Here is a 129914-nt window from a genome sequence, read left to right on the forward strand (position 1 = left end):
ATCCTACAGCTTGTTGAGGGTTTCCTACCCAGTGAGCATGGAAATGAAAAGCTGAGAAGCAAGGAGGTGAGTGGCAGGAGAAAAAGTGGCTTTAAGCAATCTCTGACTCTCCCTCAGCTCTCAGGATTATTGATATGAATGGTTTTGGAAATGTCATAAATATTTGTGAAGTGGATGCTGCTTGTGACAGTGGAAGCATCAGTAGATGCCATTAGCAACAGTCCTAAAAAAAAAATCATTACCACATATCTGTTTGGTTTTGTAAGCATATTACTCTCCCCACATTTAAACCGCTTGTAATCTGGCCTTGGCCTTTAGATACTGGTTCTTACTCAAACACAGATAAAAGCATCTAATTACCCTAGGCTGTTTCCCAACTAAATGTCCTTGTAAATTCCCCTACTTACGATTATACCTGGTTTTACTATTCTGAAACTATACAGCTTACTGCTCTGCCTAATTTTCCCCCAACATGGCAGAGAACTCTGTAATATATGGACAGGTTCCTCCTCTTCTTCATGCCCCTCATTTTCCAAAAGTACATATGACAGGTATTTCCTGTCACAGGTGTCATCAGCAGTGCTACCTTTACACACATCTCACTATGGAAAAAAGCACATTTTATGGCTTCATGCATTTCCTTATTAATTGCCTGAACTATGGCTCAGCCTGGTGCAAGAGGTTGTTTGTGAAGCAAAGTATACTTCACTTTCTCTGTTTTTCCCCACAATGTTTGTTTGTTTCTCAGCCAAGCATATTTCTGCTAATTACCTGTCTAAACTGCTGTGACCTCCAGGCTTGCAGTCTTTGTTATCTAGCAAAGATAGAGTAGTATACTCAGATTCTACATCTGTTTGTGTGGGGTTTTTTTCTAAATCACATTATATGCAGGTGTGGTTAACAGCAGCTCAAGCACAAATTCAGATGTGTCTACTTATTTAGTTTCATGCACAGGAATGTCTGTTCCCAGGGCAGGGAAAGTTGATGCCTTTGTGTCTTGCCTTACAGTTCCTAGCATATCAGTGGCTGTGCTGGAGGTAGGCATCCTCTGAATCCCTGTTGCAGCCTCAGAACTGCTGTTCTGCTATGCCTCTACCATGAGCCAACCCACTATAGCCTCCTCCAGTGCCTTGCGTATCTAGTATTGCATTCGACATCTCAAAACATTCTTTACTTACACATAAAAGACTACATTTCATACATCTTGATTGCCCATTCATTTTCACTAAAAATAGCAGCGTAATATTTTGCTGTTCTGCCAGCATGCAGGGACTGATCAAAAGTGATCTTCATTTCCTACTTTGAAAGGGACGAGACTTTAGTATCCAAGAAAGCAAACAAAGAAACAAAAGACACGTAAACACAAATATATATATTTGCCTCAGAACAAAGGTTTCCAACAGTAGACTACTAATAATGTTCCTTGGATTCAGTTTCACTCTTTGGCTCCTTTCAAATCTTTTCTACTTTCTACCTACTGCATATAGAAAATAGATTATAAGAGTAGTTCTGTGAGATTTAACTCAGTGTTGCAGAAATTTGGAATAACCTGTGAGACCACAGTAACATTATGGTGAGTTAGTAGATGACTGGCCTTTAGCAGGGCTGAAGGAATAAAAGTTCCTGACAGACCAATGTGGGAAGCAGCTAGAAAAAAGGCCAATGAAAGGGAGAGCATAAGAAAATACAAGGCACTTGACTGCAATAGTAATCAGTTACAGAAAAGTAACACAGATGCTGGTAAATTAAAAGCCCACAGTGGGAAAGAATTGGCAGACAGCAGCTGAGTAGTCTTGAAGCCTCAGAATGACTAATGCTATCAGTAGTGTGACCTATGCATTTTTGCCAGTTTCAAATGCAAGCAGCTGCCAAGGTTGTTGATTGAATACAAAAATGTTTACCAGGGAGAGTACCCTATCTACTGCTATGTTGAGGTCTGGCCAAGCTTAAAGTTGCCTGTCGTTTGGCAGAGCACATTTCTATCCGCATCTTGCCAGTTCTAAGATGGAAGATGTAGTTGAACTTTCAGCTATCTATCACCTTCCTCATATTCAGAATGATTTTAAGAAAACAGAGAGGCAAAAGAAACAGATAAAGAGTTCATATTTTACTGGCATACCTGCTATCACTTTTTGTTTATTTTATTTTACATAGAGTTATGGGAAATATTTTCTTCTTCTTTTTATAACACGTTAGGAAGATGAACAATGAAAGTATTACAGAAGAGCCAGGAACCAAGAGATGATTTGAAAGTACATGAGGAAATTCCAGAGAACGGGAAGAAGGGGATAAGGAAAGAATTGGAGGGGAAAAAAAAAAAGGAATAAAACAAATTATTAAGAGATCAGTGCTCCTGTTCATTTCAGAAACATACAGTTGTCAAACACTTGTTGCATTTGTACAGTTTTTCAAAACCTTTTTAATATTTCACTTTCACTTTAAAATCTAGACTGCAACTTGAGTTCAAATAAAAGTCTTATTTTTTTCAAAGATGATGTCTACATTTCACAGAAAGGAAAGGAAATGTTAGCTTGGATGAGCAGATATTACTGGGGATGATGTGGAAACAGGTTTACTTTTTAGCTCTATCATCCACATTCCCTTAGAAATATTTACTAAACTATGCTAATAACTCTAGGCCTCTTTCTTTGTTTTTTTTTTCTTATTTATTTTTCTTACTGTAAACATGACTTAGAATGAGCAGAACAGGCACCTCTCTGGGGATCAAAAAAGAGAACTCCTATACAGCCAATGTCTATAGTACACCTCCTCCACTTCTGACAGAAGGTAATGGAAGATGGTAACACTGAGCTGCAGCCACAGAGCAGAGGTCCCTTTATACTTGAGCTGCCTCACTGTTAGCCCAGGACAGGCCTCACAGTGAGCAGCAATGCTCTGTGCTTGCTGAATGAAGGGAAGTAGACAGCACCAGTATAAGACCAGGTCAGATCAAACTGTAAAGAGGGGTACAGACAGCCACAGGCCTCTGTATATTATCTATAGTCACTAAAAGCTTGCTGTTGGTTTCTAGAAAGTAACAAACATAAAGGTTAGGCTTTTAGTAGGTACCAGGTGCTTCCCAGATGACATCTGGTGGACAAGACCTAAGAGATGAAACTTGAAAGTATCATCCCTGCTGATGTTGCACTGCTGTGCACCCACTCCTGGTACAGCTGCCAGATGTCCTCACCATCCTATCTGTCCCCTCTCAGGCATTATTACTACAGTATCCCAGAATAAGCATACACAGATATGTAAGTTCAGTGTATCTGCAACAAAACACTTTTTCCCTCTTTTTTTAAACATTAACACTTTTTTCATATTCTGCTATGATTTTATTCTTGGGTTATTTCAGATATATATGAGTATGAAGCCACACTATCAGATTAGGCTCAAATGGAAATACTGTTTTTAGAAGTCAAAATACAAGGGAAGCTCACACTGTAAACAGGAAGTGTGTGCTTTCATACCTTAGGATACCTAGAAAATTTCATGAATTCTCTGACATGTAGATATTTGTACTGTAAAGACTTCAGTTTCTTCTGATCACTAATGTACTCCTTTTTTCAATTACATACAGTTTGCTTCACTAGAAAAGTATTTTTGGCTAAGTGCTTTACAAAGTATTCTTGAGTTCACCTAGAAATAAACACCTATTCTGGAATGTCTTATTTTCTGGGAATTAATCTCCAGTGCGAGGATGTGGATGTCTCCTGGTAAGGCAGACTATCCCCTTAAGGATCTCATGGATGAAAATATAATTTTTTTTCTACACTTGGCTTGAAGGATTTCAGTAAAATGGAAGACATTGTCAAATGAATCCTGTGAGAGAGATGAAGCCTCTTCTATAAAGCAGTGTGGCTGTGGCCAACACTCTGATTGCTAGCATTGCATCTTCCAAGATAACAGGGTGGTTTATTTTCAGTTGTTAGGACTACTTACTTAATTACTTACTTACTTATTTTTGGTTCTATATGTAGACAGCTTCTATAAATCTTATTGGCTTTATTTTTTTCAGTGTACATCCATGTCCTGCAGCATCACACCTAATGGCTGCTCTAGAAGCTGCAGCGAGCAAAGTCAAAAGTCCCGTCAGATGCTCTCAGATCTCATGATATAGAAGAGCTCTTGTAGTCAGAGATATCACAGTCGTCACCATAGACAGCGATAACTGAAGGTGAATGGGGACTGGCAGAGCAGATTGAAGCCTTTCTCAGATTAAATCCAGGCCAGAATACCTCTGTCTTTTTTAAGTGGTTATTTTTTCAACCCTCTCCTGTCAAGACAGCAAATGCTGTTAGCACCTTTTCTTCTCAGAGCAAGCATGCCTGTCCAAGCTCGGGGGGAAATATGTGGTGAAGACAATTATCTGAAATACTAATCTCAGTTCAGATGCCTTGTGCTTACAGTAGAGGCAGAACACAGGTTCCCCCTGCAGACTTTTCTGTACACAGGAGTGAGGACTGTCATTGCCACTGTCAGCTGTCAGAGCATTGCAAACATTTCAATAAACATGTTATTATATGTCTAAATTCTTAAACTCTTACATGGTTTTGAATCAGAGTTTCAATCTCTGTTTTCAGAGAGACTGTGTGAAAAAATTACAGCATGTGGCCTATTTTGAGATGCAAAGTGCTACAACACTGTGCACACAGAGAAAGGAGCTAACCACAATAGAATACTGGCAGACCTCTTCATACTTGTGTTTCAACCTCTACAGCAGTTGCACCGGTGTCAGAAACTCTACACTGTACAGATTAACCACAGCAGATTGTAATTTCATGAGAATCTTCATAGGCTGAACATAGTGCATCATTTGTTAACAGAAAATATTGTTTTCAGTATTTGTTTAACCTCTATTTATTTACTAGGAGGATTATCCAGATTTATTATCTATTCATTTTTACTAGATTTTTGCATTAATCACCTCCCTGTCTGAATTAGTTCCTAATTCTTCTTATGACCTCTCCACAGGATCTCACCAACTAGTTGAGCTGGGCACAGCCACACTTTGGAAGAAACAGAGACAGAGCACAGCTTGCTTTTGATTCCTCAAACCCAACCACTGCCATGCCCAGAGCTGACCTCTCCGATGCATGTAGGCCAGCCAGAAGTTCTTTGCAAGTGCTGAGTATGTACAGCTTCAGCAAGAGTACTGGTAAAGCTCTCACTACAATAGTTAATGACTAACTGGGAGACTGAAACAACTGATAATATACATCTGGTTCAACCACTGAATGCCAGTTGGGTATCTGCATAAAAAAAGTATGAGTCAATCAATCATCTTATTCTGTAAATATTGAGCAGTGCAAAAGGCCCTTAAGCTCTTCTGAAGAGAGCAGGCTGCACAGCAGGATCTCCCCTTGAGAAGGGATGCCTCTTGAGGTTTTGATTGCACGGAGATCCCTTTTGTCTTGGCATCAAGACAAGTTGCTGACACAGATCCTTGTTAAGTGACTAACTGTTTTGAGCCTCAATAGTTTCACAGAGATCATACCTTAGATTGATAGGAAGCTTTCTTAGCTTCACTAAGATTACATCTTAGATTGCTTGTGCACATAGGATCCCTTAGACATAAATCACTGACCAAGTTTGGAACTAAGAGTGGATCCAGCCACATCTAGATTCCTTACCTCTGTTGTTCGAGGAGTTTAAGGTCCTCTCTGAACCTCTTGACTCAATGTGAGGGGCTCCTGCTATTGTGGTTTAAGCTGGTAGTCACCAAAACACCAGAGAGCCATTTGTTCAGTCACCCTTCCAATGGGATGAGGAGGAGAACTGGAAACAAAATGAAACTCATGAGTTAAGATTAAAACAAAAAAAAAATGGAAAGGAAAGGAAAAAAAAGGAAAATAGAAACAGATTTTAAGTATATATATGCATATTCACAATGCAATTATGTACAATCTGTTGACCAACACTCAGCTGCAACTGTTTGCCAACTCACACCCCACTAGCAACACAATGTCTCACCACCCATCAACCAATGCCTTGCTAGACCATGAGGAGCATCCAGTCCCCAGACAACTTCATACAGCTTTATGGCCTTCAGCATGATATCATGTGGTATGGAATTAACCTTAGCCAAATCGACTCTCTCTTTGCCTGACTCTGTCTCACATCCTGCTTCAGTGCCATAAAAACAGCAACTCTTCCCCACTGAAGAGCCTAGCCCAGAGCAGGCCCCATCATTCAGCAGCAACCAAACACTGGTGTGCTATTAACAATGACTCAACTGAAACCACAACAATATCCAACACTTTTTCCATACCATTTATATCATGCTCAGTCCCACACTTCCCCAGACATCCTGATAAATTACACAGAAATCATCTCCATAGTCTGTGGGCCAATCCTGTAAATTGGCCATGGAATTCATTTACCCTGTGGCTTGCACTCCATCTATCACAACAGCCCATCAAGGCAGGAGAGATAACACGTTGCATGCTGGAGCCAGTTTTGATTTGAAGAAAAAAGTCAGAATTCACTAATATATGTGATTCTTACCACAATAGTGTTGATAAGGCAAATAGCAACCATAGTAAGTGATTACATGCAGTATTATATAATTCAAATTATTGGCTCTACTCACCCAAAATCAGAACTCCTTAAGGTACACACCAGACTTCACCATTCTCCTGCATTATTCACCAAATGCAAAAGCAATCTCACTGATAGTTTTGCCTTTGCCCAAGGAAGTAGTAACACAGGATGCCTTACCCAGCACATTTTTCATATGTACAGTAGGGATTCTGTCTCCTTCCACAGTATGTAAAAGGTTTGACTAAGCAAGGCCAACTCAACTGGCAGTTGAGTTCTTTCTCATGTTTGTAAGGAACTTTAATGTGTTCCACTTTGTGTCCATTATTCCTTGTCCTGTTGCTGGGCACCACTGAAAAGAACCTAGCCCCATCCATTTGACTTCCGATCTTCTAACATTTGTGAGCATTTTTATGATCACCTCAGCCTCCTCTTCTCCAGGCTGAACAGTCCCAGGTCTCAGAAGGCCTTTTCTCATGAGGGAGATGCTCCAAGACCCAATCATCTTCTTAGCCCTCCACTCAACTCTCCAATAGTTTCCTGTCTTTCTTGAACTGAGGAGCCCACTTGCCCTTGTTCAACCTCACTGGTTTCATCTCTGCCCAACTCTCCAGCCTGTTTCTGACTTGTTTTTGCTTCTATCTTGCTTCAGCATGAAGGTGATGGGAAGCGGGCCCTTGGTTTTCGAGTCTGAGAAAGTTGCAGACACCACCCTAGCTGCATCTCCTCTGACTGCATTGCAGTCTCAGGGCTCTGGCTGTATAGTGCCTTTCCACTGCACTCATAGCCCTGGGTGAGATGGGAGCAGCCACACACAAACTGGACAAATGTGCTGTTATGTCAACCCTTTCAGTCCCACACTGGGTCCTGAAAGGACTGTCACAGTTTAATCCAGCAGGCAACTCAACACCATACAGCTGTTCACTCACTCACACACTCGCAGATGGACAAGAGAGAGAACTGGAAATAAAATAATAAGTTCATAAGTTCATAAGGTTGGAAAGGACCTATAAGATCATCTAGTCCAACCATCCTCCTATCACTATCTCTACCCAACTACTAAATTAAGTCCTTAAGCACCTCATCTAAACGCTTCTTGAACAGCGCTAGGGATGGTGCCTCAACCACCTCCCTAGGCAGGCCATTCCAGTGCCTGACCACTCTTTCAGAAAAGAAATGCTTCCTGAGGTCTAATCTAAATCTTCCCTGGCGCAACTTGTGGCCATTCCCTCTCGTCCTGTCATTACTTATCAGGGAGAAGAGGCCTACCCCCTCCTCACCACAACCCCCCTTCAGGAAGTGGTAGAGTGCTATAAGGTCTCCTCTGAGCCTCCTCTTCTCCAGACTAACTCTAAACTAACTCTAAACTAACTCTAGTTCTAAAATAGAACTCATTGGTTGAGATAAAAGCTACTTAATAAGACTGAAAATTGAAACATGAATGAAATGGGAACTATGCATACGTATAATCTATATCTACAACACAATTACGCACCACTTGCTGACTGACATCCAGTATATCCTTGAGCAGCAGCATGCCCCTAGCCAACTCCCCACAGATATATGGCCTTCCATATGATGTCACATGGTACGGAATAACCTCGTGCCTAATTCAGGCCAGCTGTCCTGGCTCTGTCCCATCCCCTGCTGCTGTGCCATCCTGGCAGCAGCTCTTCTCCACTGAGGTGCCTGGCCCAGCGCTGGGCAAGCATCTATTACTCAGTAATGATGGAAACATGTATGTGCTTTCTACACTGTCTCCACTGAAAGCAGAACCCCTATATGTGCTGAGTTAACCCTACTTTCTATGCAGTAAGTAATATAGTGTACCTAGCCATATCTAATATTGTTAACTTGCTGTTAAATCATTGCATTATATCTGTATTATAACAATACACATGTTCCTGCTTCTCTCTTACAAGTGAAGTGTATAGTGTAGTTGTTTCTATCTGCAACATCATAAAAATAGAAACTTTGAACAGGTTGATAGTCATCAAAGGAGTGGAAATACAAACAGGCTCTAGAAGATACACTTCTTTCTGTTAAAGGTGAGAGTAAAGGGTAAGACAAAGAAGGTTTTGAAACACTGCTGTTGAAAGAACATTTTTACAAGCCATTTCATTTTGTTAATCTCAGTTTACTTGTTATATATGAAAGTACTTTTAAATATATCAATTAGGTAATAAAATGCCTTTGGTTTACATCATTTGCTAAGTATCCATGAATGCTTTTGTCTCCTGTGGCTGGGAAAACACATGATCACATTGTGTCTTTAGCTTGCATGAACACATCATTCTGCTGTAATTTTAACTGGCAACTCCTTGAAAGTTTCATGAGTATATGTGAGTGAAAAACAAGATCCTGATAGCTCAAAAGTGCAGTGAATAACGTAAAATTCTCTATTGCTTGCCAGGGTCATGAGGATATACTCTGCTCTCCCTGAAGAAAGTAATAAGCAAAAAACCTCCAAAACTTGACATAATACTCTAGCCAGTAGCAAGCACACTCCTCAAGTTTAGAATATAGGAAACAGTGTGTGTTTAATCATGTATCTGAAACTGTGAGTCTGCTGTAGTCAAACTGCAAACTGTGAAAAACGACCTCTAAGAGAACAATGGGATACGGTGGCAGCAAAGAGCAAGGACCACTTGCTGCTGCTGAACATTCTGTGGATCTTTATACACACAGCCTCAGATAACCCGTGCTGCAACCAATCCTGCCCCTTGGACATTAAGCACGCCAGTCTGGTGCAGCACCTGCTTGCAACACGCAGGCCGTGGATTCAGTCCTTCAGTCTCTTCAGGCTCAGGGGAGTTAAACAGACTCGTCATCCCCAGCACGTGCCTGCAAGACTGTGAAGGCCACGGGCTCTCCAGATTCCGGCTTTCCCAGCGCAGATGGCTGCAGGCTCAGGGCAGTCACTTCTCGCCCGTGCCACGCTGGTGAAGCTCCTTTGCACAGACCACCACAGCCATCCAGTCTATGCCATCCCCTACAACGCCAGCAAGCACGTTAAAAGCTCACCCCGCTGAGCGGCCACGCCCGGCGCGGGGCGGGGCGGCAGAGGCTGCCCGCGGTCAACATGGCTGCGCTGGCGACGGTTTCCGTGGCGGTTGCCGGGCAGCGGCAGGTAAAGGGCCGTCCTCAGAGCCCGCCCCGCCCGGGTCAACGGCGTTGAGGGAGAGTTGCGGATCCGCGAGCTCCGAGCGCTGCGACTCTTTTGTGCGGAGCTTTGCGCGGGGGATGAGGGCCGCGATGGGACGAGGCAGCCGTGAAGGCAAGGCTGCTGGGGCAAGTTAGCGCGGTCAGCTAAAGCCAGCTGCTGTTCGCTCCGTTTCTCTGTTGAAGGGCGTGTTTTTATATACATGCATCAGTTTGCCGTCCTATCGTTTCAATTTTACGTGACTAAGTACGGCGGTGTAAAACTGAAGTCGCGTTGTTGTTCACTGTCTGGGCATTATGGTGTTGTCTACTTGAAAGCAACCAGTGGATATTTGAAAATAAAATAGTGTTTAACGCTTTGTTTTGTTTTACAGAATGAGAGTTTTTTCAGTGCTGCAGGTGCTGCTCGACCATTTCAGAACTGCAAGATGCAAGCTGAACGACCTAAGAAAACAGAATTTATAAGAATAGCAGAAAACTTAAGAATTCAGTAAGCAAAAAGAAAAAAAAATCTTAAGTATATTTTCGTGCTGTTCCGAAGGTTATATCTTTTATGAGGAAAGCCTGAGAGGCCTGGGGCTCTTCAGTCTGGAGAAGGCTGAAAAGGGATCTCACAGCTCTTTACAAATATCTTAACCTGTGAGTGTCAAGTGAATGGGGGTGGACTCTTCTCTGTGGTGTGCAGCAACAGACCAAAGGGTGGCAGGCAGCAAATGGAACATGGGAAGTTCTGTACAAACACACGGAGGAACTTAATCAGTAATGGAGCACTGGGACAGGCTGCTCAGAGAGCTTATGGAACCTCCTTCTGGAGGTATTTGAGACCTGTACACTTTCCTGTGCAATCTACTGTAGGGATCCTGCTTTTGGAGGGCTGCTGAAGGTTCCTTCCAGTGTGTATAATTCTGTGATTCTATAATGTAAATAATTCATGGTATTTACATGAATAATATTGGCTAATATTTAATTTGCAGAATTCCAGGTAGGTTATCGTCAATGTTATTGTAAGTTAGGATAAGCTTATGAGTTCTGAAGTGCCCCCTTGTTCTAATTGCCACCTGGACTTTGTTCAGTTGTTACCTTTAGTTTGCTGGTGCTCCGGATGATGCACAAAAATGAAAGTGCCAGTGGCATTACTTAGTTCTCTGTTTTCCTGCTCAGGTGTGCTGTTCATACAGCATCACTGAGTTCTTAGTTTTCCTACTTCACTGTGCTTTCCTTCCTGTGAAATTAAAGCCTATAAAACATATCCCAAAAAAAAAAAAAAAGCAGAAACTGTGGTAGTGTTAAAAGAGCTTCCTGATTGATGCTTTGGAAAAATGGAAGCTCAAGAGAGCTCAAGCACAGAAGTGATCTAAATGTTTTTTAACATTAAGGGCTGTAATAACCCTTCTGGTGGCTGAAAGATAGTATCCTTCTTGAACAGATGAGTTTTATGAGCAAGAACTGACTTAGCTGACTCCAGGTGACAGAAGTTAGAAATCTTGAATGATGTGTGAAGTTTAATGGCAGCATTTTCCCATCTAACTGGATCAGATCCTCTTAGTTATTCGGGATCCTGGATAGTGGCTTAGTAGTTGACTGCTGAGTAATGTAGGGATTCTCAGGCAGCTTTTAACAAGGTGATTTGAATGCCATTAAATGTGGCACATTATCCTTCTGTAGTTGTGCTCTTAAGGCTTCTTGTGCAGTGTATGAGATTCTGTCACAAAGGTCTGGTCTGTGAACTCCAGTGAACAGCAAAGCCTTTAAACTGTCAAAAGTAGCACTGCACTGTGTAGATGATTGGACTATACAGCAGCAATAGCCAACTGTAGAACCAACCTAATTCCAAGAGACGGGGTTTGTTGGGTTGGCAGTAGTTCTGCTAGACATTGGGAGTCCTACTGTATCTCTTTGCAGCATGGCATCAGTGTTGTACTGCTCTGATCTCTTAATGGTGGTACCAAATTGCACAGATATGCTACAGACTTCAGTTTCTGCAGTGCTTTTGCACCTGTGGTTCTCTAGGTCAAATTTCAATGGCCTGCCTTGTAGTAGAAAAAAGCAGAATGTATGAGTTGTATTCTAAAGCTTCAGACCCTAGTAAGGAAACAAATGTACAAAAGAGTCTGTAAGTGACATAAACTGTAGTCAGTAAGGTAGCAGCTTTAATATTTTGAGTTATTCCAATGCTAATAAACTTGAATTTGAATATTCAGTTGCAGTAGTACTACTGCAAGTATAAATAACCCTGAGGGAAAGCACTTGCTTTATCTTTGCTGGGGCTCCATCTATGCGTGCAACTGCAGTAATACAGCCTGTGTCCCGTCAGTGCTTTCTTCTCCTAAGACTCCCTAGTAAGTATTCATCACAGATAAATCTTGAGGCTGCTGAAGTGAGTGAAGTACTACTTGTCCCTGAGATCATTTCCTCTGTAACTTGCTTGTCTTGTTCATGTTCCTGGGGTACTTCATTGCACGGGCTGTAACTCTTGGAGTGTTTTCCTAGAAAACAGTTGTTGGAGCAAACCGGTAAAGTGTATAAAATCTAAGATGCTCCTACTGACACAATATGAGCTGAATACTAATGTTGGAAAATACTGCTGCTTTGCAAAGTGTTGCTTGCTTAGTGTAGCAATGTATATGGTTTTTTTCAGGCTTGCAAATATAGAAAAGGACAAAAATTTACATCTTTACAATAGGAAGAATGATTCCAGAGCAGAATACAGCATTCTAGAAGAACTGGAACATCAGGTGACTCTCAACAGGAAAACTGAAAGTAAGAGTCTTTTTTTTTGGGGGGGGGGGAAGTGGGGGGGAATGGGGGTGCTTTTGTGTTGTTTTTTTTCCTTCTGTTTGCTTGCTGATTTTTACAGTTGTTTGCTTAATTTGTTAATTAGCAGTATTAGAGAGGTTAATGTGGTCAAGAAGTAGATTTTTATAAAAGTGTCGTATTTTACTGATGCTTGTGAAGAGGAATTTCTTGGTTCACTTGAAAAATTCAGAAGCACAGACAGCTTGAGCCTTCCATACTATTGTTTTCTTTTAGTCTTGAATGTAGTAGGTACCAATCACAAAAATTTAGGTGAGATCTTACTGTTTCAGAAACTTAGAAGCAATTTTGTATGTTTACATTGGATTTCTTATCTCAGTCATTTCTATGATTATATATTTCTCCAAAATCTATTATACTCTTGTTAAGTTATAGTAAATACAGGTATAGCATAAAAGAATGTCCTCCTACACTGATTACTGCCTACAAACAGCTTTTGAACACTTCAGTTCTGTGGCTGTATTTTTCTCTTTTTTGGTTAATAAATATTTGTCGTGCAAATGGTGCTTTGAGATGACGAACATAGTGTGTCCTATTTCATCTGTTCCACTGCAATACTAATTAAACAGTATAAGACAAAAAGTGATAACCTGGATAAAGTACCTAAATTATTTTAAAAGTAATCAAATCATGCTACGCTTTCTGGTACAGAAGATCAAAACATCCTAGGTTGAATAAAGGGAAGAATTCAAGGAGACAACTGGAAATAGACTTTCTTCACAAATCTGTTTCTATTTTAATACGGATGTCCTAACTGACAGGTCTTGTATTTTTATTACATCTTATGATTCTTAAGAAATGTAAATGTTTCTAAGGAATGACTTAACTAAAAAGATCTGAAAATTCTCCAGGTAAGAGAAGTTTGTAAGTCTGGGCTTATATGCTGTTGTGAGATAAAAAGATGAAAAATTGTAAGTACTAGATGTGAGATGTGAAAGTTTAGGGTAGGTTCTTATGGTGTGTACTAGACCTCTCAGGCTTCTCATTTACTGTGCTACTGTGTTAAGGTCTTTCAGGATAACCTATGTGTCGTTACATGTTCTGTAGTTTTACTGTGAATTAGTAGGATCACAAATTAGCTATGTTTCATTATATTTAGGTCTTGGACATTTATTTCTTCCTTAAACAAATTCTTTTCAGGTAGAAGACTCCTTAATACCTTAGAATTACCCAGAACTTCATGCTAATTAATACTGTCTTTGTAAACTCATGAAGAGCCAAATGGTAACAAAGCAATGAACCATGTGCATCCTTGGAGTTCCTGCAGATGCTAATTCTACTTCTACTATAGCAAATACATAGATCTAGTTAGAAATCAAATGGTAATTTACTACTGCAAGTTTGATTTATGACTCCAAGTTTGTTTTAAGGCCTAGGAGAGAGTCCAACTCAGCTCCAGGGGAGTTGCTTTCTTTAATGTCAATATTGTTCTCCAAACTCCAGTTACATGATAAAACATTTGAGAAAACTTCATTAATCTACATGTGACTATATTGTTGACACCTTTAGAAATAGCATCAGATTTTAAAATTAGTAGCTTCTATATGAGATGTGTAGTGTATGCACTCTCACATGTGGTTACAGTTATGTTAGAATGGTTGGTATAAACAGTAGTTTCATATGCTTATACAAAACTTCTACTTAAAAAAAATCTCCAGTTTATTTTGGACACTTCATTGCTCTTAATCTTGCATTGAATTTATCACAGTAAGAAACTGTTAGAACTACCAGCACTTTATTTTGTTTACCAGAAATGAAAATCCTGCAGCAGCTAACAAAAATACGTAATAATGTGAAGAGACTTCAGCTACAACTAGAAGATGTGAAACCTACATCTGAATGTAAGTCATGCAGACAGGTTTGTAAATGTTTTCCTTTATCAGCAGGTTCCCTTGGATAGTTGTGCTTGTTTTTCTCTTACATAAGTGTTGGGATACTCCATCTGTGGTCTCTTCCAGTAATCAGAGAAAAGGAGGTTATAAGAAAGCAGGAGTGTCAGAAATGGTAAAACATCTCACAGTTCTCATCAGGAACTGAGAAATACATTTTATCTTAGAAGTAACATGGGTTGTTTTTTCAGATGTTGAAGTCAGGTATTTTCTATGTAAAGCTCATTTTATCTACAGTAAAGTTAATTTTCTAGTGCGGTTTATCATCTGATAGGGGTCACAGAGTATTTAAAATATATATATATATATATATATGTATATATATATATTCTTCCTTAAGTCATTAGCAGAGATATTAGATCAATACATGTAAGCAGAATTAAAAGTTATAGATGATATAATCAATTATTATTAGATCCAACTTAAGTCAGACTGTGCTCATTGTGTCTGTAGGGTTGTTCTGCAGGTTTAAAATGCACAGATTCTAAAACATCTTTCTACCATTGCAAAATATATCTTCTCAGCTGGCTTACCCTCTTTCTCCAGATGAGGATTACAGCATGCTGACAGTACAGAATATAAAGTCTTACCTTCTGAAGTGGCTTTGTAAGCCCATCTTTGAGTGAATTAGTGAGCTGTAGGTTAAATATAGTTGATAGAGTCTGGTGTAAAATAAAGATTATAATGTATGGCCTGAGTCACTAACTACGTTGTTATAAAAGACAGAAGTGAAACTCTGTACCTTAGGATAAGGCCATCTCATTCTACGAATTGGTTGAAGTTTACCTAGAATAAGAATCTTGTTCAATGGAAGTAAATATTTATACCAGAATTTAAATTTAGTTGGCCAAGTCTCTGTGAAATCATGCCTTTTTGAATAAATAAGTCTTGTAAGACTGAGATGAAAGTGTAGCCTTATTTGTACTCTGAAATAAAAGCATTTCAGAATCCTCTATATTCTCTACAATTCAGGGTAGTACTGAGTTATTAGTAAATGTTTTAAACTTCTTAGGTGATACATTCTTATTTTCCTTTTTAGTTATTGACAAGCTCAAGGAAATGTTGGCAGAAATTGAAAACGCACTCAACACTTTTAAAGATGAACAGAGACAAATGTAAGTTTACATCTGCTTCTGTTGCAGAATGCTTTCATAACAATGAAAACTTTGCATCAATCAAGTAAACTATTCTTTTGATTTTTCTCTTTTGCTAGCGATTTCTGTGGTATGTCAACTATAACTCAAACAGTTAAGATTTTAATCTTAATAAACAGCCATTTAGAGAGGCTGTTAATGTAGCTGTTGCCTGGTTCAACATACCAATCATTTGCTTATGAGAAAGCTGTTCAGAGAAAGGCTGCAGAATGGAATAAATTGTTTTTGGGTTTGTTTTTGGTGTTGGTTTTATTTTTTTTTGAGAGAGAGAGAGATTTTTCTCCTTTCTCTCTGATAGTGTCAGGAGAGAACTGAGTGGATTGTTTGCCTGCCATATGTGTATCCTTCCACTAAAAGGGTAGGTAGCTTAATTTAAACTGTATTGTGCTTTATTATGAAATCATTACAGCTACGCCATCATCTGTGTTACCATGTCAGATCTTAATCTTTTGAGAGTAATTTTCTCTGAGGCATTGAACAATTCCAAAGTTCATTTTCAGTGAACAGTCAATGCTGGATTCTTATACTGGAGAGTTTTTTTCTCTTCTTAGGTATGAACAGCTTTTGAAGGATGAAAGAACTGTGGTTAATGAGCTCAGTGTCTTTGAGAAAAAAGTGGAACTGTGGGCAACAGACAGCTCAACAATTCAATTGAAATTACCATCAGCTAGAATCTCAGTTGATAAAACACTGGAAAATCATTTACCTGAAGAAGTTATAGAATTCGAAAGATTTCTTCAGCAAACAGGAGGGAGGCAAGGAGGTTGGGACGATTATGATCATCAGAATTTTCTTAAAGTATGGACAAAACACAAAGGAAGACTGTCCTACATTGATGAAGCCCTTGAATATCTCTGTGGAAGAACAAAAGAAGACGTTGAACAACATGATGCATGGTATCGAGAATTTCTTACTTTACAAGACAGAAAAAAAGAGGTAAAATGACTATTCCGGGCTTTGTAGCTGTAAGAAAACAAAACAAAATTTATTTTTAAAACACATGCATTTGTTGTTTTTGTATTTTCTTGTCTAGGAGGATTTACTTAAGCATCCTTAACTTAGCAAAAATCTTTGTCTTAAAAAATGATCATTAAATATAGACCTGAGAGCATACTAATATACCCTGAGTATAGCAAGAGTATATCATAAATACTCAAATGGAAATTGTCCAGCAAATTAGATGCCAATCTCAGAGCAGAAGCAATTCCATTTGAAACTGCAGTTCTTGTTGCATGTCCCTTAGAATGTCTGTCTGTAAGAAATATACCCATCTAATTCTGATCTAGATAATTATGATTCCTTCAAAAACTATCCATTTGAAAAATAAAAAATGTACAGACATAAATAAATTAAAAAGTGGAAAGTAGACTTGTTATTCTGAAGAAAAAAATGAAAACATAAAATACATATGCCTTGAAAACAACACAGCAGCAGTCGTAATTATTCCAAGATGACATGAATATCATAACTCTGTGTGATTACTTTAGCTGGCAAGTCTTAATCCTGTCTCTGTGGTGCATAAAATTGGAAAAATAAATAAACTGATGTAAGAAAGCAGACATAGGTGCTCTTTTGTCTTAAGTCTTACCTTAGATAGGTATTTTATGCCTATCTTAATTTTGTATTCTAGTAGCATATATTTTTATCCGACCCAATCAACAAGAATGTGTAAGATTTTTATTTCTTGCTGATCTGTTGCAGTCAATTAGGAAATGGAAGGAAAAGCGGCAGCGAGATAAAGAAGAAAATTTGAAGAAGAAAGAGAGATCAGAAAAGATTGTTCAAAGGCTTCAGTATGAAGAAGGTCAGAAACAAAAAACAGAAGAAAGAAAAAGACAACAGGCAGCAGTTTCAGCATGGAAAAAACAGAAAGCAATAAAATCTGCAATGGCACAAGCATCACAACTGAAACTAGAGGAAAGAGAAGGAGAAAAAGAAACTAAAAGAATGTCAGCAGCAATGCCACGTGAAGTTAACAGTGGAAAGGAATACCTTGCAGAAGAAAGAGAAGGAAGAACCTGAAAAGCTTGAGAAGGAGAAGAGAGAGAAGGCTGAGAAGGAGGAGAATTGCTGCAGAAGAAATTACTAAATTTCAAGAGCAAGTGCATAATTTTCTCTCCATTCCTCTATACAATTGTGTTAAAGTTACCTATTTCCTTGTATAATCCAATCTGCTAAACACTTTTATACTTTCTTTTTTTAAATCCCCAACACTCTAGTTCTACTCACTTAAATCTGTTTTTACTTTGGTAGGAATAACAACATCTGTTGATACCCAAGTTAGAGTACTAAGCTTTATTCTAGACAAATATATTATTTTCCTCATATTCAAGTCCTGACTGTACTGAAGTTTGTATCTTATAAATGTACAGAGGATTTTGTTTCCTTCAGTCTGGGAAAAACAGCTTAGTTTACTTATTTTTTTTGTGTGGAGTGCAAGAGACCCAATTGTTACATACAGGTATGTAATAAATATTTGAAGATTCGGCAGGTTTCTATAGCTGTAATATAGTTAGGTTTACATTGAGATGGGACCTATTACTTGAGAACTGATATTGCTGTCTGTATTCACCCTAAATTTCATTCACAGACTGAATTACTGTGATTTTTCAGTACAGTGTAATAGTGAACAAGAAGTTGCAGCAAGCAGCTATCTAATCTTATTAAGCTTAATAAGTAAGCTTATCCTGCACTAGGAAAGAAGGTCAAAGCAAAAGCTGACAAATTGATGCATACTTAAGATATTTTGGTACTGTTTGTTTTCATTCAAAGTAAGTATATGGAAATCAGCTTTTCCTCTTTTATTTCAGGATCTACATGCATTTCAGCTACGAACTCTATGAAAGCAAGGGGAAAAAAAAAGTTTGGCATAATTGAGGTGACGTGCCATGCTTTTGTGTTTTAATGTGAGCTGTGTCAACTTGTTCATTTGTACAACTTAGACTTTTTTTTTTGCTCTGAAAGCAGCTTTTACCTTTCTGAATGGGTTGATGAAGGGGAAAAAAATGTAAACCAGTAAGCTATGATTCTTATGCAAAGATAATAATTCAGCAGATACGACTGCTCTTGTGCTTAAAAATAAAAAGCAGGAATTTTAATTTGGTGTTAGCAGCCTGTGTTCTCGATATTTCTTGTATTGCCACTCATTTCTATGAGCTGTGAGGTTTTTTGGTTGGTTTGGGTTGGGTGTTTTTCGTGGAATAAGCAGATCAGCCTTGCGAAATGGTTTGAGGACACAGAGTTATGAAGAGTTTAACCTCTAGGGAGCCTGCTTTGACAGGGGGGTTGGACTAGACGATCTCTACACGTCCCTTCCAACCACTATCCCCTGTGATTTAAAAAGAACGAGCATCGGCCGCCCCCCGTGTTGTGGTGCAAAGGCACTGCGGGTAGCAAAGGCCCCGCCCGCAGCCTCCCCTTGCGGGCGCACGCTTTAAGGCGCGGTCGCTGCTGCCGCCTCGCCCATCCCCCGCCGTGACGTCACGGCCGCGCCGCGTGACGCACTGCAGCGCGCCGGCAGTGCGTGTCGGCAAGATGGCGGCGCCGAGCTGGGCGGAGGGGGAGCGGCTGGAGTTCCTGAAGGAGCGGCATGTGCGCTTCTTCCAGCGCTGCCTGCAGGTGCTGCCAGAGCGGTACTCGTCCCTGGAGACCAGCAGGTACTGCTCGGCACGGCACACGGGGGCGCGGGCCGGGCGGCGGTCCCGGCGAAGTGCGGGGCTGGAAGAGCCTGCGCGGGAGGGAGGAAGGCTTCCGCGGCACGCTGACCGAAACGGGGAAGGGCTATGCGCAGGTTCGGTCCGCGCTGGGCTGAGCGCCCCGGGCTTCGTGAGGGAAGACGTGTTGATCCTCCGTAATCTGTTTCCAGGCATGTGCCTCGTTCTTCTCATCCGCGCTGAAAGCCGGTTTAAGAATAAATCGCTTAAGCCTTCTGTAGCTCAGCGACATTGCGCAGAAGGCTCGTTAACGTGACAGAAATCAATAACGAGTGTAAGCGTCCAAACAAATTAAATGCGTTACTACAGAGCGTGGACCGATTCATGGCTTCCGAATACATTCGTTTCAAACTGAGCTCTTTGTGTTCGATAGTAAGTTATTTCTGAGGCACAGGGTGATAAATAATTTGATTGTCCACTTGAACTTGGTAAAAAACATTACGTGTAAAGGATTTGATGTCTTATTTGACCAATTAAACCAAGTGCTCCTTGCTTCATAACCTCCAGAACGCTGTGCTGTGAGGAAAGTTAAAGAACTGTGGTCAAGCATTCATGTTAAATCGTTTTCCTTCAATTCAGAGTATGTTTCACAGAAATAGGCTTATTTTTTAAACTGTAAGAGAACTAGTGTGGGTATAGCATTTGTCTTTGTTTAATAACATGGACCTTTATGTCTAAAAGGAGCATTACAGGTTTTGATCTCAAAGTAAGTGATCCTCTATGTTACTGTCAGCTTAGTTTCTGCGTATTTTGTCATTTATTATAAATGACAGCATTTGTAAGTGCTTTTTTCAAGCTCTGTCTAGGCATGAAAGCCATTGAAATGCATTTGTTGGAGTCATAGTATGAAGGAGTTACCACTGATTACATTTGCATGCGTAGGAAGACTAAAGAAATGAGATGAGTTCAGGATAAGGAGAGGAAGCTCCAGAAAGATCACTGACTTCTGTTATCTAGAAACTAGATTCAGAGAAAACTGAAGGTGCACCGTTCAAAGGGGCTGTGAGAGCTGCTTCAGGGAGAATCCTACCTGCAGAGGGGAAGGCTTTGGGGACATCTTATTGCAACCTTTCATTACTTAAACAAACTTAGAAACAACATGGAAGCTGATGTTTTACACAGTCTGGTAGTAATAGGACAAAGGGAAATGATTTTAAACTAAAAGTGGGTTTATGATTATCTTATATGTTAGAAGGAAATTCTTCACTGAGAGCATGGTGAGGCACAGAACACCCAGAGAAGCTATGGGTGTCCCATCCGTGTATGCATTCAGAGCTTAAATAGATAGTAGGCTGCCCGATCCAGGTGTGGCAGCCCTGTCCACAACAGGTGTGTTGGAACTGGATGATCTTTAAGGTCCCTTCTAACCCAAGCCATTCTATGGATGTAAGAAAAACGTTCAGTTAGTGCAGTTAATTATGAATAGGTTGCCTGGGGGAAATGATGGGATCTCTCTTAAAGACTTTTCCCTTGGGGGCCTTGGGTAATCTAATCTGAGGCTCTGCTTTCAGCAAGTGAGACAAGTGATCTCCAGAGGTCCTTGCCAGCCGGCATTTCTGTTCCATGATTTACTTTGCCAAGCTGTCACAGTTTGCCACAGAGTTTAAACATGCTCTAGTTCACATGACATTTTCCCCAGATGTAATAATGCTAATGATTATGAGAACTTGTTAGGAATTATTGACTTGACTGAACTTAAATGTATAGCCACTAAATACCTGTTGTCAGAGTATTGTATATAATAAGTGTACAGTACTGAAAAGGCCCTGTTTTGAGCATGGTCAAGTTCAGTCCTTTGAGAATAAAAATCACAATCATCTCATGATTTATTTTTTTTTAACTTGTAATCTTGGCCAGAGATTTTTCAGTTCTTAGATGCCAACTTTTATATTAGTATTCTGGAGAAACATGTGCATCTGTGACAAAGTTTTAGATGAGTGAGCCATAAGTATGCTATCCCAGATTAGACTTTGAGGGCTACCAGTTCACCTTTTTGACAGGTGCAGTGTTCAGCAGACTTGCTGAGCTGGTGCTGCAGCTGGAAGAAGTGTGTTATTTTTGTATTCTTATCTCTTTCATTTCTGCATTTGTGTGGTTCCATGGCAAGTAAGTTTGGGAAACTCAGCTAAATAGAAAATTGGGAAAAACATTGTGAGATTGGCTTTGATTCACTGCAGTCCAGTGGAAACATCTGCTCTGCATAAACTAGTGTATATAAAGCTTTTAGATTTCATGCTGTGTGTCAGGTGAGGTGTGCTTGTGATTCTTATCACTCTAGAGCATGTGTCTGTTAATTCTCTCTGAGGTGGGACAGCACATGGAGTAAGACACGGTATACAGGTGGTTGTATGGGGAGTGCTCTGTGCTCTGTGGTGCGGGTTGTTCCTGCCCATTCTGTGTGAATTACAGCATGCTTTATAGACCACAGCATTAGCAGTACTGGTACTGTTAGCACATTCCACTCAAATTAAGTCAAACTTCACTTTTTGTATTCACTGATGTAATACATTCATTTTGTGTGTGTGCGTGTGTAAATACAGCTTATTGTTTTATCTTTTGCACTTAACAGCCCTTCTGTACTTGTGCCTAGTTTAAACCAGTTGCATAGTACTGGAGCTGACCTGTGTGCTTCTCTGGAAGTTGCTTAGCTTATCTAACTAAGACAATGTAGAATGAAAAGGCCATTAAATATTTACAGTCAAAGATTATTGAACTTAGTGTTTATGAAAATCGGAAAATATCATATACAGTGTTCCCAGAAGAAAAGTACTATACCCAGACGTTTATCTTTGAAGCTGTTGTTTAAATAGTGGCTTTGATTGAAGTAATAGGTTATTGTTGAGGATGAAACTTCAAAGTTACACAGATCTGATCAGTGGCAAAAGTTTATATAATTCTTAAGGTGTTAATCTTGCACTTTGAAAGACTATTTGGTAGAAATCAGATGGCTAGAGTAATAATTATGTTCCACACTGTAATATCTTAGTGTGCAAACACACTTCTTTCTGTAATCAAAAACTTTATTCCTAGTTACAATAGTGAAGAGATGTTTTAGAACCCAGGGTAAGTTTATACTTTCTTATACTTTTCTTATGCTTTCTGAAATGAATACTTGGAGTAATGGATCTGTATTCTATTTGTGTTTGATTTTTTTGGTAAGACTTGGCAGTACATGAGGGAATTTTTTGAATGGGAGATGTTAGTGCTTAGTAGCAAGTAAAATGATGAGGTTTAATAAAGCCTTTTGTGTGTAAGACTGCTATGGAAAGCAATAGGTAAGCTCCAGGTCAAACTGAAATATAGTGTAAAGTGATGTAACATTATCTTAAAAAGTCACTATTCTTCAGGTAAGTTCTGTCCACTTCTTGTGAAAATTGATACCAGTTCTGAAGGAGAAATAATTTGCTTAAGAAACACCTGTGAATGACCACATGATGACTGTAGCAGCAGGTCAGTCCACAGGCAGGAAAGTCACCCTTCGAGGGTGTGCCACTGTGCTGAAAGGAATGTCTGCTGCATCATCATTTGCCTGCTGTTTTAATTAGAAGGATTCTTTCTTTGTGAGCTGTGTCTTGGGCTGACTCACTTCACCTTTTTTTTTTTTTTTGCCTTACTGTTTGTGGTTCTGATGTGGAACCGTAGGCAGAGATTGAATGGCTTTAGAGACTTCTGCCCACACTGGTCCTCACAGACACGTACTAGTGGTGGCCAAGGTTGACTTGTGAGGTAACTGCAGATTATCTCTTAGGCTCCTAAGGAAAGCTGGCATTAGCTTATGTGTTTTCCTAACCATGCTGAATGGTACTGTTTGCCTATTTAGCAGCTGTTTCACAACCCACCAGTGTATCTGCTAAAAAGAGAGCAAGAATTTCTAGAAGGTGCAGATTTAACTATGAATGGCAAAATGGACGTTCAGCTAATTTTAATCTCAGAGAGGACTTCTAAGGTACCATTACTTGAATACTTTCTTTGTCTCAAGATAGAAGCTGTCTCAGGTCATTCATTCTGCAGTGCCATTCCCATGGTGCTCTGTCAAGTGCCATTCATGCAATCATTTGAGAGACTGTGCTAGGTCACTGAAATGGTTTAAGGCAAAATTGAAGCCACAAATAAGGTGATGCTTAAAAATGCAGCCTTACTGATATCTCTGGTAGCACATATTCATGGAAAGAGATGAGTTATGGGCAAGAAGGAGCTCCAGCACGATAGCTACTACAGAGTTCAGTGCTATGTTGGATATTTGCATTCAACTTTCTCAATTTTAGATGCTTAATTTAATCAGTCATCTAAGCTTCTCTGTACCGAAAGACAAGAACTAAGTACCTATGGAAGGTAATTTATTCTGTGTGCCTATTTACATTTACAAAGGAATACACGCTGTTTAATAGCTAGCTTCTAAGCATCTTAAGTTGGGTTTAGGAGACATTAGGAGGCAAATAACATCATTTCAAGGTTGTCTTATAATTACTGCATACTTGTAGAGTAGTTCACATAAGAATTCATCTAGTGGTACATGTGTTTATAACCTTTTTCAGGTAAGGAGGCCTGTAGGTTCACATCTGAAATGTCATTATTACATTATATCATTCTGCCATGAGGGGTGGCTTACATGAGAAGTCTTGTTGAGACAATGGAATTGTTATAATGCAAAGAACATTATTTTGTCCAGTAGATAAATTTCTGAGTTAGGCTGTATGTGTTGCACCACTCCCAAAGGCTGAAAATTGTAGATAATTCTATTCCTGCTACCGTTTGTTAATCTCCCCATTATATTTATGGTGGGAAGTGTAAGTCTTATCTTTTTCTTTTAGGTTGACAATTGCATTTTTCGCGCTCTCTGGTCTGGATATGTTGGATTCCTTAGATGTGGTGAACAAAGATGATATAATAGAATGGATTTATTCCCTTCAGGTCCTTCCCACAGAAGACAGTGAGTGAGTTTTTAGTTTTTTATTTATTGATATTAACTTATTTACTTTTGCTTTTCACCTGGGGAAATAGTGTATGACTTTTAAAAACAAAGACAACAGACAAACAAACTTCAAACTTGACTTTAATAATTTCAAATAGAGCTATCTAGCAATTCCTAGAAATAGATCCCTCTTAAGACGTAAATGTAGTAGTGTTTAGTTTAAGTTCTTTATGTATTTAAAGTGATGCTACGAAATGAAATTCAAGGTAAGACAGTATAAAATAATAATGAAGTTTCACCTTTAAGCATCTCAGAGAAATATTTCACCTTTTCCTAAAAAAAGAAATGCGTGTTGAATAAGCTTTATGCATCTAGTAATGGTTATATTGACTTCCGTCAATAGTAGCTACACCAGAAGCAGTGAGCTCAGGTATGATTATTTGAAACAGCTGTTGGAGAAATTGAAGTATAAGATTAAAAAGCAAGAAGGATAAATACTGTTCCAGTTATGAAATGAAAATTGTGTTCTCTGGATCTGTGAGTTTAGTTTATCTAAAGCTTTGAGGAGTGATGCTACTGGTGTTTCCCAGTAGGAGGGTGCACAATAGCTGTAAGCTGGGGAAAAAAGTGCACACAGGAAGTGGCCCACTACAAGTCATTTTCTAGAAGTAGAGAAGTAGTATTTCTGGAATTTTTTCAGTGGTAGTGCAGGTGAGTGGCTAATAGCAGCAGAAGAAATGGAAAGGAGGGAGCTGTGAGTGAGACACTGCAGTTTTATGTGAGGTGCTGGCATGTTCAGTACTGAACTGGGGATTGCTTCAGGCTGGTCTTAGAGCAGAGGTAATTTCAGGTGCTATTCTATGAAAGGAAAGAACTTTTGTGAAATGAGCATGTGGAAGGCAGGGTTGCTGACAGATGTTTACAGTAATAGATTCCCTTTCTTGCTGTACCGACTTACAAACTACTGGATCCACCCTGGACACTAGCTTTAATAGAGTTAATTTTTTTTTTCTTGTGTTGTATTCTGAGACAAATTACAGAAAATTGAGGTTTTGGATCACATAATCTTTCCCACAGTGCTTTTAACCATGGGAAGGCTTCTGTCCCTTAGTGTTCAAATTATTTTTCCAGGGTGAACATGCTTTATTTTTAGGAGTTGAATAGTTTCTGGTGTGTCCCAGCCTTCAGGACTGAAATTCTGAAAGAACCGTGAAACTTGCAAGAGAAGAAATCAGAATAGTATTCTTTTTTTGTTTAATTTGTCTTTGATTGTAAATAATAATTCTCTTAAAGTTAGAGGTTTTTCTACCTAGCCAATATCCGGGGTACTCTTGTTGTCAAAAGTCTTGTAGAAAGGTCAGTATAACTGGGAGAGAAAAACACTGAGTCTAACAGTCCTGGAAAGATACATTGGTTTTTTTCTTCAGTGTTGAACAAAGTATTAAATTACAGGGCAGTAACTTTGAGGAGGATCCCATTGGCACACCATTCTGTGCTTTTAAATAAGTCTATTTTACTACAGAAGACCAAACTTCTGTCCTCTATTTATCTATCCATCAGTTTATAAGGAATCTAATCTTAGGTTTTCTTGCTTTTGCTGATTACAGTGCTCTATAAGATCACTTCACCACTGAAGTTTCCACATTATTTTTATACCACTTCTATGTGATATGAAGGATAATAGATTATGGAAAATGGAAGTAATAGCAACAACGAATTGGATACTGAATGACCAAATATTCAGTATGGGAACACATTATCTCCTGTAACAAGTACCTTCAATAACATGTATTGATTGTCTGTGTTGATTTGTTTTAATCCTAGGTGTATGCAGTATTTGTTATTGGACTGCCTCCCAACAGTAGAACCCTAACTTCCTGCTTTAGCCTCTTTGAGAACAAAAATAGCTAAATTTTGGTAGGCTGCAGCACCAGAGCTTTTGATTTCAAAGTTTTTGTCCATTTCTGTTTAATGACAGCTAGCTTGTTACACCAGAAATCTTTCCAAGTAACAAAAAAGAAAAAGAAAATAAAATCTAGTTTTAAAGATACTGTACTGCAGTTTCTTTGATATGCATGGTGATACATCCCTCTTTCTGGGAATATTTGATTTTTAAATGTTTTAACTATAACGTTGCTTAATTATGTAATTTATGGAGTACAAACTCCAGTGATCTTAAGATTATTGGCAAAACATCTGATTGCTGATAAAGTAGTGAATAAATTGCTTCTTAGCTGTGCACATAAGCAGAGCATTTTCTTCACCTCATTTGCTATCTCTTCCTCAGTCTGCCTGTCCTCCTGTGCAAAAGGAGGATGTGAGTGAGTGGCTGAGTGGATGTTTAGGAATATTACAGAGCTTGGTAGAAAGTTCAGAATTTGATGTGTAAGAAGACTTAGTTTAAATCTTACAACATACTGGGATATTTTTAAGTAGTATATTTTTATTTATTGGTATGTGATATGCCTGATGGCTAAGGAAAGCTTCAGTTAATGCATTTTTAGTCTGCAATTTTTTTTTACATGGAATGAAAGCTTTTTAATGCAAAGTGGTAAGATCTTGATCTTGCCGACTTGAGAGCAAACACTTTCTTTGTGAACGTAATTGAAATGCGCTACAGGAAGCTAAAGATTAAGCTCTGTCACAGTAAGCTATGTTCTTTTGTGGCTTTACTGTAGAAACAAATGGTTGTGTGGCTCCTCTGAAACAGGAGGTGCATCCCAGTGATGTCCTTTAGGCACTGTTACTAATTTAAGCTCAGATGTTTTAGAAACTGTCTCGGTACCAGTTAGAAGGTGAGAGTGATATGTCACACATCATAACTGACCCTCACATAGAAATTTGCCATTATTAGTTGATTGTTTGTCTACTATAACTGTCAAAATAGGTTGACATTGTAGCTGTAGATTTTGGCAATTTTACTTCTCCTTCACATGTAGCAAGTGTTCTGCTTAGGTGCATGGCTAATGCACGTGTTTGTTTTGTTTGTTTCGTTCATTTCATTGTTACATTCATCTTAATGTGAAATTTCATTCACATTAAGACATCGCTGTTTTCTTTTAGAAAGAAGTTGAAATCTGGAAAATGTTTTTTTTCTTTTCAAGGTGGATGGGGATGGGCCTCTTATGAGCATTATCAGGAATTATGTATTTGGACTAAGACATGCTTTTTGAAGTGCTAGTGAAATTGTAAAAGGATTGACAAAATACTTTTTTATGCTACTTGTTCTCATCAGATTCTTGTTCTGTCAGGGCTATTTTTCCTTCTCATAAAACAGGACCTAGACAGAATTTCAAATTTATTTTAGCTATCTTAAAGTGGAGTTCTTCTCAGCATGAGAAAGTTGTAACCTGGTATCTTGAATGTTTAAAATCCATATTTAAAGCCCATCCAGCACTTCTGAAAGATGGTGAATCCAGAGCTCTGGACTCCTTTGGTCTAATTACGAGCAGGCAGTGTAGACACAATTCTTTGGTCATAATCATGCACTGTCCTACCATGTAGCAGCACAGGCATTTGTCTGATTCAGCCTGGAAGGTGACTTATTGTGTTGAAGCATCAGAATTGTTTGTTTGCCTTCAGCTGGATATACTGACTGTCTTCGCCTATCTAAAGCTGTAATTTCTTGCTTTGTATTTTGAGATTGTAAAGGTGTCTAAGATTAATAATGTAAATGAGAAGAACAAATAGTAAAATGTACCAGTCTTTTCAGCTGAGGCTGATCATAGAAGATAAATAACAAAAGTTGCCCTTGTGTAAAAAGAAAGCTCCTAGCTCTTAGGATAAATCACCTCAGGTCATCACTTGGAGCTCCCGTGTTGTAAGGACTTTCTGACATATACATACTTACATGATATAGTTTTCCTCAAGGTAAAAATCTCAGTTCCTTATGTAAATGTGGAGTCTTTTGGTTTAGGAAAAGTGTTAAATGTGTTGTGTTGTCATATATGAAATCTTTATCCAGGTGTTTTTTTTTGCTTAGCTTGTAACAGGCACTGCATTCACTGATGTAAAGTTTAGTAAGTTGTTTCTCTGTCTTTGGCTATTTAATCTAAGCATTCTTAACTCTGGAAGTGAACATTAGGTGGTACCATTTTTTAACTGCAGTTAGGCTCAGTGCTTCGTCAGAAGTTTGGACTGATCAACGCAGCAACTTTTTACAAAACACATAAATTATGATTCACTTCTGTTAATTAAGAGTGTGTTTCATTTTTAATTCTGTTTCTGTTACTGACTGGCTATTTGCAGCTTAAGGAAGAATTTGATTAGCATAACTAACCTTTTTCATAAGATCAGAAATGCGAGTAGTTTTTATTTTTGAGAAGAGGAGGCTGAGGGGAGACATCATTGCACTCTACAACTTCCAGAAGGGAGGCTGTGATGACGAGGGGTTTGGCCACTTCTCCAAACAGGATGTGAGGAAATGGCCACAAGTTATCCCAGGAGGTTTAAATTGGATATAAGGAAAAACTTTTTCTCTCTGAGGGTGGTTAGGCACTGGAATGGCCTGCGCAGGGAGGTGCTGAACTCACCATACCTGGCAGTGATCAAGAGGCATCTAGATGAAGAGCTACGAGATACGGTTCAGTAGCTAGTGGTAAAAATGGTAACAGGTGGATGGTCCTGTAGGTCCTTTCCAACCTTGTGATTCTATGATCCTATTCTGTGATTCTATTAAAGTTGTAAAATCAACTTCAGAGTAAGTGAGATGTTGTGCTTAAACTGAAAGACAGTGTTTTTTCCATCATTTCCCTTTAGTTTCCATTTGGTTCAGAACTTGTATGTGCAACAGGAAGCTAAAACAATCAAGACATGATGTCAGTGTAGCAGAGTTACCTGGCTAGACATGATATGTTTTCACTTTCCATTTGACACTTCCTTTTATCAGGTCAGTGTTATATTTTCTTAGTTCAAGAATTGCACCTGTAAATTTAGCATACATTTGTAGTCTTGAAGCTGTAAGAAGAGTCTGTTCTGTCCACATTCATGACAATTATTTATTTATTTTTAATTTGGAAGAGGAGATATAATTTCACTTTATAGATTACACAACAGTAAGGACACTGAAAAGTCAAACCACTGTGTTTCTTCTAGAAGCCAGTGTGTAAAGCCTGGGACTGGAGACCAAAAGCAACTGGAAAAAATGGTCAAACAGAATTTTAGATCAATGACAGCAGTACAGTTCAAAACCCAGCATTTGAATATTACCCATACTGGTTTTCAGTTGGTAACAGTTTGGTGGTACAATAGAAGTTTTGAAACAACGCAGAAAATCCAAATGGTTGAAGAGAGTAATGGCTTCTGATTTCCTTCAAGTAGTTTGTTTTTTATTTTGTCTTCTAACTGTTTCTGTCCGTCTTGTAAAAAGCCAATTAAGGTAACTCACCATCAGCAACTCTCCCCGGGTTTCATATTGCCATTCTACCATCATCATGTGTTCAGGATAAGGATCAGTCTTTCCAGGCTGAATTCTTCTATCCAGCAACTAGAATCTGAGTTCTCTTTGCTGTCCTAATTGTAGCATGACTTCCTTTGCAGCAGGTTACATGTCAGCAGGGTAAAAACTCTATTCTGGATTAAGGTTTTCCATATTTGTGCCATTTCAAAGTGTACTTCATAGTTTACATAAGCATATTTGGCACAGGTTAGATTCTACTGAAAAGGGGTGTCAATGGTCTATGGTCTGGTTTGGTCCAGTTCTGTGACTGATGGGCCAAGGGGACCCATGGATCCATGCCTCATGAAAGTGGAAGGAAGAAAAAGAGAAAGGGTAGAGAGAAGGGCCTAAAAACAAAACAGTGGCAGAGATCTGAGGAGGAAAGCTAATTTACTAAATACGATATTGGAATGCAAAATAACACAATATAATATAGTATAATTGGAATTGAAGCTAATAAATCAAGTGGAGAGAGTGTGTCTGAAGCTGAAGGCAAGACAGCTAGGGAGCCTCCACTGCTGAGGTGACCAGCAAAAAGAGGGAAGTATGAGGACTTGCATGCAGTTTTATCTTTCCCTCTGAGTGGAAAATGGGAGCACAGGTCCTTTGGGATATGTTGTTCTTCTCTTCTGAGAACCAGGTATCTGGCATTCAGCAGTCCAGGGAACTGGAGCATTAACTCTTTAACTCCCAATGCCTTATATGATGTTATGGTGTGGAATATTGATAATAAAAAACATAAAGCTATGACAAGGTGATATATGAATGACAATTTCTTTCACTGTGTTTCCTATGAATTCTGTTAAGAAACAGGAATTCTAGTTCTCCCAGAGTTATTTGTGAGGTGTTATTTTTCAAATCGTGATGCATTTTGGGCACCAGACTTTGGGACCATAGATTTTTCTTTCAGAGTAGTATTTATTGTGCTTTTCAGAATTTTTTGCAACATGGAATAGGCTGAGTGTACCCTCAGCAAGTTTGCTGATGACACCAAGCTGAGTGGTGCAGTTGACACTTAGAAGGAAGGAATACCATACAGAAGGACCTGGACGGGCCTGAGAAATGGACCCACGAGTACTTAATGAAATTCAGTAAGGCCAAGTGCAAGTACTTGGGTTGGGGCAGTCCCAGGTGTGTGTATTGATTGGGAAAATAACTCATTGAGAGCAGCTCTGCAGAGAAGGGCTTGGAATTCTGGTGGGCAGAAAGTTGGGTGTGAGCCAGCAAGGCATGCTTGCAGCCCAGACATCCAACAGTATCTTGGACTGCATCAACGGGGTGGCAGCAGGATGAGGGAAATGATTGTCCCTCTCTACATGATAAGTTACACCATAACTGGTAGACAACATTGCATAGTGAACTTTTTTAGGACTTTTGGCTCTTGTCCAGTTACGTAGGTCATTCTGAAAGTAATGTCCCCTATTTATTTTCATGGAAACTACAACAGATGAAAAAGACACAATAACACTGACTGACAGAGCAAATTCTCAACTACTAAACACTACTTTTCAACATGGTCACCACCAAGCATTTTCACCAGTGATGGACAAGAGCCTGCATGCCACACTTACAAAAATGTGCGCCAGCAGTGTTGACACACTCTTGCCATCTCCATTGCTGAAATGCACCACCTACTACCTCACCATGCTGACAGACACTGTTTGAATGCCATAAATATTCAGGAAGTGCCTGTGAGCATCAGTACATGAGACTTTTTTTCCTGTGGAGGAATTCATTTAGACACCTTTGCTTTATATGTACTTCCATGTCAGATGGCATTTTGTAATGCTGCTCCTCCGCTTCCACGTGTCGCAGCAACAAAATGTGGCTGGGTATTGGAGGGAAAATGCAACCACCAACATCTGCTTCTGAGGTTGTAAGCCAACATAATGAAATAGAAGACATTGCTTTTGGAGCAGCCATTTTAGTAGGGTGGGTATTTCCCTAATCTCCGTGAGGACTTTTGGATCCAGTACTGGAGGAAAAAAAGAGACAACAATGAAGAGAGAATTTAAGAACACTTGAGTGCTGTGAAGCTGCAGTCATTAGACTTATACTTCCAGACTCTGAGGAGTAAAGAAATAGAGTATTTACTGTGCAGAATCTGTACAGTTCAATTGTACTAAACTGTAATTGGTGCTAAAAAGTGTTTGGCACACCCTTCTGTGTACTACATGCCTAGATTTTCTGACACATTTAAAACATGCTGGAATCACTAATAGAGATGTTTGGTAGTGAAAATATTCTTGTTCCTGTGTTTTGAATGAGGGGGAAGAATGGCCCAATTAAGAAAAATTGTTGTTCACCTTCTTTTAACTGTATCACTCAAACTGTAAGAATCAGGGCTAGCTTGAAACTGCGGTTAGTGTGTTTGTCCTTATACATGTTACCAAGTGTCATAGAACAATTCTACGTGGAAACAGAATATTGACAGTATGTCAGGGAGGGAAAGATTCTATTAACATGGGACATCCTTCTAGGGACGTAATCATTTTGTTTTTCCTTGACTCATGAGAGACTGGAAGAAAATTCTCTGCTGACTTGAATAGTAATCTCCACTAAATTGGTGGAAAATAAAAAAATAAAATAAAAATCTGTTGTTTGGGGTTTTTGTTTTTTTGCATTTGGTTGGTTTGTTGTTTCTTGTTTGCACTAATCAGAGTGATAAAAGACTGAAGTTGGGAGCAAACTCTCATAGTACTGTGAATGATGTTAAACTAACAGATCTTGATTTTGAATAGGGGATTATGGTTAATGGTGGGTGTTTCAGCAAGGCAAACAAGTTGAGTCTTTATTTTTCTGTCTTTTCCAGGGTCAAACTTGAATCGCTGTGGATTCAGAGGCTCTTCATATTTAGGGATGCCATTCAATCCCTCCAAGGTCAGTTACCTGTGTTTGGAGAGGCCCTTTTTCAATTAGGCTGTAAGTTATCTTGCGTCTTTTTTATAATAATAACTGAAGAATTACAGAATATCTTGAAAGTAGGGTGATTAAGTACTGTTAATACATGGAAATGTTTGCAGTGCTTTTAAGAATCATGCGCTGCTACTAAAATGGTGATGCTTGTGTTTCAAGGACAATGAAAAAACTAAAGTAAAAGTTGTGGTTTGATCAGAAAAGCAGAGAACTCTTTTCTTAGGTAAGTAGGAAAATTTCTCTAAGTATCAGCTATCAGATAAAGAAGGGCAGATAAAGTCAACTTTAAATGGTGCAGGATGTGTCAGTCTTTTTCTGTGATTATATGTGGATATTTAATTGCCCCTGTTATCCATTCAAAGGTAGGCAAGGCTCTGTTCATCCCAGCCTGCCAATTACTATAAGAGAATGACACTGTGTAGCCCATGGAACTGAAGTTCAAGCATGTTAAGTCTATACAAAATAAAAGTACCCTTGCTGCAGGGGAGAAAAGAGGCTAGCAGAGGCTGGGCAGTGATACAGAAGGTCTGATGTAGTTGGAAGGGGGTTATATGTGCCATTGTGCAGGAAAAACTTGAAAGAAGAGGGCTATTTTTTATATCATGCTTGGGAATAAATAACTGAATTTCTCTGAAGAGTATGTAAAAAACCTGAAAGAGCACTGACTTATAAATATTTTATTTTACTGATATTTAAGATAGTCACTTGCTGAATTTATCCTGCAGCATGAATTTGAGAACAAAAGTAGACATACTCATTGTATACTTAGGACTGTTGTTGATTGTGGAAATGCTTGAATTAGCTTAAGTGTGAGATGTGTTCTGGCCTAATTTTTATTCACTCTATGCAGCATAGCTTTATGATTCTGAGTAGCCTGAGTGTTCATCTACTCCAGCCCACCAATTCCTTTTAACTCTTTTTGCGTTGCAAGTCTGTCAGATACATATAGCAGCAATTTTCATAAGTCATGCTTTGTAACAAGGGAAAAATAATTGCAGAGAGAGTTTTTATGTCTCAACACAAGGTAATACAGCACCATGTGACAGACAAGGTCATCTGTCTCTTGATTTTTTTTTATATTTATTTCATTTAGCACTGGTGTCTGCAGTGAATAAGATGAATTAATCCTCTTGTTTTAACTGGCATTAGTCTCAGTATCTTACAGTCCACTGAGTTGAAGGGAAGGAATATTCCAAGTCACAGAATATCCCAAGTATGGGTATTGATCCTCATAAGGATCACAGAGTCCAATTGCTGCCTTCATCCACAGTTCAAACCCTGTATCTGAGAATGTTGTCTGGAGCCTGTTTCAATGCCTGACCTACCTCTGGTGAAGGACCTTTTCCTCACCCCTATCATGACCGTCTCCTGACGCAGTTCTGTGGCATTTCCTTGGGCCCTGTTGCTGTCACTGGAGAGCGGAGCTCAGCACCACCCCTTCACTCCCTGTTAGGAGCTGCAGGCCCCCTTGAGGCCTCCTCTCAGTCTCCTCTGCTCTGGGTTGATCAAAGCACAGGACATCAGTCAGTCTTCATACATCTTACCCTTTAGACTCTTCTTGATCCTCATAGCCTTCTACAAGCACTCTTTAATACTTTTATCTCCATCTTATTTTGCGGTGCCCAAACCTCCGTGCAATGCTCCCTGTGAGGCTACCGCACCAGCACGGAGCAGAGTGTAACAGTCCTTTCTCACCCCTGCTGGCAGTGGTGATGCACCCCAGGGTGTAGTTGGACATTTTGGTTCCCAAGGCATGCTTCTGTCTCAGATTCAGCTTGCTGTCAACCAGAACGCCCAGATTCCTTTCTGTGAGGCTGCTTTCCAGTCTCTCATTCTCTAGTCTGTATGTATAGCGAAGATTGTCCTGTCCCAGGTGCAGAGTTCACACTGGCTCTTGTTAAACTGCACATGGCTGGTTATTACCCAGCTCTCTAGTTGGTCAAGATTTCTCTGCAAGGCTATCAAAAAGATTCAGCAGCACTTCTCATTTTAGTGTCGTCCTCAGACTGACTTAGTATATTTTCAAATCATTGATGGAAGCACTTGAAAGAGCTGACCCTAGAATGGAGCCCTGTGGAAACCCACTGGTGACTAGCTGCGAGCCTGATATAAGCACTTTTACTCCCATTATAACCCCTTTGTGCCTGATCTTCCACCGTGTTGTTAATCCATTGTTTTATGATTTTGTCTATCTGTAATCTGGACATTCTGTCCAGAATTATACTGATTTATGTTGTGCTTTCATTGTTTTATAGCAGCATCACAAAATGAATAAAGACATAACTTTACCAGACTGAGATCATAAAAACGTTCTGTCACAGTTTGTCAAAGGATTGAGTCAGTGTCATGCAATGTAGTACATGAGCCATGTGTTTTGTAGCATTTTTCAAGTCCTCCCTAGTGCATAAAGCTGGATGGATGAGTTCTGTATATAAGTCTGAGATCTTGCATAGCTTTGCATGCCTCAGACTTAAAATTCTCTTTTCAGGAAGTGTGTTGCAGGCCATCCTTCTGTAATGTATTAGCCAGCCAACAGGGAGAACAAAGGAATTGAGTAATGTAACCTGTGGAAATCAGTTACAAGTTTGTTCATTATATCTAGAAAACCATTTCCAGATAGTTGTGCATTCTTTTAAAGCATTGGATCTATACTGATAGTACCTTATTATTGCATCTGCGTTGAAGGAAGCAGATTTGATTGATGTGTTGGCATGGAAAGGTTTGAATTCCTTATTCATTATTTTAAATGGTTGTAAGCATTTTGAGCTTGCATTGGCAGTTAGTTATTACATTTATTACATGCCACTATAGTGGTTTCATTTTTCAACTCTGCAAAGTTGCCATTCAAGTTCTCTTGGAACTATGAACCTTACAAGATAATATAAAAGAATCAAGACATACCTTAAATTCTCTCAACTTCACTAAATGTTTTCGGGATGGTTCTTTTTTTTTTTTTTTAATTTTTTTAATCTCTTTCTGTTTTCAGCTGTTGTTCTTTTAGTGTTTGATGGTGGCATCTCTGCAACTCTTTGCAATGGCAAGAAAAATAAAGCAAAAACTTGACCAAGTCACAACACTGTCTTAAAAAATCTTTCACTTAACTCAAAAAGCTGCTTTTTAAGAATGATGCTTTTATCACACTTAAACGTGAATCATTTAGAATTAGATATTTTTTCTAAGGTTCTTTGTTTTCTCAGATGTGATTTTACTGAAGTTAAACAAGCTTTTGAAAATAGGGCTAAGAGTCTCCTTACAGTTTCAGGTGGATCTAGATCTTTTCAAACTGTTAAAATGATGCACGTCAGTTCTAGGGGCTAGATTGAAAGCCAATACCTGGAGCTTTTTATAAGATTGAGGTAAACAGCATATGCTTTCACTTGGAAAAAAATGAAAAAAGATCTGTTTTGTCTTCTTTAGGCCAAAATGATCCATATTTGTATCACTGATGCCAAGTGAGAAGAAATCTTGAAAAGTCGGTAGGAATGTTTTGTAGCTCTTTTTACGATGTTTAGAAAGATCTTGCCTGTGTTTTCACAGCAGAGAATGAGTCTTAAAGACTGTTGGTGACCATGAGATAAGTTTGAATAGCTGTTCTGGATGATGTGTTGTGGAACTTTATCACATCACTGAACCAGATTTGAATGTTTGAAAGCCTTTCATCTTTAAGTGTTAATTCTTCTAAGGGAGACTTAGTATTGTGGAGACCATGATGGTAACTCATACGGAGCTGGACTGTTTTTCTCTACTCTGAGAGCCAAGTTAGTGTTTCCATTGTGTCCTAAAAACTGCAGTTATCACAAAACCTGACTTATAGACTCATAGATGACCTGTTTGTACTCCTGTTGTTTTCTCACAGTATGTCTGCACTAACATTTTAATTCAGATCAGCAGAGATTGTCACAACTATGCTTCAGTGTGTTCACTCCACAGAAGTAATACACACCAACTGAGCTCCTTTAGAATGAATGTTGACTGGAAAAAAACATCCCAAATGCACTTAGTAATCAAAGGAGCCAAACTACAGCTGCCCCAAATTCTGCACTGAATGCGATGTGAGACAGCGACGCCAAATGTTGCTCTGCATTATTCTGTAATGTAGTTACAACCTTAGTGGGCTAAATGAGTTTTTGCTGGTGCTATTTTTTGAGAAGTAACTGTTATCATTCTTAAAATCAGTTTGTTTTTCTTTGTCCTTGGACTATGAAGGTCACAGCTTCTGGGCTTATGAAGGTCATAGTTTCTGGTGGTGACAGAAACATTCCTTTTTTGTTGATGATGGTAGTTTGCTTAGTTGTTGCTGCTGTTACTTTGATTTGTAGTTCTACAGAGTCAAAATAGCTGTATTTCGGTAGACTTTATTTGTAGATCTTAAGAACTTCTTTTTCTCAAATCTCAACATACTTATGCACCATGCTTTGACTTTAGTGTCTTTTTAAACGTAGGTCAGGCTTTTACAAAAGGTCTGACTGACTTTATTCTTCATTGTAAAGACAGTATAGTAACACTTACTCCCATCCATGGAAATTTTAGAGTTACTAGCAGTTATCACATGGAACCTTCGAGACATTCTCTGGTCTTTTCTTCAGAGGAGCCATTGCAGTCCTAATTTGTGTTAGCAAGTTGTTGTAGGGCTAGTTTCTTCAGCCTCTATGAATTCTCATCTTTTACGTCTTTAAATGAAAAAAAAAAATAAGAAAGAAAAAGGTACTGTTTTATGGGAATGAGGGGAGCCTTTGGTTGATTAGTTTTACTTCTTTCTTCTCCTGAAATTTCCAGTGCTCCTGATTGATGTCCTATCAAATACATCTTTTATTTTGACTGTTTCATTAGTGTATGAAGCATACATTGATTTGTACAGATACAAAACCAAATGTGGTGAATAGAATCACAGTGAGCTTAAAGTAATTATGTGGATTCTAGACGATAAAGTGAAATTCTAGAAGATAAAGTGAATTTCAATACATTTAAAAAATTGAATAACTGTGGTTAGGGAGCAAGTTGCATTTTCTGGTGAATATTTATGCTTGCTTTATATTTTACAATAATCATCTATTGGGAACAAATATCTGTTAGACTATCAAAAGCTCAGAAAATCTTATCATAATTATGCGTATGAAACTCCATCTTGGCTTTTGCCAGTATGCCTTCTAGTAATTCCTGGATGATCTCGTATTTTATTCTAATTAATCTGTTTCTGGTTCAAATTTATTGTAGTATTAGCTGCATTTATTGGGATTTTTGGCAGAAGGCAAATGTAATCTTTTGGACTCTCTATCACTTCCATTGACTTTTATTAATTGCATTTCAAAATATCTACCAGTATCCCAATTTCCTGTGCAAATAATTGAATTACTTGTCACAAGATAATCCTGTTCTGAAGGAAAACTATTACTTGTAAAGGTAATTGTGTTACCTACTAGCATCTGTTGTTGAGAGCACCCCCTAATTCCATATAATGACAGTTGGAAATTAGGCACATCAGCAGTCTTTTCTGCCTTACTTGTATGTAATTGTTTATGCGGGTGCTTGAGGACAGAGGGAGATGGCAGTACTAATTTAGCTATGAGCTTCATAAAGTACAGCCAACAGTTACTACTATTTGCTTTATATGTGTCACACAATTATAGATTGTGCTCCTTCTAAAACTACCTCACTGGCAGATTTTTGATGATATTCTGTTTGGACAAGCAGTGTGCTGTTTCTGTGGAAAAGTGTGTGGATGTAGAATTTGAACTTCATGCAGATGCTGAAGTGATTGATACAGTTTTGAGGTGAGGATGGTATAATTTAGTTTTAAAACCATACTATATGCGTGCTTGTAACATTTTTTTCTGCTGCTTGTTTTCACTGCAGTGAATGAAAATAAGGACCCAGTTATTTAAACATCTGTAGGCTACCAGAGCTCTACAGGGAATATGGAACTAATGTGTGTATAGAAAAGTGTGATAAAGAAAATGTTGTGAATGAGGAATTTTAAATTATTTTATGTAGATATTATGTGAAAAATTGCTACTTAAAGAAAAATATTGAAAACAACAGATGCCTCAGAAAATTTCCCAAATATCCAAGCACATTTGTATTAGAAGTTCTTGGTAGAATTTTCATGAGACTTGTTTTAAAAAGCCAAGTCAGAATATCTTTAGAATAAACCTGACTTGCTTATTATAGTCTTCCTCTGGAAATGATATTTTCAAAAGTAAAGCTGAACTGTTTCACAGTATCTGTTGCTGTTCACTTACTCCTGATCTCAGCACTGCTGTGAAGGTGGGCTAGCTGTATGGACATGTAAACAGGGCAATGGTGCACAGTTAACATTGATTTGTGGGCTCTATACCTTGTTAGAAATGAACAGAGGGATCTTCTGCACTTCCCCTATTCCATGTTATTCTAAGTAAGGAGAAATTATTTGTTCATCTCATTACAATTTTAACTTCAATTATACAGATGTTTGGAAGCTTAGTTTTCCTCATAGTTGCTGACTGGAACTGCTAGGATGTTTTTTGGCACTCGTTCCTCACAGCCTTTCAAAATATTTCTCATCTGCTGCTGCATGTCTCATATTTTATTTGGCAAAATTTGTGCAGTTTTAACTACAGAACTGGAACACCTGAGAATCCTTTCATTTTCAGAACTGGTCTAGGTTTGGTTCTTTTTATTACCTCCTTTGCTTAGAAGTAAATTTATCAACTGCTTAAAACTAAAAACTTGTATTGTGTCAAAGCAAGTTCATATTATTCTATATATCTGGATTTTTTGAGCCGATTTTTATAGTTGAGATAAGCTAATGCATGACAAATATTAGGCTCCTAATAATGCAGATCTTATGGATGAAATATTCTGAAAAGAAGATTAGGGATTCTGTTAGTTTAGAATGTGTAAACTGGTATGGTAAGCCAACTTGTTACTCCTGGGAGTGGATCCTGTTGTCTGTTGAAGTTAGAAAAACATATTTCATGATTACAGTAGTTCTCAAAGCTGTTTGAGTGCACAACTGTCCTCCATCATTGGGATGCCTTGTGTGGAAGCCTGTCTGAGGCTGGAACATGTCTCTACGAGGACAGGCTGAGAGATCTGTGGTTGTTCAGCACCAATGCATACAAATAAGAGAAAGTAAAGTGCAAAAGAGGGCAGAGCCATACTCGTGGCAGTGGTGTCCAGTGCCACAATAAAAGTCAGTGGTGACAGACTGAAACAGGAGGTCATTTCTGACCATCACGAAGCACTTCTGTGTTGTTTGGGTGACAGAGCCCTGGCACAGTTTTCCCAGAGAGGCTATGCAGCCTCCTCCTTCAAGATCTCCAAAAATTGACTAGACGTGTTTGTGGACACCCTGTTCAAGGTGTCCTTGCTTGAGCAGTGCTTGGACTAGATGCATGCAGAGGTCCCTGCCAGCATCAGCCATGCTGTGATTCTGTGACTGTGGGATGAGGGTCATCAGAGAGTGATGGGAACACTGGCACCTCAAGGACAGGAGGCTCTGTTGAGACAAACTGTAATTTGAAAATTGCTTGTTTTGGCTGCTCAGTATAGAAACAGCTTTTGTCATGTTTAAAAAAAAATTAAAAAATTGCAGAATGAGCAAGCCTAAGTAACCAAAGCCATCTTGTTGATTGTGGTCTGTGTTGTCATGCAGTGGTGCAATCCAGGATGTAATTACATCTCTGACAAAAATAAAAACTGTAGCCCAGCTGTGTTATTGTCTCCTGTCCCTTATTTTGTTTTTTATACTATGTCATTATTTAACTTCCATTTAAGCTTCTAAGTTGACTTTATTTGCTCGGTAAATACTTTACTTAAGCTCTGACTACTGTTTTAAAATAGAGATGAAAGTAGGTGAGGTGTTAATTTGTTATTGCTTCAGGTGACAGAGAGATTGATAGTAATCTCCTGCACTGCTTTTGTACTGATCTTGTAGATCCTTAGATTCTAAAATCTATGTGGAGGAGACCTCCAGAGATCTGACTCCTTTAATACTCATCTTACCCAACTACAAGGAAGCTAATGTCCAGTAGTGTGCCAAGATAAACTTTGATATAGTTGATATGCTTAATTCTTGAATATCCAGTATTGCACTTTGCAAAGAGCCAAGCTTTCATACTGACCTACTGATGAGGTGGCAGAACTGTGCAGTAGCTTGATTTGACTCAGAAAAGTTGAATGAACAAGTGAAGAGAAATTAACTCTGTTTTCCTTTTTTTCTTTTCTTCTTTTTGTCCTTTTTTTTTTTTCAGTTGGATGTCTGGCAAACAGAAGCTACGATGCTTCAGCCTTTTATTTCTGACTTTTTTTTTTCTAGGGTTCAGATGTATCTCATCCATATGATAGTGGGCACATAGCAATGACTTACACAGGTCTGTCGTGTCTGGTTATTCTTGGAGATGATTTAAGTCGAGTAAATAAAGATGCGTTACTGGCAGGACTGAGAGCTCTCCAGCTGGAGGATGGAAGGTAAAAGACATATTTTACAACTCTTTGGAAGGTCGATATTAAGCCTAAGTCTGGTGTGAGGCATGATAAACTTGATTGCTCTCTCCATTAGTAGGCACTTTGGCGGAGGTCAGTAAGAGAACACCTGATAGTGCACAGGTCCAAATGGTATTTTGTGTCTAGATTTGTTTTTCATATTTAACATTATAAAGTTTGCTTACAACTACGGATATTTACTATTGAAAGGTTAATTGATCTTAGGGATAGCACATTTTGTGCTGTGTCTTTCAGGTAGGTGAGGTTTTCAGTATTCAAATTCTAGTTTGGTTTGTTTTTTGCAATGACATGGAGCACTGTTAAGATGATGTTTGCACTGCTTTATGGAATGATGAACTTGATTCAGCTTTCAGAGATTTGAGATAACAATATATAGGATGAATTAGCCTAAATTTTAATTATAAATAGGAGTGTAATATTAGTAAATTTTATTGTGAGATACATCCTAGTTCTGTTTGCTTTTCTTTTTTTTTTTGAGTAGTAGTGGATGTTAATGCAGACTGAAGTAGATAGACAATGAAAACTTCTGCTAGGAAACATAACCTGTTCCTGTTGAGAAATTTTACTGAATATCATTTTTGAAAGAATATTTAAGAAGTGTAGAATTATAAAAATGTTTGTAATGGAACTATTTTACTTCACCATGAAACCACTACTTTCAGAGCAGCTCTCATTTATATACAGACACAGCTGTATAGTTGTATGTGTTTACACATCTCTGTTTGTTGGTCTGCCTTAGCTGGCGTTTCTTCAAGCACCTAGAGGTACCTGTTCCATTTCTCTGAGTATTCCTGTTATAGATACTGGACCATTTTTGTTGTTGGAAGTATGTCCAAAAGACGGAGTGATGGATGAGGTGCTCCCAACACTAGCATCTTGAAGCAATTGCTTGTCATATTGCCTGACTGCAGTAATAAGCTGCATGCAATTAACTTCAGCATATTTGTGACACATGGTTTTAATGTGTATACTGATAACTCTTACATTTGATGCTGTTTTTCGTTCTTGCTAAAGAGAGCCAGCTTGACCCCAGAAGAAATGGAAGTTCTTCACATATCTCTGGTGTAGAACTGTTGGGTAGGAATGAATTTCTAGTGTAGTACACACTTCGATAACTATGAAAAGCGCTTTTAGTGAGAAAGGATGAGCAGAGACACTGGATATCTTGCCCAGATGGAAACATCAAGTAAACTGAGTGAAGGAAAGAATTTTTCTAGGTGTTACCCTACTGTCAGTATTCTAGGCTCAGGTTTAGTTTCTTATATTATTATATATATTAAACATTAAATAAAAGGTTTATAAGTATTACAAACTACACATTTATATATGTGTGTGTTGGCTGAATGTGAATCTGAAGTATTTGGATAACCTCCAGTGCACTTGTCTCCAAAGTATGGGATGAAGTTGTGCTACAATACATGTACATCTTTAGAAGTGTCATAGTTCCCCCAGAACCATATCTAAGTCTTTGCCATATCCATAGAGTATCCAAAGAGCAGCAGCATTCATCCCCATATGAGCTGCAGAGGAGATGGCATGACACCATTGGGGTTAATAGAGGATAATGCATCTCCTAATATAATGGAGGATTTCCTATGCAACAGGATGATAGACTACATAACTGGATCCTGGGGCCAAAGGAAGAGTGTCTTATTGGTCCTCAAAGACTGTCTTCAGAGTCAGAAGGACCTTTCTTATTATTATTACTATTTTAAGAGATCTGATAGAAGACTCGTTAAAATACATTTTTTTGTTATTGTTCTGGTTTCTTGCTATGGTTTAACTCTTAAAATATCTGACCTATCTCTTAACAAAACAGAAGCTAGGCAGTTATACATCACAGCACCCATCTTCTTTTTAAGAATCTCAGGAGGCCGTGATTATACAGTAAATCGGACAGAGTAGTGCTAGATGAAACAAAACTTTTTTTGGAGATGGAAAGAAAGTAACCACAAGAAGTTGAAATGTGTATTGCATGTAGTTTTCAGTATTTCTCCTAATAAATGGTGATACTTACATTTATACATACAAGGAAGTCTGATCTGGAAATTAAGGTCAAAAAGTCATGTAGGCAGTGAAGATTTCTAGGAAGGCAAAGAATTCTGTCGAGGACAGTAAGTGCTAGGGTAGAAGCTTACTGATCAGTATTTGGTGTACAAGGTGAAAGAATTTTGACATCTTTGAGATGAGTGTCACTGCTGGAAGTAGAGTTATGCCAGCCTCTACATGTTCATAGTTCTCTTCCTTTTGCTTGGCTTAGCTAGAAACCCATCTTCTGGAAAGAAAATTAGGTCTATTTATTTTTCATTGTGTTGTGTGTATGCTGTAAGCAGAAGTAGATAACTGTGTTTGAAAGGAAAAACTATACAATTCCATTAAACGCTTTTTGTAATCTCTGATGTAAAAAGCTACTCAGCATCTAATGCAACAAACCTTTCTTTACAGTTTCTGTGCAGTGCTAGAAGGAAGTGAGAATGATATGAGGTTTGTGTACTGTGCTTCCTGCATCTGCTACATGCTTGATAACTGGTCAGGCATGGATATGAAAAAAGCTATAGACTACATTAGAAGAAGTATGGTGAGTATTCTCAAAAGTGTACAGTTTGGAAGTTAATTAGCTCTGTTTCTTTGTTATGACTAAAATTATATCAATCCAAACTGAAAAGGTAATGTTTCATTTCGATTCGTTCTTAGGTGAATTGAAAAGGGATAAGTTGAAATGGATGTCTGGAGTGCCTGATGCTTTAAAAGTAACCTAAATATACTGTATTTTAAAGTAAATTCAGCTTGGGCTTATTTCCTTTATTATTTCTTATGTAACAGTGTGGTAGTATACATTCTAGCAAGTGCTGACTCCTATTCTGTTGCAGTGTTACCTTACTTTGTTATGTGTATTATAAAAACAAATCAGATCACCTCCTTCAGCAGCAAGCTGCTGGAGTTTTACACCTGTCATCACTGACAAATAGATGGAGCAAGTGTACTGCACAGACTTTTTCTGATTCACGCGGGCATACATGTGAAGTGCAGCTTATTTAGGAGAAGAATAATATGGCTGTCTAGACAAGGTAATCTTGATAAAAAGTTTTTGAATTGCTTAGCTTATTGTTTCCAATTTATTCTCTTCAGTGGTACAGTATCAAAACTCTGATGTATAATTCAGTAGAGCCAGATGTCAGAGGGATTTCAGGGGGCTGTGATCAACTGTGCAGAGTCTGTTTGGAGGCCTGTAGCTGGTGGAGTTCTCCAGGGGTCCATAGCATGCCCAGTCTTGTTTGAGATCTTCTGTGTTAACACAGTCCAAATGACAAAAATAAATAAATAAATAAGTTTTTCTCATCATTGGAATTGTTAGGTTTTAATTACATAATTCTTATCACTTTGCTTCAGTTTTGGCTTTGATATTCAAAAGTCAGTTGTATCACCAATTAAAAAAGCATAGATACTCAGATGCTGAAATTTTGAATGACTTCAGCAAAAATGGACACTAGAATGCTACAGTTCATAAAGTTGCTTGGTTTACATCAAATTTGGTAAAGATAATGAAAGAATTTTTAGGTGTAGCATCTGGTTTTTTTTTTCTTTTATAATGGTTTCATCTGTATGAAATGTCTATAAGTCTGTAGATACAGTTCAAATATGATGTAAGAGCTGCTTGTTAAAGTGTTAGAGTGAAAGTTTAGAGTGTGCAGTAAAAACTATACTTAACTGGGCTTATACATTTTCTGAGGGCAGTATTTTCTTAGGTATCTTTCACATTGCAGTAACCTACTAGACTCTGTCTTGTTTTCTTCTCCAGAGCAAATTACTTTGGTGTGCATTAAGCAAATGGCCTCCTCTTACAGTCACTGTTTGTAATATTAATTAATTCTAGCAGGGTGGTTTTGCTAGTCAATTTGCCTTTGTTTAGCAAATAGTGAGCCTCTGGAGTGAGAAAGCATATTTTGATTGCCTTTGCAATAGGCACTACAAAGATTTTGAAGTAACTTTATGCTGTGTTTTAACATTCAGGTGTTCCTAGTCACTATTTAAAATTGACTGATTCATACTTTGGAAGGTCAAGTTGTAATTTAAAGCTGTCTGTCATGTTTTAGTCTTTCTAATTGACTGAGTGGGCAGCAGCTACTAAGAAACTAAGGAATACAGTTTTACTGTGTACAGCTTATGTATCTACATCTGTGTCCTTTTTTCTGCCCCAAAGGGATCACTGACAGTAGATATGCAAAATAATTCTGAATTATTTTGAATTCTTAATTAGCACAACCTTATGCTCTTTGGCTGTGACTGTAGGAGTCATCAGCAGTCTGTCAAGATGTTCTGTATCTACTAGCCACTTCTAAACATTTTGAAGAAAACATGAGAAATTTGTAGTTGGAACTTGGCAAAAAAAAAAACAAAACACCACATATTATCCGTTTAATCAGAACATGAACCAATAATTAATTGGACAGTATGAACTGTGTAATTCAACTTCGAAAGTTAAAGATAAAATGTTGAATAATTTTTTCTTCCCACTAAGAAGTTTGGTATTTGTCCAGTGATCGTTTATTGGTTATTAAATATTGTATGAACACTTGTAAAATAAAAAGGCTTTAAAAGCTTTTTGGTTAATGACAAATTTTATGTGTTTAATTTTGTTTGAAAATATCTATTGATTTTCTCTTTCTATAAAGACAAAAAGATGGTTTTTTTTCTTTAATGGTTATCTGCATCACATGCTTCACCTTTTTGACAAATAAATGTTTATTCATTTCAGAACTTTAACATATATTGCAACTAAAATGAACTCAGCTGAAGTCTTAAAAGCCGTCTTTATTACTGAAACACTAGTTAATTGTCCTGTGCTAAGAACTTTTGAAGCATAGGTTCAGAATTTAACTATTTTTAAATGGTAGGTATAGTCTGATGATGATTTTGCTAGTAAACTGAGAAATTGCAATATCCGAAAAAGTAATTTGTCTCTGAAGTAACTGGTTTGTTACAATTTTTCTTTCAGTCTTACGATAATGGCTTGGCACAAGGAGCAGGACTGGAATCTCATGGTAAGAATGTAAAAATGTTCTACATCTCTTTTTAAAACTGGAATTGAGAGGTGCTGTAAGAAATTCAGGTTATGTCATGCCTTTACTTTCTTTCTGCTTTTGAAGAAGTGGGATGAAGAGGAGCAAATCTAAAGCATGCCTCAGAGTACTGTCCTCCTGTTGCAACACACTTGGCCAGAGTACCTGCTAATAAGTGTAGGGAAGCACAACCACTCAGTGTGAGTGAAGCAGCTTCAAGTTTATTCAAGCGACTTACAGGTTTATATATGCTATGTAGTAGTCTAATTTTAACTAGTAAGATACAACCAAGTTCATCAATCATATCTAAAGGGCAGAGGGTACATGACACTACAGAGATCAAAGGGATAAAAAATACATATGCTACGGAACACAGATCAAAGGATATAGTTAAATCATCTTATGTACAATGGTAATTGTTATCTTCCCACAAGACTAGGGCAATGCTTGGTTACTGAATCATCTTGCTTGGTTACTGAATCATCTTATACGTGACCAATTACTGGAGCATGAGGCCCTATTGTCCTGTTGTTTTCCTACATTTACCCCCTTTTTCTTTTACGGTCGGAGGGCGAAACACTCAAGAGAGCTATGGCCTCCTTGATTCTTGAGCCAGTCTTGAATGATACTCTGGGTTGGTGTGTCAGTTGTTAGCATAGCTGCTGCAGGGCTGGTTGTTCGAACTAAAAACCCGTAGGCTATCCGAATCACCATTACAACCAGAATAATAATCAATAGCCAGTGTAAACCCTCCTTGATCAAGTCATATGCCCATGAGGCAAGACCAGGGAATACAGAATGTAGCCAATCATCTATTGGGTTATGATCTTTAGTAATACTCTGTATGTGATTTAGTAACCAGTGAATTTGCGTATGTATAGAGTCACTGTGATCAGACAAATTAAAACAACACATCCCATCAAAGTCTTTACAGCCGTGCCCTTGAGCTAGAAGCAGAAAGTTGATGGCAGCTCGGTTTTGTACAACTGCATGTCGAAGAGTATTCATATCTTCAGGCATCTCTTCTAGAATGGCAGATGTTATGTTACTTTGTTTTACTGTCAACAAGCAAGACGTTCTATTCGGTTCAGAGCTTGTGCAGCAGCTACTCCAGGGACCAAGAAGGAAGCAAAAATGTTAGCAGTTACAGTCCATAGTTTTACTTCATCAGAGCATGCATCTTTCAATATTGAAAGTGAATGACCCTTCCTTTCAGTAGAATTTTTTAAGAATTTATCAATGTGCAGCCAGTCCTGGCGGTGCAGGGCAAGTAGTGTAAGTTTTCTTAAATAACACAGTTCATGCTTTCCATGCAAACCCCTGGTCCTAAGTGGACCTGCAACTCCAGTCAGGAAAACATGTTTCCCCCTAATAATTGATCAACAGTTACTTGAAACAGAGGGTCATTCATTCATATGCCGAGGGGTATTGGCACTTAGCTCACATAATTGCCTCCAGTGCGACTGCCACATTAATTGCTCTTATGGTTTCATTATCATACACATAACAGTCTTAATGTCCTCAGGAACTAGCACACTGCTGGACCAAATATAAGTGAAAGGCTGTTGTGCAAGCACACTATGGAGTCCATGTTCCAATACCGTAGACCGCAAATGAAACATTTTCCAACTAATAGGAACATGTACCCCCTGTGGAGCACCATCGGGTCCTGGCTCGAAACGAATCAGAAAAGCTTGTGCAACTATTTCAGCCACCTCCATTTCCCCATTTTCCACTGCCTGGCGAGCAATTTCTGCCCAATTCGGTCGGCACAAGCAAGAGCCATGCGAATCAGAAGGTTTTGCAACCTTAACCAACAGTGAGGGTGGAACCAACGGTGGGGGTGGAGGAGGTGGTGGCGGAAGATCACCATTCCCCTCCCCCGGTGGGAAAAGATCAGGTTCAGAGTCAGGATCCTCCAGCAAAGGGGCAGTAGGAGCAGTCCCTGGCTGTAGTTTCACCGGCACCGGAATGCCCAAAGGCTGTGGAGGATCCTGAATGCTCCCTGAAGGTGCCGCCAACGTGATTCCCAATTGTTGGGCCGCTTGACCTGCCATAGATTGCTCAACTTTATGGCACTGCTTTGGCAACGCTTGGTTACTGAATCATCTTATACGTGACCAATTACTGAGGCATGAGGCCCTATTGTCCTATTGTTTTTTTACATCCTTCTTCCCTTAGTTTCTGCTTAGTATCAGACCAGGTGGGCTCTTACTATACCAACAATATACTTATTTTTTTCACCCAAATAACCTTGACAGGTGTTGGCTGTAGTTCTCGTGTCTTGATGACAGAGCAAACTTTTTCTGCGTGTACTGTTACTGTGTAGATTTATGAGCAAGAGATTTTGTGCATTGCACCTGATAATCTCTGATTTCAGAAGCTATTAGTAAAACCCAGAAACTTTTCCTGTGAGACTGTGGCCCTAAATCTTGAAGTGACATTTAAGTTTTGTAAACAGATGGTAGCTGTGAAGATAGGAATTTCCAAGAGACTGATATTTCTAAGTAAAGTAGTACTCTGTGTGATGAAGAGATAATTACTGATAAAAAAGATTTGTACTTTTATGTGATATTAAGTCTGTACAGTGCTTCTAGATTTATCCTTGAACTGAACTTTTGCAGTATTCAAACGGTGTTCTTCACGTAGGAAGGATAAAGTTAAAAAACTGAAGCTATTTCCTTAGTTGCTGAACTAAACTACAGTAGAATGCTAGTGATACCATTCCTTCAGTTACTGTGTTTCAGCATCAGGATGAAGGTAACGTTACCTTGGAGTGGCTGGGATTTTCTAACACCAAAGCATAGTAAACATTGCGCCCCTAATGTTACATCAGCAGTTTGTGTATGTTATTTCCCAGGCTGTAATTTTGTCATTACAGATATCTGACTCAGAGGACAGTTATACATGAACAACACGAGTCTCTTTTATGATTTCTTAACGTTTTTTTAGCAAAAATAAAATCCATAGAAGCATAACTTGTATTGGTTACTACCATGAGAATCCTTCAGTCTTTTCATTGTACTAACAGTGCTTTCTTTTTTTTTTTTCCTGATATATCTGGGGCTTTCTGCCCATCATCAGACAGTTCTGTTTTTCTTCTCTTAGGGATTGTATCTGACACTGCTTTTGACATCTCTGCTTCAGTCTGATTACTAACTTCCCAATAGCTTTTCTTCTGTAAGTTTAATGTGAAAAAATATTTTCTGTTGCATTACCATTTACTCCTTCTTGAACTGCTGTGTAATGTAAATTGCACAGCACTGAGAGTCCCTCCATCTTTAAGAAAATGGATTCACACTTAACATGAGCAGAATTTTTTTCCTGTGGCACTTCTTCCTTCAATATGTATGATGAACTAAAGTTTCTATTTGTTTAGATCTTAGCCTTCAATACTTTCATACTTGTAGAAATCCAATGATTTAATTTTTATTACTGATTGTAGTTCTACTGGGTACTACTTAGTTCTGATTGAGATTTAACAGGCTTATGTGAAAATTGGCATATCTAAACATTATAACAACTGTTTCTTCACAGGTGGCTCTACATTTTGTGGTATTGCATCACTGTGCTTGATGGGTAAACTGGAGGAAGTCTTTTCAGAAAAAGAACTAAACAGAATAGGAAGGTGGTGTGTAATGAGACAACAAAATGGCTACCATGGACGACCCAACAAACCTGTAGACACTTGCTATTCCTTTTGGGTGGGAGCAACATTAAAGGTAGTATACAAAACAAATACAGGATAATCATGAATTTGTTTTGATTTCATAGAACCATAAAGTCCAACTATCAACCCATAATCTCCATTCCCACTAAACCATGTCCCTATGTGCCTCATCTGCATGTTTTTTGAACTTCTCAGGAAATGGTAAATCCACTCCTTCCCTGATCATCTTGTTCCAATACTCCATCTTTCTGCAGGACTGTGTAGGGATGGGGTCAGGAAGGCCAAGGCCCAACTAGAACTGGACTTGGCAAAGAGTGCAGTGAAGAACAAGAGAGGTTTCTGCAGGTACATCAAGCAGAAAAGGGAAGTCTAAGAAGACATATCCATGGTAGTGAGCGATAGGCAGGCTGCTAATAACAGGCAAGAAGGCTGATGTACTCGACAACTTTTCTGCTTCAGTCTCCAAGCTACTCTTCACACACCTCTTGAGCAGATGAGTTGGAAGGGGAGCACTGAGGGAGTGGTGTCCCAGCAAGATGCGTCTCAGAATCCTGAGAATTGGCTAATATAGACACTGAGCTACTCTTAATTATATTTGAACAGTCATAGCTGTCAGGAGAAGTCCCTGGTGACCGGAAGAAATGCATTGGTGCCTGTTCACCCCTGTGGGGGAGTGGATGCAATCCAGAGAGACCTAGATGGCGTTGAGCCCAGGAGAACCTTATGAGGCTCAGCAAAGTCAAATGCGACATCTTGCACCTAGGTCCAGGCAACTCTGACTACAAGTGGGGAGACCAAAGGATAGAACACATCCTGGCCAGAATGAACTTGGGGATACTGATGGATGAGAAGCTGAACAGGAGCCAGCAATGTGCCCTCACAGCCCAGAAAGCCCACATCCTGGGCTCAGGATGCATCAAAAGAAGTGTGGCCAGCAGGGTGAGGGAGGTGGTCCTGCTCCCCTACTCTGCATCCAGATATGGAATCCTCAGTGCAGTAGAGATGTGGACCTATTAGGGCACCTCCAGAGGAGGGTCACAAAAATGATCCAATGGATGGAACATCTCCTTTATGAGGACAGGCTGAGAGAGCTGGGGCTGTGCAGCACAGAGAAGGCTCTGAGGTGACATGAGAAAAGCCTTTCAGTATCTAAAGGGAGGCTGTAAGAAAGAAAGGGACAGACTTTTTAGCAGAGTCTTGTGATAAGACAAATTATTTCAAAGGAAAAGAGGAAGATTTAGATTGGATATAAGAAAAAGAATGTTACAGTAATGGTAGTGAAGCAGTAGAATAGGTTGCCCAGAAATGTGGTGAATGTCCCATACTTGGAGACATTCAGGATCAAGATGGATATAGCAGCCTGATCTTCCTGTAGATGTCCTTGTTCATTGGAGGGGAGTTGGAGGGGAGAACTAGATGGCTTTTAAAGGTCCCTTCCAACTCAGTTCTTTGGTTGTTCTGTGATGCTGCTGGCCTTCTTGGCCACCTAGGCACACTGCTAGCTCATGTTCAGCCTGCTGTTGTGAAGCATCTCTAATTCCTTATCCTTAAGCATGATGTAATTTCTTTGCAAGAAAGTTTCATCTCTGACATGAGTACATAAATCTGTATATGTCTGAAAAGATCTTTCATCTTGCAAACAGGCTTACCAGGTTAATGCTTTATTTACCTGCTTATCTCCTTAAATAGGCACAGTATTTTAATATTAATAATACACTACAATTTGGTATCTTACTGTAACAGTCTGACTTCTTTTCAGCTCTTGAACTTATTCCAATATACAAATTTTGAGAAAAACAGAAACTACATCCTGTCAACTCAAGATCGTCTTGTTGGTGGATTTGCCAAGTGGCCAGATAGCCATCCAGGTAAAGTTACTTTTCAAAATCATGATGAGCATACTTAAAGCTGCATTCCAACAGTCAGACATCTGAGGGGTGTAAGGGAAATTTTTTCTCCACTGACTTCAAAAACTATATTAAAAAAAAAAAAAGAATTATAATGAGATTTTCATGGTTTAAAGGAAAAGAAGGGGGTTGTTTAGACTGTTTCTGAAGGAAGCAGTGTCCATATCTGCTTAAAGCTGGATAAGTCTTTTTTTAGGTATTTAACTATTCCAATTAAATAACGTTATTCAGTGAATATATATTCATGAATGGTTTCAGTGAAGTATTTCAGACTCTTATTTCATCGATAAAGTAATCCTTTTGAAGTTTATTCAGAAGCCATAGCTATGTTTAAAAATAATCAACTCCAGGTATGACCTGTTGTAGGGAGCCTGCTTTAGCAAGGAGATTGGACTTGATGATCTCTTGAGGTCTCTTCCGACCTCTGCAATTCTGTGATTACTGTTTACAACAGCACTTACGCACTGAAATTAGACCTAGTATATCTGAAAGTTAAATTATCATTTTGGAAGGGGGTAATTTGATATGAAAAGCTTGGAAAGATGCTAAAATGTTTTTAAATAATTTGAAAGATATTTGTAATAATTTCAAAAGATGCCCCAATGTGGGCATGACAAAATTGTGAAACTTGAGCTAGTAACGTTCTTTGCTTCCATTTTGTAGAGGGAAGATAATAAAGTGTGAGAGTTGAAAATTTGTTGAGGGTGACCAGTGCCAACAACAGTTCTTGTGATGGGTAGATGCCCTCTGTTCCCTTGAAAACCATCTTGGGTTTCCTGAGGTCTAGCTATATTTAAAACTCTACAGCATGTAGAACAGTCAGTATCACTTGAAGAAAATATTTTTTTTTGTCTTTCATTAGTGTGACATTCCTGCCTGTATGTTTCTCATACAGCAGACTTTCCTGTCTCTTACCTTTTCTCATCGGGCTAATCTGCTTTTGAACTTGAATGCCCTGACTGCCCAACAGAAAGGGAATAGGAGGGTTGAACTAGGATACTTAGGATTTAATAGGTTGTTCTGTGTGCCCTATTGGGTACACTGCTGGCTCATGGCCAATCTGTCATCCGCCAGGACACCCAGGTCCCTCTCCTCAGAGCTCCTCCTCAGCAGTTCATCCCCCGACCTGTACAGGTGCACGCAGTTATTCCTCCCTAGGTGCAAGACTCTACACTTGCTCTTGCTAAACCTCATCTGGTTCCTTTCTGCCCAGCTCTCCAGCCTGTCCAGGTCTCACTGAATGGCAGCACAGCCCTCTGATGTGCCAGCCATTCCTCCCAGCTTTGTATCATCAGCAAACTTGCTGAGGGTGGACTCTATCCCCTCATCAAGGTCGTTGATGAAGATGATGAACAGGACGGAACCAGAAACAGACCTCTGAGGAGCACTGCTAAGTACAGGCCTCCAACTGGACTCTGTGCCACTGATCACAACTCTCTGAGCTCTGCCAGTCAGACATTTCTCAGCCCACCTCGCCATCCACTCATCTATTCCATACTTCCTCAGTTTCATTATAAGGATGTTGTGGGTGAGAGTGTCAAATGCCTTGCTGAAATCAAGGTAGACTACATTCACTGCTCTCCCATCATCCACCCAGCCAGTAATGACGTTATAGATGGCTACCAAGTTGGTTGAGCATGAGATCCCCCAGGTGAATCCATGCTAACTACTCCTGATAAGTTTCTTCTATTCCAATTGCCTGAAGATGGCACCCAGACCAAACTGTTCCATCACCTTTCCAGGGACGGAGGTGAGGCTGAGTGGCCTGTAGTTCTCTGGATCCTCCTTCTTGTCCTTTTTGAAGTCCAGAGTGACATTGGCTATCCTCCAGTCTTCAGGCATCCCTCCCATTCTCCAAAACCTCTTGAAGATGATAGAGAGCAGTTCAGCAATCACCTCTGCCAACTCCCTCAGCACACATGGATGCAGCCCATCATAGCCCATGGATTTACATACACTAATGTTGCATAGATGCTCTCAGACCATCTCCTCCCTCACCAAAGGGGATCCTTCCATTCCTTAGACCCTCTCACTTACCTCCACAGTCCAAGAGTCCTGAGGGTGAGTTCCTGTGGTGAAGACAGAAACAAGGAAGGTGCTCCGTATCTTCACCTTCTCTGCATCTTCCACTACCAGAACACTCCCCTCATTCAGTAGGGAACCCACATTTTCCCCAGTCTTTCCTTTACTGTTGACATACTTAAAAATGCCTTCCTTATTATCCTTCTTCTCCTTTGCCATATCCATATCCAAGTTGCCTTTGGCCTTCCTTGTCATATCCCTGTAAGCCTTGACAGCATTCCTATATTCTTCCCAAATGATCAGACCCTTTTTCTATATTTCATGGTCTTTGAGTTTATGCATTAGCTTCTTACTCATTCACACAAGCCTCCTGCCACCCGTGCTCAGCTTCTTACTGACAGGGACACACCGATCCTGAGCTTGGAAGAAGTGCGGTTTAAATGCTGCCCAATTCTCACAGGCCCCCTTACCTTCTAACACCCTAGCCCACAGGATAGCTTCAAGAAGGTCCCAGAAGAAATCAGAGTTGGGTCTCCTGGAGTCCAAGGTAGCAATCCTACTTCTTAGTTTGCTTCTTCCACTCAGGATCTTGAACTCCACCATCTGATGATTGCTACATCCCAAGCTTCACTTAACAAGCCCATCTTTATGAGTAAGAACAAGGTCCAGTAACCCCACACTCTTTGTCAGCTCCTCCACCACCTGCATCAAAAAGTTATCTTCAACACACTGCAGGAACCATCTGGAGTACTGGCATGTTGGACTACTGGCATACTGCCCACAACAGCACCCCCCACACTAGCCTGCCCCTTAATTCTTACCCACAAGCTCTCCGCTGCTACATCACCCTCCCCCAGGTGAAGTTTGATACATTCTAGCTGCTGTCTCACATAAAGAGCTACCTGCCATCCTGCCTTGTCACCCAGTCTTTCCTGAAGAGCAGGTAGCCATCCATGGCAGCATTGCAGTCATGTGAACTGTCACACCACATCTCCATGATCACTATGAGATCATGGCCTTGCGACCACACACAGACCTCTAACTCTTCCTGTTCATTTCTGTCAACGGTTTACAGGCAGGTTCAGCCCGGTTCCGTGACGATTGGTGTGGGGGACCCACGGACCCACGCCCCAGGAAAGGGGAAGGGGAAAAGGGAAAAGGGGAAAGGGAGATGGGCCTAGGAACAAAACAGCGGCAACAATCTGAGGAGGAAAGCTAATTTACTAAATAAGATATCAGAAAGCAAAATAACACAATATAATACAATATAATTGGAATTAAAGCTAATAAATCAAATAAAATGAGCACGAGAAAGTGTCCAATAAACCGAAGGCCTTATGCTAACACTGAAGGCGGACGGCAGCGAGCACCCACTGCTGAGTCCATCCCATAGGAAAGAGAGCGTCCCGTGACCGCAGACAGTTTTTATCTTTCCCTGTGAGCGTAAACACGTAAGAACGCAAAGCATCGCAAAGTCCTCTGGGGAATGGAGTTCTTCTTCTCTTCTGAGACAGGTATACCTGGAACTATCGATGATCCACGGAGCTGGAGCATTAACTCTTTAACTCTAAATGCACTACATGATGTTACGATGTGGAATACCAGTACCAAAAATCATAAAACCATGACGTTCCACCCCTTATTCCACATCACTCCATCATGTTTGATATATATAGAAGAACAATGATGAACATGCATTAAATGCACACACACAGCATATATATGTATATACATGGAATTACCGACTGCACTCCCCCGACATCAAATTCCCTTGTGGTACACATTGAACATCCCTATTCTTCTGCATCACCCACCAAGTGGACCCAGGTTCCTGAGCAAAGACAGTTCCACGGAGAGGTTTGCCCTCTCCAGAAGCTGGAAGGACCCAAACTGTTTTTCCCAACATGTTCTTTACATGTACTACAGGGACCTTATCTCCTTCTACAGTAGGTAGAGATCTGGATTGGGCAGGACCATCACGATTGATGGATCCTCTGGGGTTGACCAACCAGGTGGCTTCTGCCAAATGCTTCTCCCAGTGCATTAACAACCCGTTGTACCTTTCAATTTTACCAGAAGCTGGTGCATGATAGGGGATATGATAAATCCACTCGATGCCATGATCTTTGGCCCAAGTATTTACAAGAGAATTTTTGAAATGAGTTCCATTATCGGACTCAATTCTTTCTGTAGTGCCATGTCGCCATAGGACTTGTTTCTCGAGCCCTAAGATGGTGTTTCGGGCGATAGCATGGGGTACTGCATATGTTTCAAGCCACCCAGTGGTTTCTTCCACCATGTTGAGTACATAACACTTACCATTGCGAGATCGTGGCAAGGTGATATAATCAACCTGCCACGCCTCCCCATATTTATACTTTTGCCTTCACCCTTCCCTCCAAAGAGGTTTCATCCTCTTGGCCTGTTTAATTGTGGCACATGTATCACAGTCATGGATAACCTGTGCAATAGCATCCATAGTTAAGTCCACCCCTCGGTCTCTAGCCCACTTATATGTCGCATCCCTTCCTTGATGGCCCGAGGTCTCATGGGCCCACCGAGCTAGAAATAATTCACTCTTGTGTTGCCAGTCCAAGTCTGCTTGAGCCACCTTAACTTTGGGAACTCGATCTACCTGATGGTTAATTTGTTGTTCCTCAGTTGCCCGGCTCTTAGAAACATGAGCATCTACATGGCGCACCTTTACAACCATATTCTTTATTCAGGCAGCAGTGTCTCTCCACAGTTCAGCAGCCCAAATAGGTTTACCCCTCCGTTGCCAACCATTTTGTTCCCACTGCTGTAACCACCCCCATAAAGCATTTGCCACCATCCATGAGTCAGTGTAAAGATAAAGCACTGGCCACCTCTCTCGTTCAGCAATATCTAAGGCCAGCTGGACAGCCTTTACCTCTGCAAATTGACTTGATTCTCCTTTTCCTTCAGTGGCCTCTGCAACTCGTCATGTGGGGCTCCACACAGCAGATTTCCATCTGCGGTGCTTACCCACGATGCGACATGATCCATCTGTGAACAGGGCATATCTCTTTTCGTTGTCTGGTAGTTCATTATATGGTGGGTCCTCTTTGGCACGTGACACCTCCTCTGCTGGTGTTGTTCCAAACTTTTTACCTTCAGGCCAGTCCATGATCACTTCTAGGATTCCTGGATGACTGAGGTTCCCCATCCGAGCTCGCTGTGTAATCAGCGCAATCCACTTACTCCAGGTGGCATCAGTAGCATGATGGGTAGAGGGAACCTTTCCTTTGAACATCCAGTTCAGCACTGGCAGTTGAGGTGCCAGGAGGAGCTGTGTCTCAGTGCCAATTACTTCAGAGGCAGCCCGAACCCCCTCGTACGCAGCTAAGATCTCCTTCTCAGTTGGAGTGTAGCGCTCCTCAGACCCCCTGTACGCCCGACTCCAGAATCCCAGGGGTCGGCCTCGGGTCTCTCCAGGAGCTCTTTGCCACAAACTCCAAGTGGGACCTTCCTTTCCAGCAGCAGTGTAGAGGATGTTCTTTGCATCCTGTCCTGTCTGCACTGGCCCCAGGGCCACGGCACAGGCTGTCTCCTGCTTAATTTGCTCAAAAGCCTGCTGCTGCTCAGGGCCCCACACAGAATCATTTTTCTTCCGTGTCACCCGATAGAAAGGGCTCACAATGAGACTGTAGTTTGAAACATGCATTCTCCAAAAGCCCACTACACCCAAAAAAGCTTGGGTCTCTGTCTTACTGGTGGGTGGACACATGGCAGTGATTTTGTTAATCACATCTGTTGGGATGTGGCGACGTCCATCTTGCCACTTTATACCTAGGAACTGAATTTCCTGTGCAGGCCCTTTCACTTTGCTTCGCTTGATAGCAAAGCCAGCTCGCAGAAGGATCTGGATTATTCTCTCTCCTTTCTCGAAAACTTCCCCTGCTGTATTGCCCCACACAATGACATCATCAATGTATTATAAGTGCTCAGGAGCACCGCCCTGTTCCAATGCAGTTTGGATCAACCCATGACAAATGGTTGGGCTGTGCTTCCACCCCTGGGGTAAATGGTTCCAGGTGTACTGAATGCCCCTCCAGGTGAAGGCAAACTGTGGCCTGCATTCTGTGGCCAATGGAATTGAGAAGAAAGCATTGGCAATGTCAGTGGTGGCATACCACTTGGCTGCTTTTGACTCCAGTTCATACTGGAGTTGCAGCATGTCCGGCACAGCAGCACTCAGTGGGGGTGTGACTTCATTCAGGCCACGGTAATCTACCGTCAGCCTCCATTCTCCACTGGCTTTACGCACTGGCCATATGGGGCTGTTAAAAGGTGAGTTTTACTGATCACTCCCTGGCTCTCTAGCTGACGAATCAAGTCATGAATGGGGAGCAAGGAATCCCTGTTGGTGTGGTACTGCCATCTGTGCACCGTTTTTGTAGCAGTCGGTACCTGTTGCTCCTCCACTTGGAGCAACCCCACAACAGATGGATCTTCTGATAGGCCAGGCAAAGCAGGCAGCTGCTTAACGTTGTCTGCGTCCACAGCAGCTATTCCAAAGGCCCATCGATACCCTTTGGGATCCTTAAAATATCCCCTTTTGAGGTAATCAATACCAAGTATACATGGAGCCCCTGGGCCAGTCACAATAGAATGTTTTTGCCAGTCTTTACCAGTGAGGCTTATTTCAGCCTCCAACATGGTCAACTCTTGGGAACCCCCAGTCACCCCAGAAATATAGATTAAGTCTGTCCCTTGGTGACTTGAGGGCATTAGAGTGCACTGTGCATCAGTGTCCACCAGTGCCTTATATTTTTGTGGTTCTGATGTGCCAGGCCATCGAATCCACACAGTCCAATACACTCTATTATCCCTTCCCCCCCCTGGCTGGGGGGCAGGGGCTGGTAGGTACCTCGCTCAGTTCTGAAGGAGTACTGTTCAGACAGGAGGGTGTCTCTTTCAGGTTGGAGGGCATCTCTCTCGGTCTGGAGGGCGTCCATGCTGGATTGGAGAGCTTCTTGTTGAGACTGGAGGGTGTCTCTCTCAGTCTGGAGGGCGTCTCGCTCGGATTGGAGGGCGTCTAGATTGGACTGGAGAGTCTGATTGTCAGCTAAAATACTCTCTTTCTGGATCAGGATACTGTCCCTTTCGGCTCGGAGACTCTCTCGCTCTATTTCTAAAACTCTATGCCTCTCTGGGATAGTATTGAATAAGGCCCAGTAAGCATAAGCCAGACCCCAAGTAATTTGGGCCTCCTCAGATCTGTTTGAGCCGCAACATCCCTGTCTCAAATATCTGCTTAAGTTCTCAGGATCTTGCAGGTATTCAGTAGAAAAGATCCATGACACCAGTGATGCCCATTTCTCTAAAGTCTCTCCTAAGTCCCTCCAAACTCCCTGCCAGTCAGTATTCTCTGGCTCTAGGGAGGGTTTTCTCAAAATATTATAAATACAAATACTGAGTAAAAGTATGTTCAGGGAGACTGACACCACAATCATTACAAGCATTGGATGAGCATTCAGAAAACGCATAATGAATTCAAAGGAGAGGCCAGGAGTCTGTTTAAAAATCACAAGTTCCGTAGAGTTAGCAACTTCATCTGGAGTTACTCCCTCCGGAACTGAATGCCACATCGTATACAAAAGCCAGGTAGGTATTTCCATCAGTGTTTTTAGTTTATCATATAGAGACCACGCTCCATGGATCAGACTGGCAAACTTAATTAAGTCCCAGTACGTTCTGAGCATTACAAGGGAAAAAACAATGAAATGCAGTCCCTTTAAGACCAGTTTAAAAAGATAAAGTCTTTTTTTTTTCCTTTTTTTTCTTCACTAAAACTAGCTGGCAGCACCCAAAAAGTTTACAAATATCCCAGGACAACTGGCAGTACGCCCAGACTTCAAGGTCCTGTTTTGCCGTACAGCACCTGCAGTACAGATAAGCTTCCTAACGAAGCTCTGAGAGCAAAGAGAGATTCGTTCTAAAAGTATGTCTCTGCCCGGCTAAGGCAGATGGTTTTGCCCCACGTTGGGCGCCAAAACTGTCAACAGTTTACAAGCAGGTTCGGCCCGGTTCCGTGACGATTGGTGTGGGGGACCCACGGACCCACGCCCTAGGGAAGGGGAAGGGGGAAAGGGAAAAGGGAAAAGGGAGATGGGCCTAGGAACAAAACAGCGGCAATGATCTGAGGAGGAAAGCTAATCTACTAAATAAGATATCAGAAAGCAAAATAACACAACATAATACAATATAATTGGAATTAAAGCTAATAAATCAAATAAAATGAGCAAGAGAGAGTGCCCGATAAACCGAAGGCCTTACGCTAACGCTGAAGGCGGACGGCAGCGAGCACCCACTGCTGAGTCCATCCCAAAGGAAAGAGAGTGTCCCGTGACCGCAGACAGTTTTTATCTTTGCCTCTGAGCGTAAACACGTAAGAACGCAAAGCATCGCAAAGTCCTCTGGGGAATGGAGTTCTTCTTCTCTTCTGAGACAGGTATATCTGGAACTATCGATGATCCACGGAGCTGGAGCATTAACTCTTTAACTCTAAATGCACTACATGATGTTATGATGTGGAATACCAGTACCAAAAATCATAAAACCATGACAATTTCCTAAGCTGCATGCATTAGTATACAGACACTTCAGGGAAGCAAGCAGGTGCGGGTATTCCTAAAGGGACAGAAGATTTCAGGCAGGGAATTTGCAATGGTAACTCCTCTGTGGAGTCCTCACAAGATCCTACAGGATGATTCAGAGGTATTTCCCTGCAGTCTCCTACAACAGTAACATCTCCAAGCCCTCTCTGACCTGTTGACCCCCACCCTCTTTCCCCCTCAGATCTAGCTGAAATACTCGCTGCACCCTAGCAAAAGGCATTGTCTCCCCTTCCCCCTCCATACCCCATATAAAGCTCTCTCAGCGAGCCCTGCCAGCTCCTGGCCTAGGATCCTCTTTCCTCTCAGAGAAAACCATTAGCAATATGTTTTGTACTACAGAATTTAAATGCTCTAGGATTTTTTCCATGAGAAGAGATGTGTTTATTGCAAGATTCCTTCATCAGGCAGATTATATCATAAGTCTGTGTGCATGTTTTGAAAGAAAGAATAAAATGTTAATGCATCTCTGATCTGAAGAATGAGAATAAATGCAGCAATTTCAGTATCATATACCCAGCTGAGTTTCCTACAGTCTGGTAACTGAAAGACAGGCTGTCTGCTTGAATGTTTTTATGTTTCCCACAATGAACTACTAACACAAACATTTGTGTTGTGCAACATCATTGTTGTCCAAAGCTCTGTTGTCTGAAAAAAGCAGTGTGAATCAGAACTAACTGTTTTCTTTATAATCATCTCTGTTTGTCAAACATAGGAAAGGTTCCTGTCTGATAAACCTTTGGAATATCACTATGGTAGTATTACTGCTGTTCTGTAGAGGTGGCATGGGTGTTGGCTTTGTCAGGATTCATACTTCAAAACAGAACTGAACACTTACAGTGTTTTAAGTTCTTTATTTACTGATAAACTTATCTGAACGCGTCTGTGTGGGGCAGCATCCCAGTGCTGGGACTGAGAGGGGTCACAGCCAGGGCAGCTGACTCCAGCTGATTGAAAAGATATCCTGTACTGTACAGTGTCATGTTCAGCCACGAAAGCTGGAGGAGTGAGGAAGGGAAAACTGAATTACAGCATTTGTCTTCCACATAACCATTATGTGTAATGACTCCTGCTTTTGTGGGAGTGGTTGGGCATCTACCTACCAATGGGAAATAGTGAATGAAGGACATATTTTGCTTTGCTGGCACATACAGCTTTTGCTCTGCTTATTGATAGCTTTATCTCAGCCCAGGAGTTTTCATCTTACTTCTGCTCTTCCTTTTCTCATCCCCTGTCAGACTGGAGGTGGAGGAGGAAAACAGAGCAAGCAGCTGTGTTCACCTGCTTACCCAGATCCAAGTGCTTAGCTAAACCATTTGAATTTATTTTTACTATTTTAGACTTGAGCATAAATCATGTCTAGATTTAATAAAAGTTTATGGTAATACATGTACTGTTGCATGACCCTGGGCAGTCGTGCAGCAACTCTTGTGCATCTCTCTTGTGTTCTGTAAATGATAAGCAGTATAAGAGAATTGGAAGCCTGTATGAATTAGAACTGCTGTAGGAGAAGGATGAAATGATTTAACGTGATTAAAACAGAAGAACAGAAATATGAAAATGACTGTGTACAATTACTGAAGTAATGAAGTAAAGAACTGAAATGAGGTTTGCTCTGTAGAAGTATTGATTTGCATAATACCTTGCTTTGTGTTGTAAGTGCAGCTGAGCAGCTGCAAAGTGTTCATGATGCTTTCTTTACTTGTGAATTGCTTATGAAACAGAATGCTCACACTGATTTATTTCAGCCTCAAAAAGCTTGGTCTTTTATAGCTTGGAGCAGATGAGTATGCAGACTTCATAAAGGTGTTTTTAGTAGGTCTAACAAGCATTAAGTTGTTATGGATTTGCACAACTGTTGAACTTTGTGATTAAAGCCACCAAACAGCCATATACAGCTGTTAGCTTTGTATATGGTTTTTAGTGCATGTCAGTGCAGCTGTGTACAGGGGTTAATATACTGTAGCTCCTGAAGCCAAGTTCTCCTTGTCTAATATACTCAACTGTATGGTCATTTATCAAGCCACTTCATTATTCTCTCATGGAGGGGAGAAGATAGGGAAAGTGATAACTTTTCTATTCTATGTATTTAGATATTCTGTATTTTATACTTAAATGTCTTGCTTTTTGACAGCTTTTGCATTTGATGTTTTTTTTTTTAGTTACCAGTCCACTGTGTAGTCAGTCAGAAAGTTCTGTCATGTTTGGGAAAAAACATTTGCTCTGTTGAAGGAAATTATTTCTAGCTGTTCAAATTCTTTTGCTATTTGGTCTGAGCAATACAAAGAAATTAAGTAGTGGGCAAAAATGGCCCTAAAATTAAACATATCTATCTCAGAGATGGTATAGCATGAGTTCACACTGGAGGGTTTGAACAGAAATTGTTTTCTTATGTTTAATCTCACATTTAGAACAGAACACCTATGTGTTTTCCTTGTCTGTGATTATTCAGGGGTGCTGAATTTCAGAACTCTTGACTGCTACAACCAGAAAGACGCGTGGTTTTATATTTCATTTTCTGTCCTGCTTTCAGATGCTTTGCATGCCTACTTTGGGATCTGTGGCTTGTCATTAATTGGAGAAGCTGGTATTTGTAAAGTTCATCCTGCCCTGAATGTAAGCACAAAAACCTCAGAGCGCCTTCACCACCTTCACCAGATCTGGAAAACAAGGACTCTAAGCAGCGTTCAGACGACATGCACATCTCTACATGACTGATTTAGACTCAAGTTTAGTTCTGGTAGCATAATTGTAGCCCAAGGTTAAAAGCCATGTATAACCAATGTGCTCTTTTAAGTGCTGGAGTCATGCAATCAGATCTGTGTTGCTGGCATCACTTTGATAGGGAATTGCCTTCAGCAGATTATTCTGCATTGTGGAAAAAAAGGAAATATTTTGCTTACATAGGAGTTTGTCACCACAGACTGTAAATGGCTCTTCAAATGGCTTTATGTCTAAGAAATTCCTTGAGGCAATTAAAATTCATTTTTATTTTATTTTTTAAAACTTGTGCATACTGTGTCAAAATATATAATAAGAAAGTATTTTCAAAATCTGTTTACATAGCATACAGTATAGCACAAAACCTTGGGGATCTTTTTGATTTTAATGTATTACATATTTTTGGGTAGAGAATCTCCCATGTTAAATCTCAGTTTAAAGTTACCTTTTACTGTCTACTTTCAGATTCCATAAACTTTGTTAAAAAAAATAACTACAAATAAAATTATTTTATTCAATATTCTGGACTTCTAAAGTTGTGTGGCCTTACTAAATGAGTTTTACAATTCTCCTGAGTACCTGCTGCGTGGATGCAAAGGATTGTTAGCCACAATGTTTTCATCTGAGATTCTGTCTTCATGGGATATGCATGGTGTATTGATAGGTGGCACTGTGCTCAAAATAAGCTCTGCTCTAAGTCTCTTCTGGCAAACTTGATACCTCCTTGCTTTAGGAGGAATGGTGCATTTGGTTACTTTGGAGCAAATACATACTAGCAAAATCCTGAGCTGCAGTTCTGAGTTTTCCTACCTGTTAACAGGTTCCCATCTCTAAGGAGTATTAATCAAAAGTGACATCACAGCAGGGAGAAACCATATTTGATAGGGAAAAAAAAAGCTAGTTGATTTCTCAGGACAAGTAATTGTGATTTGTGGAGAAAATCAGTTAATTCTTGCATGTTTTTTATATTTGTAAGTCATTGTCTCTGTACTAAGTGACTACTAAATTACTAAGTTATAACGGTATTGTTAGAGAACTACATTTTCAGCACACCTTTTTAAAGTTATTGTCTTCCTGGTCTCTATTTGTCTAATTAGTGTCTGAATTTAATAAATGTCAAGGCCCTGTTGCTTTATGAAGAAGGAAAAACTTTTTCCTGCTGAGTTGTAGATCTCAACGGTATTGTTTTTTTGCAAGCCAGTCATATGACCTGGCTGAAGAACTGCCCACACAGCGTCGAAGAGCCCAGAACTTGAAAACTTCCAGTGGCACTCCCCAAAGGCAGCAAACACCCCTGTGCCTGTTCTTCTGAAGCAGTGGCGAAGTGCCTTCTTTGGTAACTGCAGTGTTAGACCAGTCTTTAAAATGTTCATCTGTGTGTACCAACTCTATATTTTGGAAGACAGAAAGTAGTAATTGAAGGTAATTGAAGCATGAGCATGATCCCAATAAAGAGAAAAAGGCTGTCTCAGTAAGTAGGAAATGTGTCAAGGAAGAGAAAATCTATATAAAAGCAACCTTCAGCCTCTAATTTTTGAGAATTCCAAAATAAGCATGGGAGGGGAGAAGTTTGTGGCCAGGAAAGAGCACTCCGTTTGCCAGATTAGGCTGTTAAAATGCACAAGCAAAAGAAAGAGTAAGTAGAGGCTTGTGTTTGGACGTGGTGGCTGTGTGTTGTGTGAAGGTGGCTTCTTTGTGAACTCTTAGCAGATGTGATAACCAGAGTCTGGGTACAGAGGAGCAGGGGGCTACTTTCTGTTCGGTTAAAACAGCAGTGAGCTGGCAGTGCCAGAGTTGAAACACCCCTGTAAGACAGCCTGCAGGTCTTCATGCAGCTACTTCTACAAGACCCATTTCTGGGTTTCCATCCAGATCTCTGCCCCATGCTGCAGCATGTAACACAGGCTCTGCCCTGTGGGAGAGTATCCCTGTCATTTCACAAGGAACCCACAAAAGCACAACTTGGAAGGGAAGTGCCTTGAAGTCAAGGTGCATCTTTTACTGTTACCTCAGTGCTTGTGGGAATGGTGCTTACTCTGCTTGGAAAGCTAAATATGCCGGCATGCTGTTGAAATACACTACCTTCAGGTCATTTGGAGGTTCTCCTAAGCAGAGAGATCTATTTGCTTTGACCAGGAGCATTGTTTCACGTTGGATTGGACTTAGCAGCCGAGAACAATGTGCAGACACACAGTTTATCCTGCCTTGGGGCAGCTTGGCAGATTCTACAGGACCCTTCTAGCCTTTTTTTTTTTCTTTTTTTAACCAAAAAATGCTCTTTCATTGCACTTAATCACACTCGCTTCTCTCCTTCAGTCTGTAAGCTCGTGTGAAGAATGGTTTTGCTGGGTCGACTGTCGAGCTGCGAGGCTTCCAGTGCAGTGCTACACTTTCTGTATTTCTGCATGTAGTTGGCTACAGGAACTGGCCAGCTCCTCTGAACAAGTTGAGCCTTCTGGTGCTTCCTGACACTTGCCTTATCTGTAGCAAGCAGGAACATAGTAAAGGAAGCCTTTTATTTCTGTCTGAAATATGCTCTGATGTCAGCCACTCTGCTGAATATCTGTGCACTGCAAATGATGGCAGCATAAGACCTTGGTCATGAGCAGATTAATGACCCATTTACCGACATGATTTGTTTCATCCACCCCAACTCTACATGAAAACAGTAAGAAGATAGAAAATAATGCAACAACAAGTGGGAGAAGAGTTTGTCCTGAGGAAGCCTCTGGAAGAAGCCACCCTTCACAGAGCAACTTGCATGCGACTTGTTGGACTTTCCTTCCCAGCAAAGGAAACCAGCTGTGACTTGGTGGCAGCAGTGCATTGTAGCTGCATTGGAGGGAAAACTCTCCCTCAGGCTGTGGCACCACAGAGGCAGATGTCAGTAGGGCTCGTCTCCCTTCTCTTCACCCAATTTCCTTGCTTCTGATTTAGTTAGATGAATTATCTAGATCAATAGGACCAATAAATGAATACTTAAGTATTTTACCCAGTTTTTATTAAAACTGTAGATACCTGAAATTCTCAGATACCTGAAAATTTAGGTTGTCAAACATGATTAAATGTTGTAGCAGAAATGGCAATCTATATTATTTATTCATAGTATGCATCATTACATACTTCAGCTGATTCTTTATAAATATGTAATAGCATACTCAATACATTAAATATTTATAGTACTCTTACATACTTGACCTATATTCCTTCAAGAGCTTCTCAGGAGTGTGTGGGGTTGTACTAGTGTCATGTGGGACAGTGTAGAGGAAAGCATCAGGCAATTTTTCACGTAGCATAGATACAGTTCTAGCTCTGTGCCTGTATCACAATATATAGGTAACTACAGAGTTGTTTATAGATTGCATAATACAGATAGATGCCTGCAGATACTTGAAAGTGGTAAAAGGGCTGAACACAAGTAAGAGCTTCCCTCTGCTGAACACAGGAGAGCAAGAAGTCTGCCTCCAAAATACTGTGAATTCGAAATACACCTTTTAATTTTACTGCATTTGCCTTAACCAGAGCACCTGCAGCCAAAAGTAAAGGGGAATGTGAAGTAAAGGCTAAGGGTGCAAAACTACAGATCACAGCGTGAACAGGCCAGTCGCCCATGAGGAGGGGCTCATCTTAACTTGGGAACACAAGCAAACTGCCTCTAACATCTCCATGTGACTAGAAGAAACTTGTTTGTGAGAAAGCACTCTGCAGCTCTAACCAGGTACGCTTACTTCCTATGAATGGTCTTGCTTATCCTGATAGGTGATCCTTTATTGCTTCCTCCTCTTAGGTACATGGGCACAGCACACCACTGCCAGTGCCAGTGAGCACTTGGCAGAGAGTGTACCAGGGTGCCACCCCCAGCAATGTGAGTACCTTTCTATTAACCTGATGAATATTAACTTGCCTCCACGTACTTTCTTCTGGATCGATAAACCATGCAGAAGCTGTGATGCTTTTGCATTGCAGGGTGAGACTGTCTCTTCTTTCCATCAGATGCAGCCTTGGAGATGCCTCAGTATCTGATGTGACTTGTTGCTGTTTGTGAGCTACATCCAGAGTTATAGTGATCTTTTTGGTTTTGCCAGTATCCATCAGAGTGAGGAATGCAAAAATCAGTCGAACCATTCCAACCACCAGAAGATGTCATGCATGGCAATTTTTCTTCTGCTAGTGACAGTTCCTTTCAATGTCACTCTCCACTAAGGAAAGTTGTTTATGTGCAATTCATTAACTATTTACACAGGCTCTGTTGTTGCTCTGAACACTTCCAGGAGAATTAAAGGAGGCCGTAGTACTTAACCAAAGCATGCATGCTTGGAACTTTATACAGTATGGTTGGTGTTATATTTTTTTGTGATTTCCAAACAGAGTTTAACACTGAAGTAGTCAGTAACAAACACTGGCACCCCTTTTCCACTATTTATGATACCTTCTTTCTTGCCCTGTCTGCTGCTCTGGTTTGTGACAGTTGTGACATTTGAGCTCTGTGAGATGGCAGTGCATCAGCACAGATCCATTTCCTCCACGAATACATTACTTAGGGACATTACTAGGTTCAGCCCTCTGGTTACTGTCCTTTACTGACAGTTCATGCTGGCAGTGATGAGGTTACTGGGAGAAGCCAGAGGACTATCAAAAAGGACATCAGGGCATGGGGTGGTTAGTGGATGGAGCAGGAATACAGGTAGTGCTTTTCACTGTCCCTTCACAAGGATACTGAGAGGAGCAGGAAAATCCATCTCATAAATACCTGGCTTAGAGGCTGATGCAATTGCAGGAAGCTTGGTTTTCCTGATCATGGGGCGGTTTACTCAGCACCTGGCCTGATGTCTGCGGATGGGTCTTGCCTGTCTCAAAGTGAGAAATGTGGCTGGCAGGGCTCGTTTAGAGGGCTTTAAACTAGATGTGAAGGGGGAAGGGGTGAAAACCAGGCCCCGTAGAGAGAAGCCTGGGGGAATGATGTCAGGACTGGGATGAGGCAAGGGGCTCATTTGAAGCACATCTACGCAAATGCACACAGTATGGGCTGCAAACAGGAGGAGCTGGAAGCCATCACATGGCAGGCAATCTATGATTAATTGCCGTTATGAAAATGTGGCAGGATCGCTCCCACAACTGGAGTGCTGCAATGGATGGCTGTCAGCTCTTCAGAAGAGACTGGCAGCAAGGAGGGGTGGTGGCATGGCAATCCATGCTAGAGAGTGCTTTGTTGCTTTGAGATTGAGGCTGGGAGATTAAGGTTGAGTCTCCTTGGGTGAGGATCAGGTTGGGGGCCAACAAGGCTGACATCCTGGTGGTGGCCTAATGAGGATGGAGAGACAGACGAAGCGTTCTATGAACAGCTGGCCAAAGTTGCTCCATTGCCAGCCGTTGTTCCTATAGGGGACTTCACCTTCTCTGATACATGCTGGAAATACAGTACAGCGCAGAAGGAGCAGTTATGGAAGTTTCTAGGGTGTATGGAAGACAACTTCCTGATGCAGCTGGTAAGAGAGCCCACCTGGAGAGGTGCCCTGCTAGACCTGCTGTTCACAAACAGAGAAGGTCTGATGAGAAATGTGGAGCTTGGGAGCTGTCTTGGACGGAGTGACCATAAATGGTAGAGTGCTCAATTCTGCATGAACTTGGGAGGGGGGCAGCAATGCTGCTTCCTACCTTGAGATTTGACTTCAGGACACTGGTAGGAGGGGTCCCTTGGAGTTAAGTCCTGAAGGGTAAGGGAGACCAGGAAAGCTGGTCGAGCAGGCTGACCCCTGTGACACAAAATGAGCCAGTGGGGAAGACCAGAGTGGATGAACAGGAAGCTTTTCCTGAGGCTCCACGAGAAAAAGAGAGTCTACCTCCTGTGGAAGAAGGAACGGGCAACTCAGGGAAGAGTACAAAAGACTTGTTAGGATATGAAGGTGGAAAGTTAGAAAGGCAAAAGTCCATCTTGAACTCAACCTGTCCACTGCAGGAAAAGAAAAAAAAATTTTTTTACAAACGCATTAACAGTAAGAGGAGGGCTAAGGAAAATCTCCATCCTTTATTGGATGCAACAGGGAGCATCTTGGAGAATTTTTACAACCTTGGTGATTTTATGATTCTACTATAGGGAATGCTCCTTCTCTTCTTGGCACTGGAATGCTGGGATCACCCCTTTCTGCATGGTGGTAGTGCACACCTTAGGAAGATTCCTTCAGGGCATGGTGGTCAGTACACCAATGTAGTGTGCAGTTGTATGGTGGCAAAAGGCCCTTCCAAGGACTGCTAATGAGGAAATCTAGTGGGAAATGCTAGTGGGAAAGGCATCAGCCTTTCCTGCACAATTTTATATCAGAAATAGAAACTTAGGTGGAAGAGGTCAACCAGAAAATCTAGAGCTGTCTCTGCTGTCCTGGCAGAACCGATGTAACTCACAGGCGAAGAACCATACTCTTCCTTTATAATTCGCTTTCCATATCAAAGTGCCAACATAAGCAATGTGCTCCATGACACATGAAATAAAACTATATTTCATGTGTCTTGTATAAAACTATACACATTTGTTTAATTCCATGGATAATAGGGCTGAGGATCCTTGCTTTTTTGGAGATGCTTCCTGCCTAAGTGATACAAAGGAAATTCAATCTCTTTACTGTTTCAGTTCAGCAAAACATGTTGTGTTCTGAGTTGAATAATTTCCTGATTACCAAAGCCTCTCACTATTGATCAGCACGATCTCGTTATATTTGCTGCTGAGCTCTGGTTATTATTGGGAAGTTCACATCAATACTGCAGTACAGCCACTGTACAGCAACTGCTTGGGCCACAGCTGATGTGGGCCCTGCAAGCCTCCCTGCCTCTGACCACACTTCTACCTCCCAAAGTTACAGTGGCAAAGTGTCCCGCACAAGTGCCATTTAGTGAGCTAGAATTAGATCAGAGCAAGAAAACACCTTGCATGGAGTTAAACTATGAATCATGGTCTAGGAAGTGAGCAATGGTCCCCTGTGTATCCAAATCTTTATGTCTATCCCATTTGCAGAAAAGCAGTGTGGGAAATGCTGAAAGCCAGCCTCTACTCCAGTAACAAGCTATGTGATTAATGAGCCATCTGATATATGTAATTCTACAGTATCTAGTGGCAGAAAGGTCTGGTAGCTATTCATGAGTCCCATTTCTTGAGAAAGAAAGAGTATATTGTTTCAGTCAGCAACCTGCAGAGAGGATCTGGTATAGCATTACTACTATATCCGTAAGCTCAGGAAATTCAGCCCCAAAGGGATATGCAATACTGTTATAAAACACCCTTTGACATGTTTTCACTGTGCAGGGGTGATGTACTCCACAGGCCACCTGATATCAGAAGTGAAGCACGGCATGCTCCTTACCCGCTCATTCTTGGAGAGCAGTGAGCTGGATGCTCTGCCCTTTGCCACCAGGCCTCAGGCAGCTGCTGCTGTGGCAACAGGAGACCACAACAGGAAGAAACAAGTCATGGCATGCTGAAATGGCATCGTGCAGGCAACTGCAGTGATAGGTGGCTTGGAGCAGGGGTGTGACATCTGCCACATCTCCAGCATTGCCCACCACCCATCCCACAGGGTCTTTGCTCACCATGTCCAGATGGAGTGTCACAGTGTCTCCCAGCAGCTCTCTGAGGGTTGCTCTCCTCCAGCAGCAGGTACTGAGCTGCTTCAGCTGTACACAGGCATGCTGTGTGCATCTCATCTCAAGCAGCAACACTAAGCCTGGGATGCAGAAACAGATAGAGGAGGTTTTCTTCCCTTCTGACTTACCCCACAGACACGCTGCCAGCCACGGAGACCCCATGTGCAGTCACAAGCCTTTCATCAGCAGATGTTCTCATGTGCAAATGTATGCCCACATGCATTTTCATCTAAACAAAACCTGGAATTTCATTAGTCTGGGTGGTGCCTTGGGACCAGCAACACAGAGCCCACCTGCACGACAGCACAGAGCTGCCCGCTGGGCCTGCCCTCAGCACTGCCAGGGCTGTGGGTGCCGGAGACACTTGCCGGGCCCCTGCCAGTCCTGGGCACCCACGGCTGTGTGGGTGACGGCTGTTCCACGCTGGAGATGGCCAGACACAGCCACTTCGAGTGCCTCATGGAGCTGTTGGAGTGGGGCAAGGTAGGGAGAAGGGCCCCCGGGAGGGAGTCGGTCAGTGTATGGGAGTTTCCTTCTCACTGTGACCTTTCCCCATTCCCTCTGCCGCTCCATTGCATTCCATTCTATTTTTGAGTACTTGTATTTTGTTGGCTCACTTCTCACTTGCAGCACTCTCGTGAGGCTGTCAGCTGAACCTTGGCAAAACTAATGGTGCAGAATCGGCACCAGGCATTTCAGCAGCCCTCTGCTCTAGCAGTTTGCCCCCATGCTAATCAGTGACTGCCCCTGACCACGCTGTACCAGCATGGTAGTGGGTGCTTTTCCTGTCATCCACAGCTGGGGCATAGGCAGTGCTGGAGTGGAGAATGTCACCAGCAGGAAATGAGTTGGAGTTCGAAAACATTTCAAAGGAAACAGGCATGTGCATTTCTTACAAAAATGGGGGGAAAAAAAAGAAGAGCTGAGCAATATCTTTGCTCGGTGACATACGGTATGGAATATCCCTTTGGCCAATTAAGGGCAGCTGTGCTGGTTCTGTCCCCTCCTGCTCCTTGCACCCTCCCAGCCCCCTCTGAGGCAGGCCAGTACGGGCAGCTGAAATGTCCTTGGCTTTGTGCAGCACTGCTCAGTAACAACTAAAACCTCAGTGTGATATCAGCATTAGTTTTCTCCTAAAACCAAAACAGCATCATACCAGACACTGTGAAGTTTCTGTCCCATCTGAAATCAGGCCAACAATGCACAAAATCGTGAAGGGTTTCAAGCAAGAAATTCTTTTTTCCCCTGATTTCCCTGTGAGGAAGTGGCATGCCTGCCCTGCCTGTTGCAGCTGAGCAGCCTGTGCTGGCAGACTGAGTCTGGCTTCCCTTCATAAGAGCATATGCTGCAACACACAGCCGAGTTAGCACATTGGAGTGAAATGTGTGTGTTTATTGAAAACAGCTCTGTTCTTTACACACAGAGCATCACCCTGCCAAACCTCATCCCGTGAGATTCTTGACATACGTGAAGGAAAGAGGAGTCGTGGCAGCTGCTTGGCCTTAGCAGACTTTCCATAGCAATGGGTGCTGTATGTGAGGCTCTGCGAGGGTCGGTGTGGAGGCCCCTCACCTGCTGCATTTCCTTTTGCATGTCATTATCTCCAGTCTGAGGTTTTAGATTACAGATCCTTTGTAGTTTATTGATGTTACCAGGAGCTCAGGGATACTCTACTGGGACAATGAAGCTTATTTCTCAGGTGACATAAATCATGCCAGCAAAGGAACACTTCTGCACAGTAAACCATACGTGCAAAGGGGCAGGGTGTTATTGCTTGGAAACAGCACTGCTCCAGTTTTCCCAGGCTCTCACATCAATAACATTGTTGAAACACAGCTTTACAGGATTAATGTGCCATACATTAACTGCTAAACTTTCACACAACAAGGTACACCTACTAGAGAAAGAGGGTATGCTGGCAGTACCTTGCAGTCACACTCTGCTGTGTGCAGTGATGTCCCAGGGGTATGGTTCCCCATATGTCAGCTCCTGGAGGCTGGGAACATGATCTAGTTCCACAGTCACGCTGTTTTTCCACCTAGCTTGTCAGCCCCCAAACCATGGCAAATTATTGCATAGTGCTGTTCCGCAGGGGAATGCCTCTTCATAGACTGGTTATCTTTTTTAACGGGCTGCACTAATTATTTTCCCATTGCTATTTCGCACTTATAACTTGCACATTGTACCTGGAACACAAAGATGCATGAAACACTCCCAGCCCCAAGAAGATGGTCCTCACATAATCCATATACTCATATCTCCTTGGTGTCATACATACAATCTGGGAGAGATGGTTGATGTATTTGCCACACCACACTCCACCGTATTTGAAAAATCACGGCTGCTGGGTGAAATCCCCAGTGACAGGATAAAGGGAAACATTACTCCCGTTTTTAAGAAAGGGAGCAAGGATGACCCAGGGAACTACAGGACGGTGAACCTCACCTCTGTGCCTGGAAATACCGTGGAGCAGATCCTCCTGGGTACCATGTTATGGCACATATGAGACAAAGAGGTGATCTGAGACAGCCAGCATGGCTTCACCAGGGGCAGATCTTGCCTGACCAATCTGGCGGCCTTGTATGGTGGAGTAATGGCATTGGTGGACTGGGGAAGAGTGACGGATGTCATCTACCTGGACTTCTGCAAAGACTTTGACATGGTCCCTCACCACATCCTTCTGTCTGAATTGGAGAGGTATAGACTGGAAGGATGGACTGTTTGATGGATTAAGAACTGGCTGGGTGCAGCTAAAGGGTTGCGATCAACAGTTCTGTGTCTAGATGGAGACTGGTCACGAGTGGTGTCCCTTAAGGGTCAGTTTTGGGACCGGTGCTCTTCAACATCTTCATCAGTGACACAGATGATGGAACTGAGTGCACCCTCAGCAAGTTTGCGGACAACACCAAGCTGTGAATGTATTGAAGGGAAGGGAATCCATCCAGAGGGACCTGGACAGGCTGGAGAAGTGGGCCCGTGTGAACCTACTGAGGCTCAACAAGGCCAAGTGCAAGGTGCTGCTCTTGGCCCGGGGCAATCCCAGGTGTTTATACAGACTGAGGGAAGAACTCCTGGCAACTGTCAGAAATGTCACAGCATCTGAGCACTCCAGAATGTTCATGTGAGATAGATCAACATTTTATAGCAGAAACACAGAGGAGGTTGTATGATCTCTCTGGTCTCTTAAATCCTAATTCAAATCATAGGGAAGAAGGACATTCAACTGACTCGAAATGACAGAGGATTATTGAAAAGAGATCAGGCTTCTTTTATCTCAGTTCCTCACTATCTGTAAGTTTCCTTCTGCAGGAGTTGGGCTCAAAAAAATCCCTTCAATTATTCATCCACAATCTATTAAAAATTGCTTTATTCACCTTTCCTTCAATTGAATGTATCTGCTTCTCCTGTAGTTTTAACTTAAAAAAAAACTGTAAAAATATGCATCTTATGCTGTAATTGATGACAATAGTTGTCCTGCAAGTAGAATGAAATCAATAAACCAATATAAAGTAGTGTGAATTTTAGATCTCAGGCAGCAACTCTGGCATTGATCCCTGAGAAACAGCTGTAGATTTTGTTGAAATGTGGATCCTGGCACACTCCAATTTTTAATGAATTCCCTACTCTTTTGCTGTTTTCTCATTCATTCACTCCATTCTGCTGTCTCTTCCTATTCTCATCATGGTTTTTGTTTTATAAGGAATGTTTAAATAATATTTCTCCAGAAAATGCATCTAGAAAAATGGACACTACTAGAAAGAAGCCCCAAACTCCACATGATATGGACATAAGAACCTCCTGAAAATAATTTCAGGAGCATTTGATATTCTGCATGTTCTCCACCCTTGCCCTACAAATGACACCAATTTCTGCTCCTGTCCTCTCCCTGTATTTATACAGTGACTGACATACATTTCTCTCATGCTGGCATTTCATCTTTTCTCCAGGTGAGGGTAAGGGTTAGAACTTGGCAATGCTACCACCATGAGCCATGTGAGGATCTGCAGCCAGGCAGCACTGCAAGGTCCACTAGAAGCTGGGATGTGGGAGGTTGCTCTGAGCTGCCTGATGGCTGAATCCAAGCCACGCTCCTTGTCCTCCAGAAGAGAAAGCTTTTCTAGTTTCCTGCTTATGTGTAGGAAAGGGTTCTGAGTACCTGTGAAGAGAACAGTCCTTTCCTGTAGCTACATTTTGCAGAGTATCTGGAATGTACAGGGTTATCTGGATTATGTCTGTTGAGAGAGATGTTTGTGCAGGATCATAGAATCATAGAATTGCTCAGGTTGGAACTGACCTCCCCTAGCCCAACTTGAGGCCATTTCCCCTTGTCCTGTCACCTGTCATCAGTGAGAAGAGACCAACCCCGCTCTTGCTGCAATCACCTTTCAGGTATTTGAAGAGAGCAGTAAGGTCTCCCCTCAGCCTACCTATCCCCAGACCAAACAGCCCCCGTTCCTTCAGTCACTCCTCTCCTCATAGAGTATTTTCTCCAGGCCCTTCACAAGCCTTGTTGCCCTTCTCTGGACCTGCTGCAGCACATCAATGTCCTTTCTGTATTGAGGTGTCCAAAACTGAACACAGCAATCGAGGTGGGGCCTCACCAGTGCTGAGTACAGGGGCAGGATTACTTCCCTAGTCCTGCTCACCACACCATTCCTGATACAGGACAGGATGCCATTGGCCTTCTTGGCCACCTGGGCACACTGTTGCCTCATGTTCAGCCAACTGTCCATCAGCACACCAAGGTTCCCTTTCGGTCAGGCAGCTTTCCAGCCACTCTGCCCCAAGCCTGTAGTGTTGCCTGGGGTTGTTGTGACCAAAATGGGGGACCTGACATTAGCCCTATTGAAACTCATATAGTTAACCTTGGCCCATCGATCCAGTCTATCCAGGTCCCTCTGTAGTGCCTTTCTGACCGATGGCAAATCAACACTCCCTTCCAGCTTGGTGTCATCTGCAAACTTATTGAGGGTGCACTCAATCCCCTCATCAAGATCACTGATAAAGATGTTGAGTAGGAGTAGGCCCAGTATCGAGCCCTGGGGGATACCACTCATGGCTGGCTGCCAACTGGATTTTACTCCATTGACCACAACTCTTTGGGCCTGGCCATCCAGCCAGGGTTTTACCCAGCAGCATATCCCCATCCAAACCATGGGCAGCCAGCTTCTACATGAGAATGCTGTGGAGGACAGTGACAAATGTTTAAAGAAGGTGACTTGGCTAGAAAGACTTGTCTTAAAGGTAACTCTGAGATCAATTTCAGGCAACAGCCAATGGAGGATGATCTCCCAAAGTCAGATATTGTAGAAGAGCCTGAGTTTGACATCCAAGGAATTAAATTGCAGTTTGCCCGTTTGCCCAGATCTTAATTTGAGTGATGCACCTGGGACAGACAGCATGCATGAAAAAAGAGTTTTGAGACCTTCCCTTGTCCATTCAGCAGGAGCAAGCAGAGGAGCTGACAAGGGTGGGGGACAAGTGAAGCTGGGTGTCCCTGTGGTGACAGTGACAGGATCAGAAGGAAAGGAGGGAAGGCAGCAGGGCAGAACAGCAGCCTGCCATGTTCCAAGTCAGTACTGCTCATAGTTTTCACATCACTTCTCCTCTGGTGTCAGAAAATGAGTCCACGCATGAGCTTCCTCTAATTTGAACTTTTAAAACACATGAATCTTCTGAATTCCAAATTCTTTTTAAAGTAACTATTACGTTTCATTTCCACGAAACAGAAATATTTGTTTGGAGACACAATACTCTTCCACACAGAGCTGGAGGGTATTTTGGTCTGAATTTCATACAATTCTGGGAGGGCTTTTCATGGTAATTCTTTAGTTTGTTCAGCAAGTGACTACAAAGGATGGAGGGGAACAGCAGGGTCTGCTCTGCACACTGTTGCCTGTAGCTGATCCCTGATGCTGTTGCTTGCCAGGTGTCCTAGACATGAAGCAGAACGAGTACACACAGCACAAACGGAAAAAGTGAAGATACACTGATCCAAGGCAAGTACTTTCCAAAGCTGTGCACTATCTTAGCATTGTGACAGTTTAATGAGCATAGTTTTTACTGGCTGAGGACTCTGTGTGCAGCAGCAATGTGACCTTCCAAAATTGTTCTGTCCAGCCGATCAGGTTATGGGATTCATTAGGAAACCCACTGGACCATGAAGATCATGGGACTGTAGCACATCTCTGCAGGGCAGATAAACAACCCAAACCAGAGCACTTGATAGTTCTATATGTAAGGCCAGAAACTGTCAAGCCATCCTTATTTTCATTTTGATACACCCATATTCTGTGGCTGTTCAGCAAGATACAGCTGAAGGGTAATCATCAAGAAGACAAAGGTGAGCTTGCCTTTTTGAGGCAAAGCAGGCATGTTTTTCTCAGGTAGCATCAAATCCAGCCTTATTACTGTGCCCCATTCAGCCTGCATGATTGAGAAAATCCTAGGAAAAACAGTGATCTTCAAGGCTGAGCTCCTCAGTGATAAGAAGATCCACTGCAGACAACTCACAGATAGTTGAGTGTATGCTAAAACCACATTGCATCCATTCCAACATAACATACTTACATCACACAGAGGGAAAAGTGTTTCTGAGGTAGCTCAGACCCCCAGGACAACGCCTGCTCTGTCTGATGTGTCAGGAACAAACCTCACAGGCATCCTGTATTCCTGCTGTGTACACACTGGCTCTGGTGCAGATCTGCTGCCAGCCAGCTCAGAAGAGGAGCCCTGGGTAGAAAAGCATCTTGAAAAGTAAAACAGTCTTGGAAAATTTAGATTTAAGGGCTGGATGGTGGCCTCGAATGTGGTTGCTGAAGGCAGTGGAGGTGTTGCCAGGATATTCTGAGCTATCTAGGCAGCACTGTGCTGCTTGGTATAGAACAACCCTAGTCATTGCCCAAGTACTTTACAAGTGTAGTATTCTTGCTAATTGAAAAATAGTACTTGGTCCTTCTTCGGTTTGCCTTGTTAATTAATAGAGATGAGCGCTCGGGGAACTGCTCTGTGTTAGTGTTTGAATTAATGAGCGCCATTTAACCCTACGGAGGTGAGAAAACGGTGACAGCCTTTGCTCTCTCCGGTTCCAGAGGTCTGCTGATGTCATGGGTGCCCATTGTAACTCTGTTCCCAGCCAGACCCCGCTGACGCGAGCAGGAGCAGGCTGCATGGCTGAACCAGTTCGACCTTCCACGGATTTTTTAATGTCCAAAAAAAAAAACCAATGAGCAGGAGAGGCGTTCAGCGGGTAGATTTGTGCATATGGAAACAGCCAGCAGTGACTTGCTGCAGCCACGTCGCTTATACCAATTCCCGCAGATGCCAGCAGGAGGGGCCAGCAGGAGTCCCTTCACGGCTGCCGCTCTTACTTCCTAACGTAGCACAGATCCCTAGCCCTTCTGTTCTCCCTGTAATTAGGCGCTAACACGGATTTTGGCGCGGTGGGTGCAGTTCAAGGCTAGGGCGCATCAAGAGCCCGGTGAAAAATCTGCGAGTGCAGAGGGGGAGCCTGGACCCTTGTACGGCTTCTTAAAGCCCTCTCAACCCAGTCACATCTTCACGTGGCGGAGACGATAATTAACGCCCTGCCCTAAAGTGCGCTGCCCGCGGATCGCTCCCCGAGCATCGCGCCCCAGCCGCCGCACGGACCGCTCCGCGTCCCCGCGGCGCCCCCTGCCGGCCGGACGTTGCCTTACGGTCGCTGGGCGTGGCCGCCCCCGTGGGGCGCGGCGGTTGCCGGTCTCTGAGTCCAGACGCTAACGCCCGACTCGGTGCTGCCGAGAGGTCCGTCCCCTCCTTGCCGTGTCCCCTGCTGCTGCCGGGGACGCGGCGGAGGAGGGGCCGCTATGGAGGACGGCGGGCGGGAGGTGAGCGCCGGGCACGGAGGGGTGGCTTTGTCCGGGGGCTGTCGGCGTTTGTATTTTATCTGTGTGTTTATTTTTATTTTTTCCTTTACTTTTCTGATGGCTCTGGTTACTTGCGGATAGATGTCAGGGGCAGCGCCGTGCTGCTGCTGATGGGTGGCCGCGGGCAGCTCGCCTCTCGGCGGGGAGCGCACGCCAAAGTAGCGCTGCCGCCCCGGCCGAGGGCTGCGTGCGGACGGACGCGTTCAGCTCACGCTGCTGCCCTGTAGCCAAACCGCGGCAGCTTCATTGCCCTCGAACGAGTGTCACGGCGGGGAAGCCGACTGTCTAGCCGTTTGGACGCTCCTTCTTCTTCTTCTTTAATTTTTCCCTTCTTGGGAGGCGGGCAGGCTGACTGAAATGTAAGGATTGCTATTGTTAAGAAGCACGGTTGCTTTCGTTCCACTACATCCCTAGGTGCAATTAATCCTGCATGTCTTCTTTCCTACCCTGCAATGCAGACATAACCTGAAGATGAACCAAGTTTGCGTAGAAGCCAGGTGCTTTTCAGTTGCAAGGAGTGCTCTTATAAATGTTAATAAAGATTTGTTTGCAGCATTAACCAGAGCAACGCCTCAAGACAGCTAAAACCAACCATCATTGTACAGAGCTGGGGTTTGGTGACACGAGTAGGGACAACATGCTGTATCCTACATCTCCTGCTTTCTCCAGTGATGACTGGTTTTCTGCTCTTTCTGTCATTAAGGTTCGTACGAGTAATATTGAAAGAGAGCTTATCTGTCCAGCATGCAAGGAGTTGTTCACCCACCCGCTGATCCTTCCTTGCCAACACAACTTGTGTCACAAATGTGTGAAGGATATACTGTTTGCAGTTGAAGACTCATGTGCTGATGCGGGTTCTGAATCCTCAAATCAGAGCAGCCCACGCTTCCGAATCTCTTCTGCTAGCACGGACAAGATTGACAGAGCTACTAGATCAGGTGTGTGCCAGAGTTTTTTTGTGTTTCTCTAATTTTATGTATTATGCTGACTTGAGCCAAATGGTATCTGCACGGGTAGAATGTCTTCTCAGTTCTCCTGATGTGCGTAATTAGATAGCACTGATCTTACGCATTCTGAAATAAGAACAGTGGGAAGATTGTAATTTTAAAGACACTGCATTTCACACAGAATACATTTGTCTTTGGGGCATACTGTAACTGCTTGTAGTCCTTGCTTGTTTATTTCAAATACCGTTGGGCACCAAGATGTAGATGTCAGGTGTATTGTCCTCCCAGATTTCAACCAGCCTAAATTCTCTAGTTTGGAATTCCTTCGGAGTCTTTGCGGACTTCACAGATGATAGTGTTGTCCTGTCTATTTCATGGCGTTTGCAGTGAATTGTTTTCCACAAATGCTGATTATTAGGTGGCTGAAGAACTGGAGAATGCAGGTACTAGGAAAATGTGCTACAAGTCTCTTCCAGTGTGATTTGATCAGGGTTTTAAGGTGTGCTTAGCTTGAGGACTCATAACACTTTGTGGTATCGTACTATACAGATTTTTACTCTGACTGCACTCAGCTGTCTCTGTAATTCAGGGATGAGGTGATCAGGTTTTACACAGATACACTGGAAGTATTTTATGCATGCCATGTGTCTTAAAAGAAACCTCCACTTGGCTTTTAGTCTTTGTGCTGGAAATATTGCCCACTATAAAACCACATTCCACAGTTCTCTGGAAGAGTCCTGTGCAAGACACACCCTAAATCTGTGTTTGCATTTCATGCTCACAGTTGTCCCCTTCACAGTTTTCGAAGTTCAGATATCACTGCCTTCACTTATATGAAACTTTGATTTATTCAGCTATTCCATGAAACTGAAATAAGTTTGATAAGTAAATGCTGTGCTTGCCATAGCTTGGCTGACTGTTGCTTGAAGGAATCAAACTATTAGTTATCTTCATTCCAGCCCTGTTCCAGGACGTGGTGTGGACAGCCTTGCGGTGTCTGAGCTCTATAAACAGTCCTTTGCCTTCCTCAACTGCAGGTTCACAGGAGCTCGCTGATAACTGTGTTATCCCAAGTGGAAGTCTGCTCACTTCCCCCTCCTTCTCTCCCCCCCTAGTAAGCCTGGTGTTCTGGCATTGTTACATATGCATAAAATAAGAGTCTCCCTGGTTTTGCGGCTGTCAGCTTTGACATGGTGGGTATCATAGCCTCAGGCTGGGTACCTGGATGCACCTCCTTGTGCACCGTGGTGACCTCCTTGTGAGAGACAGCACAGGGAGTGTGAAGAGGCTGTGCATGGGGAGCAGCCTTTTTGTGCTGCTGCTCAGCAGCCTGGATGAGGTGGACATCCTCTGTCCTGTAAACCCACTTTCATCTTGCTCTCCATCGCCAGCAGAAACAAGGACCCAGTGTGATGTGGTCCATCTTGGTGCACAGCACAGTCCACCCTCCCTGCTGAAGGAGGCAGAGGCTCCTCTGAGGAGCTAGCGCTAGATGACTGTAAGAAACCAAATGCTGTCACATCCCCCCCTTTGTGACTGCATTAGAAGGGAGGAGAATTTCAGAGACTTGATAGATAGGGTTTCCAGAGTTCAGTTCCCAGTTCTGCAGTAGTAGCCGGCTGCATTTTTCACAGGGTTTAGAGTTACTGCATTGTTAACATCCCTGACAGTAGGACAGGAACCCATTTTTGATGTTCCTGCCCCCTTGAGATTGATCCCATCAGCTTATTGCAGGTGCTGGCATCTTCACTGTAGTCTGCCTTCCAGCAGACAAGTAGGGTGTCATGTGTGTTATCTCCTGATCTGACTTGTTTGTTGGGGGAGATAAAGGCTTTGCTAATGTCTTCATACCCTTTCCATGAACTGCAGGATTGTGCTGCAGCCCAGAAGGAACTGGCTTCCCTCCATTCTCCCTAATGAGTGTTGGGCAGAAGCACATCATAGGAAAATTATCTTCCCAGACATTTAAGATTTGCAAAATGAAAATCATATGGAAATGGGAGCTTTAAAGAATGTGTTTGAATGTTCAGGTTATGCTGTCTTTGCTTCCTTTGCTTCTGATGTTTCAGGTATTATGGGCGCGTTGCTCTCTTGAGGTGTGAGCATTTTGCTTTCAGAAGTCTGGGGCTGCTAGTATTCAGCCAGTGTGCATCCCTGCCATCCTGCAGATGAAGGGACTGTACAGGACATCCCATGACTTAATTTACTCTGTGACCTTCCGTGGGGTTTGTAATAAAACAGCTCAGTAAGAGTGAAAAGATACAAGACAGCAACCTAAGTGAAGCTTCACTTACCTAAGAAAGAAACATTTCTTGTAGGTGTGTGCAGGGCATGTCACTGTGAAATCATTGTATGTGAAAGTGTATGAGGGCTGCTCTGAAAGCAATGCCTCCTATTTTATGAGCGTTGGTGGTATGGCAGGAGAGGCTGAACTCTCTCACCAGTGTTTGTCACACTTCATTGCCATGTGACAGGTGGCAGCAGAGGAGCAGACTGACATGGAAATTCATATGAATCAAAGCTCTGTGATTGAATTCCGACATGTGGAAGAAAATGTTCCCACTGGCATTCATTGATGCTGGCTGAGTGTTGACAGAGACCAAACAGTGGATGCTAGTACAGTGAAAGTTTAACTGCATGGGCAACGTTTTCCTAGCAGTGACTCCATCATAGCAGCTGTGAAGCAGAGGATCACCTCCACTGGTGCAGATTTTTATGAGTGCGGCATGCAGGCTGATGAAAATGCATGGCCAATGGTGATGACTATGTTAAAAATTGTTTGCTTGTTTGTTTGTTTTGTAGCAGACAAAGTGCTCTATCAAAAAGGGATATAGTGCTCTTTGTATTCTCTGCATTTTCTGTGGAAATAAATACGAGGCATTACTTTCAGAGCAACTTAAATATATGACATCTTCCTCCTGCTGTGTTTTGGTTGATTTCTTTGCTTAAGGAATCCTTACTGCCTTCACAAGGGGTGCCATGTGCTTGGAATCATTTGGGCATTTAAATGCTTGAGATTCCAGAAAGAGTGGGTCTGAATTCTTTATTCGTTGTGCATAGACATCTTGCATGTACAAACACAATTTATCTTAATGCAAAAAAGCCAGAACTGGTAGAACTCTTGACTTTACAGTTGAAATGGGAGTGCATCTTCTTGTTAAAATCCAACATGATGTTTTTAGAAAAATCTTAGTTACATTTTATGAAGTATTTTTTGCATAAATTGTTGCATATTGAAGTGAAATGAAAGCTGTTTGTCACTTCTAATGCATCTTCTGTAATATCACTGTAATTAATATGTTGGTGTAATTGGAAGAAAGCATGTAGTGTGGTTATGTTGTCATTTGTGTAGCACACATGATGCAGAACGTGAATGTAGAAAATATTTTCTCCCTGTTTTGTTTCTGCTTGAAGATTACAGTTGTGTCATCATGTGCTAGGAATTAAACATTCTTTCATTTCAGTCCTGCAGTATTTTAACAGATCCAGGAGGGACAACAGCTGACACTCTTCACTTGAACCATTGTAAACCAATGGTATATCTCATTTTTTTTATTTCTAAACAGCTTTCTGTTCATTGTTTGCAGCCTCACAGAGGAGGTCTTTTGGTCGGAGAGGTAGAAATGCTTCACGTGTTGTTTTGGCTCTAGATAGTGAGGTCTTCAGATCTCAAATATTGCTGGTTAGCGTATAGATTTTTGTCAGTGGTCAAGTCCACAAAGTGGCTTTTGCAGCAAGCAAAGGTATAGAAAAGAAACCTTCTCATTCTGACTTAAAGGTCAACTGGACTGGCATTCAGTTAAAGGTTAGAACTATTGGTTTTTTTTGCATCTGTGCACAGCTAGATGTACTTGATGGGTGCAAATAATGTAAATTCTCTATTCCCCTTAAAAAAAAAAAAAACCAACGGTCTGTACTCCAGCTTTTTAATTTTCTCCAGTTTACACACTCAAGTTTGAGTAAAACTGCTTTCCTACTAGAAGTGAAGGGTAATTATTATACTGATCTTTTTAACAATTGTAGGTCATGGTTTCCTGTCGCTTTTAAATATAAGGTAATGCAGTTCTTCATTTGCTCCCAGCCCTCTTAATTATGTCTGATAAAGAAGCAGACTGAAATTTACACCTTGTTAATTGAGCAGGTGTTTCTGGATCTGGCAATTTAGTCCAAGGCATGAATATGAGGAAAACTAAGTATTGAAAACTATCATTCTGTTCTAATGTTTGCTGTGCTTAGTGACACAGGCAGGTTGAAGGGATAGCCAGTGTCCCTTTGTTTGAAGTAAATCTAATTTCTGAAACTGGGCTAGTCTGAGCATCTCAGCCACTGCCTGGGCTTACTATTGTAAATGTTTCTCTTCTTTTGTGTGACACTCTGTCAAAATAAAATAATATAAAACTTTTCCATAGTATTGACCGTCACGTGAGCACTCATTAATAATAATGTTCCCATGAAGAAAGGAATGAACTGAAGTAAACCTAAATCTGCATTTCACACTCAGTATGAGGAACTCTAGTCAGTAGAGCGCGGGCATTCATTTGCATCAGTTGAAGACTGAAGGTGTCATAAAACACAGAAATGGCACAGGACTCCAGCAGAGTTCTCAGAAGGCTGTCCTTACCTGCTTTTTTTGCAGAAAACACCCTCAATGTGGGTAAGATTAAAGTATCTGAAAATGATGTTTTGTAGCCACTTCTCTCAGCCTTTTCTTTCTTCCTAAGCACCCATGCAGAAGCTGAGTTTGGGGGTGGCCAGACATTTACATTTTTTAAAACTTGTAGGAGAATCCAGTTGACTTTTAAAATATTTTATTTTGTTTATTTATTTATTTAACTCACGCATTTGATTTTCATGTCTTCCATAATCACAGAATGCTGGTGATACTGTTTACTTGGAAAACAAATTCTTATCTTTAAGATATCTTATCCCTTTGCAAACACGCAGATGTAGGTTGGGCTCTTCTACATTTGAAGTGTTGGCATCTCTTCTTGGGAAGAGAGAAGCCTAAGCAGCATCTCTATAAGACATACTTAATATTGCTCTTCGACTTGAGTAATTGCAGTCTCTATTCTGGTATCTGTGAATTTGGAGACTGAGCATGAGCACGTGCTATGCCTATTCTTTACTTATTAATTGAGATATTTGTTACAAGAGAAGTGATCTTATTCATTCCTTGAGATGATTCCTAATATTTCACAGAATATATAGAGAGTATATACTTGTTCTTTGGAAACTGGATTGCCAAACTGTAAAAGACAGTATGGAATGGATCTAAGTTCCTCTTGGCCACACATCTAATGTGATTCATTGAGTTTTTGGGTTCTCCTCCCCTCCCCTCTTTCCTTTCCTCTTTCCTCTTTCCTTTCCTCTTTCCTTTCCTCTTTCCTTTCCTCTTTCCTCTTTCCTTTCCTCTTTCCTTTCCTCTTTCCTTTCCTCTTTCCTTTCCTCTTTCCTTTCCTCTTTCCTTTCCTCTTTCCTTTCCTCTTTCCTTTCCTCTTTCCTTTCCTCTTTCCTTTCCTCTTTCCTTTCCTCTTTCCTTTCCTCTTTCCTTTCCCTTTCCCTTTCCCTTTCCCTTTCCCTTTCCCTTTCCCTTTCCCTTTCCCTTTCCCTTTCCCTTTCCCTTTCCCTTTCCCTTTCCCTTTTTCCCTTTCCCTTTTTCCCTTTTTCCCTTTCCCTTTTTCCCTTTTTCCCTTTTTCCCTTTCCCTTTCCCTTTCCCTTTCCCTTTCCCTTTCCCTTTCCCTTTCCCTTTCCCCTTTCCCCTTTCCCCTTTCCCCTTTCCCCTTTCCCCTTTCCCCTTTCCCCTTTCCCCTTTCCCCTTTCCCCTTTCCCTTTCCCCTTTCCCTTTCCCCTTTCCCTTTCCCCTTTCCCTTTCCCCTTTCCCTTTCCCTTTCCCTTTCCCTTTCCCTTTCCCTTTCCCTTTCCCTTTCCCTTTCCCTTTCCCTTTCCCTTTCCCTTTCCTCTCCCTTTCCTTTTTTACTTTTTTTCTTTTTCTTTCTTTTTTTTTTTTTGTGTGTGTGTGTGGTTTTTATTTGTTTGTTTTTTGTTTTTGTTATTTTCTGCTGCATGGAATGCTTGCAGTTCAGTTTTAGCAAACTGCAAGATAGTCAGGAACAACAGTGCTACAAGAAGTTTATCACTTCGTGAGTGCTTTCTTTTTAAAATGCAAGTGTATAAACCTTGTAGGCAGAAAACAAGACCTTGAGCTAGTTCTTGTTGCATAGCAGTATATTAACACTATTTTAAAAGAAGAAAAAGAGAATGTTTCCTTCCTCAAACTTCTGATGTGGCACATCATGCAGAGCTGCCAAGAGTGTACTCTTCCAGGTTTTAAAACAAGAGAAACAGACCAGGCTCTTTGAACACTGTCAGGGAAAAGGGATGAGACATCTTAAGAATGCAGGGCTTGCCTGATTCTGGATGGCTTTCAGTTAGCAGTGTCACCAGTCACTGCCAAGCATGACTTGTGATGGCAGTCTGATTTTGTCCCATGATGGGCAGAATGAAAGGCCTCAATTGGATTGTAGCAGACCTCACCTCTGTGTTACCAGTCACATATGTGAGCTGCTTCAGCCAGACTTCAAAAGCATACTTCTAGATAAGAATTTCAGATTGTATTTTTAAACTTGACCACTGCACCATGTTGTCTTTTTTTTCTTGTTCCATGTTTTGTCATTGCTTGCTCTCTGCTGTAGTGGATTACTTGCAGACATACATACAACACTGTGTCATTATTTTCTTAGTTTTAATAAGTACTCCAGATCCCTTTCTATAGTTGCTGACTGCATGACAGTATGTGCAAAATCATCACTTTTTTAGGCCATTGTGGGTGTCTGTGTGGAAGGTGTCTCTGTTTCTGTGCATGATGTTGTAAGCTGGGAGCTTACGTTTGAGTGAAAGTTTGTGTCTTGCTGCTGTTTCTGTGCCTTGCATGTGCATGTTGCAGTGTGTGCCAAGTTACGGATATTGCAGGACACACAGTTTGGGTAATTAATTTGCTTCACGTAAGTACTTGGAAAATTTTAAATCTTGATAACAAAGAAACAACCAACCAACCAAAAAAAAAAAAAGACAAAAAAAAAAAACCACCTCCCATAACTCACACACACACAGAGAAAAGAAAAGAAGTCCACACCAAACCTCTGCTTCCTTTAGCCAGAAAGTTACGTATGTTGAGTTGAGTCAGCTGTGCTGTACAGGAGGGCATAAGACCAGCTGAGATTGAGGGACCAAGACTGCCACCTTAAACAGATTTGCTTATCCTTCTGGTTTTGGATTCTTAGCTGATGATCATACATGACTATTATGGGGCACATTGCAAAGGTTTGTAAAGCAACCGCCTTCTTGTGCTAGTATTGTTGATTTGGTTGCCTTTCTGAGAGAGTGAGAAGATGGAAAAGGCATGATGGGGACCTGTGAAGTGTTGGTTGAAGCAGCCACAGAAGAGCAGTGCAAGACAAGCACTGCTGGCAAAAGGACTGCTCAAAAATAAATGGAATATCAGTTATTTTGCAAGGAAGAAATTGACTAAATACAGGTAACAGAATTCTGGAGAATTCGTTGAGATAAGAACTAAGAATTCTAGTTTAAGTTCTACCTCCCTTTATGAACTTGTTAGCTACAGTGGAATGAAATCCTCTCAAAGGGATTTTAAACCATTTTAAAAATTGCAGAGTGGTTTTTGTTGTTGTTGTTATTTTCTTCGTAGAGGGAATATGCATTAGGCTTAAAGGCTGGCTTAGCCTGCTGCAGACATACATAAATGACTGCTTTTTGGTCACTGTTCCTCCTTCTTGTTCAGGAGTGAGGTAAGGATGCACTCCTGTTTGATAGCAGTAAGAACACTGTGCTATGCATGACTTTCAGGTCTGTGTGAGCTATGTTAGGCACATGCTCCAGAGGCTCTTTTAGCTTGCAGTTTTATTTGAGTCTTCAATTTCTTTATTTTTAGAGAGGAGGAGAAAATGTTGTGTGGCTATTTGGAGCTTCTCTACAGTGCTCTTTTGAAATGAAATGATGTTTGTAACCATCTGTGGTTCCCTAATTCAGAGTGGAGGAAACTCTGAAACTTGATATCATAGTAAGACCCTTTATGTTTGGGGTTTCTATGCATTCCTCCGTCATCAAGGCCATTCAGATAGAGAAGAGCTACGCCAGCCTCTGCATATTTTGACTAATAGTTTAGGTTGATAGTTCATACTGGAAATAATCTAGTTCTCTTGTTTCTCTCTTTTATGGCTTCTCTTGGGATGAGCCAGATAAGTTTGACTCAGCCAAAGAGAACTTCAGGGAGCTCAGAACTGGGAATAGCTTATCTCACTGGGCAGAAGTATCTTAATGGAATGTGTTACAAAGCTGTTTATTTCTCTTTAGCCAGTTAACCTAATGCTGGCTGGTTCCTAGGAGGTACATTTAGTGTTTTAAAAGACAACGTTTGAATGCATCCCCAGCTGGAGCACAAACTTCTTGATCATCTTTTAAAGGAGCACCTTTTTTAAGTTCGCCGTGGTATGTAACATAGGAGTTTATTAGGCTTAGGAAGGTATACATTTGTTCCTGTGTGAATCCTCAGTCTCATTAAAGTAGGTGGCCACAAGCTGAGGCAGCCTGCCCCCCATGCCTCATGCAGGGATGCTGTGGAGATAGCAGCAGTAGAGAAATAGTTTTTATTTAAGCCTGGAAGCACAGGACATGCTCTGAGGAAAAACAGTATTGTTGGCAAAGTTGTTGCAAAAAGCAAAGCTGCAGGAAGCAGAAGGTGGAATTGGAACAGCTAAACTCATCTTGACAGTTAAGTTTCAGAAGTTTGTAATGTTCCCTGGTCTCAAACATTACAGTTCCTTGTCATGGCAAATCTATTCTCTCTGGCTTGGCAGTGTGTTTATAAATCAGTATTGTATTGGTTTGAATGACGTCCCATGATAATTTGGGATTGGTTCATAAATCGTTGCACTTCCCTCTTCATGACCTGAAACTTCTGTTTATGCTCCTTCTAATCATGATCTGCTATCTACACAGGCAGAAGACACAATTCTTTGACTCCTCGAACAACTATTTTTCCTTGTCCTGGCTGCCTGCATGATATTGATCTTGGAGAACGTGGTGTCAATGGCTTATTCCGAAATTTAACTTTGGAAACAATTGTGGAACGACACAGACTGGCAGCCAGGGCAGCCATAGCTATTAAGTGTGATTTCTGCAAACCTCCACCTCAGGAATCCACAAAGACCTGCATAGACTGCAGTGCAAGCTACTGCAATGAGTGTTTCAAGGTACACCATCCATGGGGAACTGTGAAAGCTCAGCATGAGTGTGTTGGACCAACCACCACCATCAGACTAAAAGTGAGTATACTGAATCTTTGTGAATTTTCATTGTTTTATTCATATATAGCTTCAGAGATATTTGTGCTGTGACAGTTGATTTTTAGGACCACCGTTCTTTCATTTATTTCTGCTGTCATTTGAGTAAATCATAAGTTTTTGATGATGACGCCAAAGTGTCTTGAACAGGGGACCCTCAAATTAATAATTTTGTTTTACTTTGTTAATGGATTGTGTTTATTTATTTATTTAAGACATAGAGATTTTGAGCATCCAGAATTGTCTGAGGGGAGTTTTCTAGGAAACATGTTCTCATAGATTTGTTGTTTGTAAATAGAGAGCGTCTTCTGGGTGAAATGGCAACTGGGGGCTGTCTTGTCCTAGTGACCATGAAGTATTCAGTTAAAAATCATTTGTGACAGAAAGAATACTGCTGCCAAAACTTCAACTATAGATATCGGGGGAATAGACTTCAGGCTGCTCGTGGAATTATTTGGCAAAGTCTCCTGGAAAACTGCTCTAGAAGGCACTGTGGCCCATAGGTGCTGGCCATTATTGAAGCACAACCACTTAAAAGCACAGGAGCAGGCAGTTCCAAAATGCTGGAATTCATGCAGGTGGTGTGTAAAGCTGGTTTGGTTGATGAAAGAGCTTCTTCTAGAACTTAGGTGGGAAAAGGAAGTTTATGACCACAGGAAATGAGGTCAGGTGACATGGAAGATCTAATTAGATGCTTTTGAAGGCCAAACCTCAGATGAAGTTGAAACTTACCAGTACTGTGAGAGACAACAAGAGGGGCTTTTTAAAGTATGTTAATAGGAGTAAGAGGACCAGAGACAGCAGTGGGCCATACCTTGATGAGGTTGTTCACCTCACAAATAGGAACATCAATAAAATTGGGATATTTAATGCCTTTTTTGCCTGTCTTCAATGCTGCTGGTAGATCCCAGAGCACTGAGTTGGAGGACTAGAACTGGTTAGATGTTAAGAAGAGGGTGGTGAGGCACTTGCCCAGAGAAGTTATAGGTGCCCTATCTCTGGAGATGTTCAGGACTGAGCCCCGGTCAGCCTGGTCCAGTGAGTGGCTGCCCTGTCCATAGCAGGGGTGTTGGAACTAGATGATCTTTAAGATCCCTTCCCACCTAAGCCATTCTACTATAATATGATTTTTTGAATTACAGAAAATGCTTGAAAGACAATGCAGTCACTGGTCACAGTGAACTCAGGTTCGGGTGGAGGAAGTCCTGTTTAACAGACTTAATCTGCTTTTATGACAAGGTTACACACCTAGTCAAGACAGCTGATGTAGTCTTTTTTAGTTTCAGCAAAAACTCTTGTTAGTGTCTCTCCCAGAATCATTCTGCACAAAATGTCCAAAAAAGTACAAAATTCCCTTGGTGTACAATTGGCTGATTATTAGGCTCAAAGAGTTGGTAAAGGAGGTTCTAGGTTATACTGGGCGCGAGGACAGTCACTAATGGAGTTGTGAAAGGGTTCCATTTTAGGGCTGGTTGTCTTCAGTATTTTCATCAATGACACTGGTATGAGACATGAAGATATGCTAAGTTTGTTAGCAGTGCTAGATTAGGAGGAGATGTTGACTCACATAAGAGCCTTGCAGAAGTCTTTCAGAGAGATCTTGGCAAACTGGAGGTCTGAGCAATCACCGACTGCATGAAATTTAATGAGAGCAAGTGCTGGATTCTGCATGTGGAACAGGATAACCCTGGTTCTGTGTACAAACTGGGGGGTGATTAGCTGGAGAGAAGCCCCACAGAAAGGGATCCAGTGGTTCTGGTTGATGGCAAGTTGAATGTGAACAGATGCTGATCTTTGCTATCTGATGACAGCAACAAAACCCAAGCATGGAGCTGCATCAGGGGAGGGTCACGCTGGGTATTAGGAAAAGATTCTTCCCCGGAAGGATGGTGGACATGGAACAGGCTCCCCAGGCCAACAGGCATGGCCCCAAGCTGCCAAAGTTCAAGGAGCATTTGACCAAATCTCTGATATAGGGTTTGGATTTTAGGTGGTCCTCTGTGAAGGCAGGAGTTGGGTTCCTTCCAACTCGGAATAGGCAGTGACTCTGAATGTCATGTAAAGGAGGATGCCTGTGTATGGTAAACAACAAAAAACAAACCAACAGAGAACAGCCAAACAAAAAACCTTTCTTGAAGCTAGTTCCCTTTGGATGTTTTGAGCCTGAACTTAATCCATCACAAAGCATCTTCTCTGTCTTATTCCTCCATGCATTGAGTAGGTGAAAGCTCAGGTCTCTGCTGGTATTAGGTGCACCCTTCTAATCCTTCTCTGTAGCAAAAGGCAGTAATGAAATTGCAGTTTTTCTGCCTTATGCACTGCTGCATTCAGACAAAACACAGTGCCTGCAAACTGCTGTTGCTTTTGTTTCTCTCACTGAGTGTGATGCAGGACATGGATGTACCTAATTAGATTCAAGTTACACAACAGGAGGAATTGTCACAACTGCCCTCTGTCTAGCAAAAGACCACAGTAAGTCTTAGTGTCCCAGCATTTGCTCCACGCCTGAGTTAAATTGACAAGAATTGTGCTCTGGGCTGACTTTTATGAATTTCCTAGTGGCAGCAATGCTCAAAGCTAGCACTTGGTGAAATGCTCTAGATGTGCTTACACGTTGCTAAGTTTTGATCCCATGCAGGTGGTATCATGGTGAGTAGCTCCATGTGTGCATTTTTGGGCAGGGTGCGGGAGAAAACTTTATTAAAAGTTGCCCTACTAGGCATCAGTTTCTGGTGTGCTGCTTCTGTCCCTTGTACAGAAGAGATATAGCATGGGGGAAGGTTTTAAGTGTTATCAATAGTAAATTGGTCATTATTTTTTTGCAGACTGAGTTTAGTATAAGGAAAGAAAAGTCCATTTTTAATTATGGTACATTGTTAAGACCAGAACTTAATGAAAGAATATTTGTTAATCTCCTAAACAATGTTCCCGGTCGTAGCATTAATTTAAAACTAGACTGCAGAGCACTTTGTAATGTGTGTGGTGGGGATGTTAGAAGCACACAGTAGACTGATTGTTCTTGAATTTTGAGGGAGCTAGACAAGATAATCTGCTTTTTCTGTCTCTAGTTTGCAGGCTGTGCATTTGATTTACACAAGGGGTAAATAAAAAATATTTGGTTTTCTGTTAAGTGTGGCTAGACAGTGATGTGGAAAAGTGATTTCTGTGGGCTAAGAGATTATTGCAGCTCTTTGGAGATACCTTTTTCCACAGTTGATTTTGTTAAAAGTTTCTTCTTTTTTTTTTAATCAAATCAACTAGACAGTGACAGTTGGATAGCTTATCATGTGTTTTGCTTAATGATAATATTACATACCAAGGTGCTAGTGAGACTAGTGTCTTTACCCTTTTCACCATAAAATATGGGTTTCAGGGACAGTCTTTAGATTTCAGTTAGTGTATCTATATTCATGCTACTGGATTATTTTTTCTTTTTGGTTCCTTTGTTTTTCTCCCCACCTCCTTTTTTGGCATATATATTTGTTGAACTTGGAGTTGAGTTGCACATTTTTCTCCCTAGTTTAGCAGTTTCAGTTTTTGAAAGACGTTTGATAGTGAGCACCAGGCTTTTCAGAATATTGAAGCTGATACTTGAATTAGTGCTCAGCATGAACAACTTGTAATTAGAATCAGATAGGGAAAAATAAATGAAACAGAACCTTTGACCTTTAAACAGACTATGATTGGTGGTAGAGGCTGTATTTCACTCCAGGAGCAATAGCTGTGTAGCCATTCTGAGACTAGTTTAGATTTAAATCACTACTGTATTATGCCAGCTCTTGCTTTAAGAAACAAGTCACAGCTTTCCTGGGAGAGAATTGAGGTGCTGACCTGGAGCCAGCAGAATGTGAGAATGTGGGGTGTGTTATATATATTGCATTTGCAGCTCTGGACCTGAATAGAGGTATCTTACAGCACGTGAACAACTTCAGGGGTTAGCAAGATGATTAACTGCAGTATGGAGGCTACCTGACGCAGACATAAAATTGTGGACAAACATAAACTATACGGCAGATAAGTTGAATATAACAAAAATCAACTGTAGGAATTACATACCGTCTTGGGGCAGCTGTTTGTTTTCATGGTTTGTTTTTCGAAATACTCTTTCACTCTTTTCTCTCTTTTTTAGATTTTGATGTGCCCAGAACATGAAATGGAAAGAATAAATATGTACTGCGAAGTTTGCAGAAGGCCTGTCTGTCATCTTTGTAAACTGGGTGGATCTCATGCAAACCACAGGGTTACAATGATGAGCGTTGCCTATAAAACTCTTAAGGTAAATGTGAACTGATTTGACCTGAACTTGAGAAAAGGAAGAACATTGAGCTTCTCTCTCAAAAAGAGAGAAGAAAGAGAAGCAAACTCTTTCTGGGAGGAAGTCTGCACACATTTTTATAGGACATTGGTCATGAAGCGTGGTGTTGTGCAACATCTGTTAGTGTACATATTAATATGACTTAGCACATCTGAGAAAATAATAGTTTTCTATGATGTTTAAAACTTAACCACTTAAAAGTGCCTCCACCTTAATTTAGACATCTGTGCAGTAATAATGACCCTTTCAGAAAGTTTAAGGCATTAATAGTTTGCAGTCTAGCTTGTACCACTGAATGTTTTCAGGTTGATTCCCTTGTGTCTTGGTGAACTGACACTTTCAAGGCATGTCAAAAAAATTTGAAACTGAAGTATCTTATTTGACCAGCATGTTTCTGAAGCAGTGTAGCTGTTAATTTCCTAAGCACAGTATGGTAAAGAAGACTTGCAAACATTGTTTTGTTACTTGAGAATGATTGCTGCTACCTTTGCCTTTTTCTTCTTCTCTAGCTCTTGCCCACAAAAAAAAAAAGACAAACATTTTTGCTCTTTGGCCTCCCTGCTTATTTACAAGGCTCTTCCTGTACTGATGTTAACTCCTGAAAATAGGGAACTGCAGAGACACTCATAAACTGCACTTGAAACCACTCATTTCTCCAGCAATTGTATTAGAAATGAATTAATAGCTGGCAAGGCTTTTCTGTAAGTTGTAATCATGTTCCTAGGCCTCAGGTTCCTCAGCCGAAGAAAAGATGACTTCTCTAGGAAGGATGAGCATTCTTAAGTTGCTTCATGTTGCTTGCTGAAAAAAATAGGACAGTGTGGTCAGTTTGGAACACTCAGCGCTTCTTACAGTGTTGGTTTACAAAGGCTTTAACACTGTCTCCCGTAGTATACCCCAGGGGAAGTTGGCAGGCCACAGCTTGGACAAGTAGTCTTGCTTTGTTAAGAACTGGCTGGATGGCTGGGCCCAGAGAGTGGTGGTGTTAAATCCAGCTGGCAATCAGTCATGACTGGTGTTCCCCAGGAGTTGGCACTGAGGCCTGTCCTCTTCAGTATCTTTACTGATGACCTGGATGAGGGTACTTCCTCAGAAAGTCTGCAGATGGCACCAAGTTGGCTGGAAGTGTTGGGCTGCATGGGGGTAGTGAGATCCCTACAGAGGGATCTGGACAGGCTGGATAGCTGGGCTGAGGCAAATGGGATGAAGTTCAGTAAGACCAAGTGCCACGTCCTGCACTTCAGCCACAGCAACCCCAAGCAACACTGTAGGCTTGGAGCAGAGTGGCTGGAAAACTGCAGGGAAGATCTGAGGATCAGCTGTGGGAACTGGGACTGTTCAGTCTGGAGAAGAGGAGGCTCAGGAGATTCCTTACTGCCCTCCACAACTACCTGAAAGGGGGTGGTAGCAAGGTGGGAGTAGGCCTCTTCTCCTTGTTAACTAGCAATTGGACGAGGGGGAATGACCTCAAGTCATGCTAGGGGAGATTAAGGTTGGACGTTAGGAAGTACTACTTCTCTTAGAGAGTGGTCAAGTGCTGGAATGGGCTGCTCAGGGGGCTGGTGGAGTCACCATCCCTGAAGGTGTTCAAGAAACATTTAGATGGTGTACTGAGGGGTATGCTGAAGTGGGAAACATTGTTATTTGGTGGATGGTTGGACTAGGTAAAGTCTTTTCCATCCTTAGTGATTCTCTGATTCTATAACTTTCAGAACTGGTAGTCAGCTGCTGGCAAGCTGAGCATTTACTGAGTGATTTTTTTCTGCTGTTGATTAATTTGGGGTGGAAATCCTTGATCTGACAGTTTGCTGTTTTATTTTGATAGGAACAGCTTTCAAAAGATATAGAGTACCTCATCAGTAAGGAAAACCAAGTGAAAACTCACATCTCACATCTGGATCTGCTGCTGAAAGAAACAGAGGTAATATTGATTTTTTATTTGTGAAGGGATCCTGAAGGGACACAACAAGGGCTGGAGCTGTTTCCAGCACAGTGTTTCTTTGGCTATATTGAGATGTGGAGGGTTAATTGGAAACAATTTCTATAATAGTTGTGTTAGTCTTCTCACTTCTCTACAGTAAAACCATTCTGATAGTGTGGGAAATTTAGGTAATCTACAGGGGAAGGGGAAGTTTTGGTTTCCAGTGTAAATTTGAATTAAGGCTTATTTGATACTTTAATCAAAGATAGATGAGTTAGGCTTAAAGCTCTCTGTATTAATGAAAATGCACAGCTTATGCTTTTTAATTATTTTGAGAATGTTACAGTAAAGTCAGAATTAAGATCCAAAACTCTGCATATAAGTGGCAGAAGTGAGAGTATTCTTTGCATGCAAGATGCAAAACTCTGTCAGAAATTGCAGGAGCTCCTGGCCCTGCCCTTTCCTGAGAGCAGACCATATCTGTGCTTACATCTGAGATAGTAGTCAAGAGTGGTCCTGCTGCTCCAAGGGAGTCGGGAGATGTGGCCTGACACTGGATTACCCTCAGTAATGTACAGAGGTCACAATGTTTGAGATCCCTTTGCGGTAAATTAAGATGAAACAATGCCAAACAATCAGTTAAATGTTTGCTTGGATCCCACTATGATACTTAGATTTATATGTCTATACCTTACTGGCTGTGAGCCATGATGATATGCCTTGCATTACAACTCTTGGATCCAGCAATGTCACAGTGGTAAGGGTTGTTTCTCTGGCGCTGAGCACACATCCCTGAACTGGCTGTCTTTTGACTTTTATGTGCTCACAGTCCCCCCACTAAAGAGGAGCTCAAGTCACTAGTTGTGCAGTTCCACTGAGGATGTACAGTCCTTCTTCACAGTGTCCCAGAAATGAGCTGGGGTCTCAAGTGGTTGTCAAGCCCACCCTAAAGTTGTGACTGAGATACGACTCTACACCTGCTCAAGTGCAGTTTGAAGTTTAGAATACTCTGGAAATTGGTCAGTGGATTGTCTCGCTCTCCCCCTGCCCAAAATACTGCTTGTTGAGCATCACTGATACGCAGGCATAGTTGTTGAGATCTCTCCCTCCCCCACTAAGTTATCCTGGTGTTGCTGAACAGGTCTTCATAGTCTCACAAGATAAGGAAATCCATCTGGAGAAGTACTGTTTTGCCTTTGTAAGGTCCTCTCCTCCAAGAGCTCCTTATCTCAGTGATCTCCTTTTACTCTTCTACCAAGTATTTAGGACATTAACTCATTTGCTTCTCAGCCTCCACATGGAGGCTTCAGACTGACCTCCTTTTATACTGCTCTTTTATGAGCTGCTTAGGCAGAGAAATGTCCTACATTATTCAAGGCATAACCTGAGAAATATTTTCCTGCTCTTCATTTGCAGTGTTAAGATGGTAAATATACACTAGCTTGGGTGCAATGTTGCTTGTATTTTTAGTTCTTTCACAGTATAACAAAACCATAATTCTTGTCTTTCAAACAGGTGACTGTATTGCTGTTATAGTTCGTAAAAAACTGTGTGTTTCCTTACACAGACGCAGAGCTATGAGGTTGGTTTAAAATGTATTTTGTTCTTTCCTAGTGCAATGCAGAAAAAGCTAAAGAAGAGGCATCTCAGAGTTTTGAGAAATTAATTAATATTCTGGAGGAGAAGAAGTCTGCAGCTCTTCAGGCAATTGAAATGTCTAAGAATTTAAGGGTGGACAAGTTGCAAAACCAAGCAGAAGAATATCAAGGTCTCCTGGAAAATAATGGCCTTGTAGGATATGCTCAAGAAGTGCTTAAAGAAACTGATCAGTCCTGTTTTGTTCAAACAGCAAAACAGCTTCATGTCAGGTAGGTTAGGTACAGGTTCTTTTGCAGGATATCTGTTCAAATAAGTTATCTTAACACTTGCTAGCAGGGTTCTGAGTGTAGTACCTTTTATTGCACAGCCTCATGACTAGTCCAGGTGCAGTTAGAAGAGGTTACTGTGGTGCACTGTGTGTTAAGAAATAGCACGCCGAAGGGATTCTGTTCTCCTACAGCATCTAGCCCTGCTTAGCAGAACATCATTGGAAGGGAAGTCTGTATAGCTCACCGTCAGATTCCTTTGCACAGTGATTGTATCATCTATTTGCAAGTTAATCTAACAGGTCTCTTCTGGCTTTACACTTCCGATCTTCGTAGTTGTTCTCCATTAACACTTCACAGCTATTTTGTTATTTGAACCAGATGCAAAAAGCTGTTAAAGATACTCTGCTATTTGAACTGTAACCTATTTGCTGTCCTTATCTTCCTGTGCGTAAGGATTTTAATCTTTGCATTTGAAATTCTGTCTGAAGTGAGATTCTCAGTACATGATCACTAAGTACATGAAAGCAGAACTTTTTTTTTTGTTTTTTTTAAAGCGAAACCTAGCCATTTTTGTTTTTAGAAATGCACATTTATACATTCTCTTTTCTTTTGTCTGGCATCTCTCTACTCCTGTGCTTTCAGAATCCAAAAAGCTACTGAATCTCTGAAATGTTTCCGGCCAGCTGCTGAATGTTCTTTTGAAGATTTTGTGGTGAACACTACCAAGCAACAAGAGATCCTTGATGACATAACTTTTCATTCCAATGGTAAATTGTGAGAACATGAAGTCTTCCTTGAGTTGCAGTTTTAAGAGCTTCTCTAGAAAGGGTGATAATTTATGCAGGGCTGCAGTTGCAGACCTCAGTGAGGTACCCTGACTTGCATTGTTTCATCTGCTTTTGTTACCCACGCAGCATTACCTTTCAACAGCGATGGCTTTGGCTTTGGCAGACAAGCTGAAGTGTCATCAACTTCAGTGCCAGTTTATATTGGATTCCAAAATACTGTAGTTAAGTGACACTTAATTAAGTCTTACTGAAAGCTTGTTATTGTGTGCATAGGAAAGAATGGGCATTTTTAATGTTTTTTTTTGTTGTGCACAAATCGATAGCACAACTTCCAAATTGAAAACAGAAACTAAGGGATTCTTTTGAGTGCAGGAACGTGGGCAGCACCAGCTGTACTCTAACTGTGCAAGTCATATTTTCTTCCACTCTGCTAAGTAGATCCACTCTAGAACTGTGTATATCTAAACTTCTGGGTTTTTTCTTCTTAATTTCTATCCTTCCAGGTCTGGAAATACCAGAAATCAATGAAAAGAAATGCAGAATGTACAACAAAGCTGTGATCAGTTGGGAATCCTCTGGAAAAACAGACCCTGTTGATATGTATATTCTTCAGTATCGTAAGCATGATAGAGAAGAGGAGAACGTGATTTGGCAGGAATTTAAAGTTTACAGCAAGAGCAAAATCATATCTGACCTGGATGATGACAGTAGCTACACCTTTAGAGTTCAAGGACATAAAGGGTCTGTCTGTAGCTCTTGGAGCAAAGAAGTTACTTTGCGTACACCTCCCGCTCCAGGTACTGAGTTTTCTTGTGTCCACCTGCACTGGAAACCACCTAACAGTTCCCAGACTTCTATCCCATTGTTGGTTGTATATATATGTATAGAAGCACTATAATGAAAATTAATTAGCATATTGAGATTATTAGCTTGCATGACAATTCCAGTGGCTTTTCATAATGAGAATTTCTAATGCCAGTGTATGTTAAGATGCAGTTTATGAGCACAGAAAGAAAAATATATATATATTTAACTAACAGAATTCTTGGAATACTATTTTTCAGTTCTTAGCTTTCTTTTTGATGACAAATGTGGATACAACAGTGAACATCTCCTTCTGAACTCAGGAAGAACCACTGTGGAAAGCAGGGCTGGATTTCCTTTACTGCTAAGAGCTGAAAGCATGCATTTTGGATGCTACACAGCCTTGAATTACATCATTGGTGACACTGGTATTGCCAAAGGGAAGCACTTCTGGGCTTTTCATGTGGAAGCCTATTCTTACCTGGTAAAAGTGGGAGTTGTTTCTAGCACCAAGATACAGAAGTTTTTCCACAATACACATGATGTGACCAGCCCAAGGTAAATTCCAGTCATGTACATGAAGCATGTTTTAAACAAAGAGGTGGTTGTGTTTATTTTATTTTAATTTTTCTTTGTAATGATTTAAAAGCAAATGCAGTCTCAGTTAGTAAACTTGAACCTAACCAGTGGTAAGTAGCTTGAAGCAATATGATATATGCAGGTTGTCCTCTCTTGTTCTCTTCTTTCAGTACAAAGCTGTTCTAATTACTTAGGGTCCTGATATCTTTCTTTTTTGGAAAGAAATCCATCAGCTGCAAGACTTAAGCAATTCTTGGTTGTCATTAGCTAGACCTAAATTAGCATGATGGATTCAGCAGCTGTTCAGAGGTACAACGTTCACGGTGTTATCTGTCTGTCTGTACAGTAGCTTGCATCATGGTAGATTCCAGGTTGCTTGCGTATGGTTTTTAGATTGCTGCTGAGCACAAGTCAGAATAGAGTGAGCAAACCAGCACAAAGGTTTCCAGTTCTCAATTACAGCTGTAGTAAACTCAGATGTATCTGGAAATGGAAGGCTGGAAGGGTATCATCTGGAGACTATAGCTTCAGATCTAGCAGATTTATTGGCTTCTTCCTACACAAAATATTGAAACAGAAAAAAATGCTCATGTCTCGAGTTGCTTAGTCAGAGATGGAGCCTTTTTGCAAAGGGAGAAATCAGATCCTGATTTCCAGACTCCTATTTACCTTTGAACAGAAGAATATCTGGAAGTCTTCCACTCATGCATGTCCTGAATTGAAACAAACAAACAAAAAAAGGACCAAAATAAACCTCCCAAAACCAAAAATGAACACTTAGGTACAATTTGTCTGCATAATGATGATTCTTGTGCTTCTGTGGTCTGTCTTTATCTGGTGACAGCATTCAGGGGAAAACATGGATATTGCGTAGATGTAGCTAAAAATTTCTGCCAGCTGCTATTCTGGGAAATGGAAATTGCAGGAAATTTCTAGGTAGAGCACATTTTTATTTAAAACTTAAGATATTAACTACTGTGTTCTGAATTTTGAAGGCAGTTTAATATTGCAGTTGCATGGAACTCATGGAACAAGAGTAACGTTTCATATGTTATTGGTGTTATTTAAAATAATGTAAATAAAGTTCAACACATCCTGCCTGTAATCGTATTTGCAGAACTACCTCTCAGGTTACCTAATTTACTGTACCTGGTAGGTTCATTAATGATTGCCTTGCATAAGTAGATTTAGATAAACCTGGAACTTAAAAGCTCCGTAGCAAAACCTTTTGCTGTCTCACCCTCATTAGTGTTCAGCTCCTGTCAGTTGTTTCAAGTGGCTGTTCACTTAGAAAATGCATCTTCCCTTCCAGGTGTATTTTTACCCCACAAGCTTTTGGGTTCTGTATAGTGTTACCTGTCTTACAGAAATGTTATCTGTAGTTCACGTTGCAGACAGTATTTCTGAATCTGACAAGAGCAAATGGTTGTTTTTCTGTTCTAGGTCTGAACAAGACAGTGGTCATGATAGTGGGAGTGAAGATGCCTGTTTGGATTCATCACAGCCTCTCACACTGGTCACTTTGGGCATGAAGAAGTTTTGCATCCCCAAGGCAGCTGCTGACCCAAAGGCAACTGGTGATGGCAAGGATGCAACAAATAGAGTCCTTCCCCTGCCCTCCTGCGTGGGGATCTGCCTCGACTATGACAATGGCAAAGTGGGCTTTTATGATGCCAGCCACATGAAATGCTTGTATGAGTGTGAGGTGGAATGCTCAGGCATAATGTACCCAACATTTGCCTTAATGGGTGGTGCTGCAATTCATCTCCAGGAAGCCATCACAGCAAAGCACCTGGAATATGAAGATGACCTGTAGGCTACTGATCTCCTGTTTAATTCTGAAATTAAAATTAAGAGCAGAAGCATTTTTCAGTCCTGTCAAACACAGTATGCCTAAGTGCTGCACACAAGCCTTTGGGTCACTCTTCTGTGTTGCTTTTTTTGTTTGTTTATTTGTTTAAATGAACAGTCCAGAGACTTCCAACAAAAGGAAATGTTCTTCCAGGAACTCTTCTGCCTTTCTTGTGATCTGTATGATGCTGATCTCCACAGACTTTCCTCCTAGGGAAGGCGGGGAGGAAGTTTGACTAACAACCAAAATTACTCTTCAGGGATAGAAATCTGCCTTTTATGGAACATAAATCCTTATGTAGTCAGTTTTGTGTCTAACAAACCAAACTTGACAGCATATGATTGCCATTATTCTTTGAGATACCTGTCTTAATGCATCTGGAAGATCAAAATTGCACTAATAGAATAAAAAGCAGTGAGAAATGAAAACTGCAGGTGAACATTTAGGCTGTATTTGGAAGGAGGAGGTTAAACTAGAAACTTTATCTTATCTAAGGGTAATGTAACTGTAAGCTGAAAACTAGTTCTGATGTATAGTTAATGTTATAATTGTAAGTTCCTGTACTAGTCCAGGTTTTTAGCACAGACATATATAAAGTGCAATTTGACCCTAAATGTCAGACTTCCAAGTCTGATATGAGAAGTTTTTGCATGTGTGAGTAGTAGGACCTGGTTTTAGGCAAAAGTAAATGAGTACTTGACATGACTAATAACTTACAAACTTTTAAAAATTAATGTATTTCTCTTAACACATGTTTTTCTAAGTTAATTATTTAAAGTAACTGGCTTTTTATTAAGAATGATAAAATGCACTGATTCAGTTTTGAGACACAATTTCTGCCTTAAAAGGCATCTCTGTTCAGATTTCTGTTCCTCTCATGTTAAAAACTGTGTCACATAGTAGTGCTTGTATCTGTTTGGAAGAAGTTTACATGAACAGAAATCAAACATTTGAGTACTTACACCATTAATTTTAATTATGGAAAAATAAGGATCTGAAGGACAATTCTAAAATACACTCAATTCTGTGTGAATTTGGGGATATAATGTTGCATCTTGATGAATGTGAATTATGTTTACTAAGTACTTGTGTATAGCTGTAGAGCAATGAACTGTGACCTGAATATTGCTGTACACTTAAATGAATGTAGGTCATAATGCAGAACGTTAGCTATGCTTTGCTGTCCGAACTGTTGTACTGGTGAGATTTGGAATCTGCCCTACTAAGCCACCGACAGCTGTTCTCTGTAAGAAGAAACAGGCAGAAAAGATAGCTGTCAAAAGGCAAGCAAGACAACTGCAGTCTCGAAGTTTATAGTGCAGATCATCTTGATTGTAATCACATAGTTTATATGGGATAACCAGGGGATCAGGCCTGGCCAGTGTGGGATCAGGAAAGGCAGGTCCTGTTTGACTAACCTGATCTTCTGTGACTATGTGGCCCACCTAGTGGGTGAGGGAAAGGCTGTGGATATAGTCTGTCCGGACTTGATAAAGCCTTTGACATGGTCTCTCACAGTATTCTCCTGGAGAAGCTGGCACCCCATGACTTGGACAGATACACCCTTTGCTGGGTACAACTGGCTAGATGGCCAGGCTCAGAGTGTTGGTGAATGGAGCTAAATCCAGCTAGTAACTGGTCACGAGTGGTGTTCCTAATGGGCCTGTCCTGTTTGGTACCTTTACTGATGATCTGTATGAGGCGGTTGATTACACTCTTAGTAAGTTTGAAGATGATACCAAGTTGGGAGGAAATGTTGATGTTCTTCATGGTAGAAAGGCCTTCAAGTCAGGACAGGCTGGATCACTGGGTCAAGGCCAATGGGATGAGGTTCAGCAAGACCAAATGCCAGGTCCTGCACCTTGGTCACAGCAACCCCAGGCAATGCTACAGGCTTGGGGCATAGTGGCTGGAAGACTGTGGAAGAAATGGATTGGGGGGTATTGAATCATGGCTAAACATGAGCCAGCAGTGTGCCCAGGTGGCCATGAAGGCCAATGGCATTCTGTCTGGTATCAAAAATAGTGTTGCCAGCTGGAGCAGGCAAGTGATCGTCCCTCTGTAGTCAGCCAGAGTGAGGCTACACCTTGAGTACTGTGCTCAGTTTTGGGCTCCTCACTACAAGAAAGACGTTCAGAAAGATCCATGTATGATGAGGGAGCTGGCAGAGGTGATTACTGAACCACTTTCATCTTTGACAGGTCTTGGAGAACAGGAGAGGTGCCTGAAGACTGGAGGATAGCCAGTGTCATTCCAGTGTTCAAAAAGGGGAAGAAGTAGGATCTGGGGAACTACAGGCCACTCAGCTTCACCTTCGTCCCTGGAAAGGTGATGGAACAGCTTGGCCATCTCCAGGCAATTGGAAGAGAAGGTTATCAGGAGTAGTTAGCATGGGTTCACCAGTGGGAGGTCATGCTCAACCAACTTGGTAGCCTTCAATAATGTCATTACTGGCTGGGTAGATGGGGGGAGAGTAGTGGATGTAGTCTACCTTGATTTTAGCAAGGTGGTAAAGAGACTGGAGCATTTCCTTATGAGGAAAGGCTGAGACACCTGGGTCTGTTCACCTTTGAAAAAAGAGGATTTATAGGGGATCTGATCTGCGTCTATAAGTATCTAAGGAGCGTGAGACAAAGGGAAGAGGCTGGATTCTTCTCAGCAGCGTGTGGTGATAGGACAAGGGGAAATGGCCACAAACTGAAGCATAGGAAGTTCCACACAAATGTGCATGGGAACTTCTTTACAGTGCAGTGATGGAGCGCAGGCTGCACAGAGAGGTGGTGACATTCAAGACCTGCCTGGATACCTACCTGTGCAACCTGAGCTAGGGAGCTGCTTTGGCAGGGGGTTTGGACTAGATGATCTCTAGAGGTCCCTTCCAGCCCCTGCAGTTCTGTGATTGAGAATCTGGATCATGTCCCAAGATGAGTAATGAAGCTGTGAGGGGTCTGGAGCACAAGTCTTCTGAGGAGCAGTGGAAGGAACTGAGATTGCCTCATGGAGGAGGATCAGGAGATTCCTTATTGCCCTCTACAACTACGTGAAAGGAGGCTGTGGCAAGGTGAGACTTTTCTTCTGTGTTACTAGTGATCAGAATAGAGGGAATGGCCTCAAGTTCTTCCAGGTGAGGTTCAGATTGGGTATTAGAAAATAATTGTCTGCGAGGGTAGTCAGGCTCTGGAATAGGCTGCACAGGGGAGAAGTTGAGTCACCATCCCTAGAGGTGTTCAAGAAACCTGTGGGTGTGATAGTTCATGACATGATTTAATAGGCACCACTGGTGATGGATTGACCGCTTATCTTGATCGTTAAGGTCTTTTCCAAATGTTACGATTCTGTGATTCTCTCATCTTGTGAGACTGTCTCAAGCGGTGAAGGATGATGAAAGATCTGGCATTTGCTTCATTCAGTAATCTTAAAACTTGCCTTTTTGGTCCATACCAAGTACAGATAAGTACAAATTTTCTTCTCTACAGTTTTCCACATGATCCTAATTGTTAGCTTTGAACAAGCTGCATGCATACAAGGCTTCCCCATCCAGTGTATTATTTCGCATTTAGTAAGACTGAGTCTTTTCTGCCATCTTAGTGAGGGCTTCCTGCAGCTCTCCAGTCTCCTGATTGTTTTGAGTTATTTTATAGTGAACACAAACCTTTTCCAAATCTTGCAGCAGCTTAGGTTATAGTGAGACAGAGCAGTTTTGTCCCCACTGTTAAAAATGTGCTGTTCCTTCAAACTATTAGACAACTATTTGTTATTCGGCCACTGAAAACCCATACATTTTTGTATGCTCTGTTGACTAGATGACAAGTGTTCTTTGTGCATGCAAACTCAAGTTATCAGTCATACTCAGAATTCAAGACTCCCTTTTCTTTAGATATGACTTATCCCCATGTGTTATTTTCATTCTTCCATTTATCTACCAAATCTAGTATCAGTTTAAAGATACAGATTGTAGGGTTAGATTTCCTATTCTCTTGTTCCCAGATCAGATCTCTTCCTACAGGTAAATATCTCATATTATTTTTAACTCTTTTGTTTCAGAATTTGTTCTAATTTGCAGGTTTATGTCTCAGCACTCCGTAGTTCCACACTTGTATCTTTAGAAACATCTGGACCAATACGACCAGGCTTTACAATTTCATTATTTTATGAAAATAGTCATAAAATAGGCTCAGCATCTTAAATGTGAAGGTAGTCCATCAGACATACTCATTAAAAAAAAAAAAAAAGGAAAAAAAAAGGTAGTGGTTTAAGAATACAGAAGTTAGAGAATAAGAATTCAGGTTTTTTTTCTACTTTATCTTTGCCTAACATTCATTTAAGATATGCTCTGCTATGCAACTACTTATTCTACTGGACACAGGCTGGTACTGCTTTAAACATTTACCTGCCTTTTGGTGTCTCAGTTTGTGTGTATTTCATTCAGCATTTTAAAACTGATATGGCTTTTGGTGTAGAATAGTTTGGATGTGTTCATTGCAGTATTGTATGGCGCTTGCTCCAGTTTGTGAAATAGAAACTTAGAGGCAAATGATATTTTCCACCTGTCAGAGATACAGTTCAGTAGTACTGCCTACGCTGACACTTACTTTTCCAGAACAATTTTATTCCTACAAAACAGCACTTTATGATGTGGACTAAGCTAAGAGTGGTGTGATATTGTGTGGATCTTTGTGCAATATAGCTGTCTGGTGACTACTGTGTGATTTGCAAAGCTCCATTCAGGTGTGAATCATGTAAACCCTTCTTAAATATCTAAAGCTTTAACAAAAAGGCCTTATTTAAAAATACTCTGAAATGTAAATGTGATGTCAGTTTTTTTCTAAATAAAAGCTAAAAAACAGTAGCTTTGTTGTTTGCATTGTTACTTCCCATCACTGAAGTACACCAGTTGAAATAATGTGTGTTATTTTATTTTTCAATGGATGGAAACTGGTGAGTTCAGGGAAAAAAAGCGCTGCTTCTGTGTGTGTGTGTGTGTGTGTGTGTGTGTGTGTGTGTGTGTGTGTGTGTGTGTCTGTGAAAGGCTCTTATTACACTGCTGAGGTAGCAGGAGTACTGAAAATAAAATGCAGTATTCTACTGACTTTTCCCAGCTTTCTGGTATGACAACTGTCCTCAGGTGTGTTGTCACTTTTACCTTAGAACAGGTTGGTTCATTGCTTTAAGCTGAGCAAAACTGACACGGTAAAGACAAGAAGGATGGATGAGAAAGCTTGAAGAAAGACTTGGGCTGAAGAATATTCTTGGAGTCACATCGTTATGAATGCACAGTTTTTCAGCACTTCCTGAAATGCATGGCCTGAGTGGTAGACTAAGATGGTGCTTGGTTTGGGGCTCAGCACTTACTCAGCAACAGCTTTCTGAAAGCTTATTTTTAAGGTTCTGAAAAACAAACTACATCTGCATGAGAGAGAACTCCACTTTGCACTGGAATCTCAAATTAGAAAGAAGGGGCTTTGATTTGGCCTGAAGGATATTTTTAGCTCATTGGCAAAATAATAAGGCTTTTTGTGTATTGCCCAACTATAAATATCGCACTGGGCAAATTCAACGTATTATGAAAGGGTCTGTTTGTTTTAGCTTGCCTGCCTGGTTTTACAGGCTTAGTCCTTATTCTTAACCCTTTCATTTCTGCTGTCCTTTTTCCCATATGACCATTGTATGAAAGAAATGAGTGGCTGAAATTATTTAAGGGAATGTTTTTCTCTATTTTTTTAATTTTCCTGCCTGTACATTAAATTCTGACCCCCATTTTTCCCACTCCATTGTGACCATAGTGTCTTAGGCTGGATTCACTTACTGGGTTTTGCACTCTCAGAGTTGGAAACAATTACAGCAGCAGTTTCTGCTCCTCCATGCAGTGCAGCTGATGTGTAAAGTAGAAAAAAAAATACAGAGCTATCCTTAGACCCTGCAGAAGGAAATGGAGAGAAAATGCCCTATGTAATCAGAAAACTTTCATATAGTTAAAGGATTTAGAGGAGATGAAAAATGAGTATTTTTTTTCCTCAGGGACGGAGTATTCTACACAGATGGTCAATTGGGATACACAGATGAATTTCCCACTAGTGCTGCTAAAAGCATAAAACCCGCTGCATGAGTGGGAATATTCTTCAGAAATGGGTATCTCTGGTGTCAGTAACCCACTGTGACCAGCTTCCAAACAGTTTCTTTGTATGTGGAATAACAAAGAAGACTGTATATGGCTAGCTGATTTAAATTAGGATAGAATCAAAGAATCCTAGAATGGCTAAGGTTGCAAAGGATCTTAAAGACCCTGCATCAACTCCCTTGCTATGGGCAGAAACACCTTCCTTTACACTTAAGTTGCTCTTAGCCCCATTCAACATGGCCTTGAACATCTCCAGGGATGGGGCATTCACAGCTTCTCTAGGCGACCCCTGGTGCCTATCTCAAATGAAAAGGTGTTGTGCAAATCATAGTACAGGAGTCTTAACAATCCATGTTAAAAAAAGAGAACTGCACTATGACTGTAATTTAATTGATATATATATATATATTTATGCATATATTTATAAATTAATTTATATTATAACTTAGTGGGAGTACAGGTGGTGTTTCCCTTTATCTCTTCAGTGGCAGTGAAGTATATTAGAAGTCCAGGCAAACCCATCTGCTAAATATGTTGCTGAGAGGCCAGTGCCACCACAGGAATTTTGGCTTTTTCAACCACAGGGCGGTTTACTTGGCACCTCACCTGAGGCTGGTGATGGGGTCCACTTAGGTCATAAGGGGAAAAGAATTCTAGCCAAGGATCTGAAAGAGTTGGCAGAAAGCCTGCCCATGACAAAATGTGGGGCAGCATAGCTAAGTTAGACAGACGAGGTGCTAGCAATGACCCTCAACCTTCTGCATCTTATGCTGAGTGTAAGGGGCAGCAAGCTGGCAGGGCTCATCACCAGGGCTTAAACTTGATGGGGGAAGGGGATATATTGCTGAGGAACAGAGAAGAGTCAGGGAACACTACCTCTTTAGGAAGTAGCAGGGGAAAACCTCAGATTTTTCCCAGAGGTTTTCAAAAGGAATCCTCCAAGAAGGTAATGTGACCAAAAACCCAGTCGAAGTGCCTCTGTAGCATGGAAAATAAGCAGGAGGAATTGGAAACCATGATGCAATTGGAAAAATTTGATGTTATTGACATCATAAAAACAGGGTGGGATGATACATAACTGGAATACCACGACTGAGGGCTGTGAGATTTTTGGAAGAGATGGGTGAGGTAGGAGAGGTGGAGGAATTGCCCTCTGTGTTAAGAAGTGGATAATCTATGAACAGCTGCCCCTGAGAAACATGAGCAAGTTAAATGTTTGTGGGTTAAAATCAGGGGCTGGACCAATAAAGGGCATTTGGTGACCAGGATCTTCTACAGGCCACCAGACCAAGGGGATGTCGGTGAGGCTTTCTCGATTCAGCTACAAGAGTCATCATTCTCACAGGCTCTCATTCTGATAGGGAACTTCAATCACACAGATATCCATTGGGAATACAAGACAGCAGGCTGCAAGTCCAGGAGATTCCTGGAATCCACTGACAACAACTTTCTGGTTCAGGCATTGGACAGACCCACCAGAGATGAAGTGTTGCTGGACGTGGTGCTCGCCAACATGGAAGAGATCATGATCATGGAAGATGTCAAGATCAGAAGCAGCCTGGCCTGCAGTGATCATGCACTGGTCAAGTTCGTGATCTCAAGGAAATTTTAGAAGAGAGACCCTCAGGCTGCCATAGTCATCTCTTCCTTTCTGACACATGCTCATTTCTTTGGAGCATCTGTGTCATTTAAAGACTATGCTGTCAGCACTGCAATGTGAATAAGTGAAAAAGGGATCTATTTTAGGTCAAGGCTGCTAAGTCATATTTGTTCTAGAGAACAACAGTGTAGCGCCTGTTGCAATTTTTCAGTCACCAAGCTGGTGGCAGGTGTTTCTGGTTACACCACCTCCAGCAACTGACCATTACTCCCACTCCCAGTATGTTTATTTTAAAGGATGGTGACTGATACTATATGGTTCAGAATGAGCAATACGCAATGGGAGAGGGGTAACCTCTTGGCAACGAAGCTGCATTAAGTAAACGTGATGCACAAGGACATACTAGAGATTTCATAGCTACAGCAGGATAACTTCCTGGTCCAGGTACTAGATGGACCAACCTGAGGTGAAGCCTTACTGGACCTGGTGCTCACCAGTGCAGAAGAAAGCACTGGGGTGGTTAAGACTGGAGGCAGACTGGGCTGAGGTGATCATGCCCTGGTGGAGTTTGGTGGAGGAGCATAGGTCCAGCAAAAAGTTGTCAGGACCCTGAACTTCAGGAGAGCAAAATTCCAACTGCTCAAGGAACTGCTGGATGGGTTACTCTGGGAAATTGTCTTGAAGGACATAGGAACAGAACAGAGCTGGCAGCAGTTTAAGGACACCCTTCCACAAGTTCAAGAGCTATCCCACCCTCAGCAGAAGAATCAAGCAGAGGAGGCAGCCAACTTGCATGGCTGAGCAAGGACCTACAGCTTAAACTGAGGGAAAAGAGATAAATATATAGGAAGCAGAAGCAGGGTTGTGTAGCCTGGGAAGAATTCAGGGATGTTTGTCCACATGTGCAGAGACAAGATCAGGAAAGCCAAGGCACAGATGGAGCTGAATTTGGTGAGGAATGTGAAAAATAACAAGGGGTTCTACAGGTACATAGGCAGGAAGATACAGACCAAGGAAAGTGTTACCTCTCTGATAAATGAGGACTAGCTTCCTCAGATGTGGAAAAAGCTGAGGTGCTCAGTAAGTGCATTGCTTCAGCCTTTACTGGTGGTCAGGCTCCATATGTCTGCCAGGACACTGAACCTCTAGGTGTGGGTGAGAGGAGCAGATTCCATCCCACTAAAACAGTGGAACAAGTTCAAGACCCCCTCATGAAATTCAATGTATGTAAGTCCATGGGGCCGGATGATATGCTTCCCAGGGTTCTGGGAGATATAGCTGATGTATTTGCTGAGCCGCTTTCCATCACGTTTGAAAAATCACGGCTGCTGGGTGAAATCCCCAGTGACTGGATAAAGGGAAACATTACTCCCGTTTTTAAGAAAGAGGGCAAGGATGACCCAGGGAACTACAGGATGGTGAACCTCACCTCTGTGCCTGGAAATATCGTGGAGCAGATCCTCCTGGGTACCATGTTATGGCACATATGAGACAAAGAGGTGATCTGAGACAGCCAGCATGGCTTCACCAGGGGCAGATCTTGCCTGACCAATCTGGCGGCCTTGTATGGTGGAGTAATGGCATTGGTGGACTGGGGAAGAGTGACGGATGTCATCTACCTGGACTTCTGCAAAGACTTTGACATGGTCCCTCACCACATCCTTCTGTCTGAATTGGAGAGGTATAGACTGGAAGGATGGACTGTTTGATGGATTAAGAACTGGCTGGGTGCAGCCAAAGGGTTGCGATCAACAGTTCTGTGTCTAGATGGAGACTGGTCACGAGTGGTGTCCCTCAAGGGTCAGTTTTGGGACCGGTGCTCTTCAACATCTTCATCAGTGACACAGATGATGGAACTGAGTGCACCCTCAGCAAGTTTGCAGACAACACCAAGCTGAGCAGTACAGTGAATGCACTGAAGGGAAGGGAATCCATCCAGAGGGACCTGGACAGGCTGGAGAAGTGGGCCCGTGTGAACCTGCTGAGGCTCAACAAGGCCAAGTGCAAGGTGCTGCTCTTGGCCCGGGGCAATCCCAGGTGTTTATACAGACTGAGGGAAGAACTCCTGGAAAGCAGTGCTGCAGAGAAGGACTTGGGGGTCCTTGGGATGAGAAGCTGGATTCAAGTCAGTAGTGTGTGCTTACAGCCCAGAGGGCCAACTATATCCTGGGCTGCATTAAGAAAGTGGTGGCCAGCATGGAGAGAGAGGGGATTGTCCCTCTCTATTCAGCATCTGTGAGGCCCCATATGGAGTACTGCATCCAGCACAATAAAGATGTGGAGCTCTTGGAATTGGTCCAGAGGAGGACCACTAAAATGATCAGTGGCCTGGAGCACCTCTCCTATGAGGAAAGGTTGAGGGAACTGGGCTTGTTTAGCTTGGAGAAGAGAGGGCTCTGGGGAGACCTCATTGTGTCCTTCCAGTACTTGAAGGGAGTGTATAAACAGGAGGAAAAATGACTGTTTACATGGGTGGATAGTGATAGGACAAGGGGGAATGGTTAAAATTAAGAAAGGGGAGATTTAGATTAGATGTTAGAAGCAAGTTTTTCACTCAGAGGGCGGTGACACACTGGAACAGGTTGCCCAGAGAAGTTGTGGATGCCCCAGCCCTGGAGGCATTCAAGGCAAGGCTGGATGTGGCTCTGGGCAGCCTGGCCTAGTGGTTGACAAACCTGCCCACAGCAGGGGAGGTTGCAACGAGATGATCTTTGAGGTCCTTTTCAACCCAGGCCATTCTATGATTCTATGAATACTGCCAGATGAAAGCAGTGATATTTTCTTTCTCATTTCTTTTCACTTGCATGATTTATTTCAACCTCATTGTCTTCTTGTTGGCACTGACTATAAGCAGTGTGGCCAGATTTGTGGGATTCTGTCTTTGACTGTGCTGCAGTTTAACAAGATAAGCAATTTTCTGATGGACATGCTAAAGAGCTTATATGGAATCTGAGCAGTAGTGATGAGTAGGTCATTACTGACCTCCTCCAGAAGGATGCCCAATATCTTATTAAAAAGATGTATTTATGAATTGCATAATAGAATGACAATTTATTATACTTCCCAACTTGTTTTTATAGAGAGGTTTTTAAAGGCTATCCTGGCAGTGCATTTTAATACTGTATTGATTACACTTTTGCTCATCAGATAGCAGAGTTTTGCTACAGCCTGTGCCTGCTTCCTAATCAAGCTGCACCAGAGGACTCTCTCCACAGACAGCTGAATTATTCTATGTGGGTTCATATAACTAAAGCAGTGTAAGCAGAAGGCACACAAACCCTAGTAGATTCCTTCCCAAGCAATCCCACTTGCCCAAATGTATTAATTGTCCCTAATTGGGTCAGGTTCATCTGTAGTGTGGTTGAACAAGAAAATCCTAATAAAGATTGCCTGTAACATCTCAGATTCTGCATAGAAATGTGGGGTTTATTTTTCAGAACAGTTCTGAGAGCTAAGCTCCCACATGTGCGAGTGGGACCTGAGAGACAGAAACAACAAAAAATGTGCACAGTCCCAACAATACCTACACAATTGCAAAGATAATTACATCTAAACACATGTGTTTTATTTAGCGTATGATTTTACGTGAGAGTGATAAGGTATTGCTTAGGAAAAATATTTTCTGTGAATTGTTTATTCCTAGATGTTCATAAAGATACTCCCATAAAGATTCTTAGTTTATAAAACTATTCCTTTAACAAATTGAGTTTGTCATTCTGTTGGCATTGAAAAATTCTCTCTAATTTCAGATCAATGGGCAAAAGAGACTTTATAAACATTACCTTACTTCTGTGCATCAGGACTTGATGCTATCATGGTCACTGCTTTGTGAAAGTAACTGCTAAGAGGAACAAAAACTGGTACTTATTTCTAAATTTTTTTGTGTGTAACAACACTTTGCTTTTTCTTTTGAATTACAATGAAGTATTAGAAGAACTGTTTCTTCTGCCATTGCCATATTGCTACCACAGATGAAGATTTCATGAAATTCCTTATCTGAAGGACACATACATAAATTGTTTCTAAACTGTCTCTTATTGAGCACAGTGGCTCCTCTTACATTAATGCCTCCTGTTTTATTATGCTGGCCACAGTGCTGGAGGTGGATGTTGGCATTATGATCATAACCAGTACTCTCTTAAATTCTGTTAATGTGCAACAGGTGGCAGCAGAGGGGCAGACTGACAGCATGGCATCTGATATGGAACTATAAATGAATCAAAAGTGCAGAATTGAATCACAGAATCATGGAATCACCAAGCTTGGAAAAGACTTACAAGATCATCCAGTCCAACCACCCGCCTATCACCAATAGTTCTCTCCAAACACTGTCCCTCAACATGTCATCTTAACATTCCTCCAGGGTCAGTCAGTGACTCCACCACCTCTGTGGGCAGCCCGTTCTAGTGCCTGATCACTCTTTTGGAAAAATAGTATTTCCTAACATCCAGTCTGAATCTCCCCTGGTGCAACTAAAAGCCATTCCCTCTAGTCTTGTCATTAGTTACAAGAGCGAAGAGGCCAACCACCAACTCACTACAACCTCCCTTCAGGCAGTTATAGAGAACAATAAGGTCTCCCCTGAGCTGCCACTTCTCCAGGCTGAACAACCCCAGCTCCCTCAGTTGCTTCTCGTAAGTCTTGTGCTCCAAATCCCTCACCACCTTCATTGCCCTTCTTGGGACATGGTCCAGGTCCTCAGCATAGTGATGGGTAGCGAGGGGCCCAGAACTGAACACAGTACTTGAGGCATGGCCTCACCAATGCTGAGTACAGAGGGATGTTCACTTCCCTGCTCCTGCTGGCTACACTATTTCTGATAGAAGCCAGGATGCCATTGGCCTTCTTAGCCACCTGGGCAAGCTACTGGCTTGTGTTCAAATGAGCATCGACTAGTTCCCCCTCGTCAGTACTGGAGGTGTTTAATTCTGGGTTGGATGGGGCCCTGGGCAATCTAATATACTACTTCATCTAGCAGCCAGCAGCCCTGCCTGTGGCAGGGGATTTGAAGCTGGATAATATTAGAGGTCCCTTCCAATACAAGCCATTCTATGAGTCATGGAATGACTCAATAGAGATTTCTAAGCTTCCCACAGGGATCACTCAGTATAATAAAATGTGTGAATCTAACCCAGCAGGTGCCCCTTTGGGGTGGGGGAAAGAGGGGATTAGCTTTTTGACTGGTCCCAAAATCAAGCACTGTCCTCCCAGCTTGTCTGCAATAGTATTTTTCCCACGTTCCTTCTCTCTTAAGCCATTTTTAAACCATTTTAGTCAATTAAGCTTCAGAGTATTTTGAAGGAATCTGGGAGGTCACACACATTCTTGCTACGAGAATTCAAGCTAAAGCAACTCTTGAGCTGCTCACTCTTTGTTGGATTAAATGATTGGCTCAATCATAATGTTTAGAAGGACAGTGTTACTAGTCCTGAGAAAAGACTTGTGTGTAACAGCCAGGCCAAAGAAGGAGGTTGGACATAGAGGGGAGAACGATATCACAGGATACAAACTCATTCTGCTGAGTGTATGAGGATTCACAGACTTACAGAATGGTACGTCCACTGCTGATGTAGGTGAACGTGGCCTTATTTTGTTGGTCACTCTCTGCTTGCTGTCTGACAGACCTCCAGTTCAGATGATTATGTCCTTTCTACATTTGGCAGCTCTCTTTCAAGGTAGAGAAAAAAGTGAAGTTCTGTTCTTTCTCACAAATCTGTCAAAAGTGACACCCTGCTATCTCATTTTCAAACTTACTTAAGCACTAACTCTATCCATTATCAGCATTCATCGTTTACCCCAATAATCTTGCCACTGGTGAAGAAAATTTATAGTAAAGACATGTATCTGAATCTTGATGTCGAGAGTTTACTCTTTAATTTGCTTCCTGGTGCAGTCTGGATCTGTGAAATTAATTCCCCTGGATGTCCTCATTGTAACAGAATGCAATATCATACATACACTTAAAATTTGGAAACATGTGGATTGATATTAATAAGGTAAGGTAAAGGCCTCCTGCAACCAAGATCACTACAAGAAAGCAGAAAGAAGAATTCACTGCTTTCTTCACTTTCAGCTCTCTCTAATAGACAAGTGGAAAGTGAAAACAGGTCTTCTAGTCATAAAAGACATATTTGCTTCTGGTACTCAGCCCTGCTGCATACCTGCCACTATCTCACTCCTTAGCTTAGCAGACAAGATAATGAGTGAGTTAAAGAGCACAATGCAGGTTACTTGAAATAGAACCTCACCAGTCTGAAAAGCTGCATGTGTCATGACATTTAAGTATATGTTTAATGCAGAAGAGTTAATACAATCCATGACTTTAAATGAAGATCAACAACAAAATAATGATAAGCCCATTAAAACAAGTTTTTCTGCAATGGCTGCTATTGCCTGAGATCCTGGAGCATGGAAAGCAAGTGCAGAGCAAACAACAAGCCTCCGTTAATGATTTACCAAGAAAAAATATATTTTATTTTCTCTTGTCAGACACTAGCTAAACAAATATGACCTCTGTTCTTTATAAGCCTTGCATAGAGCTTCACCTTTGACTTCAGTTTGGCTGAGACACTCCTCAGTGTTCTCCCTTCTTTCTTACAGGGTGCAATAAGCTGTATCATACCAGGACCTCATCATCACCATAGCTACCTGACTTATCTGCACTGGAAATGTATTTGTACATTTTTGTTTTCATTTTACATAGCAAAGCAGGTATGGTACAATTTATGTTACTCCCCAGTAACATGCGCAGTTTACTGGATTGTCCTGGAAGTTAAAGATAACACTGTTACAGGATGAACGGATGCATGAGTAAAAGCACCAGCTATGTGCATCAGAGGGTTTTTATATCACTTACTTCCAGTCATTTAAATTCTAATGATTGGGATTTTCGAGTCTTCTACCAGTGTGTCTTTTGTTGTAAAGAATAATTATTTTATTAATTACTATTACTATTTAATTACTATTATTTATATTAATACTATTAATTGCTATTATTACATTTTGACATTAATTACTATTGTAGTCTACTCCTCTCCATTACTCTTTAATAATAAACTAGATTTTTATTATTATCCTCATCACCACCATCAACACCATTTTCATCTCTGGAGAAAGGAGGGTTTCCAGGGGTGTGATTGTTGTGATATTTGTAATTAAAAGAGTTTTTCTGAAAGCAACAAGACAATACATAGAATGAAGAGGAGATAAAACCTAGTTCTGAAAGAAAAATAAACTTCTAATGAGTCAGAAATTCAAGACTACTTCAGATAGAAGGAATGTTTATGAACAGTAATAAGTCAAAGTGGCCTATCAATGCCATAAAATCTTAAAATTCAGGTTCAGCAAAGAAGTAATGTGCAAATAGTGCACAATCAAGAGTTGAGAATGAATCTGATGGGGTCCTACCTCTTTTATTTAAGGATCTTGCATTCCCCCTAATTTACAGCACATCCTAGAAGGTAAGTCTTCTCACCCCTGGATGTATAGACTTGTGCCATTTTCCCAATATGCAGAGCCTTCTTCATAGGGACAAGTGACAAATCTGAGGAATCTTGCAGAACTGTCTATTGCAAATTTATCAGGATAGGGTTGAACTGCATTAAGATTTTGAGGAGACAATGGCCAAGAGTGTATGATAAGGATTAATGGATATCAAATCCAGCCATGTAACTGGATCTGCCAATAGGCTAAGGAAATAAGCAGGCTGCAGACCCAGTTTCCTTCATCCTCTTCCATGCTTTCAATTCCAACAGTGGCAAGAGTCCTACACATAGCAGACATCTCAATTGATCTCAATTTTTTACATCACAAAAGTGCTTATTTGGTGTACTGTATCCGATCCTTTGTATTTTTGTAATCTGTTTACAACATAATCATGAGAAAGCATAAAAGAAAAAAGATAAAACGTGTTCTGAGCAATACTCTCAAGGGCTCCGATAAATTGTCAGTCATTTGTGATGCTCATGCCAACTGACTAGTGTCTTTCTCAGCAGATGTAGAATGGCCTCACTTATGGACTTCTGATTTACTCTTCAGGTTGTGCTGATTTGGTGTTAGTAATCTTCATGGGCCAATCAAACCAACACCATAACACACATATCATTAATTTCAAAAGTACTTCTCAGGTCTGATTCTCGATCTGAGATTATATTGAGATACATGCTATGACAAACGTCAGATGTTGAAGATACTACCATCAACTTACATAGATCCACACTCATTAACACCCATTTCATTTTGCATGTGAGAATATTAATCATAGAAAGGCAAGCTCTTGAAATTTACTTCTCTTTGGTATCTATATCAAGATCAAATAGAAATTTTTTGTTAAAGTAGATGTGTCACCTCATGGGAGCAAACAGAATTCTTGACTGCCCTCTGAGTTTAGTAAGCTCTGCACTTACTGTTTCTTAACATAGCTGACTAGATTAATTTGTCATAGTCCCCCCTGAACAGACAATATTTAGATGGCATGCTATTAACCATTTCTCTAGTTTTAAATACTAATGAACCCAAATAGCTGCATCTATTAATTCAGACCATCTTAAAAAGGGGGTTCTGTCATCATAGATAATCAGTTTTCAGCTTGTTTGGTCTGATGAGATCTCTGATTCTACATTGCAGTCATTACTCTGTTTTGTTATCTTCATGAGATGTAACATTGCTTAGTGCCTTCTGTAGAGTAGGGTTAGGGAGATACTAACCGAATAACTCTGCTTCAGAGTTCTTGAATGTCTTCTTGGTTGTGAAACATACAGAATCACAGAATTGTAGCAGTTTGGAAGGGACTACGAGGGGTCATGAAGTCTGACCCCCTTGAAAAAGCAGACTCCCTACAGGGATGCACAGTAAGGCATTCAGACAGGTCTTGAATATCTCCAGGGAAGGAAACTCCACAACCCCTCTGGGCAGCCTGTTTCCAGTTCTCAATGACTCTTGCAGCGAAGAAGTTCTTTTGCATATTGGTGCAGAACACACTATGCTCTGTTTTATGTCCATTTCCCCTTATCCTGTCCTCACAGACTGCTGAAAAAAGGTTGGCTCTTTCTCTATGTCTCCCATACATAAAATATTTATAAACATTAAGAAGTCTTCTTTTCTGAAGGCTGAACAGACCCAGGTCTCTCAGCCTTTTCTCATAAGAGAAGTGTTCCAGGGCCTATATCATCTCCATAGCCCTCTGTTGGACTCTTCCAAAGAGATCCCTGTCCTTTTTGTATGGGGGAGCCAAGAACTGGATACAGTACTGACCAGGGCAGAGTAGAGGGGAAGGATCACCTCCCCTGACCTGCTGGCCATACTCCTTTTAATACACCCCAAGTTCCCACTGGCTTTCCTGGCCTTCCTTGTCACATCCCTGCAGGCTCTGACAACACTCCTATACTCCACCCAAGAACACAGACCTTTTCTCCATATTTCATAGACCTTATCCTTCCCTTTGATACATCCTGGTTGCTCTCTCACATAAAGATCAATTCTTCCACCTTGCTTCCCCAGCTTATGTCCCCAGACATAGCTCTCCATGACAGCGACCCAGTTGAGCGAGCTGTCCCACTGCATTTCCATGATTGCAGTGAGATCATAACCCTGCAGCTGGACACAGATCTCCAGCTCATCCAGTTTATTTCCCATGCTGCACACACTGGTATACAGGCACTTCAGGGAAGCAGCAGATGCAGATGCCCTTAGATGGACGCAAAAAGATTTTAGATGGGGAATTGACAACATGACCTTAGCTGAGGAGCCCTCGCACAATCCTATGGGACAACTCAGAGGTTTTTCCTCACAATCTTCAACAACAGTGATGACCCAACAGCCCTTCTCTGTAGCATCCTACTCCCCTTCCTTCCCCCCTCAAACGTTTGAAGCCCTGGTAATCAATCCAGACAGCTTGCTCCCCAGAACACTTGCTCAGATGTAGTTCATCAGACATCAAGATACCAACCCCTCAGCTGGTCATTTACCTGACATGTTCTCCTCCTTCTTTCCATCCATCAGGAGGATGGAGGAGAGCATTGCCTTGAAGCTGAGAAATATGACATAGTAACTTGACATGACAATGAGTTATGTCAAGTAGGTACTCCCTTTATTACAGCACTGGGTGCATGGGGATTGCTCACCAAACATGCACCCTGAAAAGAGAAACAACTATGTATTTAAAGGCATAGCACATATTCATAACATTTCAAGGACACAGACAGAAATTCCAAAAATGACTGACACCTCTGGAGGTCGTGGGATTAAAGCTAAGAGTCCTTTCTGCTGTAAATTTACAACCTTAAGAGGAGGGTAGGACAAATTGGTTCCCACTGATGTTGTGTTCAGCTGAGGCACTTGTTTTGCCATTTTATCTTCAAAAACAGGACATCTAGTTTCTTATCTTCACTTGACAACAAGTTTTGCAGCCTTCACATTTTGTTCTTGAGCTTGCATTTACACAAGCCTCCTGTCCTTTTGTTCTCACAATATTCTCATGATTCAGCCTGCACCCCTGATCCCTTCAACATCTTTCCAAGGAATACAAAGTCTCTTTTAACATTCTTCAGTTCCCAACAAAAAGGGGTGGAGTGTCAACAGTTTACAGGCCAGTTCACCCTGGTTTTGTGACTAATAATGGGCTGGGGGGAACTACAGACCTACACTCCAGGAAAGGGGAAAGGGGAAAATAGAGGAAGGGTAGGTAGATTGGCCTAAAAACAAAACAACAGCAGTGATCTGAGAAGGAAAGCTTATCTATCAGAATGCAAGATAACATAGTAGAATAGAATACAATTGGAATTGAGGTTAATAATCAAATAAAATGAGAGAGAAAGAGTCCAAAACCAAAGGCCTTACCCTAAAGCTGAAGGCAGACAGCTAAAGGGCACACAGTGTTGAGATGAGCAGCAATAACAGGCAGTCTTGGGACTGGCACACACTTGTATCTTTCCCTCTGAGCAGAAAACAGGAACATAAAGTCCTCCAGGGTATGTAGTTTTCTCTTCTGAGAACCAGGTATGCAGAAATTTGGCAGTCCATGGAACTTGAGAATTAATTCCTTAACTCCCAGTGCCTTACATGACATCAAGATACAGAGTACTGATAACAAAAATCATACAACCATGTCAAAGGGTTCTGTGCCATCTGCGTAGCACTGTTCTTGACTTTCCCAGGGTTCTTGGATCATTTATCACCAAAACGTTTCAGGCAGCCTAATTTAGACTCCTACTTACCTGACCCTGTTCCCCACACACACACACAGGGACAACAAAGATGCTCTTTCTTGGCCTTTCTCAAGGGGTATTTGTTACTCTATGTCATGACTCTGAGCTTTGCAGCAATCTATATGGGCAGTGCCCAAAAAATAAGAACCCCTCCTCTCCCTCTGCCATGATGGGAAGTTTTCTGACAGCTTAGATTCTCCTAGCAACTCTCTTCCTATTTGTTTTGCTTTGTTTGTTTATTTTTGTCTCCTCTTCTAATATCACATTTATAAGCCAAGTTCTGCTCCCATTTTTGGTAAGCTCCTATTTGCCACCTGGATAACCTCTTCACAGAGGTGTGTGCTGTCTTCCAGGGGCATTGTGTCAGAGTCATTAGGAAGGCTCCACTACAGCTCATTAAGCCAGAAGACTGCTATCTTTCACCATTACTCAGGCTGCGACCCAGGATGCTGGGAACTAAAGAATGTTAAAAGGGACTTTGCATCCCTTGGAAAGATGTTGAAGGGACCAGGGGTGCAGATAGTACTCTCCTCTGTCCTCCCGATGGGTGGCTGAGACCCGGAGAGAAATGGCCCTCACTTTGCAATTATGCCTTACACTGTTGTTTTTCAGCAGTACCTACATTTGTGAACAACTATTTTAAAGAACCAAGTTCAACTGGAGCAAAATTGCATCAAATGTCTCAGATGAACACCTTGGGAACTCACCCAGAATTGAAACCATTGATGCCTTAGTGTCAGAGGAACAAGGTAACATATCTCAATAAATAAGCTCTTTTAAGTTACATAAATTAACTGTTTTATATATTTTATATGCAGCCCAAACCAATTCCTCATCACTCAATGACTCAGGTGAGCCAAAAGGTCATGCTCATGCTTGTGCTCAATTACAGCTCAGAGGGCCATGCTTATTTTAGAAGATTTGGAAGAGATAAGAACTATCTCCTTATCATCTTGTTACCTTACTGATGGGTATGATCTTCACAGGCTGATAGTCTTTAATGAGGCTACAGGTCACACACAGTGAGGGCACTTCTCTCTTGTTCACACACACATATTATCATAGGATCATTTAACCACAGAATGTCTTAGGTTGGAGGGGTCCTTAAGGTGTGGCTGTCGAACTCCAGCCCCCATGACTTGGGCAGGATTGCAACCCACCAGATTGGGCTGCCCAGGGTCCACCCAACCTGGCCTTGAGCACCTCCAGGGATGGGGCACCCACAATTTCTCTGGGCAGCAGTGCCAGTGCCTCACCACCCTCTGAGTAAAGACACTGCCCTCAGGCCCTGAAGCACCATGATACAGGCACATAATCCTGCCACCCCCTCAGGCTGGTCCATTGCAGCCAGCTGTTTGCCTCCTGTGAGGCAGGAGGAAGGAGAAATGCTCACCTTCCATAGCAGTCCTGTACAAGTCAGGCACAGCACATTGGACAGGGACACACACCTTCCACTGGACCTGGCTACTCAAAGTCCCATCCAACATGGCCTTAAGCACATCCAGGGATGGGGCATCTGCAGCTGCTGTGGACAACCTGTTCCAATGTCTCACCACACTCACAGTGAAGGATTTATTCTTGATATACATAACTAGGAAGAATATACATATTCAGGAGTCTCCAACTTTTTGACTTGTCTGGGCTGCATTGAGTGAATAGGAATTGTCTTGGGCCCCATCTAACAATGACCTTGGAAAGAAAGAATCACCATATGAAAAGTTCCAAGACATCTTGGAAACAACAGGATGGTGACTGGCTGGCAGCAAGAAAGAGTAAGAATCAGAATGTAATTTAAAAATGTAAATCTTCACTGGCACAAGGTACACTGTGACTTAACAAGTGTCAGAATGTACTTAACAAATGTAAATCTGGTAAGATTGTGAACCTGGAATACCCAGCCAATGGGAAAACAGGGCATGGGGTAAGTTTGTGGGAAAAAGTATAGCAGCTGTAATGGTGTTCCCATAGGTGTACTCCTATTGACAAGACGCCCACCATTGCAATCGCAAGTTAAACATTTCTTCACCAGAGATTCTGACTCCTAAAAATTTCAGATGTGTCTGACAGCACTGGCAAGAACACTTGGCACCATCCTCATCCCACACAGTTGTCTGTTCACCCTCTGCCAGAAACCTCTGTGGGGTGTGAGTCCTAGTCCTCCTCAGGTGTTCCCCAGCAAGCACCAAGATCTCCCAGCTGTGCCAGCTGTCCTCATCAGCAGGGCCCTGGCAACTCCTCTGCTCCTGGGAGCTGGAGATGCCAAAGAGGTGTAAGGCCATGCATTACCCTCCGTGGTCCCTCTGGCACTTGTGCGCGTGCCTTTCCAGGAAGGAGGCACACTTGTGGCGAATGCCAACCCTCTGCCTCATGGGCCACAGCTCATGGAGGGAGGGAGGGAGGGAAGGGAGGAAGGAAGGCAGGGAGGGAGGAAGGAAGGAAGAGGAAGGAAGAGGAGGAAGGAAGGAAGAGGAAGGAAGGAAGAGGAAGGAAGGAAGGAAAAGGAAGGAAGGAAAAGGAAGGAAGAAGGAAAAGGAAGGAAAGAAGGAAGGAAAAGGAAGAAGAAGGAAGGAAGGAGAGTCAGGTGCACTGCCTGGCTTGCTCTGAGCAGTGCCAGTAAGCAGGGCAAGCCGGTCGATTACCATATCAAGCTTTCATTTGCATTGTCCTCCCCCACGCCCCCCTTCCCTTCTTCAGCCGAGGCATGAAATGGAGGCAGAGTCAAGAGTGATTCAGAGTGTGCACACTGGTCTTCAGCCTGACAGACTGAGCCCTCCTGTGGCCAGCGGGCTGCCGTGGTGTTTCAGTCTCCCACAGGGGACTGCTGGGGCTTGAGAGTGCCATACGGGGGCGCAACTGTCTAACAACTTTGCTCTAGGGCTTCAGTGATCATGGAGTTTAGTGCTGCCCTCATAGCTCCCTGCAGGGCTTTGCAGAGCAATTCTGGCAGGAGCACTCGGGGCGTCAGGGGAAGGGAACCCACTATCATAGCATTTCTCCTCCTCTTCTCTTGCAGGTGCACAAGCTGGAGCTCAGGAATGCATTGATCCACAGAAGTGTCTCTGGGAGACAGCTTCTGCCAACCTGTGGGCCAGCCCTGCATGTCCTTGCACCCCAACCCAAACCTGCACATACCACACCCAAGTCCCTCTGTCTTGCATAGCAAAGATGTCCTGTAGCCACAAGAACAGGACCCTGCCAGAAACCAGCAGGTCCAAGCCAGCGTGCACCCGCCAGCACTGTGGGAGCATCAGCACGAACAGCCCAGGAGCTGGCCCCAAAGTGGAAAACGGTCTCATCTATCAGATATGGCCAGATCCCAGTGCTCAGGAGGGCACCAGAGATTCTGAAAGGGCATCAACATCACATTCCCTGTCAGCAGAGCAGGCAGCAGATAATGGTGCCAAAGCTGCTTGCACTTCTCAGGGCACACTGTGTGCCAAGGGCACATGTGTCCCACCCTTGTTAGGATGGTGCTTCAGGCACTGCTCAAGGCTTTCACCTGCCGCTGCATCATAGGACTGTGAGAGTAGAGGCACAAGGCTGCCAGCAGCAGGCAGCTCCTGCAGATAGCAGCTCCCAACCTGAAGATGGGTTGTCTTGAATGAGTATTTTCTTAATTCTGTCCTGGCCAAGGCTGTCTGATGAGTGTGCCCATGTGTGTTTGGGCTCTGAGTGCAGCTGATAGCATCAGAGCATGGGGCTGACAATCCCTCTGTCTATGGTGCCAGTGACTGAATATGATTTCTGGCAAGTAAAAGGCGAGCTTTATGAGCTGGTGAGTGTGTGAGGTGGCATGTGAGGAATGGGCTGAGTGGCCCTGTAAGGGCAGCCCTGGTGTGAGAGCACTGATGTGGGGCACAGCCAGGCCCTTGGGAGCTGGGGTGTCCTAGCTGGATTGGGACTGGTGCCTACCTGTACCAGCAACTGGAAGAGGGCTGTGGGCTCCTGAAGGGCTCCTGTGCCCAGGGACCAGCAACTGGGATAACATCTGATGAAAAACTCATAGGTGGAGATAAGGACAGGCAGATCACTCACTCACAGGCAAAACAGCATAAGGGAGATTAATGGAATTTCATTCTCCAGGGGTTGGTAGTGGGTACCAACTTGTTCGAATCAAGGAATAGAGTGTACCCTCAGCAAGTTTGATTATACAAAGCTAGGAGGAGTGGGTGACACACCAGAAGGCTATGCTGTCATTCAGTGAGACAGGACAGCCTGGAGACTTGGGCAGGGAGGAATCTTAGGAGACACCACAAGGGCAAGTATAGAGTCCCACACCAGTGGAGGAATAATTAGATGTATCAGCTCAGGTCAGAGGCTGACCTGCTCCTCATGGAGATGAGCCATGTGGAGAAGAACCTGGGTGCCCTGGCAGACAACAGGTTGGCCACAAGACAGCAGTGAGCCCTTGTGGCCACTGGTATCCTGAGGTATATTAAACATGGCCAGCAGGTCAAAGGGGGTGGTCTTCCCCCACTACATAGCCAGGGTGAGTCTATGTCTGGAGAACTGTTTGCGTTTCTGGGCTCTTCAGTACATGGAGCCTCTGCAGAGAGACCAGTAAAGGATTACCAAAATTTTTAAGGGACTGTTGCATCTCTCATTCAAGGACAGGTTGATGGAGCTGAGCACATTCAGACTTGAAAAGACAATAGATGTGATCATTGTTTAAATATCTGAAGGGAGAGTGTCAAGAAGATGAAGCCAGACTCTTCCCAGTGGCACTCAGAAGTAGGACTAGAGGCAACTAGTACAATTTGGAACACAGGAATTTCTGACTGAATATGAGCTTTACTGTGAAGGTGACACTGAAACAGGCTGGCCTGAGGTGTTATGGAGTCTCCTTCTCTGGAGATATTAAAAAACCATCTGGACACAATTTTCAGTAACATGCTGAAGGGGACACTGGCTGATTGGGGGTTTTGGACTAGATGATCTCCAGAGGTCCCTTCCTCGTAGAGTCCATGATTCCATGATGTTGTGACCAGCACTCACTGGAGAGAGAAGCAGCTTTGTTGAGAAGTCCCTTAAGGTCCTGGTGAATAACCAGCAGACCTTGAGCCAGCAGTGCTATTTCACTGCTAAAAAGACCAACGGTATCTGTGTTGTATTGACAAGAGTATCCGCAGCAGGTGGAGGAGGGTTGTACTTCCTCACTTGTCAGCAGTGGTGGTTTGATGAGGTTGCACATGTTGTGGTGGCTCCAGTTCTGGGCTCCCCATAGCAAATATGTTGTAGACATACTAGAGTCCATCCAGTACATGCATGGAAACTCTGCTCCAAAATGCTGCTGCTGCATCACACCCAAGAGGCAATGCCAGGTGCTGAGGCTCTGCTCTGGTGCTCTCCTGTATTTCCCACACCCACTGTATCCAGGGACAACATGGGGCCAGTTCATCACCAGCAAGAAAAGCCTGTTATCTCCCTGCACAATGAACAAGGGGACATATTCTCCATGTTCATCTCTGTTCACAGTTCCTTGACCACCCTAGCCCTACAGACTCACAGTGTGGAGAACAAAAGGAGGATGAGGTATAATGTGGTGACATGACTCAGCTGGCCTGGCTGGGGAGTCTTCTTAGTGCCCCTGTGCCATCTTCTGTTCTCTGAGAGGGGGAATGTATCAATGTATCTTGTGGAGTACATTTAGTTTGGATTAGTGTTGCCTTTTCCCCGGCAACCTAAGTTACGGTACGGTCCGGCCTGCAGTGGCTTCACAGCCTACAGGCCCAGCGCCCGACCCTACCAGTCCCACGCCCCGCCCAGTCCACTTGCCACCATGAAACGCACCAATGAGTGGCAAATGGCGTTTATCCTAAGTAACACACTCTTCTTATAGCTTTGTACCTTACAATACTACCAATCACCCATGCTGCGGTTATCTCTACCCAATGGATGTGTGGCATGTCTTGTCTTCTCCACATTTGGCCTTACTTGTTCTCCTCTCTTATCTTCAAGGTAGTGTTACCATGGTTTCCCAAGAGTCAAGGGACCCCTGAGGGGGTCCTGTTGCAACTTGGAGATTGCCACATCCTCTTTCCAAGCTTTCAGTTAACTACAGATTAGTTGCTTCACTGAAAGCTTTGCTTCATGAATGTCCAAGCAAATTCCTTTGGCAAGCATCTGCAGAACGTGCTCTCTATGGGAAACCTGATGGCCTTGGTGCACCTCTCCTTTTTGCCTTTGTAAAAGACAAAGAAGAGAGATGTGCCACTGCCTATTGTCCAGCCTCACCTCTGCGGGAGGAAATCAACAGACTCCACAATGACTCCACAAGTGACATGATAGGAAGACACTTTATTCCAAACATCAACAGTTTACATAGACAATTCCCATGACAATCAACTTCAGATTTGGGCACATCAACCAAGTGGCTACTTCTGATTTGTTGCTTCACTCTTTGTTGTTCCTTCTCATTGGTCCTACTCCACTCATCTCCAGACTCCGCAGTACTACCTACTGTCTTGACTAATGTCTCCTCATCTTCATCCAACCCCAACGGTCATATTTTCTATTAGAGTCCTATATAGTCTTCTCATCCTCCGCACACCTCTACCTGAGCTCTGTCTGAGTAAGCCGTGAGTAGGCCATGTCGAAAGATACATTCCAGCAAAGCCTGCCCAAATGCAGAGGTCAAGCATCATGCAGCTTCCATTGTGGCTGCAGCCAGGAGAGACAGATGTGAGGGCAGGAGTTCAAAGTCCTTGACGTCATAGTGTGCCCCAAGGCAGAGGTGGGCTGTCAAGCCACACATGTACAGATTAATTGATGAAAAGTATGTAAGAACAGGCTGGTTTGCTGGACTGAAGCCAATGGGATGAAGTTCAACAAGACCAAGTGCTGTATCCTGCACCTTGGCCACAACACCCTGAGGCAACAATACAGGTGTGGGGTAGAGTGGCTGGAAGACTGCAGAGGAAATGGACCTGGGAGTGTTGGTCAACTCTTGGCTGTGCATGAGCCAGCTGTGTGCCCAGGTGGACATTAAGGCCAATGGCATTCTGGCTTGTATGAGAAATAGTGCAGCCAGCAGGAGCAGGGAGCTAAGCATCCCTCTGTGCTTAGCCCTGGTGAGGCTGCAACTTAAGTACTGTGTTCAGTGTTGGGCCTCTCAATATGGAAAAGACATTGAGGCCCTGGAGCATGTCCAGAGAAGGGCAGTGAAGCTGTGAGGGGTCTGAAGCACAAGTCTTATGGGGAGCGTCTGACAGAGCTGGGATTGTTCAGTCTGGAGAAGAGGAGGTCAGAGGGTGCTGGATGACCTTATGGCTCTTACCCAACCTTTGTGATTCTATGATTGTAAGAATGACGACACTGCAAATATCTATCACATCAAGGACCAGGAAAGGCAGCCTAACCCTAGGGCTGCCAGATGGGCAGGGGTCACCAAATTTCTAGCACAGAGGCAGTTCTGTCTGTGGCAGAGTATAAAAACATGATGTATTTTGGCTATAAAGCCAAAAGTCAAGACAAGGAGTGCTGCAGGGCTGTGTTTTTTTCTCTCTAGTTATGGTTTGGCATCCACACACGAAGTGCTAGAGGCTATTCCTCTGCTTCCCCTTCCTGTTGCTGCCTTTATGTCTCAGCTTTGCTCACATCAGTGAGCCTGTGTCAGGGCCAGAGTTAACGCTGCAATGCCCTGGGGCCTGACCAACAGCAGCACCTGCCCAGCCACCCTCCCCCACCCTTAGGGATGATGAAGGGTCCTGGTCCTGGCCAGAGCACAAAGGACCCAGGAGACCTTCACCACTGATCTCTACCAGTTTGGGTTTCCTAACACTAGTCTACATTATGCTTTATCAAACAGAATGCCTGAATGTAGCCACTAATGTTTCTGTCACTAGAACTGTGACCAACCAACAACCAATTTGAAGGATGTTGCAGATAGGCACTGGCACTGCTCTCCTGACTCAGGGAAGAGTTATGAGTGACCAGAGCTGTTTGAAGAGAACTGAACTTCTCAGCAGTGTGTAGTGATAGGATGAGGGGAAATGGCCACCAACTGAAGCATAGGAAGTTCCACACAAATGTGCATGGGAACTCCTTCCCAGTGCAGTGACGGAGCAGTGGCACAGCTGCACAGAGAGGTGGTGGAGTCTCCTTCTCTGGAGACGTTCCAGACCCACCTGGACGCCTACCTGTGCAACCTGGGCTAGGGAGCTGCTTTGGCAGGCGGTTGGACTCCATGATCTATAGAGGTCCCTTCCAATCCCTACAATTCTGTAATTCTGTGAACTTATACCAGTTTAAAGAGGACTGAAGGTATCCTTTATTTTAGATTACTACCTATATCACTTATCAGCTGGTTGTATGGTGTATGGCTTTCCCTGAATTATTCAGAAGGTGTAAAATCTTCCTGAGCCAGCTGGGCCAGCATTCAACCAAACATGAATTCCAAACACTGAGCAACCAACCATCTGAACTTTGAAGAGAGCTGCCTTCAACCCACATATCACCTCCTGGTAACTGGGAACACCCAGAGCCATGGTAGTGAACATACAGTGAATACTGACATATAGTGAATTTCATTTGCACTGTGATGCAACTATACATTGCAATTGTTATACTGTGACACAGAAAAATCAGTTATTGCTGCATCACTCTGTTAAATCAAAATCCCATGTAATTAAGTAAACTTGGTATTAATATATTAAACACTCCTTGAGCATAACATCCACTGGTCAGAGCACACTTTGTCAGGGAATACCTCATCGTGCAGCAGAAATTTCAGGGATGGATGGGAAAGCTAAGGCCACACCTTCACACAAGCAAAATAGACAACAAGTGATGCTCCTTACTGAGTCTCCTCAGGTCATCAGTTCTCTGATTCAGCCTAATTTTTAGTCATTTAAAAACAGAATAAGAAGCCAACAATCTTGTATGTATAAAAAAATGCTAAATTTATTTTTTTTTTCAATTATATTTGCTCTTAATTGCACAAATTTGCTTTTTATCCCCATGTTTTACATTATTTTTACAAAGTGGGTAGGAGTTTTAGAAACTGTTAAAATTATCACTGAAGTCAATTTAGGCACAGTTCATTAGCCCATAACTACATTTCCTCCTTTTTTTTTTCTTTTTTTTTTTCTCTCTCTATATGAAAGATTTATGGTTGCATTTGAGCTCCAAATTGAAGTATTTTTCTACACTTTTATGGGCATACTGCCTAAAAGAGCAGTTTTGATTAAACAGTCTTGCCTTATCAAAGGCCGGCAGCAAAGTCTAAATGAAAGGAATTTTTTTTTTTTTTCTGGAAATGCTGAAATCAAGACAACCCTAAGATAAGAACCACAGTGGCTGACAACTTTCTATGCTATCCTGTCATAGCATGATGAAGAAACAGTCCTCAAGAGGAAGTACAAATTCTCTGGAAAAATTATTTTGTCTAGGAAATAATTTAAATAATTTATTCTGTAGGAAAAATAAGAAAAATAAATCTAGCAAATAAAACACATACGGTGACAGAAAACATGTCCTGTCACATGGACTGACTAAATTCTATCAAGCATTTGCCCTTCTGATAATAACACCAAAGAAACCAAAATACCATATTCCTGGGACTCCGCTATGAAAATGGCTTTGAAGCCTGAAAGCTGGCAGGTTCTCTTGGCATGGTTGGAGAACTGTGGGCTTTTAGATCTCTTATCTAGCTGTTCTCCTTGCTGAGGAAGCCTGACCACTTCTGTCATAAGATGCACACGTTTGGTTTAAAGCTGTGTATCTGTGGCGTGCTGCTTTTGCATATAACTGCATACTCCAGAGTATGTCCAGTGCACATGAAAGCCCAAAAAGAGTGGTGTTAAAGAGGAGTTGGATTTGGTGAAACTTAGCAGACTCCTCCAACTCAGGATAAGGGCTTTTCCTGAAAAACTTGACAACTACCCCTTTCTTTAATATTGCAGCTGCTGCTGCATTCAGGTCCCTGGTCTGCTGACAGCCCCCTTATCTTCATGCCATGACCCAGCTCACATCTCTCAGGA

General features: G+C 41.8%; 3 protein-coding genes and 1 long non-coding RNA gene across 4 annotated transcripts; all 4 read left to right on the forward strand.

Annotated features, from left to right (window-relative positions):
• Positions 1–9608: 9608 nt before the first annotated feature.
• Positions 9609–17555, forward strand: CCDC112 (coiled-coil domain containing 112). Its single transcript, XM_065745649.1, is given in 8 exon segments — positions 9609–9670; positions 10077–10192; positions 12341–12462; positions 14268–14357; positions 15445–15520; positions 16111–16495; positions 17261–17437; positions 17439–17555. Coding segments are annotated over 8 exon segments (1044 nt in total). The 5' UTR covers positions 9609–9622; the 3' UTR covers positions 17469–17555.
• Positions 17556–17793: 238 nt separating this feature from the next.
• LOC136054386 (uncharacterized) lies at positions 17794–18657 on the forward strand. Its single transcript, XR_010622733.1, has 2 exons — positions 17794–18020; positions 18370–18657. It is a non-coding gene; the product is annotated as an uncharacterized LOC136054386 (long non-coding RNA).
• A 429-nt stretch (positions 18658–19086) lies between these two features.
• Positions 19087–63558, forward strand: PGGT1B (protein geranylgeranyltransferase type I subunit beta). The gene is given in 10 exon segments (XM_065745648.1): positions 19087–19215; positions 24084–24202; positions 32434–32501; positions 40834–40985; positions 43467–43599; positions 46018–46063; positions 49619–49803; positions 51511–51619; positions 62852–62983; positions 62986–63558. Coding segments are annotated over 10 exon segments (1113 nt in total). The 5' UTR covers positions 19087–19093; the 3' UTR covers positions 63033–63558.
• Positions 63559–78508: 14950 nt separating this feature from the next.
• Positions 78509–102928, forward strand: TRIM36 (tripartite motif containing 36). Its single transcript, XM_065745530.1, has 10 exons — positions 78509–78539; positions 79282–79516; positions 88542–88867; positions 93015–93161; positions 95026–95121; positions 96736–96989; positions 97632–97756; positions 98281–98574; positions 98842–99139; positions 100604–102928. Exons 1-10 carry the CDS (start codon positions 78519–78521, stop codon positions 100974–100976), a joined length of 2169 nt encoding a protein of 722 aa, XP_065601602.1. The 5' UTR covers positions 78509–78518; the 3' UTR covers positions 100977–102928.
• Positions 102929–129914: the final 26986 nt, after the last annotated feature.

Source organism: Cyrtonyx montezumae, unplaced genomic scaffold, assembly GCF_038088225.1.
Source record: "Cyrtonyx montezumae isolate F1298 unplaced genomic scaffold, pur_monq_1.0 scaffold_36, whole genome shotgun sequence".
In the NCBI taxonomy this organism is placed as follows: Eukaryota; Metazoa; Chordata; class Aves; order Galliformes; family Odontophoridae; genus Cyrtonyx; species Cyrtonyx montezumae.

Coding starts and splice junctions, on each gene's coding strand:
- TRIM36 (XM_065745530.1), top strand. CDS start 78,519: ATGGAGGACGGCGGGCGGGAG. Junction 88,868..93,014: donor CCACCACCATCAGACTAAAA/GTGAGTATACTG, acceptor TCTCTTTTTTAG/ATTTTGATGTGCCCAGAACA. Junction 97,757..98,280: donor CATAACTTTTCATTCCAATG/GTAAATTGTGAG, acceptor CTATCCTTCCAG/GTCTGGAAATACCAGAAATC.